Raw genomic sequence first — 142,943 nt, 5'->3', positions numbered from 1 at the left:
TGTGTAAGAACGGCTTTCATTTGGACTTTCCAAATAGAAAAACAAATCTTGCCATCAAACTTCTCAATGTCAAATTTAGTGACGGTAGACATATTGAATCTCTAATTAAACAAGTAGCTCTGATACCACTTGTTGGGTATCAGAAAGAATGAGCGGAATGCGGAAGCACCGGATCAAGTTAATTAGAGATAGAGAGAAGTAAGTAGAGAGACAAGAAAAATAAATACACACCAAGTTTACGTGGAAACTCCAAAGACGGAGAAAAAACCACGGGCGATCAAGAGCAAGATAATTCCACTATGTAGAAATAGGAGAGTACAAGAAGTTCTCTAATATCATGAGAACAAAGATAATCTCTCAAATATAGACTAAAAATACTCTCTTGAATCTTTCCTCTCTATGTATGATTTTTCTCAAGTGTGTAGATTGCTGAATCAATTGCAATTTGCTCCAAATGCTTGATGCCTTATATAGGCATTGAGAAGAAGCGTATGCACCCAGAATAAGGAAACCTGGAACAAAACAAGGAGCAAAAAAGAGGAAACCATGCATAGAATCATGGCCTAAAATCAAGGAAACGTGTTTTCCTTAAAACAGGAAATATGGAAGAAATTTGTGCCATAACTTTACATCAAGAATTATGAATTCTTTCAACCTAAACTATTTTCCTTCAATATCTATCTAGATTGTCCTTCGCAAAATCCTACATTATAATATGTAAGTGATTTTCCATTATTAGTGATCATCTTAAAAGACAAATATGTTGTCATTGAATTTTTGTTTTGACTTTAATTCATTTCCATGGGTATCCATATTGTCACAATTTCTCCATTTCGATATCAACCACTTTGCATTAGTGGGCTAAACTTGATAGAAGTGATTATTTTTACTTATTATGAATTTCAGGTTACCACTTCTTTAGAAGTTTTATTCCCCACAATATACCTTAAAAAAAACCATCCTTGTACAATTAATTACATTATTCAAACATTTAAACATTAAAAACATGGTTTAGTTTGTACCTTTTTCATTGAAATGACAGTATATTAGTTTTTTTTCTGAGAAATATCAGCAAATGCAACTTCTATCTTCTTAAAAAAATTGTGTTATTATTTTTTTTTTCTTTCTCTTATTGTGCTATAAATAAGTTTTGCAGCTCCGGTGATTAAATTTGTGATATTTTCTTGTGATTATCCTATTAGAGCATCTCCAATACTAGGTTCTTATCCGGTTCTTAAGTTTAAACTCTTATTACTTATAAGAAATCTACGTTGCAGGTTAAATTACTAAAATTTAAGCAGTGTTGCTTATATAAGAGACGGTTGCTTAAGAATAAAAAAATAATTTAATATTTCCTTCCTTCACTGATGCCAACAACTATAATAATTAATTTTTTTAAAAATTTATTAAAAATGAAGTATGAGTGATTAAAAGTGGAGATGCTTATAAGCAACATTTATTAGAGTAAAAATTATAAAAATATAATATAAGTTACTTATGAGTAACATAACAGTGTGTGATCTATTTAAAATAGATGACTAATAAATATTGTGCAGTATCATTCTCTAGATTAATTTATCTGAAAGATTTTAATTAAGGGTTATGGAGATTATCACATATGAAATTTCCAAGTTATACAATTTTGAGATAGTAAAAGATCAATTATGGATTAAAACTCACTTCTCCTAATGGATCATGCCCTATATTATAAGTGTAGCCATAAATGTTTTGACGACAACTTAAAAGAACCTTTAATAGGCTTGATTTGGAATGCACTTGACAAAGAGTAATGGGCTAGAAGCCTTTTGTTGTTGAATTCCAAGTTTTACATTGGAAAAAGATAATATAAAAAATGCGACAACATATAATAATTAAAATTGATTAAGCATATACATAGTATTAAGAAAAAATTAAATATATTAAATAAAAAATTTAAATCTCACATTAAATCTCAAGCGAATTTGATTAACCATTTAGTGTTAAAAACAATTTATAATTTGTGAGAAATTCTAATATAACAAAATATAATGAATAACATTAATTTGAAAAACTAATTCACTATAGCGACAATCAATAATATAAAAAAAATAACATAAATAAATAGTAGAATAAAATAATTATAAAAAAAGGATAATTGTATGTCAGTTTTAAATGACTAAACTAAGGCTTCTAACTGATAAAATAGATGGTTTATTTAAAAGGAATTGAATCGAGTCTTTCCTAAAAATCTTTGCCATTTGAATCTTTAAAAATGTTTTTCTAAAAACCGCAACTTTCAAATAGTCAAGCAGTTGATCACAATAATTAAGAAAAACAACAATTACAGATTCTTTTATATAAATTCTTGTGATGAAAATGGAATGACAATATTAAGTACAAGAATTTAAAATAGTTCAGAGAGAGGGGAAAAGAATACCAAAATTTATACTTGTTTACTCTCAACCTTAAGGAACTAAACTAGTTCCTCTTAATCTATTGAGATATCAAAATTAACATTGAGGTTCAAGGAGTACAATTACAACACAATCCTAGCCAGGACTTTAGCCAAACATAATAAGATATGAATCTAAAATTACAAAAGCTAAATCCATGAGTACAAGAAAAAAAAAAATTAACCAGAGAAGGTAATTCACTTCTCCAGTTGTGAACTCTTGCCTCCAACAACTTCTTCAGCAGTTCTCCGGATAAAATGAATTGTTTTCTCCAAAAAAAATTAATTAAGTAAAATTGGAAACCCTAAAACCTACCATTTATGTCTTATTTATAGAAAAACTAAATTCACGAATTTCAACATGGTTGTGTTGTGATATAGCACGGTTGTACTACTACAATAGGAAGGTTGTGCTTCTCTTTAGCATGTGAGCTTGATAGTGAACACAATTATGGTGACACTCAACATGACGTACGCTACACGAGCATGGATGTGCTTCATCCTCAACATATAGGTGTGGTGACTTTTCAAAACAAAGACCTTCAAATACGAGCATGATTATGGTAGAATCCAACACGATTGTACTACACGAGCAAGATGTGGCCTTCAAATGCAAGCACAATTGTGGCACAACTCAACACGACCGTGCAACACAACAAATAAATAAAAGTAACGTGATAATTTTATTGTAATAAAACTTTCTTTTAAACTCAAAAATGCATGTTAGAATCTCACCATGAGAACGATTCTTGAAAAATTCATGTAAAAAAATTCCTGATAAACAATATTTTTTTAAAAATATTATTTTTAATTAATAAACCAAATATAGGAAATTAACATTATCAATTTTAGATTCCTAGCAAAAATAAAAACACTTTTTATACCAAATGTTTCCTACATGTAATAGTTTACCGAAATGAAAATTTATAACTTTGATTCATAAACAATTATGTTATCAATAAATTATGTTGTAATGTTTCCGTGTAATAACTTAAATATTTAGACTATTATTAACGATATTTCAATATAGACGATTCAAAACAACCCATAATAAGAACCACAATGCGAGGTTCGTTTCATCCCAAAATACTACAGTATCAAGGAAGTAGCAAATAATTCATTCATTTAAAGCCCAGTAGGCCCAGTACACACTTTGTACAACACTACACTACACTACACGCTCTCCCTCCTTTTAGGAGAGGGCTACACGATTTGTGGTACAAACATATGCACATCACAAAATGAAAAAACTAGGTACACAAAAAGTATAAAACAATATAATAAATTAAATAAAAGGTAGGACTATTGGATAGCTTTGTGCACTCAATGGCTACTTTTCTTTTCTTCAATAAAAAAGGCATGAAGGCAAAGAAGACTCTCTGCGTTGTGGAACTTGGGCAACTTGAACTGGGTAAAAGGTGCTTTATTAATTACGCTTGGTGATGAACCTTGCGCTAAAACTTTGAGTGAGAGTTATAAGTGGCATTTGGAGTCCAATTGCTTGGAATAACATTTTTGGCAGTGAGGCTTTTCCCAGTGGATGTGCTTATTTTAACAGAGAAAGGTCCTTTTAAAGGCCCCTTTATAATCACCCAATATGCACCCCATAAATGTTTCATCTGCATCCACTCACTCGACCCTGCCTGCAATTACCAATATCCAATCATGAATATCAAATCAGAAGAGAAATTGTATTTTTTCTATAACAGATAGAAATGCATGTAATATAGAAGTTGCAACCCTATCATAAGAATAATGCAAGAGGTGAATGTTGATCTCACACATGCACCTATAACCTACCTATAGAAGATATTATGTTTTAGAGGTCCCATATGTCACATGCTTCTATTTCGGAAGATGCAAGAAAAAGGCACCACAAGAAGAACAATGGTCACCATTATGTGAGGATAACACTACGAGTAATATTTTTTATTTTTAATGGGATACAAATGGATTACAACCTTTGGCAGATAATCCAATCTAAAGTACAAAAGGTTGAACTGCGTACACGTGATTTAAAAAAGACATCAATTGTCCACCTAACCATGTTCCATGCTACATTTTTCCTCTCTACATTTTCAAATTTTCAAACATGAAATCCATTCATAATTTAATAGCTCCATCTAATGAATGCAATATCCGTTTGATGGCATATTACTAGCTAGTTTACTATGAATTAAAATAAAGCATTTGTGTAACGTTCTAGCTATGAACCCTAAACATATATTAGTTCTTGTAGATGTCAATATGCTACTATATATCAGTAGCTGCATATTAAAGTTAAAGGTTTCTCTTCCCTCACTCTTATGAGATTCTGCCATCTTTCTTCATTTTGCTATTCTACTATAGCTAGTTAGATACGAATGTTGGTTTCAAGGAATAATTGTATGGTAAAAAATTATACATAAAAGAGAGAGATGGAGAGAGAGAGATGGAGAGAGAGAGAGAGATGGGTACTTGTTGTATATGCATGGAGGCGATGTCCCCATCTCCACCTGCATAGACTACCATAAGTGATAGCCAATAGGCTGATGAACCTTCATTGACATGGAAGCCAAGGGTTTTGCCACCATACTTGCATGGTGTTCTGGCAAAAAAAAACAATACAAATACAAAGGAGACACTCAGCATTGTGAATCCAGAAAAGAAAAGGGAAGGGTTGAGGAAATAGAAAAAGAAAAAGAAAAAGGCCGTATACCTTCGGTAACTGATAGGGAGTTCACCTCGGTTCCTGAGCTGATTGTGTTGGCCAGGAAGAGCCAGTCGACCGAAGGCAGCACCACTAAGATCGAAGTGCGTTTTGTCAGTGCGACAGCCGGGGCACTCATCCGTTATCGTCACCGTCACCGCTCTCTTCGAACATATGGTATGGTCCAAACACTTCACCTTGTAGCACGCCCCACACCCTTTCCCCTTCTGAAACAGCACCGGCGCACCTGCACTCACCCTTCCCTTCATCGGCTTCGAGTTCACCAACTTACCATATCCACACGCTCCTCCTAAACTAACAAACTTCAGTTCCCTCATTTACACCAACATCACTTTAAACTTGTATCTTATTCTTAATCTTACATAATAATAATATATTAATAAGAATAAAAGTTATCTATATTATCGAATTCTACGTTACCTGTTAATACATGTTATGGATAACAAACACGAACATTACTTACGTGTTATTATTGACAATATTATTATTGTTAAGGTTTGATAATATTGTTGAGATTGTTACCGTTGCTACCGTCTCCCTCGGGCTCGCCGTACCATGTGGCGTGTCCGGGGAACCAACGTTGGTCCAGAACGCTACGACGAGCGGAGTGTTCTTGCGCGTACACCAGCGCAAATGAAAAGCATGAGCTTAGAAGAAAAAACACAGCGGAGGGACCGTGGTGCTGCATTTTGATTTTTGAGAGAGAATGAAAATTGAAAAAACACGAAAACACTTAGAGGAAACGTGGGAATGCAACGGTGACTCGGATATGTTGCCGACACTTATTGATAGATAGAGGCAGAGATTCTTTCTTTTTTTTTTTCTTTTTTTTTTCTTTTTTTTTTTCTGCGTTTCGATTGTATGAGATCGTGAAGTGGGTTTAGGGTGCTTTTATAGTGGAACGCAGCGGGGTCCGTTCAGCGGAACAACTGTGTTCGTCCATTTGTTTGGCGCATATTGACGAAAGGTGCCACGGTGTTGGGTCCCACCGGCGGTTCAAGCATTAACTACGCATCGAATAAAGACCAACCAAGTGCATTGGTATATTGCTCCATCAATTATTTTATTTTTGGTACCGTTATTCCGTTAACCTCGTTTTCTTTTTCTTTTTCAACCATCCAATGAACGAACGTGAAAGCAAGATTCAAGCATATTTTCAGAAAACGACGTTACTGTTCTCTCACCCATGTTGCAGTTGGTGCGACATTGTCACTGGATATTATATGTTCACTTAATTATATATTAAGATTAGATCATTTTTTTATATTATTATTGACTTTGTTGAATGAATTCAAATATAAAAGGCAATGATAAGCTAGCACATATAGTGGATATGCCATGTCTCCGAATGGAGAAAACCTCGAGCAATTTGAGAATGATTATTGGACAATTATATATTTAAATATTGTGATTATTATCCTCGCTTCTGTTTTATGGACTTTGGTGGAGCGGACATATTATATATGAAAACAAAATAAAATGACACATATATGCTGCTTCTGTTAAGTGTAGCCTGGGTTAATTAGGGCATGACATGTGTATGAGGCACTTAATTAAGAACCATGATGCAAACGAGTATAGTAATTTGTTACACCTAAAAAAGTGTAGTTTTGTTTTTATTGATTTCAATTTTACTGATTCGTAAAGGTAAAGCAATGGAAGTGGGAGTTAGTTTAGTTATAGCCCTAATATCATCATAATTAGTGTTTTTGTTTCTTATATCTTGTCATGCTTATATATTAATATCCTTTTAATAGTTAGTATAGAATGTTGCGATCCACTTAGGCGAACAAATAAGAATCTTTTGCCTCTTGAAGAAAGACACGTGCGACAAAGTGCCGGCAGCAGGCTCACAATTTTTCTTAGATCAACTTGTATATATATTTCAAACGATTACTTTTGCTATTATCTACTTAAAATTTAGCATTAGTATAAAAGGAATATTGATCATAAAAAAATTGCATCATTGATAGAAATTGTTAAATACTCTTTTGATTAATTCCTTAATTTAGCTCGTGTACGAATACAAATGTTTTAGAACAGGTCTAAAGCATCAAATCACGCTAAGATATGGAATCGAAAGCTTTTAAAAAGAGGATTCATATGTACTGAAATTTAATCCGTGTAAAGCTTTCTTTTTGGCTGCTGTTAAGACATAATTAACAATAAAATCTTTAATTTCAAAAATATATGATAACCAGCAATTACTCGGATACTCATAAATAAATATGAAATAAAACATATGTAAATAAACATTAATTTACTTAAGGAAAGTTACTCCCTAATAATATAAAGTAAGTTAATACACACACTAAACATACACTAATTCTCTAACACAGCAATTAAAATTTTAAAAAAACAAAAAACAAAAAACGATTTAATCAAATAAAAAATAGGATGCCCATGAATCACGATGTCTCCCGAAATGAGAGTCTTAACTTTTTCTTTTTTAATCAATGAAATGAGTATCTTAATGCAACTATTAAAAGATGGTTATGGCCACATTTAATAAATTAAGAACTCTCCCCTTCTATTTTATTTGATGTTTTTATCATTTTTCTAATTTTAATTTGATTTTCTTTTTATAATATTAATGTAATATTAAATTCTTTTATGGATTTAACTACTCTAAAATGAAATAATTATATTTTAGAGAATAAATTATAATAATAAATATTAATTAATAATTAATAATTTATATTATAATCAATTTAGATTTTATTTTATAAAAAATTAATTTTATTTTAAATTTTAATCATTAATTTTATAATCAATAATGTTATAATTATTAGTGCATTTTATTCTCTAAAATACACTTTTCACTTTAAAAGATTTAAATAATTTTTTATTATATCCTTAATTATTATTAATACACTCTTTAATTAATGTATATTTTTTATATTTATTTTATCAGTAAAAAAATCAAGATATATTAAAATGTTATATAAAAATATATTAATTTATTTCTTTAATCTTAAATGTCGAACAAAATATTAAGGGGCAGCTAAAGACTTCCATATGAATACTCGAAAATAAGCAGACTCATAACCTTTTTTTCTCGATCTCACTTTATACTATAACTGTTTAGTTCATTTTTGTTTTCTACGAGGCAATAAGTACTACCTCCGTCTTAGTCCAAAAAAAAAAATAACAATAATACTGAGTATTATATATAAATCATAAAATCACTTTATTATTTATCTTTTTTATAGGATTATTTTCTAATTGTATTGTGTATTAATTAATTTTTTATAATATTATTCTTATTTTTAATTACTTTTTAAAAAAAATATTAAATATTGAAAATTAATCTGATAAAATAATTTTATTCTTATAAGAAATGGAGATGAATAGATATAATTTTTAAACATAACTAATTACGAAAATAAGTAATTTTTTTTTTATCAATAGGACAATTAAAATATGATTAATTTAAATAATATTAAGGATAATTTTGAAAATACAATTTAAATTATTGAAAAATTAATCTAATGAATAAATTAAACAACCTTATCAAATATAATTTTTTTTTACAAGGAGTTAAATAGAACTTTAAGTTTAAAGACAACAAAGCTCATCCTCATAATATATATTTAATGTAACAATATACAATATCTTCATTCCATTTTATTCGACGTTTAAGATTTTAACACAAAATTTAAATAATACGGTTAATATGTTTGATTTTTTAAAAATAATCATGTAAATTCTTAATATATACTTTGAACCTTTTGAATTCCACCAATAAAATAAATATTAAAAAGAAAAAACAAAACATTAATTAAAATGCATTAATAATTGTTAAAGATATGATAAGAAGAAAAAATATTTAATATTATATTAATATTGTAAAATGACAATCAAAATAAAATAAATTAAAATTATCATAATATCAAATAAAATCAAACCAACATGAGTGTTTAAGATTCAAATTTAAGACTAATAATTAAGTCATAATTATCATCTTAGTTATTACTGGAGTTTATGCGTTTGGTGTTACCACTTAATTAAGTTAGATTTTGGATAATGTTTTTTAACTAGAATTTATAAGGAAAAATAAAGTACATTAAGTAATTAAAATAAATAATTTATTATGAATTAAGAGTAACCGGTGAAAAACTCAAATAAGAATGTCTTGAAAAGTTGAAAAGTGTTAGGTACACATGTGATTTAGTTTTATAAGAAGATTAGTTTATTTTACTTTATTTCCTTATAAATATCTTTAGTATATAAAAAAACTAATTAAGGTAGTAATTAATATTAACTAATAATACTTTTAAAAGCTATTATTTAATGGAGTGTCTTGATTTTTTTTAACTTCTTATTTCTTTCAATCTATCATTTTTATTTTTTAAAAAAACTATCGATAGTTTTTTTTTAGGACAAATAATATATATTTCAATTATAATATAATTTATATATTCATAGTATTGATTTATTATAAAATTTATTTATATAAAAAATAAATACTCATTTAAATATTTTGTACATTATACAAATTAAAATACCAGTTTAATATTAAAAAAAAATGCTAAAAAAATATTTATTAAAAAAATTATTGAAACCAGACTTAAGTTTAATTATTAAATAACAGTGCAACATGCATGCAAGTATGATTTTTGCACAATATAGAATACAAACTGACTATATACATTCATGAGGGGCTCCCAAGAAATGAATACCAATCGAATCGAGCTTGAATCATTCTTTGAGAAAAAGCAAAATTGGAAATGAAATGAGAAGAGCTATGATGCATGTTAGTCTTAGATCTCCTTCAAATTTGTTATAGCGTAGGGCAATTGGAAGATGAACCCAACAGACTTTACGCCTTCTACAAACTTCAAACCACATGCAGATAATTAAGTTGGTCAGCAACGTGCCACCTACAAATTCTGGAATAATCATATAATTTATTTTTCCTTCTAAGAACAAAAATTCACTACCAAATTGTATGACATAGTATATTAGGATAATGCTACTCGCATGTTTATGTCACTTTCTTTTTTCCTTTTTTCTTTTTTTCCAAAAAACGAACATTATTTGGAAAATAAAGGGAAATGAATTAGCGGGCCTGGCACTGATGAACCTTTAGTGGGCCTGGTACTGATGCCGGTTCTTATTACGTTTTCATAATATTTGTAATGCTCACAATCATCCAGTTGCTGTGGTGTAGTGGTTATCACGTTAGTCTTACACACTAAAGGTCCCCAGTTCGATCCTGGGCAGCAACAACAAATTTTCAGCATTTTATTTTTATTTCACTATTTTTTGCCCTTTGGCAAATTTTGTGGAGATCGTCACGATAAACATTTTAGCAACAAATGCAATTGATTCTACCGTCTTGTTTCCAACAATTTTGTTTCTTCAAAATTTCCATTCCTTTCCATAACTTTTCTTTATTTTGTTATTCCATTATTTCACATCCTTCATCACTCATCTTACTCCTCTCCCCTTTCCGCTTTACATTTTCAAAGAACCAACTTGTCTAATTAAAAAAAAAAACTCCAACCAGATAAATTTTCTAGAACAGACTCCTCTAACACTAGCTCACCAAGCAATAAGTACTTCCTTCAATATGTATAGACCAGTACTTCCTTCAATATGTAAAGACTTTTAATACCAAAAGCGACATAAATCAACTCTAAATGTTACTAATAATTTAACCCATTTTGAATTCAATTATGTTCTGGTCCGAAAAGTATATTAGGGTTAATTTAGTCATTTTTTTTAAGTTAGAGTGTTCAATAGTGTAATTTATTTATTCATGTTATAATATTAGAGTTTTTATATTTGACTGTCGTGTATTTATGTGTTTCAAAAATTTTATGATTTGGTAGGGTAATTACTTATTATTGGGTATCATATTTTAGTGCGTGATATTGATTATAAAAAAATAAGATTCTATACTAGATTATTTTGGGGTTAGACTAATTTTGACTTTCTTTAAGCATGATCGATTAGTTATATATTAAGTTTGAGAGATTGAATTAATCTTATAAACTCCTTATTGCTAGCCTAATTGATTATTTATTAGGCAATGATGTCAGTTTGAATCCAACCCAACTTAAGAATGAGACAATTTATTATTTATCTTTGTCTTCCCAACTCAACAAGTTCATGTCAAAAAATATCTGAGATGGTACAAATTACAACACCAAAAGTTTTTTTTTTATCAATAGAAAATATAATGTTATCAAAAAGTCTTGAATTTAAGGCCTCGTATATATTATTTCAACTTTTCTACTGCTAAATCAACCATAAAAGTTCAAAATTTGTAGGTTTGGAAGTAAATTGTGATGGTTGGATTTTATAATAAAGGAGAGTGGCCTAAATTTCTGTAAGGAGTGAGCACAAAAGAGAACAAAGATTTTGGTTGAAAAAACATTGTGATACATTTTCCATTATTATTATGAATTTATATTAATATATAGTATGCTTAAAACCGTAACAAATGTTGAAGTTTTCAAATTGATTTAAAAAAGAAAAAGAAAATATCCTATAGTTATTATTAATTTTAGTCTCATACTTTTATATAAATTTTCATCATCATAATCATAAGTTACAACTCACTTTAATGAGCCATTGGTTTATTATTTCATTTTAACATTTTCTATGTTTTCTCTCTTATTCTCTATAGTAGCACGTGATCACAAAACTATACCAAAAGGCCACAATGTCATTAGTATATTGTTAATCTATTTGTAGCTTTACTCAATTCTATTGTGAAGCTGAGATTGTTTCTCAAAAGATTTGTATTCACTGCTTTAATATATTGATTTTTTTTCTCAATTGCTATCACTAATTGAAAAAAATAATATTACAACACGACATTACATTAATTGTGTTTACAACTAATGAAATATGTGGCGTAATGATACTTTTGTAAATAACTATAACTATGTTATAGGGATTATGAAATAGACAAATGTTATGGTGCTCCATCTTTGTAAATGGTTTACTGTGGTCCATTTCTGTGAACCATGAAATTAAATTTATGTTTAAGATAATATGGTATACACATTATACTATATTTTTTTGCTTCCTTCCTCTATGATTTTGGAGTATCTGTGTAGCAATGTTTTCTTGGTGAATAATCAACATGTTTCAAACTGAGAAAAGTTAGAATCACTTATAAGTACAAACTTCTTCTCAATTAAAGAAAGTGCATCCATCGCATGAGAGTGGGTTTGTCGTGCTTGGAACATTGCTGTAATTGTGACATCATGTCATCAATCGAAGTGGTCGTTGGTGAGGCTCGTATATAGCAAAGCAATGTCTCATCCCACATTAAAGGCATCCATTTGTCTCATGGATATGTTGAGAAAGTGAAGCTATCGAAAGGTTCTAAATGGATGCGGTTCTTGTAACTAAGCTACATGTGAAGTTGTAAACCTCACACGTTCTCTTCTTTGTGGTTGTTGTAGGTGTTGTCAAGGGAATAAAGGTTGATGGTATATAGATCGAAGAGGGAGAGGAGGAAGTACTTAAAGACGAGTGCAAGAAAATAATAAAGTAAGAGGCAACAAAGTTGGAAGAGTACGCAACTTGATCTAGAAACCCTCTAATGAGGCATGTAAGGGAAGGTTGTTAGTGATTGAGGATGAGAGCATGCCGAACGATAGCGAGTGAATAGGAGAAAGAAAAAGGGAAAAAGAAAAAAAAAAGATTTAGCATATGTGATACACATTTAATCATATTAATAATTTAGATTGACTAAAGTGAACCACCTATTATAGTGGTTCACGACAAAATCCGTCTATAAAATAATTGTGATAAAAAATATTATATTAATTTAAATTTATATTGATTCAAATTAGAATTAATGTAATGTGTTTTAAATTTCAAAATCATAACCAAAATATTAGACTAAGAATTTTTTGTTGTTTCATTAAAAAATGAATCATGGGTGAAAGAAGAAAAGAGCATTGGTGATATATAACTACACAAATATGAAAGTAGTTGTAGCACAGGGAAGAGGAGAACAAATATAGGATTAAAAATAAGTATGAATCAACTCAACTTGCTAATCCAATCCAACTTGAGGTTGATTTTGATAGGTTTAAATTTTTAAATTAAACTCAGTGTATTTTTAGGACGGGTTCAAATTACGTTCTAAGTCACATAACTCTATATATTATATTTTTTAAAAAGTATAAACTTTATTGAATTATTGTGTATTAATAATAAAATATATTTAGTTGTTAATATTTTAATAATTAATATTATATTTAAAACAAACTATTTATTTTTAAAATATATAATATATAATATACCTTAATTTAAATTTTACACTTCTTTTAATTTACAATTTAATTATATATAATATTTAAACTAATATAATGTATTAAAGTTGGATTAACTCCATCTTATCCATAGTTTTAAAAACCGGACCGGTCATCGAACCGGTTAAGGTAATGGGTCAGTGAGTCAAAGGTTGAACCGGTGGGTCACTAGTTGAACCGCATGACTCGGTTTTTATTTATTTTTGTTAAAAAAATATTCATATTAAATATATTTTATACTTATAAATTTTAATAAATTCATATCTTATTTTAAATTTCAATTTTTCTCTTATTTAAAGTTATTTTTATTTTTATTTTGTAAAAAAATATATAAAAAATTACATGTTAAACTGTATATTAATACAAATTAAAAATATAAATAATATGTACATATATAATATGCTTGTAATTGATATCACAAAATAATATATGTAATATCTACATATATATTATATTATTAAATATATAATATAAAATTAATAATATACTATAAAAGTTATTTAAGTTGTATATTATATAAACAAATATATTAGAACAAGTAGTCAATTATTATATTTAATAAGAATCTTTGTTCTTCCATTAAGAGATTCAATTTTTATTATTATTTTTGTGGTTTATGGTCCCTTAAAAAAATTAAAAAAAGAAAAAGAAAAAAAGTGGTTGAACCGGTTTGACCTACCGGTTCACCGGTTGAACCGAAAAATTGACCGGTTCAATCCGGTTTGAAACGGGTCGACTGCATAACCAATCCAACTTAAGGTTCGGACCGGCTTGACCACCAGTTCCCGGTCCAACCGGTCCGACCGGCCGGTTTGGTCCGAGTTTTTAAACACTGATCTTATCCGATATATTTTTAAATTCAAATCAAATTGGAATTGAATTTTAAAAATAGTCTACTTAAAAATCAGGTCAAATCTAACTCAATTTCATCTATCCTCGTCACTAGATGAAAAATATATTGGTTTTACCTTTTCCATTTTTGAATTGTGAAATCCATCAGCATTTTGAATTCCTTTCTTAGAGACGTTCGAATCTCGAAAAGTAAATAATTTTGAAAATCAAATTAAAAGCAGCATAAATGCAAGGCATATAAACTGTACTTTTTGGATTCAGTTCTTAAAAATGAGCTTCACATGGTGTTTTATTTTTAATAGTTCTCCACTTAGCATCATCGTAATTAATAATTGATAAGAATATCGAACAACCAAGTCCTTATTAATTATTAATAAAAATAATAATAATAAAGCAAGAAATAATAGAGAAGGCTTTGCTTGAAAAAAAAGGTTTAGGAAATAGGAATCTCCGTTCAAAATTCGAATATCGCTCCAACCTTATCCGAAAAGCTTAAGCTGCATCCATCACCACCGTGAATCCGAAACAATCAACGGCCAGCAAAGAATTTAACACGAGGTTCTCATGATCCTCGTCGTTGGTGCCTAATATAACGAGTTAATTAATTAATCCCATGCGATAAGTAAAAGCAGTCTCAAATTTCTGTTAATATTAGTTTGTTTGTAATTTGTATTGTATTGTATCAGGCGTTTCATCTTCCTTCTTCCCTCATTTTCTCTCCCTCCAAACAACCCCTTCCTCATCTGCGACACATGGAGATGTCAATGGAGGATTCGCGCTCCGACGAGGCTCTCTCCATGGTTCTCCACGCTTTCCTCCGACGCGGACGATCTCCTCGATTACCCAAAAATTCCATACCGATTGCGCCACGAATATCTCCTTTTACGACGCCCTTTTAAGGTCCTTTTATTCGCTTTTCGTTTCTTTCGCTCCGAATTCCAACTCTAGGATCCTTCACTCGTCTTTCCTTTTCATGTCTATCCAATCGTTTCTTCTTAGTCATTTAGAGTAGTTATGTCTCCCTGCCAAGTTTGGATATAGGAGAATTCTCGGAAATTTTTCTGTTGTGCTATTTTAGGGTTTCGAACGCTCTCTGCAATGGCTCTCAAGCCTTGATCTGGAATTTAAGCGAGATTCGTTCGTTCCTGTTGTGTTTGTGGTTTAATTGGTTGTTGAATTTTGCGTTTGGTTGGGGAAATTTAAATGGCTGGGAAGTTGGAATTGGGGCCTCCGAAGTTTGATGTTTCCAATCCGAAGCAACAAGCAGCGAGGAAGATACTGAAAATTGTTAGATCTCAAGGGCATCCCTATGTTGAGTTGCGTGAGAATGGGAAGAAATTCATTTATTTCTGCACTTTGTGTCTTGCTCCGTGTTATAGTGATGATGTTCTGTTTAATCACTTGAAAGGTAATCTTCACAAGGAGAGACTATCTGCCGCTAAGGTTACTCTGCTAGGACCGAAACCCTGGCCTTTTAATGATGGTCTTGTTTTCTTCGATACTTCCACTGAAAGTGATAAGGAATTGGGAGTTGCGGATAGTTACCAGAACAGGTTGTTGAAGGTTGATGACAATGAAGGCAATCTTGCGATTGTGAAGTTTGATGAAGGGGTTCAGTCAAATGCTAAACCGTGTTCAACTGATGGCGTGCAGGATGATGAGTGTGCTTTAGTGATTCCTCATTTGCTGATTGGAGATGAAACGTTTGACGTGAAAGTTAGGGAAGTGGGCTTGGGGAAGATTGCTGCAAGATTCCTTGAGAAGTCTAACGCGTTGAATGGGATTAAAAGAATATGGTGTGAATGGTTAGGAAAAGAAAGTAATGGTAAACAAGATGGTTTTGAGGTTTTAGAGCATGATTTTGCTGTTGTAAATTTTTCTTATAATTATGATCTGGGTCGGTCTGGTTTGCTTGATGATGTCAAGTTATTGCTCCCGTCTGCTTCTGGTGGCCAAAAGGGAAAGACATCGTTGTCCGACTCTGATGATGTTAGCGATTCTTTAAGCAATCAATGTGATTCTTCTGCCGAAGAGTCTTCTGATTCAAACAATTCCAACTCACGATTGGCCCTAGACCAATTCAACAATCATATTCTCTGTACAAGGTTCATTTCAAGCAAGGCTTTGAGGAAAGAATTGAGACGAAAGCAGCGGCTGGCAGCAGAGAAAGTGTGTAACATCTGTCAACAAAAAATGCTTCCTGGTAAAGATGTAGCAGCACTTATGAATTTGAAGACTAGAAGAGTAGCCTGCAGCAGTCGGAATAGAACTGGGGTAAAGACATCTTATTAATGTTTTGACCTTGTTTTTCTATATTGGTTTGTTAATAATGAAGCTTATATAAAAATTTGATATTGAAACTTCACTGTATTCACAACACACGTATTCTAAACTTGAGAAAGAGTTGTATTTCATATTTCATTTATCAAATTAGACAAGTTAAAATGGCATTGATATGCAGGCATTTCACGTGTTCCATACATCCTGCCTTATACACTGGATAATCTTGTGTGAATTTGAGATAATCACAAATCATTTAGTTCGTCCAAATGTTAGACGAGTGAAGAGAAAGGTTGCATCAGATGGTGACAAAATTGGAAAAGAAAAAAAGATAGAAAAACATATAAGAACTGTATTCTGCCCAGAGTGCCAAGGTACTGGTATGATCATTGATGGAGATGGGGTGGAGCACCCAGAATTTTCACTGTCTCAGGTTTGTTTATTACATGGATAAGTCTTTCTTAATCCTCCAGCTTATCTAATATGTATTCAATCCCTTTTTTCTTTTGGTTTTCTTTAAGCACAAATATTTTTATTTTAGGTAAATACTTGCCTTGTGTTCAGAAAACAAGTTTATTTGGAATTTATAGGATATTGCCTAATCTTCTTGCAGATGTTCAAATTCAAAATAAAGGCATGTGATGCACGCAGAGAATGGATCAAGAGTCCTGAAATTTTGCAGAATTGCTCAACTGGGTTTCACTTCCCTTCACAATCTGAAGAGATATTTGAGGTCTTTATTACCATTTCTGCATTTATTTTCATAAATATATTAAAATTATATATTCAATTGTTTATCATCTTCTAATCTAATAAATTAATTGTGATTGCTTTGGTTTCAGGAAAAAGTGCAACCCATAAATTTGCTGCATTTTTATCGTGCTGATGATCATAGTGTGGTATAACAACCGGGCAAAAGTATGGTATACATCTGAGTACATTAATTGGTCTACATTTTCAATATTTGTGTAACATTTTAGGTAAATGTTGGTTGATAGACTGGATTATATAACCTCGTAGATAGTGACCAGATTAAACATTGTGTATTTGTGTATACCTGTTGCTAATGTGTGCGAGAGTGCACATAGCTGACAAAGTGACATATGTGTACATGGTAAAAAGAGTAGATATCATTCTAGAGTGCTGTCATTGTTGCCTCACTGTTTGATTAAATATCTTATAATCGGATATTATACTCCTAATTTATGCAAGTATCAGTAGTTATTATTTACGTATAACTGTCATCTTACAGATTTCAATATTTAACTAACTATTAATAATTATTTTCTGCACATAATTGTCATTATGGAATTTTTAACTAAATTGATTTCCCAAGCAGTTTTTTTCTAAGCATAACTAACATAATTGCCCCCAACTCCAGTTTCTTGATTTTTATCAGTACAGCATTCTAAGATATCAGTCATGTCCATAAAGTTGAAAATTGGAAATCAGTTTTTCTGCATTATCTATCCACCTTAATAGTAATAACTTCACTATCTTTATTTAGGACTTCATTATCTCCCAAGATTACCGATCTTAACTGTTTCTTTGCACTTTGATGTAAGGGATAAAGTTTTTCTATACACCTCTAGTGTGAATCATTTCTTCCTTTTCATCAACTTTTGGAATGATAAATGACACAAGCCTTAGTATGTGTTCGGTTCTACGTTTAGAGTTCTTGACTGGTGTAAAAAACGTGAAAAATAAGAAGCTAATATTGTTTGTTTCTTAGTCAAATTGACATGAATTTGTTAGAAAACGTGGATCAATGACGCGAGTCCAATCACGCACTTAGTTTCACATCAAAATTACACCCATGCCCATTCATGATTTGCATAAAAGATGCTGAACTCCAAAAAGATTTTTGCAATGTGAGCTCCGTAAACCAAAACTTCATTTTCTTTTTCCTCCGTAAACCAAAACTTCATTTTTTTTTTCCTCAGTCGCAATTTCTCCTCCTTTTAGAAGAGGTAAACTAGGGGTGGAAATGAGTTGGATTATATAGGATTTGACAGTATTCTTAATTGCACTCCTAGTGAAAAAACATTTGGTCATCATGTTTTATCAAATATTGAGTTCTACATTATTTTTATATCTAGTTCTTTATTCTTTAAATTTTTAGCTTTGAAGTTTAAAGTATCTAAATTTATATCATTTTGAAGAGAAAATATAGGATGTTTAACAATCTTTTATTTTTTAATCTAAAATACTTTTTTGAGATTCAATATCAATTTTTTTTAGATAACTTGAAGGTTATTTTTGAGACAGTATTTTTAAATTCAAACAATTTAGACAAGTATAGACAAAAAAAATCAAATTATAATATTTGAATTAAATAAAGAGTCTTTAATAAGTAAATGACAATGAAGTGAAACAATAGTATTTGATTACATATTTAAAGCTTCATCTTGTATGCTGAATTTATTGTAATAAAAAAATAGATCAACAATGATAATGTATCACAAACAAACTCATGAAGACTAATAAATGAAAATTTGTGGATGGATTGAGAGTTTAGCATAATAGAAATGGTAAGAATTAAGAGAACAAAAAGAAAATCAAAAGAACAAAAATAAAGAAAAAGAAAAAAAGAAAAGTTTAAAGTGACCATTATTATCTATCTATTAAACATTAAACATTAGTGCAAGAAAATACATTAATTAATTTAAGCATTTTACAATGAAACTAACATTATTAATGCCAATCTTAAAAATAAGTACCTGTAATTTTTTAGTCTAGACGTGAATCTACACTTAGCCGACGATAAACCAAACAAGAATCAAGTAAAAGAAATTACAAAGAATTCTATCATGTTACTCTCAACCTAACAAATGGCAATGCAGGCAGAATGAGAATTTTACAACTATATGTTGATGAATCATGTGACGGCAAGTACAAGAAACTATTAGCTGCACCAAATCCCAGTTCACAAAGCCGGCCGCGAGCACTGTTTGGTCAACTTTAATTTGTTCCAAGGTTCAATATATATATAAGTAGTTTACAAAGCATGCCAAAAGCCGTAGCTAAGCACAACTTACACAGGAAAATTAACATGGCATATTACTACAGGCACCAAAGCAAAAGGTTGATATGGTTCCTAATGTTTGTGTTTGTAGTTCTTTGTCTGATGGAAACTTCATTGACAGAAGGAAGGGGAGTTTATATAGGAAGATCAAGAAGGCAAGTGGAAATTGGAGGAAGCATGAAAAAACTTGGGAACCTTGCGGCGTTGCTTCCAAAAGGATCACCTGTGCCACCTTCTGGGCCAAGTCCTGACATAAACTGATCCACGCCCGTCCATTTGTCTGCATGGCAAGTGGAAATTGGTTTCTATTCATTTCTTGAACTTATTCTTTTTGTTCTTGTATAATTTCCTGAATATGGATAATTTATGAACTTGTCTTTACCCTCATTTATTATCAGCAATAGTTTCCGGAACAGTAAAAAATGGATATGATATACGTATTTTTATATGAAAACTCTTTTTCTTTTTTGTGAACAGGATATATTTACTTAATTAACAGTGCAAGGATGGCACATGTATAAAACCTCTCAGTAGAAGATATTGTTAGTAAAGCCATGTATCCCAAAAATTATAGTGCCAATAATTAGGACGATTATTTCTATGAAAAAGGCAGCGAAAGTTTATAGATCGTCATATTTTTTTGGGTGAAATTATAGATCATCATGACTCATGGTAAATGAAAATGGATAAAACTTGCCAAGAGGGTCATATTTTCTAGTGTCGTTTAAAGGTTTTATATTATAAACATGACATATAAATTAAACCTTTATATTATAAATAAGGAATACCGAAAGTTATGGGTACAAGTAATTCAATATTTATTTTTTTAATTAAAATATAAGTTTCATATCTGATTTTGACATAAAGTTATGACAAAAATACTATTTTATTAACTTGATTCGAGAGAGTTGTATCTCCATTTTATGAATATATATATATATATATATATGAAGCATTTTTTTTTTAATATTTCAAACAAAATAACTGAGTTTTGTTGTTGTACTACCTTTAATAATCAACGAGGTTGGCTTACAGAATGTGACATAATAGATGTTTTTAAAATTTGATTCATCATTGAGTAACGTATTATTTAAATTTATGATTGAATAATAATTAAATTATGGTGAATCAATATTGATAAAATAATAAATAATTTATAATATAATATTAAAAAAATCAACTATATATATTAAATAAAAAATCGTTATTTTGTACCAAAGTGTTTATAGAAACTTTCTTTTGACGAGATCATTAATTTATAGAATTTTTTTATCTAATTCAATTTTTATTTATTGTAATTATTTATAAATTAAATATTAATATTTAAAAATAAATTATTAATAAATAAAAATATATTTATATTACAATATAAATTATATATCATAAATTTAAAATATAATTTAAATATTTAAAATATCTATTTATATAAATTTTAAATATAATTTATATAATAACTTACGACTAAAAGTAATATAATAACTTTATAATACTAACGACTAAAAGTAAAACATCAATACTTAAGAGGTCTCATTGTAAATTTAAATAGTAGATAAGTACTAATTGCAATCTCAGAAAAAAAATATAAGAGGTGCAAGTATATGGAAAGCACAAAGCAGTGTACATCGCCTCTATGTCAAAGAGTTTATATGGAAAGCACAAAGCAGTGTACTAATTTTCTGGATGGGCCTGGAGCCCATTTCCTAAGAGATTATAGTTGGGCCTGTGTAGCAACCAAAAGAGAAAAGGTAGGAAGAAGAAAAACTGAGTAAAGTGAAGGTTAGTGGCGAGTGTTGAATCGAGAGCGGCATGAGAATGATGGTAATCGGATCAAGATGCAAACTTGTGAAAACGTTCGGTGTTTCTGGTTTTGGGTCTCTGGCAACGCACTCGAGGGAATGCGTGGAGACTCTTGAAAGTCGCGTGTTGAAGGATGGGAACCCTTCGAGTGCAGTGAGTCCCATTCTGAACCAATGGGTGGAGGAAGGCGGAAAACTCACCCATCCTCAGCTCATCAATCTCGTTTGCCTCCTCTCTCGATCTCGTCGCTTCTCACATGCCCTTGAGGTAACTAATTTCACGATTCAATTCATATTTTGGAGCTCTTTTTCATCATTCATGGATTGATTGACTGTTTGGGTTGTGTTTGGATTGTGGTAAAGTGGTGGAATAGAGTGAAGTGGAATAGGGGTTGGTTTTCATGTCTTGTTTTCTGGATTGGTGTGTAACCTCATAAAATGCTTTCATCCTTGTGTGCTAAGTTAGTTACTTAGGGTTTATTTGATTTCTATTTTCAAATTTCGTATTTAGTTTTTAGAAGGTAACTAAACAAGGTTGGTTGGTCACTAGAGGGTGGTGCGACCATGCAACATAGAGCAAAATGTGAGATTAAGAGACAAGTTAAACAAGATGAAAATAGAAGATGAGGAACATTCTCTCAACTTTTTGGCTTTTGGTTTTTTGAACACTTCAAAACAAATTTTAAAATTTAATGGATATTAGATGAGAAGTTGATTAGTGATTAATGTGGAATTATTTTAGAAAACAGTTTTTAAAACCAGAAGGTGATAAGGGAATCAAATAGGCACTTAGTTTTGCAGTATTGCATTTGATCTTTTTAAAAACAAGCGTCAAGGAAATATGTTTTTAGTTACTTAGTTTGTAATATTGCAGCCCTTAAAAATCTAGTGTCAAGGAAATATGGTTTTGTTAGGTCTCGGAGTGGATGAGCAAGGAAAGGAACTATGACTTGTCTCCAGGAGGCATTGCTAAACACATCAACCTGATATCAAGAGTCCGTGGCCTTGAACAAGCAAAGAGATATTTTAGAGGCATCCCTGATGCTAAAATTGGGTTCAAGATCTATGCTGCTCTTTTGGGATGCTATGTTGAACATAAGTCTCTGGAGGAAGCGGAGGCTGTCATGAAGAAAATTAAGGAGCTTCAACCTGCTTATATAACCGCATGTTATAATATGATGTTGAAACTCTATGCTCAAATGGGTAAATACGAGAAATTGGACAGGTTGATACAAGAAATGAAAGACAAGGACATCTGCGATATTTATACGTATATGATTCGGTTAAATGCATATGTGGCCGCCTTAGACATAAAGGGGATGGAGAAGCTAGTTATGCAAATGGAAGCTAATCCCTTGGTAACTGTGGACTGGCGTATATACATAACTGCAGCAAATGGTTATCGAAAAGTTTGCAATTTTGTTAAGGCCACAGAAATGTTGAAGAAATCAGAGCGTTTAGCCAGAGGCAAGACTAGGAGGCTTGCTTATGAATCTATTCAAACTACGCATGCTATTATTGGGAATAAGGATGAGGTTTATCGACTTTGGAATATGCACATAGTTCGTAATCCCAACAACTCAAGTTACATAAATATGATAAGCTCTTTAGTGAAGCTGGATGACATTGATGGGGCAGAGAAGATTTTGGAAGAATGGGAATCTGCATATAAAAATTATGATGCCAGAATTCCAAATTTCATGATCAGTGCTTATTGTAAATGTGGTCGGGTGGATAAGGCTGAGGCCTATATCAAGAGGCTTTTGGATGGTGGCAAGAAATTAGATGGAAGAGCATGGGACCGAATGGCATGCGGCTATCACGCAGATAATGATATGGAAAAAGCAGTTCAGGCAATGAAGAAAGCAGTCTCAGAAAATCTAGTAGGACGGAGGCCAAGCCCCCTTACTCTGGTTGCATGTATTAAATACCTGAAACAAAAAGGAGACGTGGATTTAGCACTTGAGTTTCTCAAGTTATGCATAGAGAAAGGCCATATCTCAGTCACTTCCTATGATGGACTAGTAAGTTATGTTCACAGTGAAATTCCGGATACAGAACCCTTTGATCTTATTAAAGGAGATTATCAAATGGATGAAGTTGATAACACTCAACTTCTTGAAAGGGAGAACTGATGGTTGAATCTAAAAGGTGAGCAGAACTGCATTATTGTAAAGGATGTGTTAAATTGTTTCCGAGATGGAATAAATTATCTAGCACTAGCCATGGCTGATAGCTCTGGTTTGTTTTCCTCCAAATGTTTTGTGGAGGCTCAGTTGCTACTTTCACCATCATGTTCCAGTGATTGAATTAGCATCCTAACTTATTCACTATCATATTTATTACCATTTAGTCAATTTAGATAGGAGGGTTAGAATTGTAAGTTTGTAGCCATTATTCCATTAATCCAAGCCAGCTAAGACCGGCTCTCTATTTCTAGATTCTAGTAATCTATGTGCATGATAGTACCTCTTCCTCTTGTGAACTCTATATTTTCATGCAAATTAGACTATTTTTTTAATAACTGTATTATTGATACAAAATATTCATTTGATGAATCTCTATTGGGAAACACTGAATACTTTTACTAAAATCTCTTCATTCAACTACATCTTTTTCATTCATAAAACTTGAATCTAAGACTTTGTTAAGAAGAATCAAGTTTTGTACCATTTGAATCGACTACTTGTTGGTATATAAATTAGGCTTTATTAAACATTAAAAAATTCACTTTATGATAATAATTCAAGTTTTGTGAAATATTGGTAACTTGAAGTTACTCAAACGCTTTATTTTAAATAGGAAGGAGTCTATAAATAGAAAGGAACATATCCCTCTCTCAAGTAAGAAATTGGATTTGGATTTGGCAAAATAGCTCACCTAGAATTAATCAATATCTAAATTATTGTTTTGAAACTGTTCTTTAAAATAATTTTATGGAGTATTTATTCAAGAATCAATTTTTTCATATAAAATCTATTGAAGCTTCAAAAACTAAAAAAATAAAAATAATTGAGAGATATTTTCAATTGCTCTTTGTTGTTTATTTAATTTTTTTTAAAGTGTTAATAACATGGACTAATAGAAAACATAAATGTGTTTTGGGGACAAATACCTTTAAATATGTTCAAGAGGCATAAATTTTTGAAAATAGGAAATTGTTTATCAAAACGATAAACAAATAAATCCTCAGTCCTATATTAAAAATGATTTTTATGTTAGACTAGAGTTGCCCTGTCTATAAATAATTAATTTAATTCACATTTTAACTGTATTCTCGTTTTTTTTCTTGGAAAATGAAACAATAAATGCATCTAGCTGTCAAGTAATTGCACTGATCGATCCTACTGTACAAAATTTTGTTATATTTTGTCTAGGGTACCAAGTTTCTGCTATTTAAACAATGGTGAATATGACAATATATGAAATGTGAAGAATCAATTAACTGCACGTGAATTGAAAAGGAAATTGTTCCTACGACACTGCATAAATTTAAAAGTCGAGATTTAGTTGTGTGGATTAAAAATGTTTCATTGACAAAAATAAAACTCACATCTATCGTTTACTTTCACCATTAATTAATTAATACAATATTATATTACTCCAATAACTTTATAAACATTAAATAATGACACTGCATTACTTTAAAGCCAAGATTTAGTTATGGGGATAAAAAATGTTTTCGTGAGAGAAATAAAGCTCACGTCTACCATACTTTTTTTTTTTTTTTATAAGTCACATCTATCATACTATTCACCATTAATTGAGTAATACAATATTATATTACTCCAATAATTTTTATAAACATTGAATAATATCTTTGTATGACACTCCAGAATTTTAGAAGTTTTTTTTATATTAAATTTTTTAAAAATAATTAAAATATGTTTTATTACTCGTAAAAGTTTGTAAAAATATTTATACATAATTCTTGAAAATAAAAAAAATTTCATTTTTGATTATAATAATATATTTCTAAATTTATAAATATATTTTACAAAAATATCCTTTATTAAAATAAACTAATTATATACATATATATACTTAAATTTTATTACAAATATAATATTAAACTATTTTAAAAAGTTGAGAACTTATTAAAATAATTTAAATATAAAATTCAACCAAAAAGAAAAGAAAAATTACATTATAATTAAGAATAATAAAAATATATTATTTTATTTTATTTAAATAAAAAAAGTAAAAAATAATGTTAACAAATACCTTTAAAATATAAAAACAAAATATATTTTAATAATATAAAAATTAACGAGGTCAAGAAATAATGAAATACAAGAAAAATGAGAAATAGAAATATAGGAAGAAGAGAAAGAAGGGAAGGGGAGAGGGAGTGAGAGAGACAAAGAGCGAGAAAGGGGGAGGAAGAAAGAAAAAGGGAGAGAGAAAGAAAGATGGAGAGAGAAAGAAAAAGAGAAATAGAAAGCGATATATATTCTGTTTTAAAAAGAAATATCATGATCTTTTTATATATATAAAACTTTTTTCTTAACTCAGGAAAGTTGGATTTCTACCCCCAATGAAAATGAGGATGTATTTGTGAGAAAGTGAAATAAAAATATCTTCCGAGAAATTATATTCCTTTAAAAAGCTATCAAACATGGAAAAAAAATTTCTTTTAATATTTTTTGAAATATAAAAATATTTTATGTACCAAACGTCCTCTAAAAATAAATATTTAATCATGTAAATGAATAATATTTTATTAAAAGAAATAAAAGTTATAATATCACCATTAATTAAGTAATATAATATTATATTATTCCAATGACTTTATAAGCATTGAATAATTAAAAAATAGATAAATAATAAAACTTACTTATTTTAACATATTATTTATTATTAGTTAGAAATGATTAAAAATAAATAAATCATGAGTGGAAGTTCAAGGAATAAATCACTAGCAATTCTACAATTCTTTGACATATTTTAACTAATAACAAAAGAACGTATTTAAAAGACGTGTTTAAAAGGTGTATCTAAAAATATATTACTAATATTTCTCAATAAATTAATTATAAACTACATAACCAATGCAAATTTGAATCACTTGTTCTCATTTCCTATCCTATTTCTTATCCTTTCAATTAAAAATAAAAAAGGACATATAATTAAAAAATAGTATTCTTCTTTAACTGTTTTTCTACCTTTAGGGTCATTTTATTTTTTCATTTGAGAGATAAAGTCATGGTGATATAGTTCCAAATGAAAATGATTAATAGATGCTGATTGCTGCCTCACATGATAAGTTGGTAACATAGTGAGAAAGTTCAATTTGAAGATGCATGGTCACAGTCACGTAATAAACTCCATACTTTAACTCATTGAATTATAACATTTGGCACCAATATTTGCCACACCCTCTCCATGATGGTGATGATAGGTAATTGCTACGAATAAGCATTGTAGAAAAATGTGATACATAACTTAGAAACAAAAGTTTGAAAAGGATATGTTGCAATAATAATACGTAACCACACTTAACAAAAGCCACATATTCTCCCACTAAGTTCTATAACTTTCTAGAAACAGATTACGTGAAAATCACGTGTTATCATCTAATTTGAAGATGGAGACTTGTTTTCGAGTCTTTTTGCTAAGTACAAGTTATTCCTCAACCACTCAAATAATTAAGCCAAGAAGTCCCTTTCATGGACCAAAACTAGTAAAAAATATCATATTTTGTGACTATGCTAATCATTTCAGTCCCTTCATAATGTGATGTTTTTCATTTTTCAAGGACCAAAATTGGAAAGACAGTGTCTTTGCGTTTGGGATTGGGAACATCATATTATTCTATTCTCTGCTCCACTCAAATTTATTTTTGGCTGACTCAACTAATTTGGCGTTTCCTATACACCTTTTGCTTTTCTTATCTCCACTCTATTTTATTATCAAACATAGGATAAAATTTAATTTCAAATATACCATCCCAGTTAAATTGATTAAAATTTGTTAACAAAATGCTTTTGTTCTTACTCACTTTAAAGGTAATCGATCTGATTGTTTTGAACTTTGATAGAAATAATTTTGATAGAAAAGGTTTATATGCATACAACAATTTATACATCGTTTTTCTTAATCCATTTGTCTTTGTTGCATCATTTACTACATTTTCAATTTTCTTTCTTAAATTTACCATTTGTTATATAACTAACTATCATATCTGTTAAAAGAATCGATGTTAAAAACATTGACTTGTGTTTAGAAATGATTTTTTTTAAGTGAATTGAGAATAATTACTTTTTCTAGGATAATAAAGTAAAATTATTTTTTTGTGTAAAAACAAGTGTGTATTGATTAAATATGTTTTTAGTACTTTAATTTTTTTAATTTCATTTTTAATCTCTAAACAACATTTTTGTTTTGTCCCATTTTACTCCTTAAACTTTTATTTGTTAACAATTTTTGTCTCTGCATCTTCGTTAAACCATGACATGACAATCATGTCTTCTATTATGTCATCAACTAGTATTAATTAAATGCAAACTCCTATATCATGTGACTTCTTTAAAATATTAAACAAATAAGGCTTAAACATGTTTAAACTACTTTGAATTAGCTCGATTTTCATATTACTATTTAAAAAAAAAAAATTGTTAAAATTATCTGACAATTTTTTTTTTAATTTAGTATCTGACGTTAGATTCCACTTTTAAATAGTGACGTGGCAAACGGACTACTATGTCATCACCTAACAATGTCTGTCACGTCATCCAAGGGACTACCACATGGTAATAACGTAGCAAACACTATTGGGTGATGACGTGACAGTCCATCTACCATGTCATCACTTGACAGAAGGGGACTAACGTCAGGTACTAAATTGAAGAAAAAATTAGTCAGGTATTTAAAACAAAAGATAATAAATTAATATGTAGTAATCTGAAAATTGACTTAATTGGAGGTAGTAATCTGAAAAATCGACCTAATTGAAGGTAGTAATCTGAAAATCGACTTAATTGAAGGTAGTAATCTGAAAACCGACTTAATTGAAGGTAGTAATCGGAAAATTGTCACTGAAGGACAACCTATTTTGAGGCCACCATATTTCGATTGCATAAATTACATTGAGTGAAAGGAGCGTATGAGAATATTCATACAATCTATCGACTTCAAAATTTGGTTTGTCATAAAAAATGGACCAAAAATTCCAACAAAGATAGTGGACAATGAAGAAGTGGAGAAAAGTGAAGATTAATAAGACTAATAAGACATAAAACACTTGTAACTAGAAACAAAAGTAACAAATGCACATAAATTAATTTCTCATTGATCATGTATGAAACTATTGCACTTGATTATAAAAAAAGAAAATTATGGAATTATATTAAAACTCAGTAGCTATATAATATATATGTGTGTAATATTTATATTTACTAATAATAAGTTTTTAAATAAAAAATTAATTTCAAATCTTATAAGTTTTACTTGTAAGATAGGAAAGTTAATGCCACAAATATTCATTTAACTTATATATATATATATATATATATATATATATATATATATATATATATATATATATATTTCCTTCCATTTTCTATCTTTCACTTATATGGAAGTACTAAAAATTTATTTGCTAAGTCAAGTCTCCTTTAGACGGAATTCTAGTTACTTTCACTTCAAATCTTTTTTTTTTATTTTTTATTTTACGTTTCCATCATATGTAATAATAATAAATAAATAAAAAGGTGTAGCAGAGTCAAGTCTCTTTCAATTAGGTCGATTTTCAGATTATTACCTTCAATTAAGTCAGTTTTCAGATTACTATCTTCAATTAGGTCAATTTTTCAGATTACTACCTCCAATTAGGTCGGTTTTTAGATTACTACCTATTAATTTATTATTTTTTGTTTTAAATACCTGACTAATTTTTTTTATTTAATTTAGTACTTGACGTTGGTCCCCCTCTGTCAAGTGATGACGTGACAGATGGACTGCCGCGTCATCACCCAACAGTGTTTGCCATGTCATCACCATGTCCACGTGGAAGTCCCTTAGATGACGTGGCAGACACTGTTGGGTGATGACGTGACAAACAGACTGCCACATCATCATTTAATAGAGGAAACTAACGTTAAATATTAAATTGAAAAAAAGAAATTTGTCAAGTAATCTGAAAATCGAACTAATTCAAGGCAGTTTAAACATATTTAACCAACAAATAATAACACTAAGAGATTGTTTGATTTGCTAAAAGTTATAATAATGAACAAAACAAATATAATTTTATATTTGATTTAAGAAAAGAGTGAAGGCTAGGGTGAGAAAAGATACGAAGTCTCCAATCATAAGAAAGTTTTTTTTTATCCATTAGGACTTCTTATTTTTAAATAGATGGTTTATATTTGTTTTTAATTTTTTTTTTCCTTTACAATTTTCCCCTTTCTCTCTCCATCGTAAAGGTACCATCCATGAGTTGAATCAAACCCTGTTTGAAACGTGTTTTTGGCTACACACTTAAACTCTTGTCAAATGTGGTCGTAAAACAGCAGGAAATGCTGAAGGATATTCCTTCATGTGTGAATGTGACGGTGATGAGGAAAATTATCAAGAAAATACGATAAAAAAATTTATTTTATTTTTGTGAATGTAAGCATTAAGGGTAAGAAACTGCAAGCACAAGCACAACACCACAACAACATAGCTATTTTGAGAAAGAGACTATAAAGGGAGAAGTAAGTGCAAGTTGCAAGAATTTTTGCAAGCTTTTTTCCCTTTTGGGATTGGGTTTTTTATTCTAATTTCTAAAAAAAAAAAAATTAAAAAATTGGGGTTTGATGAAACTTTGCATTTAAAAATTTCTTTGATTTTTTGATATGATTTATCATTATTTTTATATTATCTTTTTTCTAGATTTTTATCAATTTCATATTTTTATAGACAATGATCTCTCAATCTTTTGTGTTTGTCTCTTCCTAATTTCGATTTTGCCATTCAATTTCAATGTGTACTTTTAGGGGTGGTAACGACAAAGGAAGGTTAACAATGAGAAGAAAGGGAATAATAGTGGCAAGAGAAGGAGATCAACAATGAGAAAAAATGAAGCACTATATAGGGACAATTTGGAAACTATATTTAGAAAAAGGAAAGTTCTCACACCAATTCCACCTAAGAAAAGATCATGTAACAACACTAATACCTCTAAAACAAGATACCTAACTCAATCTTTTTGTTAATCAATAACTCGTAGAATAATTTTTTTTCTCAAGTACAAAATATCTAAAAGACAAAAATTAAACTTATTTTTCATTTAATTATTATATTTTGTTTATTTTGATTCTACTGCTTTTTTATCATCATAACTATCATTATTGATCTACCACCAACCATTGACACCACTAATATTAGTATCATTGTCATTATTACCTGCACAACTACATTACAACTATTGTTGTTATTACTAATACAATTATCCACTGGCACGCTACAACCAATAGCATCATTACCAACACTATTATTGTTGTTGCTTTTAACACTATTGTTATGATTGGCCAACACTAGCATTAGTATGAATTATATTAGGATAATTAATATTAAGAAGATTATTACAATAATTTTAATATTATTTTGTTTGTATTGTGTTTCTTCTTATGTTGTATCTTAGTGTGTATCAAACATATTCTAAAAGTGCATTCAAAAAATATATTTATAGTTTATTTAAATTTAGGTTACTAACAAATATAAATCAATTGATATGAAAGTTTTCCAAAATGATCAAAGCCCTCATGTTCGAATCTTGAAAATGATTGTGTTAAATACTCAAAGGAAGTTTTTACTATTCATATAAGTCCTTTCCAACTTGAACAAGATTGTCTCTAATAAAAAATATTTGTAATTTATACCAAAAAGAATAGTCAATTGTTTGACTAAATTTTTTCTTTGACTATAGATACAACTCTTTTTTTTTTTTGGAAAATAAAAAATTTAAATTAGGTTGAGACACAACCTCATATTAGACCAAAACCAACCACCAACTTATTTGAGGATTATCGATACAACTTATGCATAAACACTTATATTTTAAGCATTTATTTAATAAACACTTATGTACCCAAATGATCCCTAATTACAAATATCTCACCATTGAACAACTTCTCTAAAATATATTGTGCATCTAGCAGAAGCCACAAACTGCTTGTACTCTATACTAGGATGTAGTGCTCAAAAAATACGGAATAGCATTCAGAATAAGAGAAGACACAAAACTATGCAGCAAAGGAGAAAAAAACAGATTCTACTGAGTGACCTATCAACTTGCATTATATGCCTGTTGATCCTTGGATTAGTTCTCCCAGAACCATCATATGAATTTGGATATGTGTATATGTTTGTCATCTGGTTTCCAAAGACCCTTGCATATATCATCTCACCAAAGACTCCATATGATGTATCAAATGCATTTATTGGTGAACCACCTGTGTTGAACACAGGTGAAGTATAACTGCCTGGAATGGAGTTGAATTGAGGATGATTACCATAATGGCGATGATAAACATGAGAAGTAGGTCGGGAAACAGTTGCAGAATCAAGTGATCTTGGTGAGCTAGCCATCCATGAAGGACCAAGGGGTCTTCTTGGTATGACAATCCCCACTTGGTGGCCCTTGCTTTTGGTAGAAGGTACGGCAGTTTGGCCCCGGCCGTATAATGGAACAAGGGATGACTCTGATATTTCTGATTTGCAAACTGGACATTGTTGCTTCTCTTCATTTTCAGAAGACACACCATGGAAATTAAGCCATTTATAAATGCAGGCCCAGCAGTAGAGATGACCACAAAGAGTGACCACTGGATCTTGCACACACTCCAGGCAGATGTTGCAATCAAAGCCAGTAGAAGCATTTCTAGCAGCAGAATCTGCAGTATCATCACTGGCACATTTCCATGTTTCCAGAGATGATTTATCTTCGAAGGAATCTAATTGGGGAACATCCTCCTCTAAATACTGGTCTGAGGCCATTTCTCTTTTGTCTTGCAAAGTGTTCTTTGAAGAGTGCCTGAACCAGAAAAGCAAAAGTATACATGTTGTAAGTATCTGCTAATAGATATTCTTTCCTCCATAAAGAAATTTTGTCAATATCTAATAAGTTTCAAAACAAGTATACAAAATAATAAAGGGAAAATACTTGAAACTGTAAGTTTAAATAAAGGCAAAATTGCATTCAGAACAAGACTTTCATGTTATGTCATAAAATTTCATACAACACCACAAGACAACCAGTGTGAATTTTGATTTGGAACCTTCAATTCTCTATCCCCTACTAATCCTGTTTGAGGGAAACTAGAACCTCTCCACCACAAAGCGATTAAGAGAGTACAACCAGTTTTGATTGGTGAACAGAATGTAAACATCAGCTCACCTAACTAATGTTTCAGTTGTTATAACACAAACATCATGTGATTCATTTTTTTTTTGTCAAATTAACAAGTTAATCAGCTCTGACGGAGATGGCCACCTAACAAAAATGTTTAATTTCTTCAGAGCAGTTAGAAACAGAGTTCAATTTCTATACAATGTCAAAAATACATGTTCAACCAATCAGAAATCATCCATTGTCATGACATTAAAATAATTATTGTGTAAGTCAACAAATTAAATATATACATTGTCGGTGCATATACTTATTACTCTTCAAAATAACCCCCACAATTTTAATATGCTTTTTCAAGTAAAAAAGTATTCAGAGTAAATACTCAAGAGTGTCTACAGTCACTGGTTTTCATTAATCGCATGAACAAGAAAAAAACCAACAAAAGCAAAAAGAGGACTGTCATAATTTAACTGTGTTATTCAGCTAGTTGGCTTCCATCTTTATTTGTCAAGCAGGACCAACGACCCATTTTACCCACCTAATTACTAAACAAATAACCATAAAACTATTTAGGAGGAGGAAGGTAACAATATTAGTAGCCAAGTCAACGCAATATTCTCATGATAACACCGAGCCTACAATTAAAATAAACACCGCTCCTATATAGGAAAAAATTATGAGGGAAAGAGAAGAGGTTCTTCAATTGAGAACCAACTCTCTAAGCAGATGAATATGGAAAATCTCAGTGAGAGAGAGGAAACAATTTCCAACATAAAAACCATTTGACTAAATCATTCCTAGGGAAATTTTCAGAAATTCCAACGGCGATTAATCTCTCTCCAATAAACTGTGGACCCTACACAGAAAAACATGGACCAAGGAGCAATCCACAGAAATATTGAGAAAAAAATTAATATCATGAGAAACATCCATGATTTTGAACATGAAAGGGTCCAAAAGAAGTGAAAAGTGAAAACTAGGTTTCAGCTTTCAACATAAACCTCTGCAAGGAAAGTTCAAATTACGTGCCCTCCAACAAACGACGAATTGCACATATTAGGCAAGGACATCAATCACATGACCATGTATAGGAAACTATGAAGAAATCCCAAAGCAGAGGATCAAGTAAAAGACAAAGCTTTCCTCGATTATTTCGGGAAAAAAAAACATTTTTTTAATTGAAGATTTCAATACCCAGATGAACCCAATAGCCTAAGGATATAAACAAATAAGAATAGAATCCAATTGCAAGCCCCCCATGACAGTGGCAGAGAGAGAGAGAAGCATGAGAGTACTTACAAAAAGAAAATTGGGGAAGAGAAGGAATAGCTTGATGAAGAAGGGTGGAATAAGTGCAAGTCCTGAAAAGCTTGGAACGATTAATGAATGAAAGAAGGAATGAAGAAAAGAGAATGCTGTTTTAATTTATAGGAGTCAGAGTGAGAGAAACATGAAGAGTGGCTTCTATCAAGGTTCTTCCATTAAGGAATAATAATAAAATATCTTAGAAAAATTTAAATAAAATAAAATAAAATATTCCCCAATGTGGCTCCACACGCCGCGGCTTGCCCACCGGATACGAACTTCTCTACTGCTACCTAATCCTTTTTTTTTTTATTTTATTTTTTTAACCTTCTCTTTAACTTTTCAACTATTCTCTATGCTCAAATTTCATTGCAATAATATAGGATTGTCTGATGACAATGATAAAATTTGATGACACCAACAAAATATCACATTATAAAAATAAGGATTTTTAACAAAAAAATTAAGTTTGATTTTAATTTTTTAAAAAAATTTATTCTATTTTAATAATTTTGAAATGTATTACTTTTGATCTCTAAAATAGTTTAAATATTATTTCTTTCAATATTTTTAAATACTATCTAATTTATTATAAAAATGAATAAATTTATTATATAATTATTTGTGATTAGAAGATATATAAAATTAATGTATAAATTTTTTAAATGATATCTAACGTATATAGGACTAAAAGTGATATATTTTTAAAATTGAAAAATTACAATAGGATAAATAAATTTAAAGAATTTTAATAATTTTAGAGAAACTAAAAATATTTTTTTTCTAAAGATATTAAATTATATTGTCATCTGATAAGTTAATAAGATATTATATCATGCTAATCAATTAATATTGTTATGATAATTTGACGATAGAAAATAAATAAATAAATATATATATATATATATATATACCAACAACAATGTCAACATCATGTCATTATTACAGTAAAAAAATTAAAAAAAAATAGAAATGTTAAATGAATTAAATCAATTTGTTCTCAACTCATCAATGAATGAATTAATAAGTTGAGTTAAATGTGTTTTTATTAAATTGAAAGTAATAGTTCACACATCAAAAATATAAATTATTTTTTAGTATGTCTTGAATTTTTCTCATATTTTATAATTAAATATAATTAATAGATATAAAAAAATCTAATAATAATTCAAATATTTAAGAGAACGTGTACTTAATAAGTCAACCAATAATAATAAAATAAGTTTTTTAAAAACATTAAAATAAATCAATAATATAATTACAATTTCACAAATAAATTCATCAATAACAATAAAATAAACTCAATACAAGTACCAATAAGTGCATTTATCATAGTAAAATAAGTATACAATACAATTACAAATAATCTTACTAAGAAAATGAATCACAAATAAAATATCATAGCTCAACATTCATAACAAAAAGTCAAAGGATAAAATGAATCAACTCAATTGATCAACCTATGTTAACTCGTCATTTAACTTGTCACGTTGATTATATGAAGGTTAGGTTATGTGAATTAGATAATTAAAAAATATAACTTAACTTGTATTGTGCGAGTGGACCCAATTTGATACTCCTAAAAATGAAAAATAAAGAATTTGTAAAATTATATAAATAAAAAAATTAAAAAAATATATGGACAAAAGTAAAAAAAAAAAAAGTAAAATAATAAATAAACTAAAAGAAATGAGTAATACATTAGTAGGTACAATTAAAGATTACTGTTGATAAAGCAAGACCATTATAAAAGTTATGATAATAACATGTATTAATAAAGAATGATGGAGATAAAAGAGATTAAGCTTTCAAGAGAACTCAAAAACTTTAGAAAAATATTCATAGTTAATTTGATATTTTTTATCTTATAAAGACCGATCAACTTGTATGTGAGTAAATCATTAGGATTATAAGACTTATAATCACTTAAATTAATTAACTTAAGTTAAGCATAAGTAATCAAATAGATGAGTTAAATTTAACTTTAGATTTTTTATGTTAATTATTTTTTTGAAAATGTTTATTTAGCCAAGAGAATCGATTCTCTAAAAGAATCAACCCCCACAAGCAAAAAAGTTATGCTTAAAAAGAATTAATTACTCAACATAACTTTTTCCATAAGAAATGATTTATTTTTTAAATGAATCAATTTCCTATCAAAGGAATTAATTTCCTTGAGGTCGAAAATGTTACTCTTAATTGTTTTTTATTAAAGATTTGATAAAGATATTGCTTTCAATGATACTACATATGACAAAATTACTTTTTAAAAATAAAAATTATATTTTATCTTTGAAAACAAATCAAAAGATGATTATTTTATTAATAGATAAATCTATCTAAGATTAACTTCTAAAGTCTAATTAAAATTATTTTCTTAAGTTAACTTGCCTATTATAAATACAAGTTTTTTAAAAGTACTTAGGTGGATGAACATGGATTAAAAAAATAGAAATTGACAAGTAGGAAAAAAATATTAAAAGACGTGTGTTCATACAAAAAAGTTGAATCAGTGAACTAAACATAATAAATTATAAGTTTATTATGATCTTCAATTTGTGATATCTCCATTATTCAAAGTAGTTACTTTAACTTTTACTTTTTTGGGTTAATGATTTCAATAGTGGCTTTTCCTTAGTAGGTTCTAAGTTATAGTTATTCACTCAAGGTTGTAAGGGGTGTTTCTTGTAGTTCATAGTTACTAGTTAGAATTAAGAGTAATAAGGTGAGAAATCTCTCATAATGAAGTTATCAAGGAGGGTTCATTGAGAGTAAAGAACTTTTCCTATTCATTGAGAGTGGTAATTTTAGTTTAAAAGTTTCTTCTCTTAGATTAAAACATGGTTCCTTTTCCTAAAATTTTGTTCAAAAGGATAAATAAAAGGGGGTTTGATAAGGAACAAAAAAAACGTTTATTGCAGTTAGAAAGATGTCATTTAATGTGTTGTCATCATTTTTCTCTCTCTTCCTAGATAAAATTTATAGTATAGATAAAATCTTGTAAAGATGAAAAAAAAAACAAAATGAAATCCTTACAATTCAAGTCAATAATTAAAATTAAACAATTTTTTTTATTAAAGGGTCTAAAGTTATTTCTCTTTATCTTATAACATGTGTTATCTTAATTTTTTTTTATAGAGAATAAGAAAAAGTAGTTAAAAGATAATTTATATTTTTGCGAAATTACCTTAAATATTATTATTATTTTAATCTTTATAAAATTATTTGTCATATTATAATAGTTAGGAAAATGCAACACAAAATGATTGGTTATCCTTATCCATAGTGGACTACAAACGATGAACCAAATGGTGTGTATACCTAACCTTAATCATTATTTTTGTCATCGGTTGAAGCTAAAATACTTTCATTTCGAACCAATCACGTTCTCGTTGCTAGGCACAAAGAAACATTATTTACCCATCTGATTCACTTTAATTTTTAACAAACTCAAAACCAAACACGCATGCATGTTTCTTCAATCTAATTTGAGACAAAGTAAACTCAAACACAACTAAAGTAATGCAAAGATTCGGTTTAAGCATTATCCACAAATTAAATGCATGTTGATTTTAAAAAAAAATTATTACGTGCTACTTATACAAATAGATAAAATATGAAAGTGAAAAACAGTTTATTAGAATACCCAACATTTAATATTATCAAGATGTCTTTATTATTTTTAAAATAAATATTTGTTTTGTTGCACTAAGATAATAAATAATGTTGCCGTATCTTAAAAAACTAAAATATTAAACTACATTAGCATCACATGATTTCGGACACAGTGGGATAAGGCATGTCAACATCAAGCCATCTCGAATTCTTAATTATATGAAAACGACCTTAACAAGTCAACATAGGTTTTTAAAAAAACTGTCCATGGGTTAATATTAAATTGTGTTTGATGGCATCGTGGCAAGCAATTAATGTAAGATTTTCTTTTTCTTTTTCTTTTTTCTTTGGCGAGGAGCCTAAGGTTAGTGAATCACGTTGTTCCTTGTTGCAATTATTTAATTTATAGACTTCATGGAAAAAGTTATATTCTCTGATTAAACTCGAAAAAAATATTTAATTTAGGGTGATGATATTTTTACTTTCTCTATAAATTTTAAAATTTTAGTTTTTGTTTTTAACTTTTAAAATATTAATTTTGGTCTCCATATATTTAGAAGTACACATATTTTGACCTTTGTATGGAAAGAAAAAAAGTATTAGATTTAAGAACTAAACTTTGAGTGTTTCCAGACAAAAATGATTGACTTTCAAGGTTAAAAATAAAAAATAAAAAATAGAACATTTTAAAAGACCGAAAACGGCATTAGGTCTTTAACTAAGGAACATGTTAATGTTCAAAGGATCTCACGCCTCACATGGAGATAATAATAAATATTGACAATATAATTCTGCAATCTGTTTCATAACGTAAGAAACTGGTTAATTTCAGAAAATATTTATTTTAGTTTTTTTTTTCTTTCTTCTTCTTCATCACACTTTGTGTGTCTCCTTCCTAGAACACTGCAACACTCACGAATACAAAAAAAAAAATAAAAATTGTGAAGCATCGCGTATACGTGAAAGTATATATGTAAAATAGAAGAGTTTGCATGGACCTATTAACGGCAAACACAAATAAAGTGATGTAATGGCGAAACTGGCATGATTGATGAATCACAACCAAACTTACTGTTCCTCTGGCACGGGCAGATTCACGTTCAGGGCTGCGGGTAGATTCCTTTTTTACTCAAACGTTTTTAATAAAAAAATTATCCTCAAAAAACCTTTTTTTTAATGAATATAAAAAATTACAAGAGCGAAAAAAAATAGTGCTAATTATGTTTCTTTTACCCTTCCTAATTTTAGTGTTTTTTTTTTTAATTTTAAAGAAGTCACACAAAAATCACAAATACATGTTTTAAATCAATTTCAAACGGAAAGAGAAAATAGAGAAATGGTTGCTCTGTTTGTAAAATAAAACAATGGTAATTTATAGAGAATTAGGTATTTTAATTATTTTTGTTATAAAAATATGTATTTTATAAAATCATAATATATTTTTATCCTGTGAAAATATTATAAACTATTTTTATGTCCTCACTAAATAAGTTTTCTTGTTCGTCAGTACCTTTACAACCAATATAACCAATAAGTTTATGTATGTAGGCAATGACAACAAGGTTGTACTAAAGAGTTAGAAGAACTTTTGGTTTATAATTAAAAATTAATATTTTATTTGGATTTATTTGAAACATACATTGCACTATCATTTATTTTTGTTTATCGGAAGGATGTGTCTTATTAAATCAGCATTATCCCTTTTTCCTCTTTTTTATCTCTCATTCTTTAAAATGTTGTTGCCCGTAGATTAAAAAAGTGACGAGGATACAAAAGGATTTTTTGTGGGGTTGTGAGAAATGTGAAAATAAAATAAGTTGGGTGCCTTGGGATAAAATTTGTACTCGAAAAAGAAAGGGGACTTGGCATAAAAAATTTGGGATTTTTTAATGTATCATTTCTTACTAAATAAAAGTGATTATTATTTAATGAACATGAGTCTTTGTGGAAACAAATTGTGGAATCTAAATATAGTGGGTGGAGGGATTTGAGATTAGTGTGAGGTGAGGTAAGTGAAGATAATTGGTTTGAAAAAAATGAGGAAGTGAAAAATTGGAGATGACAATTTAACAAGATTTTGGGAGGATTGCTAATTGGGTGAGGTGTGTTTGGCTTCCTTATTTCCCAAATTGTTCACAAACTCATTACAACAATGGTTTTATATAAAAGTTTTGGGAGAATGGGGGAGCAATAATGGAAATGAAAGTTTAGGCGAAAAAAGAGGTGGTTTGAGTGGGAATCGCAACGTGAAGATGCTGAAAATTTTGAAGAATAGTTATAATGTGGTGAGGAGTGAAAGGGACAAATGGTTTTGGCTACCAAATAAAACAAGAGGCTTTACGGGAAATTCAACTTATAATGCATTACATGATATGTGGATGGAGGATAACTTGGATCCTTTTTTGGTAAATATATGGAGTATGAAAATACCACCAAAGGCAAAAAAATTTATTTGGAGGCTATTTTTAATAGGCTTCCCATTAAGGATAATTTGGAAAAAAAAAATATACATCTTCTCTTAATTTTGAGTTGTGTATTTTGTGGGCAACAAGAAGAAAGTGCAATTAATCTTTTCATAAGTTGTAAGGAATCAATTGGTATATGGAGGAGATGTCTTCAATGGTGGGACTATTATAATTTTTCATCGACCTCTATTTGGGACCCCTATGAATAATATCCGACATGTTTGTGAGGGAATTAGAAATAAGAAAATGACAGACATTTTAGTGTGCTTGTGTTTAGCCAATTTGAAATGCAAGATATCAATGTATTTTCAACTATGGAAATTTTTATGCAAAAATTTTATGGCAAAAGGTTATGCTCACTATTTGGTCATGGCTATCTATCTTAAATGATGCGTTTAATTACTCACTTTCAAAATAGTTGTTGAACCTAGGGGCTTGTATCAAAATCATTTGTTAACAACTAAAAGTAGCAACTCATGACCAAGGTCTTATTTGGGTTGATGGAAGCTTTAATTGGATGACAAACAAGGGAAAAATAGAAAAGGTGGGTGGAAAATGGCTTGGATATCACTCAGTAAAGTAAAAGTTTAAACTAAAATACTATATGTTTTAGGTGTTTTAATTCAATTATATGTGATATATGATTTGATTATTATTTTGTTGTTTATGACTATTATTTTAGAGCTTTAGGGGTCAAGGGACCTTGAGAATTAAGTTGTCTTTGATATAGTCTTTGATTGCATTAAGTTGATTCAACTTAAAGAAGAGTATACAAGATTTTTCTTAAGACATGAACCTCATAAGTTCATGTTTTAAGAAAAGTTAGAGATAAGTTTTATGGAGCCTAAATTTCCTTCTCCCTCTTTCTAACTAAAAATCCTTCTTCAATCCTTCTGTATAGCTAATTCAAGGTGATCAAGTTGAGGATTCAAAGCTTCAAGAGTTGAGAATCCGAGTTTGGTGGAAATCGTGTGAAGACCTTGGAGACTTCGAGTTCTTCCTTTTCCTTTGATGATTGTTGTGATTCAATGATGATTTGCTATTCAATTTCATTATTCGTGGTTGTTTTTGGATTGAAATTTTGAATGAGATGATGAATATGTGGTGTTGGGGTTTTTGATTGTGTTTTAAAAGAGATTTGATGATCCATGACTTATAGTGGTTGCATGTTGTAAATGAAGTTATTTTTCAACAGTTTATGGTTCTTAGATGTTTTATGATGTAATTCATGTTGGTTATTTGCTAAGTTTAAGGTGGAATGAGCTTTTGGAAAGTGTAAAGCTCATCATTATGCCAAGTGCACCTTCATAGCGTTAGGTGATGTGAATCCAACAGGGTAAAATTGAATACTAACAAGCCCAAAGTCATATGATAAAGAAGAATGATTAATGGGCTGAAATTTAAGTAGTTTGGGGCTGAATAATTAAATAAGTCAATTATCTTATTTTTTAATGTAATTTTTGTTTTATTTTATTTTATTAAATAAATCTGACGGGTTTCCTTGCCTTTTAGGTTGCTAAGGGGAAATAAATGCTAGTGGGAATTAGTGGGAATTTATTGCTTAGTTAGTGGGCTAGTGAGGAGTCAATTCTAGTGGATATTAAGTGTTAATGGGAATTTATGTCATCTTGCCCATCTAAGCTTATAAATAGGAACCTTTTGTAAAAATTTTAGGACGAAGAAAAAAAATGAATTATTCAGAATTTGGATATTTTTCCAATTGAGAGGATTTTCTCTCTCTAGGTTCTTAGGAACTACTTTTGATTCTTATCCTTGAATTTCCTAATTCAAAGTGGCGAATCTTCCTCAACTTATCAATCTTTAGGAATTGTGGCGTTGTTCTTCCATTTCTTACCTCAATCCATATTTTTTTCTTTTAATTTCTTAATTATGAGCTTTCCAACCTAGATAGATCCGTAAAACGAATCCATCCCTCTGGGTTCACATCATTAGGCATGACTCGAATCAAGGTGTTTTGTGTCACTCATACCGAACATAGAATTGGTAGCGTCGGATGTGAGGAGAGAGAATTATCTTTAACTTGGTCACACCGAACGTGAGTTTGAATAGTGCCAAGCACAAGGAGAGATAATTTTTTTTCACTTGAATTGACGTGGGCGCCAATGGATTAATGTCGAATGTGAGTCAAGTAGAGGTCTTCTACTTGATTGGGTTGAATATGGGTTTTAGCCATGCCAAGTGTGAGAAAGTGGGAGACTCTCTATCTCATCCACGTTAGGTGTGAGATGTTTGACGTTGAATGTGGGGCGAGATAGGAAGCCTCCTATTTTAATAGCATCGAGCATGAGTTGTATGATTTATATTAGATGTTTTAAGTTGTTTTATAAATTGGGACGATGATTTATTTACATGATGAATGTTGTATGAGGATAATTCATTATGCATTGAGTTGATATAATTGTATAGTGATGTTTATGTTGATAAGTTGTAAGTCGATAAATGCTTAAGTTGTAAAGTTGTATGATGTTATAGTTGATCAAGTTGTTAAACTGTTAGGAATTTGGTGAAGGTATATGTCTTACTTGAGATACATAAAACTAGGGGAGAATAATGTTGTTTTTGAAAATTTAAGATATCTCATTGTATGGATATAAGTTGTGGTACTTTGAGAGTTTAAGTTGATAACCCTTCAGTAAGTAAGTTAACTTTTGAATGAGTAGTTGTTTTAAGTTGTCTCCTCTAGATTTTATATGGTATCCATATGAGGAGCCATGTCGAGCTATACATGTATAAAGTGATAAATTGAGTAAGGTACAAGGTTAAGGACTTAGTTCCTAACTAAGTATTGGACGGGTATAATATTTGGAGAATAGTTGGTAGACTAATCTCATAGGAGATTTTGTGTTGCAAGCTATTGTCATGGTATGCTCATACCCAAATTGCTCTACCTTGATAAGAATACTAAACTTCTTAGTTTAAGTGATGAAATATGAGAAATCAATTTAAGTTGTATACTTGCCACTTTGATGAGGCCTAACGTTGTTTATACTTGTCTTGATTGTGATAGGTCAGGCGTTGCGATTCAGTAGGGTCCAATCACTTACACTATTTACCTCTATTGTAGGAGATCTCTATAGTTGATATGTATGACGACGAATTAGTTGCTTATTGTTGTTTATATTGAGTATGTTGTTATGCTAAAGTTGTTAAGATGTGTTATGTTATAAGTTGTATTGTGTTATAGTTGGTGATGAGATGAAGTGGTGTTGTTTTAATATCTATGGTTGTTTAAATTACTTATGTTGCTACATTATGTTGTTGTGTATATTGAATTCTTTTACAAACTTACCCTGTGTTTTTCTTGTAGTTGAAACTCCTATGATCATACTTCGTATGAAAGTAGGATAAGATTAGCAAGAGGTTTTGGTTAGCTGGTGAAGGGTCATGTTGGGGGTGACCTGGCTTTGTATTTACCACTCTAAGGGTAGCAAGTGTTTTTGTATAGACGTTTGACCGACGATTAGGGATCTTTTATATACAGTTATGTAGTTGATGTAGATTGTATATGTGTATAGGGTGTGCATATAACCCCATAAAAGAATCTTATATTTTTCAATATTATATTCTCTACTCTATACATGTATAACTTTCATGAAAGACCAGGTAACTATCGCATGAGAACCCAAAGATAGTTGAATGTTATTTAGTATTTCTGTTACATAGTAATTGAACTATATTAAGTGTGATGACGTTTCAAGTCATTATATAAACAATTTCTAATGCAAGTAATGTTGGTTACTTGGTGCTAAATGCAATTTCAATATTTAACACTTAGTAATCAATTGATGGAACATTTAACTTTGCAAGTATGGCTTGTAATCTTGGTATGATGATGGTTTGGGTATTACTTATACCCATTTGCAAATGTCTTAATGAATGAAATGTTGTTTTGTTGATAAAAAAAATGTTACACCACCATTTAGGCGAAATTCAATTTCTATTGTTAGTTTGGATAAAATTACTTATTCTTATTGATTAAAAATACTAAAGATGGTCTCTTTTATGATTTAAATGTTGATTATGGTTCTTTAATCGATGATTTATATATACTAGATGATATTTTTCAAAACATGACTTTGTAGACAAATACTCCTAGTACAATGTGTAAGTTAAATTTAAAAAAAAAGTGTTTTCTTATAGCATAAACATTTAGGTCATATGTCTAAGTATAAAATTGATAGACTTATTTTAAATTTGGAGTAAAATTATTTCTAATCCATTAAATTTAAATCGATCTTTTAAGTCATTATAATTTCAAAAAATTTATTTCAACTCTTCATGACCACCATTAATATCATTGATAGTAACATATTGGATTACCGACAACAACATCATTGACATCATTGATAATGACAAATTGAGTATCCATTTGATATAGCATTACGTCACGTCACTTTCAATGCCCACTTCAACAACAATTTCTTAATTTTGAGGTCAAAATACAATTCAACATTGATCAAAGACTTGTAATTAAATACACATTAAGTTAGTTGTACAATATTATATGAAATTAATACAATAATTTCACCAATAAAAATATCAGTAGATAAATTTTATACGATAAATTCAATAATAAGTGAATTTTATTTGATAGATTTAACATTAATTTAAGTATAGGATTGAAATAAGTATTTTTTTTCTAAATTACATAACTAAAAATAATAATAATAAATTAAATAAAAACAAATTTAAGTCATATTTAAATGACTAAAAATTATTTATACTAGAAAAAATAAGGTATATTTATAAATAATTTGAGGTGTAATTATGAAAATCGGAGACTTTTACTTACCCATTTTTCTTGTCTGCCTTCACCAACATTGCATGGGCCACACTTTCAAATTTGGGCTGTTTCGGATAATTGAGAAGCAAGACACAGTGGAAAAATCGAAGCTTGGTATCTCAATGTCCTGGACAAGGCCCTTCCAATTTCAATGCTCTGTCTCATTCCCATTCTGGCTCTGGAACAAAACCCGCGTGTTACTCACTCACCATTACCGTTACCATCGTCATTCATCACTCTCTAACAACATGGCCCAAGAAGGGGTTGTCTCGTTGCAGGAATGGCAGGGTTGGGGCACCACCTCACCGCTCCCCACCATGGTTGCGCAAATCGTCGAGGATTTGAAGGTTCTCGAAGAAGACCTGGATGCCCACATGAGCTTTGGCGGCAATGGTGGAAAGCTTCAGGTACCCCCCTCATCAAAATCACGCCTTTTTTCGTTTCGGTTTTAGTTGATTGGGTTTTTGGATGCGTAGGGGAATTTCAGAGTTCAAGAGGATAAGAAACACCGTGCAACGTATCAGGCTTTGGGTGATTCGGAGAAGAAGCTCCAATTTTATTCAGCCAGACAGATAGCTTGTCGCATACTAGGTAGCAGGGGTTACCTTTGTCAGAAGGTTTGTTTATTCTTAAAATCAATGCTTGCAGCAAGCACACTCTCTTTAAGACTCTCTTCCTGATATTCTCTATTATTAGTTGAAAATTACAAAATTTATTGAATCTTATCATTAAATAAAGAGAGACTCGTTAATTAAGATCCGTAGTTCACAAAATTTATGATTTTCAATAAATTTTGGTCGATAATAGAGTATTAAAAAGAGAATGCAGAAAACAGTGTTGCTTCTTAAAGTGGTATCAGTTTCAGGTAGTTTTTGTTGCTTCTGGTGATGAAAGTATTTTGGTTCCAATTTTTTTTTTTTTTTCTAGTGTTGGCTTCCCATGGAGGATTGTATGTGTTCAAAAGTCACATCCTGCACGCTCTACCCCGGAATGAAGTTTTGGCTGTATATGCATCCCAAGGTTTAGATGTACCTAGAAATTTTCTGGTGGTTATATCCTTTTTGGGGTTTTACCTGTTTCTCATGATGCTTTTACCTTTTGGTCATCACATGCAGGATTTCTTGAGACAGAACAACACTGGGAAAATTTTGTGGCAGGTGTTTGGGGTTGATGCGGCAACTTTGTGCATTTTTGGCATTCCTGAACACGAGGAAATCATGTGGAATTCCTTTAAAATGGCAGGTCTCAGTTTGTGTAAATTGGCAGTGAATGTTGTTTTTGTTTATTGATGTAGTGTGTGTTTGGTTTGGTGGTGAAACCATGGTGGACAATAGTGAGTTGAATCAAACTTGGTTTGGTTAAAATTTATGATGTTTGGTTAATAAATAAAATCATGGTGGGGTTGGAAAAATCATGGTGAGGTTGAACTAATCAGGAGTTGCTTTTACTTCTTCCAAAATCAATTTTGAACTTTTAGTTGTTGTATTTTTCTCATTTATCCTCACCTTTGCCTTTTAAAGGAAATATACATAGACTTTGAAATCCATATTGGTAATTACACATTCAAAATCGATTTTGATTCAAAGTATGCAAACAATATTTTCTCAAAACATCATTTTTCTAATATTTGTTATCCAAACAAAAATTACATTACTTCAAACTCAATGTTAGCCATAATCATTCAATTCTACAAAATCACGTTAATCTAACATCAATTCTATCAATGCAAGTCCAAACACACACATTGTTGGATTTTGATTCATATTCTAGCATCTATTATCTCTACAATTTCTTCTGTCTATTGTTCCTTGAAAGTTTAATATCACCAACTCTTGCTGCATTAAAAACACTCAGAAAAATATAATGTTCTATACCAAATTCAGACGGGATAAATGATTATATTTCTTCATTTCAAATAGCTTCTTATTATGGTAGTATGTTTAAAGTGGATTCCTGCTATCAATTTAGATACTGGTGCATGATTTAAATTAATAGTGTCATTGTTATGTTGAATGTACTGTTCTGTATCTTTTAGTATCTGAACCTGGTGCTCATTTTGAACTCAATTGCTTTGGCTGTGCATTGTCCTTAATTCAGGAAAAAGTAACGTGTGGTGCCTTTATCCCAACAAGAGTGTAGTTTTAAAGTCAGTTCAAAACGTGTTTGGTCAGGAATCAGTTACAAGTGATGAAGTTGCACCATCAAAGGTTGTATTTAAACATTGTAGTGATTACTATATTTTTAGTTGTGGATTAAGAAATAATGCTAGTGACTTTGCCTGTGCTGGAGAGTTTGGCATGTGAATGCACCATGATGTTATATGCACTATTTGATTCTGGTCAATTACTTTCCTTCTTCTGTGTATTCATTTTATTTTTTTTGATACTGGTTAAGAACACCGATGTTAATGGAAAGAAAGAGAGAATTTTTATTGAATGTGAAGAAGAGCAAGAATAGCTTACAATAGAAGTTCCCCGGAACTCACTTGTTTTGAATTTATCACTTGAATACTGACTAGGAAAACTTGATACAGAATCTACAGCCAATTCATAATTTAAGTACTGAATTACATTGCTAGGCTAGGATGTGAGTAAATATACAAACTTAAATGGATTTATTGGCACTGCAATGATAACTTATCAGTTGCTAGTGGTCTTTCACTCTAAAGTGAATATCTTTGTTATTTGATGTTGAGTTAATGCCACTTGTAAAATAAATATTAGTTAAAGATGTTGCTTACGTGCTTTTAACATTTTAATGTAGATTTCCCTGTTTTACATTTGGTGCAATCAGGTAATATTTTTCTTTTGATTATGAAGCAGTTGAAAGTAGATACAGTCCAGCATTTTATTTTCATTGATGGGACATGGAGCAATTCAGCAGCAATGTTTAGGCGCCTTCAGGTTAATTTTGGGTGGCTTTTTTCTTCCTTTTCTTAAGTTGTATATTTTTCAAATTTTTCATAACATGATTCTAGTTGAACAGCACAAAATTAATCTGTTTCATGATTGTAAGGGTGCTAAGGCAGGATAAAATCTCATTATATGAAATACTCAAATGTTCTAGAATTGTAGTCCTCTCACACATGTTAGAGTCACACGGTATCCTCTCTGTCCTATTGGTAGTGTGTCCATGTAATGTGTGTGCCAAGGAGGAAGTCTTGTTCTTCTGTTACAAGTTCAAGTCGTCAACCCAGAAGGTCAACTTTTAATCAAACAGTGTTGACTGAAGCTAGCATTGTTTATGATCAAATACTTGTTCTTTTTATTGAGAAAGACGCAGCAATTGTGGCATTAGGATTTCTCATGTGAGGAAAAGAATCAAAAGATAGCCTCTAGAGCAAATAAATTATAATATCCTTTTCATTTTGATATGTGATTAGAACACAGATGTGGATATGACTATTTAATACACTGTTTTATCACACTTTTTCACCTCAGGATGAGAATATCTATGAGGCAGGCCATACAAAAATTAGTCATTATATGGAATTTCTCTAAAGGTCGAGTTTCTCTTACAGATTCAATATACTGAAGCAGCCTTTTGAGAGAAATTTATCCGACGTGTAACCTTGGATAGAAAAACATACTATTGTTGAAGAGCTGATGGATCATAGACTTCCACCTATGACGAATAGGATTTCATATTTGATGATGACTTATTTGGATCATCAGAGCCATATAAGTTTCTAAAATCAATGGAATGAATTAATTTATGCTGACACACCATTTACAATTTTTTATATGTCTGGTATGTAATTTGGTATGAAATTTTATTTCCAACAGGATAAAGCAAAGTTAGTTTGGGGAGACGAGGACCTTGCTTGCATATCCCTAAATCCTGGTGCTTCTTCAATGCATAAACTTCGGTGAGTAAGAAAATGAAATTAACTGACACCTGTGCTACAAAATAAATGTGGCTGCTTTTTCCCCTTGCTCTATTTTTTATAAACTTTCCTGTGTTTAATGTAATCTAAGGTCATCTATTGTATTTCAAGGGCAGGCCACAGCCGTCTTGGGATCGTACATGCACAGCGGCAGCTGCTGCTGGCCTGCTCTCGGAGCTCCAAGTCCTTCCACAGTTTAGCTCCATTGGATTGGATAAACAGGAAGAAGCAGTAGAACATGCTCTAACAGTCCTATTAGATGCCCTCACAAATAGGCGTCTTCGCATGGGAAGGTCCATAACCCGAAAAGTGAGGCAAACCAACATCCGTTAGACATCTAACCAAGTTTGTTCTGACATTTACAACTTATACAATGAGCCTCTTGCAATTTTTGGATATGAAGAAATTCTCAACCCTGTACATATAGGCTCAGTGAAAAATGATGGCTTTCGATTATGTAGTCAGAATTTTCCAATTTCTTCACAATTTCACATTGACCTTAGTCTTAAATTTCAGTCTGAAGAATGAGTTATTGATTCTTCCTTCCATTTTCAACATTGGGATGGAAGTGTACTTTATTTATTTTTGGATGAAAAGATAGAAGTGTACTTCCAATGTAATTTAGTATTCCAGGGTATGAATCTATCATTACCTATAGTTGAATTGGTGGAAGAGAATGGAATGAAGAGGAATGTGAGCACAATGATGTTAACTGTTATGTTCCATTGTTCGTTTTGATAAAATGAAGATGAAATATAATGGGAACTAATGGAATTTATTCTTATTCTATTGTTTGCCTTCACTTTTCTTTCCTCACGATTTGGAAGGATGATGGTATAATAGGATTTTTTTTTCATTTTTTTTGGTTATATAAAGAGATATAACTCATTCCTATTGAATCAGTTCTTATAAGAATAAAGTGTTATTTTCGGTTGTAGTTTCATGTCTAAATTAGAAATTAAACTGTTTATTGATTAAGGTACACAAGTGCAAAATTACTTAAGCTAAAGACTTATTATTTTATTTTATGATAACTTATCCATTGATTCATTCTATAATGTGTTCCAATCCACTCCATTCCTTTCAATCCTTTTATTTTGTCTTCATTTGTTTTCATCAATCCAAACATAGAATAGGGTACACACTGTTAGGATTTTTTTTTTATAATATATTTGGACTTTCTATTTGAAGAACAAAAATAGCATCCTATTCATACAGGAACTTTTATCAGCCAAACATGTCTCTCTCTTTCTAATGCTTGTGGAGTTGACTGAGAGCTAGAACTCCACAACCCTCTCAAGTCTCAAGCCGGTGCAAGGGACCACATTATCCACTCATGCTTACTGTAATGCTTAACTTTCAAACAATTTGCTTGTCCATACGCCAATGAGATTAACGACAGGACAACTGATTGTGCCTCAGTTACTTTTACCTACATAAATATCTATGGAAAAAGAGGAGGAAGCCCTTAAAACCTTTTTTGCAAATTGTTCAGACTTTGTTGCAGATGACCACACATGGTTTCATGCAGCTTCTTAGTGTGAAGTGTTTTTAAAGTAACAGAAGTTACGTTAACATAACTGCAACACAAACACACCCTTATTCTATTTGTTCTGAAAGGATTCAAATGTGAAAAACTTCTTCCACCAGCTCAACCTATTTTCTAATTCTTGAGTTGTCTCCGAAGCAGTTGATATTTTCCAATTAAGATTGTGTGTTTTAGTTTTATATGTTTTCTTTTTCTGGATTTCAATTCTGTTATACTCTGAAATGATAAGTAATACCATGCTACAATTAATAATGATACACCAGTGATTCAGAGAAAATTATTGAATTAACAAATTGAATAGTATGAGATTAACATGAACTTTAAGGTGATGGTGATGTGAGGTGGGGTTCTGATTCAAAAAGTGCTGATGTAACATAGAGGACTCCAATTATGCAAATTGAAAGAGTGGGGTTGGCACTTATTCGTATATAATATTCATCTCACATTTCATCTTTATCCTCTTCCAATTAATTTGACCAAAGCATATTTTTGAACTTCTTCCAATACGATAGGGATGAACAAAGAAAGTGGGAAGTATAAATCATTCAATGATTGACTAAGCCCAGAAAACAAATAAATAAATGATTGACCAAAGAAGATAAAATAGTTGTAAAGAATAGCAAGAAAAAACAAATTGTTGGATATGTTAATCACTGTTAAGATTGGCTTGCCATGGTCAAACTTTTCGGTTCCACATGGTCAAAATATGCGTATGCAAAATGAAAAGCTTGTAAGTTTGAATATAATTTAAGGCTGATAGATGTTATCCATAAGTTGAAGCATCCAAATTCTAAACTTTGGAGTGTATCAATAATTAATTAGTCTTAAAATAATTATCTTGTTCATATTAAAATATAAATATTGATAATGGATCCCTTAATTGCCTAAACTGGTTTGGAAGGAGCACCGGATTGTTTCTATTATAGCAATTTTTTAATTGTATTTCAAGTTCGAACGCATATGGTAATGGTAAAGGTTTTGAAATATTGATATGTGACATTTTAACATTAAAATAAAAAAGGCTTTTCAACTTCACCTAAATTTTATTTTGTTTTAGTTATTATAGTCTTCTTTTATCATTTTTATATCTTAACATAATTTTAGGGTTTTTTTAGTCTTATTATTTACTTTATTTAATTTAGTATTAACATAAGTAACAACATAAATAATATTAATTAAGATAATAAATAATATTTTAAATTGGATCTATCTCTTATAGATTGAGAGTGGTGTAATAATAATTATTGGTTAAATAGTGTAAAAAAATTATTGATTAAAAAATTAATATATTATAATTAATTTTAAATTTTATTTTACAAGAATTTGATTTCATCACAAATCTTAATAGTTGATTTTATAATAAAAAATTATGAGTACATTTTATTCTCTTTCATTTCAGAAGAGTCAAATCCTTAGAAGAATCAAATCCTTTTAAATTATATAATTAAATTATTTTTAGGTGTATAATTAAATTAAGTAATATATTTATGATTTTATATAATTAAAATAATTAAATATGCTTTAATTATTATTTTTATTGATTTTAATATTTTTTTAAAAAAATTAATTCATTAATTCATTTTTAGTATTGTAATTTAAAAATATATTATTTACTTTGACACTTCTAATTTACTTTTAATATATTATTTTTGTCTTTGGAGATAAAATCACTAGTTATAACATATTAAAAAAGTAATTATATTATAATATATCAAAATTAATGAGTTGAGATGTAAAAATAATATTAAAAGTATATTATAAGTGTCTGAGTAAATTATAATGTTAATAAAATATAATTTTAAATGTAAATTAATAAATTAAGAAATATTAAAAATAAATTAAAAAATAAAATTATATGTAATTAGTTTATTTATATAAAATAATAAATATATTACTTAATTAAAGTATATATCTACAAATAATTTAATTATTTGATTTAAACATTATTTATCACTTTAATAATATTAGTTAATATATTTTTGGTTATTATGTCAACACTAAATCAATTAGAATTAATAGTAAGGATTAGAAAAACATTAAGAAAATATAAGCAACTAAAAATGACAATATATTTTTTTTGTTGTAAAAATTAAAACATGACAGTCATAATTGAAACAATTTTAAACATATTTAAGTTGATAAAAAAATATTTCTCTCTTTTTATTTAAAAAAAATGTTTTCAAAATTTTAGTTTGTTTTAAGTCATTTGACTTTTCATAATTCAAAGAGAGCATTAGTCTTCAACTTCAGTGATATTTTTAGTGTATATAATTAGTAATATAAGAAAATATTAATGCAATGAGAAAATAATATAATAATTAATAATTATTTTTTAAATTTGAGAATATGATTAAAATTAGAGTAAAAAAATAAATGCACGTTTGTTTTAGAGATTAATTAAAATTAATTAGGATAAAATTCATTTTAAATCATTTAATGATCGAGATTTGTGGCTAAATTAATTTCAACCACATATTTATATTGGATAGTACTATGGACTTTTAATTATAATTAATAAATTAGACTTTTCTTTGATTTTAATTATAAGTAATAATAATTATTTATAATGTCATTTTTAAAAATTATTTAGTAACTTTTTTTATTTGTTTAAATATGTTTTTAATCCATATAAAAATAGGAATTTTGATTTTTATCATGTAATTTTTTTTTTATTTTTCATCCTTTTAAAACCTATAAACATTGTTTTGATTTTCATAAAATAAATAAATTTTGTTTTATTCCTATAAAATATTTTTTTATTTTTATTTTTCTAAAATTCAAAGTTACTATTTTTTAATCATAATAGTGATTTTAAGATAGATGAATAAAAAATATTTTAAAGATTTAAACAAATTTCTAGAAGTTTCAAGTAATAGCATGATATGATTAATAGTTGTTTGTAATAGAGAGAGTTCACTTAATCTTTTAATAAATAAAAAAAAAATGATCACAGAAAAAATAACAACCAAAAATACTTTTAAGCCTTTTTATTTTATTTTTTAGTCAATTTTTTTTTTTAATTTTTAAAGTGAAATAACATTACTTAAATAACGATACTTTAAAATATTTTAGAATTATAAAAGTGTTTGTTAAGATGTATATCTAAATGTAACAATTTATTGAATTTTAGGTACTTATAATATAAGTTTTTATTATATAAGAACTTATTGAATAGATATTAAATAAGTTGTTTGTTCAAACATATCCTATTTTTTTTATATAATTTATTTATTAATAACTATTTTCTATTCATTAAATTATAATTAACATTAAATATAACAGTCACTTAAAATAAATGATAAATTTGAGATAAAACTTAAATTTATGATAAAATTAATTAAAAATAATCATATTAGTTATTTTTCTTAATCTTGATGATTTGTCTTCTATTTTCTTATGATTAGGATTGGATGTAGTATATTGGTATTGAAATGTGTGAAAATTAAATACTTTTAAACTTAAAAAGCTATATTTTTAGTAAAAAAAAATAAATTTTTACAATTTTATTTATTTATTAAAGAGAGATAACTCATTCTCACCGAATTCATTATTATAAAAGTAAAATGATACCTCAAACCGTAACTCCATATCTAAATTTAAAATCAAATTCCCATTATTAGTTAAAAAACAAGAAAAGCAACTATTTGAAGCAAGTGTTTTTGGTTATTGAGAAAGCTATTACATGATTATAAGGTGAAAAAAATGGCATAAAGGTGGCATTGTGTGGAAGGAATATAATGAATTTTTGTGGTGCTGATTAATTGGCACAACCACCTTTCGGTTAACAAATTATTGCGCCACTCTTGCCATAGTTGTGTACCTGCCTCAATGGATGTATTCGATGACGTTTCTTTACCACTTATTACTTATTATTTTCTCCAAACTTTAACTCACTTCCTTCTTTTATTTTATTTTTTTCATCCATGGAGTATCTACCGCCGATAATAGTGACTAATCTTCTCATTACGTTAGAGGTACCTTAAAAGATGGGATAGCTGACCCCAAGATTTAACGCGGCTACATACACAAGACAGGATTCAAACCTTCTGACCTTACTTAAGCATAGATCAACTCCTACCGCTTCCTTCTTTCATCGTGTAAACAACTTCCACAATTCATACTAATTCTGTCGGCTAACTTCCTTTTATAGAAATTAGTACTATCATATAACAATGTTCATTCCCTTATATGTTTGTTTAGTTACATGTTTTATTGCCTTTAAATAATATTTACGATTTATGAACCATAAAAAATAATATGATTAAAAATAGACTAATTAACCAAATGTTTTTTGAAAAAAATTAATTATTATTAGAGTTATTAAATATTTTTCAATTTATAAATATAACATAATACAGCCGTGTGTAAAGCATCAAACACTACAGACAAAAGAATAATAGTGATTATTGTGAGTGAGAAATAATATATATTTTTAACATTAATTATTATTAGATAAATTATAGTGCAAGTATATATTTTTTTCCTTCAATTAATAATGTGTTGATGCAATGAATGATTTAAAGGGTGTAAATAGCAAAAAGTATTGAAGGCTACCGCGGAAATTCCCACACCGAAAGAAACTGAAAAGTATAGAGAGAGATGGGTTGAAAAGTTGAAGGAATAAAAAATTGGAAACATGAATTTTGGGTGGCTTCAAGCATCATGTACTTGTGGCTGTGATCTGTGAAGAGATGAATCATGAAGCAACACACCGCATTTGATAAGGTCTAATGCCAAATGTTGTTTACTCCTTATGTTATTCAATAATTCAATCATCCATTTTGGTAGTGGAGAATTCGCATTTTCAAAGTTGTGTTGGAATTAAGAAGGTGCTTCACCTCAAAAAGGGAATTGGTCTTGGCTTCTTAATTCTTATCGCCCCCAAAATGACTTAGTCTAGTTACATCAATGAGTCAATGTGTTTGGGAGAGAAAAAAAGGGTAATAGTGTTATTTTTATTTGGTTAAGGAAAAAATAAAAAATAAAATAAACCCTTTTCCTTTTTTATTTTTTTATTTTCTTATTTAAATTTTAAAATTCCCTTGTCTTGTTTCTCTTCCACTGTTTCTCTACTATTTGAGTAGTAAAGATTATCAAATTGAGTTTTATTTCTTTGAATAAAGTTTTTTATAATTAAAAATTTAAACTTTTGTCAACATATTTAAGTAAATCAACTATCTATTTGTTGTTCATGTATGTTGAATATACAAATTAATCTAAATTAGCATGGAATACACTATTTTAAAGAACTTATTCACAGATTCTCAATATCTTTTCCATCTGGATCCAAAACTAATAAGTTTTTAACCTAGAGAAAAGAAAATAGGGAAGAGAATAGTGCTCAATTAATTTTAAAATATTTGATAACTAAAATTAAAACAGTTAGATTATTATATCTCATTAAAATCAATATTAACTAAATTTTAATACCTATAATTAATAAAATAATTATTTTGAAGTTAAATTTAAAATTCAGAATGAATTCATGAATAAATTAACCTTTTGAAATATCTGAAAATATACAACAACTCCTACATACTTCAATATTCATATAGGATATAATGCATCGAACCTAATGTAGCAAGCTATTGAACCAAACCTGATAAAACTTAACACACAATGTAGTGAATACAACAAACTATTGAATCCAAAATATTTGACATGTACCAGAGGTTAACCAATCATAATGCACTTCCATAATCTTTATCATTATTGTTGTGTTGTACTTTCAGGTCATGCGTGCTCGATATTCATTAGTGTTCTAGAGATCTCGTCAAGATCCCATGCAAACAATCTTGCTTAACACTCATATCGATCGTCTCACACATTGTCAACCATCCATGTACAATCATTTTCACCTTTGGAAGTTTCGTATATTCCGTCAATTTTCATGAGCAACATAAGTTCTTTAGACTGTTGTTGAAAAAGAACATAACTTTGTTGGTTAAGATTAAGTTTTGTGTATGTGAAAACTAAAAAAATTGAGATAAGTTTTTTATAAATATATTTAAAAAATGAAAGAGAATATTAATGAATATCAGCTAAAAAAAATTAGGAAGTATTTAATAAAAAATATTATATTAAAATATACATTATTTTATATTTACTTTTAAAGAAACAAAATTTTAATAAAATATATCAGATATTCAATTCGGGTTCATGGACTATAGCACCTCGTAATTTTATTTAAATATGATATACACATAGCATTTGAGGCTAGGCATGGCAGCGGGGCGGGTAGGTTTTATGTTTTCTGCCCCTGCCCCCGATAACCACAAGGGATAAAATCTGGGTACCTATTCCTACTCCCGACGGGGTTTGGGTTTTCCTACATTGCCCTTGCCCCCGCTCTTGGACCTTTTTTTATTTTCTAATAAATATAAAAAAAAATTTAAAAAATAAAAGAGAAGCAAGATAATACAAGTTTTTACATTCTTTTTGATATATATAAGGGTAGTTTTGTAGTTATATTATTAAGCGAGAAAAATCTTAACCCAATCAACATGATTTTTTCTCGCCTAAATTGGAACGGGTTCAAACGAGGATATCCACGAGATCGGGTTAGAATACCATGCCTATTTGATAGCTTATATCCCATGTTTCAGTATTTTTTTTATAAAATATTTGCAAGACAAGTTATATAACTGAGACAACAACTTAAATTTACAAAAAGTTTTTTTTCTTAAAAGTAAGTTATTTTTATGAAACTGAAAATTTGAAATTTATATTATTTTTGTAACGTTGTTGGTAGACTGGAACGGGACGTTTCAAAGTTGGAACGAGTCGTTCCAAACTACTAGAAGAAGGGTGATTTAGTAGCTCAGAACGGGCCTTCTGGAGGGAGTACGGGTCGTTCCGAATGGAGAACGGGCCATTCTGGATGAGTTCAGAACGGACCGTTCTGCATGTGCTTTTTACACATGTTGAAGGGGTGCAGAACGGGTCGTTCCGGTTTCGAAACGGGCCGTTCTGGCCACTCCCAAACCTCTATAAATAGGCGTTGAGGGGGGGGGGGAGAAAATGGAAACTTAGAGAGAAGTTTTAGAGAGAAAGACTCTGGGCTTGGAAGCTTGCTTTTGGAAGATGGAGGTTCTCGGGTTGAGCTTCGGAAGGAAATTTCACTTCTTCTCAGCTCTTGGCAATGCTGAGCCAATCTTCAGGTTAGGGAAGCTTCATGTATTATTTCATTGAAGATGGTTAAGTTGTTGAGTGCAGATTGAGCTAAAAAGTTGGGTTTTGTTGTTTGAAAGAAAAGAGATGATTTATTTAAATTAATGGTTGATTTGTAATTTGTGCCGAATATGTTGTATATTGTTGAAGTTATTTATAAGGTGGTAAAGTTGCTAAGTTGCCTGATGAAAATGAGTTGAGTAGTTGTTGGCTTAAGTTGTTCATATGTTATGTGTTGATAATATGTGATATTGTGAAAGCTGTTATACGTTGTGTATTTGGTGAAACTAAGTTATTTTTATGTTGTTTATTGTTGAATTATTAATAAGTTGAGATGTATAAGTTGAAGTAGTTATTGTTGTAAAAGTTGTTTAAAGTTGTATGAGCTGTCTATTGTTGTAAGATGCTTATTGTTGTATTGTTGTAAGGTACCTATTATTGTTATAAGATGTCTATAGTTGTATTGTTGTAAGTTGCTTATAGTTGTTAAGATGTCTATTATTGTAAAGTTGTTAAGATGTCTATTGTTATAAAATTGCTATGATGCCTATAGTTGTAAAGTTGTCAAGTTGTTTATTGTCGTAAAGTTGTAAAGCTACCTATTGTTGTAAAGTTGGAAAGTTTGGGACATATGGTGAAGATATATGTCCTATGTTGAGAGACATAGTACTAAGGTGATAAGTTGAAAGTTGTTTTAAAGTTGAATCCCTTAGTACTGTGTGGGCGACATGGAAGTAGTCGATCCATGTCATGGTTGAATGACCAATTTTGAGTAAAGTATCTAGTCAGGCCGAGCTTTACCGATTACAAGCGGCCAATTTGAATAAAGTGTGATATGTTGAAAATTGTTGTTGTTATTAGATGATATTGTGTATCTATTGTTGTAGGTGTTATGTTGCTTTATGTTGCAAGTTGAAAGTAGAATTCTATTGTTGTTTATTATTATGTTGAGGTTATTTTTTTTTTATGTTTATTGTTGTGAGCTTACCCTAGCGTGTTTTCCTTATGTGGTTGAGAATGCAATGACCATACCTTGGTATGCGAGCAGATCGGGATAGGTGTTCTGCTGGACTGGGTAGCTTCGAGACTCAAGATGAGAGCTAACGTTGTAGTTAGTTGATTGGTAGTTTTTGACTACCTAGTTGTTATATAGGGTATTATTTTCCTTACTTTCAATTGTATATATATATATTGAGATTTTTAGTTGTGCATTCTCATTATATATATAATGGTTTAGTGGTGAGATTATTTTTTTATACTTGTATTTGGACGCTATAGACAATGTGAGACCTGGCGGGTCGTTACAATTTTGAATAAATTTTTAAAGTTGAATTATTACATAAAAATGATTATTTATTATATTAAAATGAAATTAAATATTTCAAAATCATTTTTCATCGAATTTATTTAAATAAAAATTCGTTCTAATTATAATTGATTATGAAATAATTTGATTTTCCCAACCTTCCAAAAAAAAACACACCACGGAGAACGAGAACCCCTAAAATTTGACTATCATTGGACACCGAAAGTTGGATACGCGATCCTTCATTCTCTACCAAGCAAGTAACAACAACGAAAAGAATCAGAACATTCCAGTTTTACTTTGCTTACAACTTCCTCCTTAAACACTTTCTTCTTTCTTTTCTCATTTTTCTTATGCTTTTAAGCAACCGTAACCTAACCATTTTCTATAAGCTCATATCGTACCTTTAACCTCAGTTAGGACACCGGTGACTACTTCACCAAATAAAGCCACTCTGGTCCCTCAAACAAACACACTCATCAAAGATTCTTTTGATGACATGATACAAAATAACATAGATTCACATGGAATTCGGCTATAATTTCATTATAAATTCTTTCGGACAATATTAAAAGCTTGTACCAAGCATTGCCATTTGCCAAAATCTTATATACACATAAACTACTAATATCATTCAACAAAAACCATCTTGTTCTAATAAGATAATACAGTTTAAGATAACAAAACCCTTGAATATTTAAGGTAGATACATATTCAAAATTTAAATAAACTAAAATCTCATACCAATTAATACACAATATTTGATAAGATATGTTTTTTTTTTTCATTTTAATTATTAATATTAAAAATTAATTAACAGAGATTTTTTTTCTATTAATTTTTTTAAAAGATTATTTTAACTTTTTATCAAATTTAATTTTTAATTATCATAATTATTTATAAATTATATTTTAATATTTAAAAATAAATTATTAATAAATAAACATAATCTTATGTTATAATATATGATATTTATATCTTTCAAAGTATTTATTTATATAAATTTTAAATATAATTTAAATATTCAAATAAAATATTTAATTTAAATGACCTTTATTATATATAACAAATATAAACCATGGTAAAATATTATCAATTATAATTTTCGCATCCCAAGAATAATTATTTCATTTTGAATGATTTTCCAAAAATGCTATAAATTATAGCATGACTTCCACCACAAGTTGCAAGATATTACTTACTATTTGAGAAAGAATATTCCATACGCCCCAGCCCCAGCCCCACCCCCACAAAGATAACACCATGCGGCCATCACATCAGAGAGGAGAGTGCTAATCAAAGATCGATTTTAACACAACTTTCAGTAACTTCACATTTATCTTCACCAATTACCTTAATAAAACGCTCAATCTGTTACCAAACAAACACCACTATCTCTCCGATTCCTTCGTTTGCAAATCAAAACAACCCCTAAATGATATCAACTAAACGAAAGGGAAGAAAGAAAAAAAAAAAAAAACACCTAATTCGATTTCTTGTATTCTTCTTCTTTCATTCCCTTTCAACCATTTTTTTCTTAATTGACATTAACGCTTCCTCAGGCACACAAATCTTATTCACAAAAGAAGGAAAAGGTCAACCATTTATATACGAAAAAACGAAATATGCATTCCTTTTTAGCCTACACACAACTAGGCATTAAAAAATTGAGAATTGGTAAAAGAAAAAGACATTGAAAATAAGCAGAAACCTAAAAACTCAAACTTTTTTTTTTTTAATTTCCGAGAAAGGGCAAATAAGAAAAGTACAGTATAATCCCGTAAAATTACAATATTTTTTTTCTCATTAATTCTCCTAAGAATAAAAAATATGAAAAATTTGACATAGATGAATTGGTCTCTAAAGGGCGAAATTGAAAAAAAAAAAGAAAAAAAAAAGATGAAGGTGGAGGGTGAGAATTGGGGGAAGTGAAGCTCATCTATGGGCAGTTACGAGGGTTTCAATGAAGCGCAAGCCATCGAATCTGGGAGCGAATTTCTCCGTAGAAGACGAATTCTGCGACGAAGTGTTGTTCTCGTGGCCTCGCCTCTCATCCTGCGAAAAAAGTTTCACTTTCTCACACGAGTTTCACGCAACAAAACGGAAGCCACGGAAAATCGAAGGAGTTAGAAAGAAAACCTGATGCGAAGAGGAGGAGATAGAGGCAGCGGTGGCGGAGGCGGCGGCGACGGAGGCGGCGAGGAGGCCGGACTTCTTCATGATGGGAAGATGTGGCGTGCAGAAGGAGAGAGAAAGTTTGCGTTAGAAAAGTTTGGTTTGTTTTGTTTGAAGCGACTTTCACTCTTTATATATAGACACTACTCTTCCGAGATTTTGTGGTGCTGAGGTAATCACACTTCAATTATTTATGCGGCAAATATACCTTGTTTTTTTTCTTCCTATTGCACTTACCTATTTACCCTTCCCTCTACATCTTTCATTTCTTTTTTATTTTTTATTTTCATTTAAATCATCTTCTCTCAAATAAACCTGCACTATTTTCTCATCTAATTTCTTCCTTTATTTCTTTATCTCTTTTCCAATTTAAACTAGTTCTCTCACTTTTATCTCAACTTAGATTTTGCTAGGATTTTTATTATTTTTTATAGATGATTATTTTATCTCTTCTAATTATCTGATATATCTTTTAACTTGTGTATTGATTAAAATTTATTTATCCCTTATTTAGTTTAGATTCTTTTATGTAATTTAGTTTTGATACATTTCAAAATCTTAACTACATTACTCAATATTGAAATCTTTTTTTGGTCGCGATCATATATTCAAATATATTTCAACAGAGAATTATTATTCAATTTTGATTATTTTAATTTATTATGCGTGACAATTATTTTTTTAGATATATTCAATATTTTTTAAAACTAAATTATTAAACTTTATCGAGGTCATTTAATATATTTACTTTAATTATATTTTTATTTTAGGTTGTTATATTGAGTCTTTGTTTAAATTTTTCTTTTAAAAATTACTTCTTTAATAAAATAAACCGTTTCAACTCATTTTTTTTGATGTGTTTGTTTACAATATTTTTAAAAATAAAAAACAATAACAGTTATTTTTAAGAAATCCTATCTACTTTTAAAATATTATTTTTTAAAATCATTTTATATATATTTCTAAATTTTAAAAAAACTAACCTGTCGTAGTGTGAATTATACACCGGAAATTAATATATATTCTGGTTTACCATTTTAACTAAGTCTCCTTTTCTAACAATAAAATATTATTAAAAGATTTGACTATACTTTCACACTAATCAACATATTTGTTATGAATTATAACAAATATTTACTATAATCATATTATATAAATATTTTTATTTTTATACCAAATATTTATAACCATAAAATTTACGTATTAAGTTTGACGTGCATGATATACATATTAAAAGTACTACCTTTTATTTAAATTTAATGTGTTGTTATAATATATATATATATATATATATATATATATATATATATATATATATATATATCTTAGATAAGCATAAGAATTAGTTATATTTATTGGTCCAATTTTTAAAATTATTTTACAATGAATTTAATTTAATTTAAATTTAAACACTCCTAATAATTGTCAACAGAGAAAATGACTTGTCAGTTATCACATGAGGAAGAGATAGCGGCCACCGTAAGTACATCCTGCAAACGAGGCAGAGCACAGATGCAGAAAGGCTGTGTGAGAAAGTACTAGAAGCTTAAGGAGAAAGCTACAAAATTTAGGTAATTCATAATGAGAAATGTCATATTTAAACCATAAAAAATATATAATATACTTTATATTTAAGAATTTTTTTATATTAAATTTTAACGATTTAAGTATTAAATTAAAAAATTTTATTATATAAATGAAATTTGCATATTTTTTTAAATTTTTAAAATTATTTAATATTTTATTTTATTAATTTAAATTAATGTATAAAATATTTTAATAATTATTTATCAATTATAGTTAATAAAATAAAGTATCCAATAATTTTTAAATTTTTTAAAAATTTACAAACTTGATTTATGCATTCAGATATTTTAATTTAATAATTGAATCGTTAAAATTTGATGTAAAACATTAGTCATGCGCTTGGATAGAGACTTACCATTAGAGTAAGTACATCTCTCTATCAACATTTGTTTACTTATCTAGTGCTACAATTGGTTTTCAAGCTTCAATGTCTTGGGTTTGAGTTTTGTGTTTGATAAAAAATGACGCTGAAAGAGATAACCTTAATGTAGTCAAGGTCTCAAAGAAGACTAGTTACCATGAAGCCAATAGAGACTCATGCCACGTTGAATTATATGACACTAAGTGTAAGTTTGAAACCTTACACAAAATATTATATACCTTCAATAATTTTTTGTATAATATAAATTTAATATATCAAATCATTGAATTATATGATATTACATCCATAATCATGTATATGAAAACTTAATTATAAACACTCCCTTATAAGACTATTACTATTATCTTTTCCACAACTATTAATATCATCACCATCATCGTTCTTGTTATTTTTGCTAGTAGTGATGGTAGTGACAATAATGTCAATGGTGGTGATGGTAATTAGAGTTGTTAAAAGGGATAACCTGGCCAACCCATCATGAGTTGAATAATAGATAAACCAATCCAACCTGACTCACCTTTAGGTAAACTTAAAAAAAAACTATATTGACTCAATTCATCACAGGTTGATAGGTTAAACGAGTTAACTTACTTAAATTAAAAAATATAAAAATGAACAAAATAATATTGAATTTTATAATATATATATATATATATATATATATATATATATATTACAATTATATTTTTGAATTACAACTATGTTAACAAATAAGACAAATAAAATATAAAAAATAAACATTACCCACAACTAATTTAATCAACTTATAAAATTAAAGTTGTTACGTAAAATATTGACAAATAATATTAAATCGACACTAATTATCATAATTCATAATTAGTATATACAAAATTTTAGTTAATAATAAAAATGTATAATCACATGAATTAACATTTGAAAATATAAAATTAAAATAAAAATAAAATATACTAGGTGAGTTAACTCGACTCACCATGAATTAGTTCATGGTGAGTCGAGTTGTAAGTGAATTAGGTCAAATTTTTCTTATAATTAGAGTGAGCTAAAATGTTTTGGCCTAACCCAACTTAAACCGTAGCGAATCGATTTGACTTATGGGTTTCGACTTATTTTGAAAACTCTAATGGTGATAATGGTAACAATATCACTAATATTGTCGTTATTATCATCACTATTACTGTTCTCACTACTTAGTCCTAACAACAATGATAACATTGCTATCACCACTGTCACCCCTTGATAGTGGTAGTGACTACACTTATGACGATGGGTGATGATGATATTAATAGTGAAAAATAATAATAATAATAATAATAATAATATGATTATTAATAAGATGTGATAATTAAAATTTTAATTATGATTATTAATTATTTTTTATTTTTATTTTTAATGATATATCACTTAAATATAAATAAATATTAAACTTTAATGATTAACGTATTTTATTTTAATTATGAGTTAAAAATTTTTATTTTTAAATTTAAGAGACTTAGTGTTCTTATTTTAAAATAAAAAGACTAAAATAAAAAATAAAAATATAAAAATAAAAATATAATTTAGTCTTAACAAATAAATTACATTAAATTATGTGACAAGGAAACACATGTGTTTATATTTATACATTAGAATTAAAACAACAACCATATAGGTTAACCTTAGGGCTTAAAAGGATTACTTATAGGGAAATAACAATTGTTCTAGAATGTGAAGTTGGGCCAGACTTTGTGAAGGGTAATATAGTAAAAGAAACGTGTTATAATTTTAGAGGTTTTGAGCCACTCATATGGACGTTGATATTTTGGAGCTGATGTTACGTAAAATCAGTTCTCGTTGGCCGATTTTTTTAGGGCCAATCAATGAAGAACAAACACGTGGGTGGTACTGTTGAAACCAACGAGGCATCACGGTTGTCACACGTTAATTTTCATGTTCTCTTCTTGTAAATGTTTCCTTATTTTCATTGTGATTTTGTGGTAGAGTGAGTGGGTGGCTGGTGGCTTGCCATTGTTAAGTTGAGTGGTACTTAATAGATAGAAAAAGAAAGGACAAAGTGAAACAATGAATAATAATGTCCTTTCTTTCTTTTAACAGACACCAATTCTCCTTTTTCAATTTTCACCATCAAAGAACAAATTAAATATAAAATCATTCTTAATAAAATTTTTCATCCCTTCATTTTCACTTTCATTTTAAGATAATTTATTATTATATAGAAAATTTAATTATTTACTTTACAAGAGAGAATTTTTTTATAAGTTTTTGAGTCTTTATTAATAATTTTTTAATTATAAATTATTTTAAATATGAACTAAATTTATTTAAATTACTATAATTAATTTTCAAGTTAAATAGAAAAAAAATAAAACTCGGTTTACACTCATCTCTAACATACTTGTCAAGCACGGGAAGAGAATACTAATTATAATAATAATATCTCCCCAAATTAATTAGTAAAATATATGGTAAAACAAATTTTCCTAATATTTAACACGAGTTAACACTAAACATTTAAATTTAACTAAAACGTGTAAGGTTATCTAAAATATATAATCTTCTTTAATATGATGGATGAATGATTTTATAATGAATTTTTTTTTTAAAAATAGTCAAGGAGATTTCTAATATTAATTAATGAAGAGTATGAAAATTTATACATGAAAATTAAATTCTAAGACAATTTCCTATTTATTAGGTAAGAAAGCTCTTATTAAAGCGTCCCGAAATTGTTATCCACATGTTTAGCCTTCTTTTTTATAAGCCAATAATTTAAAGTGATATATAGTCTAAGGCGATAAGCACAAAAGATTTGAGATAAAACTCTACTGTTTACCAAAACATAAATAACTATTTTTAATTTTTTGAGGGAGGGGGAATGAATCCTGCTTTCTTTTTATCGGTTATGAATTATTCTTAGCTACATATTGCAAAGCATGTCTTATCTTTCTTCTACTATTTGGCTGACACCACAAATATGTAGCAACATTATCGTTCAACTTGACATCCTATTCCAAGGCCTATAATAAGTAGAGTATATATAGTAAATTACAATGACATTTTTATGAGGATTCATGAAACTATAGATAAATATCTTCATTTTTTTTTTTTTACTTTTACACAAACGTCTCTCAATTATTATTTAATAAAATACATGACAGTAATACATTATAAACATTATAATGCAGATGTTTATATGCATTCTCACCAAATATCAAATAGTAACAGCATAATTTACTCTAATGTTTTATTAACTTGTGCATGTTCATGTTGCCAATTCATTTGTCCACTTTCGAACCTCCCTTGCAGTGTTGCACACCATCATGATATACCTAACCAACCCTGCCAAAAGGGAAGCTCCACCAACCAGTCAATCAAACATAATTGAACACTTTCCTTTTCACACGAGACAACATAATATGCATGATAATTGAAAAAAAAAAAGACAAAGAAAGTTTGAACATTGTTTCAATTTTACTTACTTTGAGCAATCCATGCTATCAGAGATGGGAAAGCTGAGGGTAGTGTTGCACATAAGGGGAAGATCCTGTATCTTGGAGGGCTCCATTGCAGGTGTCATTCCCCTAACCATGACCTCAATGCACCAACAAATGGTTCTGGGGCCTGTCCTGTTACTATGAGCCAGTGTGTTCAGCTTTGCAACGTGTTTGCAGCATCTTGTTGATGGCACAGGGAAATTTGGATCCCCCATTAGGAATTCCAAGCAATAGGGGAAGTATTCAAATACAGGCTCACAAGCAGAGAAAATAGTATCTTTAGCCTCACCCACATGTGATACACAAACCAGACACACTGCTAGTACTACTAGAATGCGACTCATACCCATTATTCAGTACGAGGTTAATCTTAGATGTTTATTTTTATTAATTTCTAATAACTAGACTTGCTTTTAAATGAAAAATTGTTAGATGGTTTAGATCATTATAGTACTAACTAATTTTCACATAACACGTAAACTAGTCTATTATTAACTCTTTATATAATCCAATGACATATACTTAGTTCTTCCAAAAATGGCTGCAATTTAACTTTTAAAAAGATCTTTTTTTCTATTTTTTATTTTTTTATTTTAATTTTCAGTGTATTATTAATTATTAATTTTTTAATTTATTCTCTCGTAGATTTTTCAACCATCTCAATTAAAAGCAATACATTTATCATTGTTTTTAACCTATATATATATATATATATATATATATATATATATATATATATAATATAAATTTGTAATATTTTGGTATGGAACGAACGATAATTTCTCCTATTTAAGACATGCCACATTTATGTTCCTTAAAATCCTGAAAACCGTTGAATTATACACATTCCCCAAACGAAAGAAAAATGTCATGTAGGATGTAGTTTGTGCATGCGAAGAAATTAAAATTACAATTGCTTGCACCAAATGCTACTACTGCCATATTATCAGATTTTGTAGATTAGGCTAGCCACTCCACTTTCATGATTTCCTGAATTGGGTGGGGGCATAAAGAAGGGGACCATGAAATCATGAACTTGTATCACACGGCAGAGGTATGTGCAGCGCATGGAGTTATATTTCTCGGCACAATCTTCCCGTGATTTTGGATTCCAAGTAGGATCAATAATTTAACATTCATACCCAAGTTGGCCCTATCGTTTGACATTCTTTAATCTTTATTCTTTACTAATAATTCAATGTGAAGAGTGAATGATTGAATGCAGGGTAGGTTGATAGGGTTTAATTTAAAACAGATTATCTCGATCTTCACATGACCAATATTTATATTTTTCTTCTCGATCTTCCTTCTATCGCCATCAGCTATTGGTTGTGTAGTGGCTATTGTGAGAAGAAGAACGTGACAATAACCCCTTAACAGCTGCACTGCATTATTATGGGTTATGTTATATAGTGATATGGATATGTCGGTGATGGTCGGTACATGCAATAATTTGAGATTTCTCACTACAAAAACAAGTAATATTTATGTGTATTTAAAAAGAAGAATAGTATTATTTATAGTTCAGCTATATAAAATAAATGGTCGAGTTGGAAGGGAATCTCGCATTATGTACGATGAGATTAGTTTTGGTGTGAAATTATTCATACTTGAAACGTTACTTCCTTATGGCGCGTTTATGACTGTAAATAGCAATTGTAAAATTGAACTCTAATGTCCTTTTTCTTTAGCGCATGCTAAAGAATGTCAGGTAGTAAAACTACTTGATGTTTAACTTAATGCAGAGAACAAAACTCTACAAAGAGGATCACATCGACCACGTGAGACAGCACGTGATACACTTTCTCGGCCACCGAGACAGTCGAAACAGAGGATGTTTATCAAAATACAGTAGTCTTAGACTTGTCGGCTACCGAGACAGCTGAGATGGAAAAGCCTCTACATCACTGGATTTATCACGGTTCTCGGATTTGTCGGCAACCGAAACGGCCGAACCTACAGGGCCCTTTACGCCCAAAACGTCGAAGACTCGACCATAGTAGTAACCTAACTAGTCGACCAAATAACGTCTCGACTCGGCCCGAGGCCGAGACCCGAAGAACAGCTTCAGCCTTATACCTTTCGACTTGGCCAATGGCCGAGACGACTAAATATAACAATTAGAACGACGATCATGATTAACTAGGATAAACACATGATTAAGGCATAATCAGCCGTTTAGTACCGTATTACCTAATTTAGTAATTGTCGGAGAAGGCCTGTCACATTCAGGGTCCATTATAAGTAATATAAATAAGTCACGTAAAACGAGGTATGTTACTGTTCATTTATTACTATCGAGATTCGTCCTTGTCCTGACTTGAGCGTCGGAGTGCCTTTTGCAGGTATCCTTCCCCTTTTAGAACGTTCTTTTGGAGCTCTTATTCGACCTTCAAACTTAGAAGATTACGAGTGTATCCTTAGGCAGATACAAAAACTCATTCATCAATTAATCGGTAGGTAACATGTCTTTGGTCAAATTGTCCATTATGTTTAGCGGGTAAGCATGGAATTAGCATAAGATTTCATTATTGATGAGACATAGAGATAAGGACCAAGATGACTAGTTCAGATAGAGCTAGACACTGTAAAATACATCATTCATTGTGACTAGGCCGAAAGAATGATAAATTGTTGAAATTAATATATAGCATACATTTGTGCCCAAAAAAAGTTCGATTAAATGGTGCACACTTGTGTTATTTCTCTAGCAATGACTGACTATATCACATTGGGATGATTTGACAAAAGTAGCTAACAAATGTTCTTATGCTTGGCTTTGACCATCTCCCTTTTTACTTGCCATGCAAAATCCTAGTTTTTAGTTTCTACTTTCATGTCTCGAATTAGACATTGTTCAAGCTCCATTCATTAGTTCATAATAGTTTTTGTTCTAATAAGTAAAAAAATTTAACATTATTTAAGATTCATTTTAGAATATCATCTATAAAAACTCTTTTCTCTTAACTTATTCAACAACTTTTTAGTACAAAATTGGTGATATCTACTACACACTAAAGTGGATAATACTTTAAATGTGTCATTCTACCGATGTTGATAAGATCACAAGATAAGGCAATCCAAAGGTTTTGCGAAATGGGTATGAGCTGACATAAGCGGATCGAGTAATAAATAATATGCAAGTGAGGATGCATCCCAAAGAAGAAAAAAGGCAGGAAAAGTACTCAAGAGAACACAAATCTCACTACAATATGGAAATATCTTGTGGACAAAAATATAACATGATCTGCCTATGTTCCCATGAATGATGTATTTGAATGACTGCATGGTCCAGAAATGAGAAGAAAAAAAATGTGTCCTCGTCAACATGGAAAATATCTCGATGATTATCAGCACATGTAAAATATCTAAATGCAATTCGAAGGGAATATAATTGCCTGTTGAGATATTGAGAGAAATGTTATTTAGATATTTGGTATAATGAGGGAATTATTCTCTATTTTTTCAATTAAAAAAATTATGTTCTCTTTCCATCATTTGATTATAGATAGGTAAAGCAAAATGCTAAATCGCTAACCAGTGCCTTGGGAGAACTTGTTAAGAAATTAAAAGAAGATTTTTTTTTATATTAAGAAATGTATTTGTACATTCTCACATGTAACTTGTAATTTTATTGATAAAAACTTTCTACTAATTAATTTCTTAACTAGTATTTTTATTTATTCAATAAACTTTGGGTTTCACTTCTTTTAAATAAGTATCTAAAAAGAGAGTCCATTTTTAGGACGTCTTTATAGATTCATATTTCTTTTTTCTTGGACTTCTATTAAGAAGGCAATACAACAACGATTTTATGTTTGAGATTTTGATTTAGGATTGAGGAAGGTAAAATTTTCCTTTGGTATGATAGATGGCCTCAACAAGGATCTCTATGTAATTTAGTTGACTATGTGCATATTAGTGATGTGAATATGGAACTTCACCATCTCTTTCATAATGAGAATTGGAATTAGAATCTTTTGTCAACCCCTCTCTCTCATTTGACTAAAGATCTCATTATTAGTTCCTTTATTAATAATGTAATTAGTTACTCCACCAAATTTGCTTATAAGTGGATCACTCGAACCTGTTTTACCTGTAGCAGTTTGCTTGATTCCCAAATTTGGTCGTGGTCTTTTCCAATCCCAATTAAACACATTTTGTGGCTTTCTAGCCACCTATCTTTACCAACCAACGCTCTTGGAGTTAAAAACTCTTCTTTTATAGGTGTGGTGCTTTTTTGGAGAACTTTTTTCATGTATTGAGAGACTATAGTAAAGTTAAGTAGATTTGAAGCTCTTTTGATTTCATTTGGCAAGATGATGATGATGATGACTTTCACATTTGGCTGAGAGATAATTCAACTAGTAGGAAAGGTATGCTTTGCAATCACTAGGACAATCTGGAGTTTATCAAGATTTTGTTTGGCATGAGTGCTATGTGTTCAACTAAATCAACACCATAGTATTTCTATCCATTTCGACTTTTAATATAAAAAAATTTGTTTCTGTCGACCATTTTCTAGTCAAGTGTTGATAGACCATGGGCCAAGGGCCCAGTGACCAGAGCTATGGCTAGGAGGATACAGGAAGAGCTGGATCTTGAGAAGACTAATGGGCTTGTTAGGCCCAAGGTAATCTTCACTTGGAATGCTCTATCATGAAGAGAAGGCTTTAGTTCTACTTGTTTATATTGTACAGTTCATGCATAGTCTTTTGTATAGGTTATTTTTGCCTTTGTATTGTGAGGCACTTTATTTGCTTTTTCCTAGTGATTGTATATTGTTTTTAAGGTAGGTTACTTGGAGAGTTTAACTCCATTTAACCTCCCTAGTTGATACTTTCATTTTGTATTTTTTCAGTAGGGAAAAGGGGGTGACATTTAGCAATGCTTGAGGGTGTGCTTAGAAATTGGGCCTGAGTTTGGCCTAGGCAAAATTTTACATATTGGACTCATTTTGCTCCTAATTTTTCATAGATTTGATTTAGCTAGGTTTCATCATCAAATGATGAACCTAACTAAACCAAATCAAAGATTTTCAAATTAATTCAAGGAGCATTTTGAACCATGGGCCGCCTAGCTTGTTCCTTCTCCTTGGCCGAATTTCTCAAGCATTCCTTCTTGAGTTTGAAGCTTGTCTTGCAAGCTTCTAAACTCAAGCAAGGTTAGCTTACCTTACCATGGTTCCTAAATGAACCATGGTCAAGGCTTAGCTTCTCCTACAAGCTAGCTAAACCGTAGGAGTTTAAGTTAACCCTACCATGGTTCCTAGTGAACCATGGTTAAGGATAACTTCTCCTACAAGCTACTCTCCCCTATATATTTGATTTTCCTACACTTGTACTCACTTTTGATGAATTTGAGAAATAAACTTCAGAATTTCTCTCTCAAGAGTCCTCACAAAAACCGTAGAGAAACCTTTCTCTCTAAGGTTTCACCAAAGTTCTTCTACCTTTGCATTGGTTCCTCAAGCTTCTACATTAAGCTTAAGGAAAACCGAACCTACTTCCAAGACTTCTTCTCCATTGAAGAATACTTCAAGGAGCTTCAAAGAGTCATTGAAGTCAAGACCTCAAGAACATTCACGGTCCTAAGGATGGAGAACTTGAAGATCATCAATCTTCTCCAAGTGAACTCCATCATTTTTCCTTCTCAAAGAAAGTCAAAACTCAACCCAAGAGGAGATGGTCCCTTCCAAGTCCTCCAAAGAATTAATGATAATGCTTACAGGTTAGATCTTCCCAGTGATTATGGAGTAAGTAACACTTTTAATGTATGTGATCTTATTCCCTTTGCAGGTTATGATGAGGAAGATGAGCCTACAGATTTGAGGACAAATCCTTCTCAAGAAGGAGGGGATGATAGACCATGGGCCAAGGGCCCAGTGACCAGAGCTATGGCTAGGAGGATACAGGAAGAGCTGGATCTTGAGAAGACTAATGGGCTTGTTAGGCCCAAGGTAATCTTCACTTGGAATGCTCTATCATGAAGAGAAGGCTTTAGTTTTACTTGTTTATATTGTACAGTTCATGCATAGTCTTTTGTATAGGTTATTTTTGCCTTTGTATTGTGAGGCACTTTATTTGCTTTTTCCTAGTGATTGTATATTGTTTTTAAGGTAGGTTACTTGGAGAGTTTAACTCCATTTAACCTCCCTAGTTGATACTTTCATTTTGTATTTTTTCAGTAGGGAAAAGGGGGTGACATTTAGCAATGCTTGAGGGTGTGCTTAGAAATTGGGCCTGAGTTGGGCCTAGGCAAAATTTTACATATTGGACTCATTTTGCTCCTAATTTTTCATAGATTTGATTTAGCTAGGTTTCATCATCAAATGATGAACCTAACTAAACCAAATCAAAGATTTTCAAATTAATTCAAGGAGCATTTTGAACCATGGGCCGCCTAGCTTGTTCCTTCTCCTTGGCCGAATTTCTCAAGCATTCCTTCTTGAGTTTGAAGCTTGTCTTGCAAGCTTCTAAACTCAAGCAAGGTTAGCTTACCTTACCATGGTTCCTAAATGAACCATGGTCAAGGCTTAGCTTCTCCTACAAGCTAGCTAAACCGTAGGAGTTTAAGTTAACCCTACCATGGTTCCTAGTGAACCATGGTTAAGGATAACTTCTCCTACAAGCTACTCTCCCCTATATATTTGATTTTCCTACACTTGTACTCACTTTTGATGAATTTGAGAAATAAACTTCAGAATTTCTCTCTCAAGAGTCCTCACAAAAACCGTAGAGAAACCTTTCTCTCTAAGGTTTCACCAAAGTTCTTCTACCTTTGCATTGGTTCCTCAAGCTTCTACATCAAGCTTAAGGAAAACCGAACCTACTTCCAACACTTCTTCTCCATTGAAGAATACTTCAAGGAGCTTCAAAGAGTCATTGAAGTCAAGACCTCAAGAACATTCACGGTCCTAAGGATGGAGAACTTGAAGATCATCAATCTTCTCCAAGTGAACTCCATCAAGTGTGCTATTCTAAATGAGTCTACTTGCAAAATCAACACAAATGAGAGCTTTTTGGAACATGCAGGTAAGTCAAGTTTGACTGTCTACTTCAAAATCGTCTCGAATAATAGACTCAAGAATTTGCAAGATATTGTGATGTCTTAACTAAGATGTATGCAAAATTGTTGGGCATTTATCATGATTTTCATATTCTGCATGAAGTAAGATACCACTATTATTTGTGAGTCAAACTCAATGAATGAGTTATTGCTCATCAAACAAAGAGTGTCACTATTTCACTAGCATGCTCCTCTAATTTTCAAAATTAGAGTTTTTCTCACTTTCTCTTAGGATATCTCCTTTAAATATGCTTATAGGGAAGGAAACAAATGTACTAATTGATTAACAAAACTAGAAATTAATTCTTTCAATGAATTTTTTCTTTTTATGAGACAATTATCTATTTTTGTCATTGCGAATGCTATAGGAATCTTATATCTTATGGTAGTAGTTTTTTCTTTTTTCCTTTTGTTTTTGTCTTTCCCATTAATAAAAAAAAACCAATATTCTAAGGGAACTGTTAGCTAGACTCAGATTTATTCTAATCCTTAAATTTAGGCAATCTGGCGTGACATTGTAATAATGCTGGTTAAAGTTTTAGCAAGACAGTCACAAAGAAGAAAACCTGAACGGCATCATAACTCAGTCATAAGGCATAACCATATATTAATTCAAGCAATTAATATCTTTGAGTTCCAAAATTACCCACTTTAATTGACCATTTACAGACATTAAATTACATTATTCTCCTTCCAGCGCAAATAGTGACTACTACAGACATCTTAACACACTGTATAGGAACCAAGAAGAACAACATATAAAATTGACCAGTATATTCAAAACGGGCCAAGTTTAAGCCCAATATTGGGAGGCCATAGCAAGTGGGTTAGACGAAAATAGCTTGCATTTTAATGGGCTGCAAAATAAGTTCATGAGTTTTTCATCAATTTGCAAGTATTTTATCAATTTTTTTTTCCTGTTAGGGGCATGTCAAGAGGACTCTTGATTAAGGTAAAAAATAAAAACTATAATTTTATAAATAAAAAAAACTGTAAACTTGAGTTTATATAATTATATGAATAGTAAAAAATAAAAGTTAGTTAGTAATTCCTCAAAAGATCATGGTTATTTTTTAATCTTAAGTAATTATATACAATTTATTGATATATATTTATAAATTCCATTTCTCATGTACATATACCTTATTTTTAAATAATAAAACCATCGGTTCACAACTTCGCATAGACCAAGTCAATTGTATAAACTGATGGTGCATTTTAAAAATACAGGACACAACACGTCTAAGACGCCATTGCATAAAATTATATATTATAATTATAAAACTGAGTATTCTAAACATAAAACTCTAATTCTTAACATAAAGTAAAAATGCATAAATACTAAAATTACTAATGAATCCTTAAAAAAATTATTAAACAATATCATATATTTTGAAATATAAGTATATATAACAAGTATCATTATTCATTAGTCAACCATAATAGAATGATATTAGGATTTTTAATATATGATAAGCGTTCTATAATTTAAGATATGAAATGTTTATGCTAAATATTAGTTTCATTTGATAGTATTAGTAGATAACGTTAAATTGTAAAAAGTGAATAAAATTGTATCATTTTGCAGGTGTTTCAATTTCAAACACACAATTTTTATAATTGTGACCCCATTTTGTTCGTGGAATCGATGGTGAAGAATGAAGACACGACTTCGACCAAGATGATCTGTCAACTAACGGGAAGGTTCTGGCCTTTGCGCCAACGCTTTCCATCGGTCGTTGAAAAATGTTTGTGGTTTATATGTTTTCAGTCTCCTAATATTAGTGTCAAATATTTGTTTATAGAAATTTAATTCATCATTTTTAATTCGTTTTTTTTTTCTCAATCACATCCTCAAAACTTTTTTTTTTAAAAGAAATTTAAGTGTAAAATCACTTAGACGAACGAATTGTTGATATATATGATATGCAACATTGTCAGTTGTAAGGTTTGCTTGGATGTTTTAATTAATGAAGACATTTATAAATTAACTTATATGATAAATTAAGTAGTGGGTGGATTTTATATTATAAGTTTATTAATAATGTTTTGGTAAAATCGTAAAAGGCATAATATTTTTTTTAAAAAAAATTATAAGAACTAAAATATATTAATTTTCAATTCAAGAAATAAAAATTATTTATCTCATAATTAATAAAACTAAAAATATATTTAAATAATAAAAAATAGAATGCATTTGAAATATTTTGTCCTAAATTTGATGAATATATATTTCTATTATTTAATTTGTAATATTTCATATACAATCATAACTTCAAAGATGTAATAAATTTTTAACAAATAATAAAATAAAATTCACTGACACATTTTTTAAACATATTTTTATTGATTAGAATTGATTAAAAATGAAAACATTTAAGGTCTAAAACTTATCTAATGATATTTTTTTTCATAATGTTGTAAATTTTAATTGATAATAAAAATGTATTTAACGAAACATATTAGTAAATGTGCAACTATCATTTTTCTTTTAAAAGAGAATAGGGAAGTTGACCCCAAAGTTTCATTGATTTGATAATCTGTTGCATGGATTTTAGTTGTTCGTTTAAGGGAGTTCCTAAATTGAATTTCTGGAATATTTCTGCTAATGGCACGTGATCACATTTCACATTTCAACAAAGAATTGCTAGTTGCCAAAAATGAAGGATCAAAGTCATAGCTTAAGATATAGGCGTGTGAATTGACACCGCGTGGCATGCTCAATTATTATACTTGGCTTGCTCCAGAACCAACACACATGCAGCACATGTACACGACTTTTTATTTTTAATTTAAACAATTCACATAAAATAATGTTAACAACATTAAAAACGAACCATGTAATCTCCTTCTGGAAAAGGAATAGTAGTTTCACAATGATTTATTTATGCTCCTCTCACATTCCATTTTATATGTAATTTAATTTAATTTTTATGAGACTAATATGCTTAGCAGTTTTATAATTCATACTTAGTAATAGAAAGCAATAGTTATTTCTCTTCCTTGGTTGTGATAAATAGAATATTAAGCATATTCAGCATTAGAAGATTAATGTGTCTTTAAAACATATTATTCAATTTAAAATTCCATGATACTATTGATTTGTGAAACCTTTTTGCCACGTTTTTCTTGATTCTCTTCTCACCTAATTTTGCAAATAAAATCGAAACTTGGTTTTTTTAGCAGACAAGTAACGTTAACGCACACTCTTTCTCTGTCTATCTCCACTTCCACAAATTCCTATATCTTCCACGTGACGCGTATCTCTCTGCATCAACCTTAAGCTCCGGTCATGGCGTCTGTTCCGTCGGGTCGTGGTAACGGTGGTTCCAATGCCTTTGATTTTGGCTCCGACGACGTCCTTTGTTCGTACGAGGAGGGCAATAGCAATCACGATTCTTCTAGTGTCACGCACACCGATCCCACCAAGGTAACATACCCATGAAGCCTTTCCTAGTTGACTTCGCGTTTTTCATCCTTTAAAGGCAATTTCCGAATCTGGGTTTGAACAAATGGCTAGGGTTTTTGGAAAGTTTTCGTTTTTGGTAATATGTTTTGATCATGGGTGGAAGAACTTTTTTCGTTGCTATATTTGTTTATTTATTTATTTTTGTTGGGTTTTTAGAAGCATCTTTCATTCACTGCTGCAAAGGAATTTTTTTTTCTCTCTCTCGTATTTGTTAGTGATATGAAGGTCTTATTTTTGTTGGGTAGATTTTAAAGTGAACTGGCTTGGTTCTGCATGGTTGTATGAGCTGGTTAATTATTAGCACGAAGAACGGAAATATGTGAAAAATAAAATGAAGAATGTGTGTTTGTAATATAGTTTGAGTTTGGGAACGGTGGATTTTCCATGTTCATGAGTCTACTGGAATTTTCTTCAGTAAAGGTGTTTCAGGCATTGATGCAAGAATGATGAGGCTAACTGGTTGACAACGAGAGAAATGAAAGAGGAATTGTGTTCAAGTTGAGAAAGGGTAGCTTTGTGCTATGAAGCTCCTACCCAAGGGTTGGGCACACTGACAAATGAGGTTGAATGGCTGTATATTTGATATACACATGGGACCTTTTTTTTAAAATTTTTTTTTAAAAGAACTCATTGATTGATCAATAAGGTTCAATGTAGCCAACTTTACCTGGTGGATCAGGCTTTCGTTGTTATTGTATTTATTGGTATATGTATAGATAATGTAGTCTGCTTCTGGCTCATTTGAATGTTAATAGTAGGTCAATACAGCTTAATTATATCAAGCAAATTTATTGACCAGGATCAAATTAGAAAAAAGGAAAACATAGTAAATTTAGGAGGGAGACTTGTGTCTACATGCTTGTTTTAGAGTGTTTAAAGTAGATGAACTTCTCCAGCAAGGATTGACAAGCATTACTTGTTCCCCTTGAGAAAAACAAAGTGACATAGGCTCATTGTGTTTAAGTTGTTATTGTGGGTAATTTGATTTTCTTTTAATATATTTTGACCATTCTCAAGCTTAAACATTTCTTATATGGGTTTTCGTACGTGCAATCATAATTGCCTATCAAGTGACTCTGGACCTCAAATATGCAAATTCTACCTTTTTGCAGGATTTTTATGAATCCAGGATGGCAAGAAAATCAATAGTTCCTGCTGCTTCCTATAGATCGCTTGAAGATTCTTGGAGCCAGGAGGTGATTGCAACTGTTGAGAAGAGTATGAAAACACATGCTGACAACCTTATGCGGTCTCTTGAGGGAATTAGTTCAAGGCTGTCACAGTTGGAATTATATTGTTACAATCTTGACAAATCAATTGGAGCAATGCGATCTGATTTAGATAGCGATCATGAGGAGGCAGATTCAAAACTCAAATCTCTTGATAAACACCTTCAGGAAGTAAGTTTTAACTTTAAGCGATAGAATCTGCAATGTCCTTCAAGTTAGCTTTGATTTCTCCTTTTCTTGGTGTGCTTGAGCTTTTTCTTAGAGTAAGAAAATATCTCTATGGTGGATGTAGCTGGAACATCGAGTTATCATCTTGTATGGTAAAATTTAAAATGAAGTCCAAGGCTGCTTGTCAGTACTAGAAGCTATTGGAAAATGTCGTCTCTTATTCTCTTAACCAAAATATTCATCTTGCATGTTTTGGTAAATCTTTCCAATATTAATATACTTTGGACTTGAAGGTTGTCAATTATAAAACTAATATTCACATTGTTGTTGCTAAACTAAGAATCGTTTATTGCTAGAATAATCTGTTTTTCCTTGCTGCTATTCCTATCAACATGTTCACTTTTTGGTTGACCACATATACTTTGAGAGTAGACATCTTTTTGCTTGTGTTTAATTTTCTTGTGCTTTGCTGATGTAGGTACACAGGTCTGTGCAAATTTTGAGAGACAAGCAAGAGCTAGCTGAGACTCAGAAAGAATTAGCCAAGCTTCAACTTATTCGCAAAGAATCATCTTCCTCGAGCCATCTGTGGCCCAATGAGGAGAGATCTTCGCCTTCTTCCATGTATCAAAAAAAAATCGATAATGCATCTGACACACATAACCAGGAGTTAGCCCTTGCCTTACCTCATCAAGTTGCCCCCCGACAACAGCCTGTGGCAGCGGCATCCTCCTATCAAGCACCAGCCCCAAATGCGAGTCAAGCCACTCAACAACCTCATTATTACATTATGCCCACCTCTGTGTCCAATCCACAAGCTGTAGCCCAGCTTCCTCAGAATCAGTATTTGCCTTCTGATCCACAATATCGAATTCCACAATCAACATCATCATCTCAGGTAACGCAATCTGCACCCGTGCAACAATTTTCTCAGTATCAGCAGCTACACCACCAACACCAGCAATTGCCTACACAATTACCACAACAGGTGCAACCACTGTCAACGCAGTCTCAAATGAGACCCCCCTTGACAAATGCTTACACTCCATATCCTGCAAGCCAAGCTACAAATCCTCTTCCCACAGAAACACTTGCAAACAGCATGCCCATGCAAATACCCTATTCAGGGATTCCACCCCAAGGATCTAGCCGTGGCGATGCCATGCCATATGGATACAGCATGGGAGGTAGAACATTTCCACAGCAACCTCCGCCCCAGCAAATGAAGGGCTCTTTTTCAGCACAGCCAGGTGATGTGTATGGAACTGGCGTGACCCGCACCATGGCTCCTCCTGCTAGTTCCTACATGGTGTATGATGGTGAGAGTGCCAGAGCACATCATCCACCCCAACCTTCTTATTATGCTCAAGCTGGATATCCTCCAACTAGTGCTTCCCTTCAGAACCCTGCACCACATAATCTTATGATCCAGAGCTCTAGCCAGTCTCAATTTACTCGTAGCCATCCCTACAATGAATTGGTCGAGAAATTTGTGAGCATGGGATATAGAGGCGACCATGTAGTGAGCATTATCCAGAGGATGGAGGAAACCAAGCAGCCTATAGATTTTAACACTCTACATGACCGTTTGAACGTGCATAATTCAGTGGGTCACCAGAGGGGATGGTCAGGGTAAACAACTTGTACTGCATATACCATTTTGAACAATGGTGTGCACCAAATTCGGTTTGAACAATGTTATCCATCATGTCCAGAACCGGGATGCTACGTTCAAACCCTCAAATCATTGCGTGTTTTAGTATGCATGTAACAATGTAATAATAAACTTTTATGTAATGTGCGCGGTATTATCGTGTATAGCTACTATAGTATATTATACAAGATTTAGTGTTGATTTAGTGAATTAAATTATATGACGCCATTTATTCAATAGAAGTAAAATCGTTTGAAATAAAATTGTTCCGTGTAACAAGTGCTTGTCATTGTATTGGTTACTACAATTTGTCTCACAGGAAATCAATTCATATTTTAATTTTAACATAATGGTAAATAAGGAATTTTTATACTGTTAATTAATTATAAAGTACTTTAAATATGATTTTCAAACAATTCTTATTAAACTTATTAATATAATTAAATGTATTGTAAAAGAAAGTGGTTATATTTAATGTACAAGTATACTTGTATTCTATTTATAAAATAAATTCCCATTAATTGATGATGATTCCCTATGAATACGACACTAACATAGTTGCATGTTTGAACGTCCTAACTAACTAACTAACTGACTATCCTACCTTTCGTAACCGTTACACACTCCAACCAACCACAAGACAGAATGAGTTGTAGTAAGTAATCTCCATTTCCCATGAAATGCCTATCTCACGTGGCAACGATGCCGTGGAGCACTACAACATCATCCCGGAGGACCCCACCTCCGACCACCCTTCCCTGCGGTTCCCGGAAGTCCGCGCCGCCACCGCCGCCCTCCGGTCCGTGGGGGACCTCCCCCTCCCCCCGCAATGGCAGGCAGACATGGACCTCGTGGACTGGCTGGGCCTCACCTTCGGGTTCCAAAACGACAACGTCCGGAACCAGCGCGAGCACCTCCTCCTCCACCTCGCCAACGCCCAGATGCGCCTCTCCCCTCCCCCGGACTCCCTCGACCCCGCCGTCCTCCGCTCCTTCCGCATCAAACTCCTCCGCAACTACTCCGCCTGGTGCTCCTACCTCTCCTCCAGACCCAGCGTCCGCCTCTCCCACCGCCCCGACGCCGCCCCCGACCACCGCCGCCGCGAACTCCTCTACGTCTCCCTCTACCTCCTCATCTGGGGCGAGGCCGCCAACCTCCGCTTCCTCCCCGAGTGCATCTCCTACATCTTCCACCACATGGCCATAGACCTCAACGCAATCCTACAAGACCTCCGCGATTTCTCATTTCCCGAGGACAAGGCCTTCCTCCACCGCGTTGTGAAACCAGTTTACCGAACCCTTCTCTTGGAGGTCGAGAGTAGCAGGAACGGGACCGCGCCGCACTGTCACTGGAGAAACTACGATGACATAAACGAGTTTTTCTGGAGTAAGCGCTGCTTCAAGCATCTCGGCTGGCCTATTAACGCTGCCAGCGACTTCTTCACCAAGCGCCTCGGAAAGACCGCCTTTGTGGAGCGACGCTCGTTTTGGAACCTCTTCAGGAATTTCGACAGGCTTTGGGTCATGCTGGCTTTGTTCCTTCAAGCTTCTTTGATTGTTGCGTGGGAGGAAAAGCTTTATCCTTGGCACGCTTTGGAGGATCGTGACGTCCAGGTTCGGCTTTTGTCCGTTTTCTTCACATGGAGTGCTATGAGGTTTCTGCAGTCTTTGCTTGATGCAGGGATGCAATGCAGGTCCGCTATCAATCACCCCATATACTTTTATTTGTTTCATTACACTTAGAGCATGTTGGGATACAAGTTTACTAGAGTTTTTGAAAGCTTTCTTATTGGGAAAAGATTTTATTTTTAATAGAGAGTCTCTTAAAAGTTCTTTTAAACTTGCATCCAAACACATTCTTAATGACCGAAAAGTCATTAGTCCGAATGAAACTAGACTTGATCTCTTTAAGCAAATTATTTGAGTCTTGTAAATACAAAAAATATGATTGTGAAATGACTCACTAAATATGACCAATCAGGTTTCCTTGGTCATTGCAAAGATAGTATATACTTTGCAGTTTGCACCACTAACATGGTTTTCAAAACTTAGACTTAATGTATATGTGGATCATTGCAGGTTGGTTTCCGCGGAGAGAATTAGGCTTGGAGTGAGGATGGTGCTGAAAATCATCGTTGCAGCGGGGTGGTTCTCTGTGTTTTTTGTTTTTTATCGGAGGATATGGGAGCGGAGGAAACATGATAGAAAGTGGTCTATTGAAGCGAATAAACGGTTGCTGACTTTTCTTGAGGTTGCTTTTGTTTTCGTGGTTCCGGAGCTTCTGGATTTTGTCCTTTTTGTACTTCCTTGGGTTAGGAATTGCATTGAGAATGGGGATTGGAGGCTTTTTCGGATGTTGTCGTGGTGGTTTCGGAGCAGGACTTTCGTTGGTCGTGGGTTGAGAGAGGGTCTTTTGGACAACATTAAGTACACCTTGTTTTGGGTTGTGGTGCTGGCGTCGAAGTTTTGTTTCAGCTACTTTTTACAGATTAGGCCAATGGTTGCTCCATCTAAGGCAGTTTTGAACCTTAAGGACGTTGATTATCATTGGCATGAGTTTTTTCGACATGGTAACGGGATTGCTCTTGCGTTACTGTGGCTTCCAGTTGTTTTGATTTATCTGATGGATATTCAGATATGGTATTCCATATATTCATCTTTGGTTGGGGCGAGTGTGGGGTTGTTTGCACACTTGGGTGAGATTAGGAGTATGCAGCAGCTGAAGTTGAGGTTTCAGTGGTTCGCTAGTGCGGTTCTGTTTAATCTAATGCCAGAGGATCAGTTGTTGAATACAAGGGGAACATTGAGTAGGAAAATAATGGATGTTTTTAATAGGATGAAGCTAAGGTACGGGTTTGGACAGCCCTATAAGAAGCTTGAGTCTAATCAGAGTGATGCCAACAAGTTTGCGTTATTATGGAATGAGATAATTTTGTGTTTTAGAGAAGAGGATATAATAACTGATCGAGAGGTTGAGCTGTTGGAGCTTCCAAAGAACTCGTGGAATGTAAGGGTTATTCGTTGGCCTTGTTTTCTTCTGTGCAATGAGTTTTTGTTGGCTCTAAGTCAGGCCAAAGAACTAGTCGATATTCCTGATAAGAGGCTTTGGAGTAAGATCTGCAAGCATGAGTTTAGGCGATGTGCTGTCATTGAAACATACGATTGCATCAAGCACTTGCTTCTTGAGATTATCAAACCTGACAGTGAAGAGCATTCTATTGTGACGGTTCTGTTTCAAGAAATTGATCACTCTCTCGAGATTGGAAAATTCACTAAAGTATTCAAAACCGCTACACTTCCCCAGCTCCACAACAAGTTGGTAAAACTGGTGGAGTTATTAAACAGGAAAAACACAGATCCTAATCAATTGGTGAACACCCTTCAGGCCCTTTATGAGATTGTTGTCCGGGATTTTTTCAAGGAGAAAAGGAAAATTGAACAGCTGAGGGAGGACGGTTTGGCTCCAAAAAATTCAGCTTCTTCTGAGGTTCTACTTTTCGAGAATAGCATTCAGTTGCCTGAGGCTAACAGTGAGAACTTTTATAAACAAATTTGGCGCTTGCATACTATTCTTACCTCTAGAGATTCAATGCAAAACATCCCAGTTAATCTAGAAGCCAGACGAAGGATTGCTTTCTTCACTAACTCACTTTTTATGAACATGCCCCATGCCCCCCAAGTAGAGAAAATGATGGCTTTAAGTGTTCTAACCCCTTACTATAGTGAAGAAGTAGTATACAGCAAAGAACAGCTCAAAGTCGGGAATGAAGATGGGATATCGACCCTGTACTATTTGCAGACTATATATGATGATGAGTGGAAGAATTTCATGGAGAGGATGAGGAGGGAGGGGATGAAGAAAGATAGTGATATATGGACTGATAAACTTAGAGATTTGAGGTCCTGGGCATCCTATAGAGGCCAGACACTATCGCGGACTGTTAGAGGAATGATGTACTACCATAAGGCCCTCAAACTTTTGGCTTTTCTGGATTCTGCATCAGAAGTAGAGATCCGAGAAGGTGAAAGTGAACTTGTTTCACTAAAGCAAGACAATAACTCAGAAAGGTCACCTTCCCCCATGTGTTTAAGTAAAACAAGCAGTTCAGCAAGTTTGTCATTCACAGGTCATGACCATGTGACTGCTTCAATGAAATTCACATATGTGATTGCGTGCCAAATATATGGAGCTCAGAAGGCAAGAAAGGATCCCCATGCAGATGAAATTTTGTATCTAATGAAATACAACGAAGCCCTTCGAGTTGCCTATGTCGACGAGGTTTCCATTGGAAGGGATGAGAAGGAGTATTATTCTGTTCTTGTGAAGTATGACCAACAGTTGGAGAGGGAGGTGGAAATTTACCGTGTGAAGCTTCCAGGTCCCATAAAACTAGGAGAAGGAAAACCAGAGAATCAAAACCATGCCATCATCTTCACTCGCGGGGATGCAGTTCAGACCATTGATATGAACCAGGACAACTACTTCGAGGAGGCACTTAAAATGCGGAATCTCTTGGAGGAATACAAACATTACTATGGTATAAGGAAACCCACTATTTTGGGAGTGAGGGAACACATTTTTACCGGTTCTGTTTCCTCTCTTGCGCGGTTCATGTCAGCTCAGGAATCGAGTTTTGTCACCTTGGGACAGAGGGTTTTGGCAAACCCTCTGAAAATTCGAATGCATTATGGCCACCCTGATGTGTTTGACAGGTTTTGGTTCATAACTAGAGGTGGCATCAGCAAAGCCTCCAGAGTGATCAACATCAGCGAGGACATCTTTGCTGGCTTTAACTGTACACTTCGAGGAGGTAATATCACTCATCATGAATACATTCAGGTTGGAAAGGGAAGGGATGTTGGGTTGAACCAAATATCAATGTTTGAAGCAAAGGTTGCCAGTGGAAACGGGGAACAAGTACTAAGCAGAGATGTGTATAGATTGGGTCACAGACTAGATTTTTTACGTATGCTATCATTCTTCTACACTACAGTGGGATTCTTTTTCAACACAATGATGGTGATTCTCACCGTATATGCATTTTTATGGGGTAGATTATTGCTTGCTCTTAGTGGTTTTGAAGCTGCTATGGAAAATAACAGCAATAATAATGAAGCACTTGGTATGATCTTGAATCAGCAGTTCATTGTCCAAATTGGACTTTTCACTGCCCTTCCAATGATTGTGGAGGATTCCCTTGAGCATGGGTTCCTTCAAGCCGTTTGGGATTGTTTGACAATGCAGCTCCAACTTTCATCAGTTTTCTACACATTCTCTATGGGTACACGTAGCCACTTCTTTGGAAGAACTATTCTGCATGGTGGGGCAAAATATCGAGCCACGGGTCGTGGTTTTGTTGTGGAGCACAAGAGTTTTGCTGAAAACTATAGACTCTATGCTCGCAGCCATTTTGTGAAAGCAATTGAACTGGGGCTAATACTAGTAGTTTATGCATCACACAGTACTATAGCAACTCACACGTTTGTTTACATAGCCATGACCATCTCTAGTTGGTTTTTAGTTGCATCATGGATTATGGCACCGTTTGTGTTCAACCCTTCTGGTTTTGACTGGTTGAAAACTGTGTATGATTTTGACGATTTCATGAACTGGATTTGGTACCGTCAAAGGGTGTTTGCCAAAGCTGAACAGAGCTGGGAAAAGTGGTGGTACGAAGAGCAGGATCATCTAATGGTTACTGGCTTTTGGGGAAAGCTTGTGGAGATAATTTTAGACCTTAGGTTTTTCATATTCCAGTATGGTATTGTCTATCAGCTAGGCATAGCTGCTGGAAGTACCAGTATTTCTGTTTACTTGCTATCTTGGATTTATATGTGTGTTGTATTTGCTATTTATGTGGTGGTAGCTTATGCTCAGAGTGCATATGAAGCAAAACACCATATCTATTATCGGTTGGTCCAATCCATGATCCTAGTTCTTGTCATATTTGTGATAGTTGCATTGATGAAATTCACCAATTTCAAATTCATGGACATTTTTACTAGCTTGTTGGCGTTCATTCCCACAGGCTGGGGCATGATACTGATTGCTCAAGTGTTCAGGCCATTTTTGCAGTGCACCATAATTTGGAATTGTGTTGTTTCCTTAGCTCGTTTATATGATGTATTATTTGGGGTCATTGTTATGGCCCCGGTGGCTCTACTATCATGGTTGCCTGGGTTTCAGCCTATGCAAACTAGGATTCTCTTCAACGAAGCATTCAGTAGGGGGCTTCGGATATTCCAGATTGTTACAGGAAAAAAGTCCTCGAGTAATTATGATTAGAAGTTTTTTTTGTTCATGTGTAGTATGGGAGTAATTATTTTTGTATGCCAATCTTTCACTGATAGACAGGTTTAACGAGACAGACAAAATCTATTTTTTTTTCTGCTGTTGAATGATAATTTGTTTAATATGAATTTGTCTGTCTTGTTTTTTCTGAGTATTCATTCAGCTGAGTTTTGGTAACTTTTTTTTTTTTTGCACAATATTATTATTTTTATTATATCTTAAAACTGACAATTAATTAAAGATTAATCTATATTTATATGATATAATTTTTATTAATTATATATTATTTTAACATATAGGGAGATCAAATATGTCTATTATGGTATTTGAGGATAAATTCAATATTTGGCAAGTTTTCATGGGCTTTCTGGATCCTGCAGTTCCTTCCTTCATATTTTTTTATTTTGTTTTTGTTTTTGTAATGGTATGCTAGAAAAATCTAAAAACTATATAAAAGAAGATTCCTAAAAATTCTATCGACAACTAATCACTTCAAAAAAATCTTGATTACTATCTTAATGAAATCTCTTTTATCAACTACATTTTTTTTTCATTTAAAATACTCAAAATGAAGAACTATTTTAAAGAACAAATCTAAATTCACTGATTTGTTGATATTTTGTTATTGTGTTATTTAATCATCTCATTTATTGACTTTCATTGTTTTATTAGTCCTAAATAAATTACATAATTATTTATTGTTTAATATAATAAATATTATATTGTAGAATGTATCAAAACTATAAGGGGGGTGTATTGGATTAAGATTTTAAAGGACTTTTTTAGTTAAAAAAAATCTTGAGGATTTTAAAAGACTTTGCAGGATTTTCATGACTTTTAAGATTTTGCAGGATTCTACAAGACTTAAAATCAGGATTTTAATGAATTTTGCAAGACTTTTAAATCAGGATTTTAAAGGATTCTGTGGGATTTTGTGAAGATTATGATATCAATTTCATCTTTCACCTTTTTCTTTTCTTGACGTGTGTTATAAAAAAAATTACCACTTAAAAGTTGAAATTTCAAGCATTTTTTTTGTGTTATATAAAGGAACAAATTCAACTACATAGAATAAAATAGAGCAAATATGTCTATCATGAGATGAGAACAGTACTATAATTAAAGAGAACGAATAGAAAAATAGAGCAAGTCAATGACAGTATTATTTACATATCAAAGTTTCACAAAATAGGGGAATGAGATGAGAACAGTACTACAATATTATATATGAGCAATGAACAATAGTGTAGTATTATTAATAGAGAAAAAATGGAGAAGACAGGAGCATCGTAAAAAAAAGATGAAAAACTCACTTGAAAATTCTTGAAACACTTGAAAAATCACTTCAAACAATCCTTCAAAATCCGATGGGTTTGGATGAGATTGTTTTATGAATCTGGTATTTATAGATAATACTAGAATGTCCTTCAAAATCCCTCTTACACAACAATCCTTTAAAATCCTTATATTTTTGAATACCAATGAATTATTTTTAAGTTGTAAAAAATCTCAAATGAATACCAGTGGATTTTAATGGACTCTTTAAAAAATCTTGAAAATCCAGATTGAATACCACTGGATTGTTTTTAAGTGACATAAAATCCTGATTGAATACCAATGAACTTTTTTACTCAAAAAAAGTCTTTTAAAATCCTACAAAATCCTAAACCAATACACCTCCCTAAATAAATATATTGATTTCCTAAAGTTAATTTCTTATTACGCGTATAAAGTTTATAGACTATTTTTACAATTTCACTAATTCAATATGGCTAAATCAGTATAATTTACTGATAACTTATTTGTTGTTGAATTTATTATCAATTGAAAAAGAAATAGTATTGTTTAACAATTTAGTAAATGATTTTGTCTTCAAAAATCTAAAAATTAAACTTGGAATTCTTAAATGAGAAAAAGAAAGAAAGAAAATCTCCCTTTCTAAAATGAATATTCCAATTTATTATATAAGAGTATATTTTAAATGTTTTTATATGCCAATCTTTTATTGATACAATTTAGCTAGGCAATCAACAAGTTTTTTTTTTTCGCTGGACATTGAATGAAAGGCACAGGCCTTGAGCTCTAGTAATAGTATACATTCACTCAAACATTATTAGGACAATGAAGCATCTGCTGGTTACTATTTTTTACACTGAATTTTCTTTTTCATTCGTTTTGTCTTTTTTTTTTTTTAATTTTTTTTTTTTAAATGGAAATGGCAATTTTCGTAGCTGTCTCTGTCCATGCACGCTGGCTTTGATTTTTATATTTGTTATTTTAACTGAACATTTTATTCTTTAACCCTTAGTGCTTGGTGATTTGAATATTTAAGCATACTGCATATATTGGAAGTAAAATTACAGTTTTTATGCATGTGTATACGGGTCTGGATCTCATTAATTGCTATGAAATTAGCTAGTTTTTATTTTTTATTTTTCCTTCTCATTCTGTTTCGTACCTTCTAGAGATATCACAACTGTTCATAGAGAGTAACAATATTTGGAAGCAGAAATTAAAGTTCACATGAAGAATAATGGAGGGATTTTCCTTTCAAGACTTGTCCATGCGGTAACATTTTACGTTTTTGTTAATTATTATATTTTTATTAATAATTATGTGTTGTGGTCAGTGTTTTAAAACCCGGACCGACCCGTCCGGTCGGACCGGTTGGACCGGGAACCGGTGGTCCAGCCGGTCCGAATCTGAAGTTGGATCGGTTATGCAGTCGACCCGTTTCAAACCGGATTGAACCGGTCAATTTTCCGGTTCAACCGGTGAACCGGTGGGTCAAACCGGTTCAACCACTTTTTTTTCTTTTCTTTTTTTAAATTTTTTTTAAGGGACCATAAATCACAAAAATAATAATGAAAATTGAATCTCTTAATGAAAAAGCAAGGAGTCTTATTAAATATAACAATGACTACTTGTTCTAATATATTTGTTTGCAATATATACAACTTAAATAACTTTTATAGTATATTATTAATTTTAAATTATAATTTAATAATGCAATATCTATGTAAATATTACATATATTATTTTGTGATATTAATTGCAAGTATATTATATATGTACATATTATTTATATTTTTAATTTGTATTAATATACCGTTTAACATGTAATTTTTTTATGTATTTTTTTACAAAATAAAAATAAAAATAATTTTAAATAAGATAGAAAAATTGAAATTTAAAATAAGATATGAATTTATTAAAATTTATAAGTATAAAATATATTTAATATGAATATTTTTTTAATAAAAATAAATAAAAATCGAGTCATGCGGTTCAACTAGTGACCCACCGGTTCAACCTTTGACCCACTGACCCAGTACCTTAACCGGTTCGATGACCGGTCCGGTTTTTAAAACTATGGTTGTGGTGTTCTGAAATATATGGATAAAAGACTTTGAAAATTAAGAAATTATTTATGAGTCTCTATGTGTATCGGAGAGTTTCTTTGGATAGAGATCCGAAAAAATGAGTTATAAGATTTTTTTTAAGATTTGAGTTTTATAAACTCATTTAGATTTCAAGGTAAAGAAAGTTAGAATTTGTATCTTTGATAGATTAATGAGTTGTATGTGTCTTGAATTCATTGAATGCATGATTGTATGGATGATTCTGAGGTAGGAATTTTTGTTTATTGAACTTTGGTGTTTTGAATTCATGAAGGTGAATTTTGGTGATTGATCCTAGTTGTTGTTGCATGTTACTATTTTGCTGTAGAATGGGGTTTGGGTGATGCATATGTATGATATATTGCATTGCATGCTTGGGATTTCCTAATTTTCAGGTGGATTGAGCCAAATGCTAAGTGCAAAACTCATTATCGCGACGAGCATGACTCAAATTAGGAGGTCTTTATCCTACTCATGTTGGATGCATGATTTATGGTGTTGAGTGTGAAAAGAGGGAAAAGTCTATGACTTGATCACATCAGACATGGTTTGAATGGTGTCGGACATGAGATAAAAAAATTGACTCTATTTGAATTGGTATTGGATGTTAAAGGAGTGACATTGGATATAAGGAGAGAGACTTGTCTCTACTTGAAATAGGGTCGAACATGAGGGCTTAGGGGTTCCTTAATTCTTCCACGTCAAGTGCAAATTTAGTGATGTTATACGTGGGCAAGACAAATAACTTTCTACCTTAATGGCACCAAGTGCAAGGTGTGTGGCATCGGGTACAATTTTCTTTGAAATTTCATGTTGTTTGATCGATGATATGATAAACATGAATAGATAATTAGGTGAATTTATTGCATGTTATATGATGATAGGTGATTATTGGTTATAATATATATATTAATGTGGGATAATATATGTATAGATGAGTATACTGTTGAATTTATGAGGTGTGCTTCTAAGAATGTTTTAGACATTTAGGCATGATATGTTGAATGATTGTTGAATCGTTGAGGTGTGATACTAAAAATGCTTTAGGCATTTAGACATGATATGTTGAATGATTGTTGAATTGTTGAGGTGTGATGCTGAAAATGTTTTAGACATTTAGGCATGATATGTTGAGTGATTGTTGACCTGTTGAGGTGTTTATGATAAGAATGTTATAAACATTTATGCATGTTAATTGACTTGGGATTAAAGAAGATGGTGTTTTCGAAAGTTGGATATTTCATAGTGTGGATATTGGTGTGGTGCTCTATGAGCACAATTGTTGAAAACCCTCATTGAATAAGCATTATCCCATAGAATGGATTGTTGAGTCTTCTTGAAGTCCTTAATTAATATTGGAGTAAGGTATAGAGTTAAGGACTAAAACCCTTAATTGGTTATTGTAGAGGCGTGTAGTATAACAAGGATAATTAGTGAGCTAATTTCATTGGTGACTTGGTTTATGTATGTCAAAGTCGTGGTATGTCCATACCTAAGCTATGCTATACCTGACAATGTATTGAACTTTCTTAATTTAAGTGGTGACATCTGAAATATTATGTTATAGAAATTGATAGCTCAATTGATTGTTATTTAAAAGGTGTAAAAAGATAGGTTGATTTGATAGGTTAAACCACTTGGACTACTCACCTTGATTTGATAGAATGTGTGACGACGTATTAGTTAAGGTGTATGCATAAGATGTGTTGTTCTTGGTGATTGTTCATATGCTATGTCGATTTGCATGTTGAATGACATTAAGGTGATGAAATATGTTATCATATGTTGTTGAATTGCTTAATTTTGTAAGGTATTGAATGTCATGTTGAAGTGATTTGTTGTGGTGCTAGGTTGTAGGCTATGGTGCAATTTTGTTGTATTGTTTACATGTTGATATTATTGATAATATAGATGCTTTTACTTTTATATTTGCAATGTGTTCACTTTTATGAAATCTAACTTATCCTTATATTTTTTTTTATGGTTAGACTACAATAATCATGTTTACATGAGAACAAGATAGAGTTAAGTTGGAGACTTGTGAAGTGTTGGTAACCATGTTGTTGACCGTTAGGGATGACAAATAAACATGTACTTGTGGGTAATACTCGAACCTGTCTCAACTTTGACAAGAAATACCTAGTTTGACCAGGTACGAGTATGGGTGAAACTCGATATATTAAATCGGGTATGGGCACAAGTATATACTTACCCGCCTCGTCCCCATCTCCATTCTCGTCCTCATCCTCGATTTAATACTTGTCTCGATTTGATTATTTTAAAGAATTTTAATATTTAATTATGTATGATTATTTATTATGATGTGAAATATTTATAATTATTTAATTATTAAGAAGTCTCTTGATTACAATATGAGATAGACAAACAATCTAATTATAATAGTAATATAATGAAAAAATAAGCTAAAAATATTGTATATTTTTTGTAAAAAAAATTAATTAATTTTTGACGAGTACGGATACGAGTACGAGTATATATGATACTCGACAAAGACGGGAATGAGATGAAAATTTCATACTCGACGGATACAGGTATAAGGATAAGTTTGAGCCACGTAGACAGGAACAAGGATGAGTATCATAAAACCTATACCCGACCTGTCCCGTTGCGATCCTTATTGATTGTATAACTTATTGCTACTTTTATATAGATATTATAGAATTGCTTAACCAATTTAAAATTACATATTATAGTTATTTTTGGAGTACTATATATATTTGTATAATTTTTTTATAATTTATTTTTAATTAGTGATGCAAGCTCAATGAGATAGAGGTGATATTCCTCATGAGATAGGAGGTGGGGAACCCAATGTGCATGATAAGCCTAAAACCTTGGGATTTACGTTGTCTGCGGGAGTTGAGATGGGCCCATGCTGCATGCAAATTATGTGACACTTAGGGAAAAGCAACATACGAACCCAACACCTGTGCTTGGGATGCCACGTTCTCCTACAGGTTCTCACAAACCTTACCCTCCAGTTTGGGATGCGAGAGGGTCAACTGGTTTACACTCTTTACCACGAGACTGGGGGGATGGATCACTGCAGCTTTCAGAGGACGATGATGAGATGGTAGAGGAGACCCTTGATAGGTCGAGGTCGGGGATAGTTACTTGATGGTGAACTGGCTCCCTTGCTCTTTGCTTCTATCTTTTATCAATTTAATAATGATAGCTATGGATTGTAAAATTTTGGCTTGGAATGTTCGTGGTGCCTCAAGCAAGAGAAATCACTCTCACATCAGGGATAATTTACGGAAGTATAGTCCTGATCTTGTTTTCCTCTTTGAAGTGCACGTCCAATTTGCACGGGTTCGTCGTTTTTGGGATAGCTTGGGCTATCAGGTGGTTGAAATTCAGGAGGCTAGAGGGCATGCAGGGGGTATATGGGTTCTTCAATTGTCATCTTCAGTTTTCACTTTTAAGAATGTTAACTCTACGAACCAAGTTGTTTCTATTGAAGTGTTTAAAGGGTCTCACATTTGGATATGTTCAGGGGTGTATGCGAGTCCGACTCCTACGGAGAGGGTGCGTCTTTGGGATTACCTTTGCTCACTCCGCGCTTCTTTTCACCTTCCTTGGGTTCTAGTTGGTGACTTTAATGAAACTCTTCTTCCCTCTGATCAACGTGGAGGCCTGTTTTCTCATAGTCGAGCTGCGTTGTTTGGCCGCATGATTGATGAGTGTGATCTCTTAACACTTGATCAAGTGGGAGGTCGGTTTACGTGACATAGAATGGCTACTGGGCAGGGGCCAATTCACAAGCAGTTGGATCGAGTTTTGGGGGACATTCAATGGCGTATGAAGTTTTCGGAGGCGATAGTGGAGGTACTTTCGCGACGACATTCTGATCATAATCCCCTCCTATTGAGGTGTGGTGGCTACCCTTTTCGAAGGGGTGATCGTCCCTTTCAATTTGAAGCTGCGTGGTGTACTCATGAAGGGTATGTTGAGGTGGTACGCAAGGCTTGGGAACGAGGGAATGGGGATGTGGCGAAATCCCTCGATTATGTTCGTCAGGATTCTATGGTTTTCAACAAAGAGGTTTTTGGCAACATTCATACTCGAAAGAAGGCATTGGAGAGCAGGCTACGTGGTATTGAAAGGACTCTTGAGCGAGTGGATTCTTTACGTCTACTCCATAATTACCATGCAACTCTTCGTGAGTATGAACTCACTTTGTTTCAGGAGGAAACCTTATGGTTTCAAAAGTCCAGGGAAGATTGGATCCGTTTTGGCAATAAAATACCAGGTTTTTTCATACACAAAAAGTGATACGGCGAAAGAAAGGGAAGATACATGGGCTTTTCTTGGATTCGGGGGTGTGGAGTATTGATGAAGAACAATTAGAAGGAGCGACAGTTAAGTATTTCAAGGATCTTTTTGGCACATCGTAGAATGTAGTCTCCACACCACTTATACCGCACCTGCTTCGTCTTCCTGCTAGTCTTATCTCTCAACTAGGGGAAGCTCCGACGATGGAAGAGGTCCATTCGGCTCTGCTGAGTATGCCCTCTTATAAGGCACCGGGCCCTGATGGATTTCAAGCCATTTTCTATAAAATGTATTGGGATCAGATTGGTAGTGAAATTTGGAAGTTGGTTCGTGATGCTTTTGTTACAGGTTCTTTCGACCCACAAATTTCAAATATTTTGGTCACACTTATTCCTAAGTGTGAGGATCCTAAAAGGCTCAAAGATTTTCGACCCATTAGCTTATGTAATGTAATTCATAAACTCATCTCTAAAGTTCTTGTTATTCGTTTGCGCCCTTGGTTGAATGAGCTAGTGAGCCCTTTGCAAACTAGTTTTATTTCAGGACGGAGCCCCGTGGATAATGCTATAGTTCTACAGGAGATAATTCATTCAATGAAGAAGTCGAGGAAAAAGAAGGGCAATGTGGTGTATAAGCTTGATATTGAGAAGGCATATGACAAAGTGGAATGGAGTTTCATGGAACAAGTACTTAATGAATTTGGCTTTCCTCCGAATATTGTCCGGTTAGTGATGCATAGCCTTTCTTCCCCTTCTATATCTGTGTTGTGGAATGGGAAGAAGACGTCACCTTTCTTTCCTAAAAGAGGGCTTCGCCAAGGTGACTCCCTATCACCGTATCTCTTTATGTTATGTTTGGAAAAATTAGGGGCAATGATTACGGGTGCAGTCCAGGAAGGAAGGTGGGAGCCATTTAGATTGCCACATGGAGGGCCTTCTATTTCCCACTTATTTTTTGCTGATGATATTTTACTATTTGTTAAGGCTAAGCCCTCCCAGGTGCGGTTTATGGTTGATTTGTTAGAGCGTTTCTCCGCAGTTTCAGGTTTGCATTTTAATCCTGAAAAATCTAAAGGTCACGTATCAGTTGGTGTACCACCTCAAGTAAAGCATAGTAGATATTACTCATATTCGGTTAACGGGTAATCTAGGAAGGTATTTGGGCTTTCGCATGGTGCATGGTAGGGTGACGTCGGCTCATTTTGATTACATTATCAACAAGGTATCACAACGACTAACTTCTTGGAGGGGAAAACTGTTAAATCGAGCTGGTAGGGTAACATTGGTTAACTCCGTTGTGGCTGCTATTCCTTCTTATACAATGCAGTTTTAGTGGTTGCCGCAAACAATTTGTGATGCGCTTGATAGGGAGGCACGTCAGTTTATCTGGAGTGGGGATGGTACACGTAAGCTCCACCTTGCACGCTGGGATATAGTTACGAGAGCACGACGGCATGGTGGTCTAGGTGTCCGGATTGCTCGTTTACAAAACATAGCTCTTCTGGGAAAGTTATTATGGGATGTGGGTCATCGTGAGGACAAGATATGGGTGCAGTTCGTTCTAAATAAATACCCTGGTGCTACGTTACAACATCGCTTAGATGTGAAAGGTTCAAATTTTTGGAGTGCTTTAGCCAAGACCTATACTCAATTGCATGATGGTTTTCAACTACAACTGGGTGCCAGACACGTACGGTTCTGGTATGATGTTTGGTTGGGCAACTCGGCGCTTTGTTTACATGTCCCTTATGTGCATTTTCGAGATGTGAATCTTCAGGTATGTGAGGTATTGCAACAGGGGAAGTGGAACTTGAACATTCTTCATACCCCTGTCCTTGATACTTTACGTCAACGTATTGAAGGGCTTAGCATGACCCTTCATCATTCCTTACCGGATGTTTGGGTTTGGAACGGAGCACTGTCAGGGAGATATACGGCTTATGAGGGGTATAAGTGGCTATTGGCACGAGAGGATGGCATCCATGACTCGGTGTGGGGTTGGATTTGGCGGCTCAAGATACCAGAGAATCTAAAATTCTTTTTGTGGCAGCTAGCCCATGAGTGCATCCCTTCTGCTCAGTTTCTCGTCTCACGTCACATGGGTTTAGACACCTTGTGTCAATGTTGTCATCAAACAGTTGAGGATGCATTTCATATTTTCTTTGGTTGTGATGTAACTGTGTCGCTATGACAGTCTGTGTTCCCTCGTTTGGTTCTACCACAATGGGGTACAATCAATTGGTTCTTATGGTTGAAGGCTAACATTGACGAGTATGGGGTCATGCTTGTTAGCTTATTATGGGAACTTTGGCTAGAACGCAACCGTCGAGTTTTTTCGGGTATAATATCTCCCCCTCATGTTTTGGTTGGTCGTATTCAGCTATGTCATCTCTATTTAGAACGTTATGGGGACCACAGGAGAGGGTGGCTCGACAGGAGCGTCACGTTACATGCTTACAAGCTAGCCAAGGGCAAGTCACGGTGCATGTGGATGGCAGTGCGCTTGGTAGCCCGGGTCCAGCGGGTTATGGAGGTTTATGTCGGGACAACTTTGGTCGTTGGCTTATGGGTTTTTATGGGGATGCTGGAGTTGGGGACAATCTCAAAGCGGAGTTATTAGCTATCCTACATGGTATGAAGTTAGCGTGGAGAGCTAACTTTCGCAATATACTTTATGTTTCTGATTCGTTACTGGCAGTCAATTTGGTATTGGGACCATTGGATGTGTTGCATAAGTATGCTCCTATCATTGCTCACATTAAGGAGTTACTGCAACAATCTTGGAGTGTTTATGTTTGCCATTCTCTTCGAGAAGGAAACCAAAGTGCAGATTTTTTGTTGAAATTAGAGCCAAATTGTGGTATTGACCTAGTAGTTTTGGATACCATGCCTGAGGGTTTACACTCGTTTGTGACGGCGGATGCAGCTGGAACAGTGTTCCGTAAGATGTAATCTTCATTTTTTCTGTTTGTTGTCTTAGCTTTGCCTTACAAAAAAAAAAAAAGAATTATTTATATGTTAATTATAGGCAATTGTAAATATTTTTGGTTGCCGGTAGAAAATCACTTTAAATGCAGTGACTATCACCCGTCGTTACAGGTGGTAGAGACAAAATTCAGAGCGCATTTAAGTCGTGACATGTATTCTTTTATTAGTTTTATTCAGTTTCACGTTGTCGATTATAGTAAACTAATATCAAAATTCAAGTATCGTTAAATCGTGGCCACAATTAGAATTAGAATACATCTGATATATCTTATACCTTTAATAAAATATTTAAAAGAACACTAAATGTTCTCATCAACTTTTAATTTTAAAAAATTCTTATTTTTGAAATTAATTTAATTGCAAATTTAAAAAAAATAATTTATATTCAAAGGCTTATTTTGAAAATTTTAGCATAAAACTAATTTTTATTTCCAAATCAAGATGCATTCAAAAGTTTATAATTAAAACGCTCCAATTATAAAACTAATTTTTGTTAAACGTTTTGAAGAAGCGTTCTATATATAATTAAAAAATAATCACGTTTATAATTTGTAATATTCAATCATAAAACGCGTATTCAACACACTTAACAAAAGTCATATTTCACGACTCGTATTTATTAAGATATTAATTTCTGACCTACACTGCCGACATGACTTGAAAAAGTTTTTTTTTATTTTTTTTAAAGTGACTTGAAAAAGTTTGATAACGGTGAATTAATATTTGAAACTCTATCAAAAATATGTTTATATTACATTTATAAAAAAAAATAGTGTTTATATTTACAGTTACACTATTAGCCTTATTTCGAACAGAATTAGTATCTCTCAAAAGATATCAGCAGAAATAAAAAAATAATAATCTAACATAGACTTTTTTTAACAACTTGATGAAGTCGGTGAAAACTCGGTAAATTTGCTTTCCAAATGTCATGCATTGGACATCCAAATGATATGTATCATATCATACACCTGTCTCCATTCAACAAATAACACCCAAACAGCATTACAACCACGCTGGCCATTCTAATGATAATCAAAGACATAGACAAAGACAGAGAAAATTCTAGCATAAAAGATGAACTTATAATTAGTAGCACTAGCAGTACTAGAGTCTAGAACAAGAAGTATAACCACTTAATATCAGAAATTTTAATTTTCTTTTTTTGTAAAAATAATAATTAAATATAGCAATGAAAATTCAAAGACGCTAATAAATGGGCAAAACAAAAGGACAGGGAAGGTGTGTGAATTGAAGTAGTAAATGTAAAAGAAGGTGTCAGGCACGGTCTTTGACTTTGGCATGTACACTAAATAGTAATACCACTCTATCCGGTGTTGATACGTGGACACCTTGGATCGGATCAAGGGTGTGTGGTCACATCACCACTTTCTCGATATGCTCAAACTAATACAAGAAGTGTTAGTGTATTCCCTTCGCTTCCCACACGGTCGTTATTTCGTTGCCCCATTCTCTGCGTGTGCCAAGAGCGTGATCGTGGATCACTATATAAACAAAATGATACACTTGGAATAGCGTTTTCCTCTCTCTTCCTTGTTTGTTTCTCTCTCCACGATGGAGCAGTCTCTGCTGAGAGGCGAAAGCAGTGACCAGAGCTACCGGCACCGGGGAATATTCCGCCGCTCCGATGCTATCACCCACGGCTCCAACTACGAGAAAGCCGCTGCGCTCGTCGATCTGGTTCGTTCAACTCTTTCTCCTTTCTCCCAACCTGTTTCGCTGAACTCCTAGTGCCTCTTCGGTTCTGTTTTCTGCCTCTCGCAAACCGTTGATTATTATGCTTTAATTTAGCTGTTAACTGTTGTGCTTTGCAATTGAAAGCGAGTTTCGTATCAGGCATTTTGTTGGAACTTGGAATCAGTTATGAAATGTAGATAGGTAGATCTTCTCATTAATGGCTGGTCAATGTACTTTGCGCATCAAGTCTGTGTCCGAGTTTCTATCAAAGACTCGTTATCTAAGGAATCTTAAGAATCACCGGTTGAATCTGTTCTGGCGACAATGTCGTGTTATTTTTGAAGTTGAATCGCATCTTCTCTTTAGCTTGTATGGTTCCGCATTTAAAATCTCACTGACGCTCGTCAACTTGAAACTACAGTTTGTTTGTAGCTTCTGCATCTTTTAACTGTATTTGACTCAATCTTTGTGAAACTAAGTGTATCCGTCCGTGAAGCAAAACCAAACACACGGTTTGTCAGCGTCATTCAAATTTGGAAAGTGTTTAGTTATAGGGGAAGTGGAGGTAACGTCGTTATTAAGATTGATGTTTCGTAAAGTCACAGTTATGAAATTGCGAAGGATCTTTGTTTCGGCGGAGATAAATTGGAGTAGGAGATGACAAAATGGAGTGATGATGAAAAATTGCAAAACTAGATAAAGTTAGAAAAGGATAAAGTTTCTCCGGGTAATGATGTTTTTCTGGGGATGTAATTAAGTGAAGTATTTAACTGAGATATATTCTACTAGCTTCCCCCCTAAATTGATATATATATATATATATATATATATATATATATATATTATATATATATATATATTTAATATTTATTTATTTATGTACTTTTTTCGGTTCCGTTAACTACTTGTTATACTGTTTGGAAATGCTTTATGCAGGCTGAAGACGGTGTTGGTATCCCTGAGCAAATTCTTGATTCATCAAACTTCCAAAGTTATGCAAGATTTTATTTTATATTCACCAAATGCAATCTCATCTGGTCTCTCAGTTATTTTGCTTTGATAGTCCTGAATTTCCTGGAGGTTAGTAGTGGCAAGCTCCTTTAGTTCCTGTTAATTGAGTTTCAGGCTAAAGAAAATGAAAAATAAAATAGAAAGATGATATTTTATAATGTACTTTACTTGGTACAGAAACCTGTATGGTGTAAAAAGCTTACCACAAATTCTTGCAATGATAGAGAGTATTTCTTTTTGGGACAATTGCCGTATCTGACTGATGCAGAATGTCTTATTTATGAGGTAAGAGTTCAGTAGTTCAGAGGCTATTATTTTTTTATTGGGTAAATTATTAGTTATTTATCTTTGAAAATGGTGATTACCTTTGGTGATATTTGTCATTCTCATGTTGAAATTAAGTTATTTATTTGGCTCCATTTTGTAAATGAAATGAAACAGCCAATACTACCTATGTATGTCATTAACTTATTTAATGAATGTCTCATTTAAGATATTCCGGTATCTGTAATTGTTAAGCAAGCATTTTAGAGAGATAAAGCAAGTGTAGGCTTGAAATCATCCTTCCACTTTGTTGCTTTGATGTTTTTCTTTCGTTATTTATGAATATCTGCTAGGAGTTTCTTTTTTCCTTAGTGCTTTGGTAGTAGTTATTTCAATGGGATTTGTTAGTGACTTGCAAAAACCTTTTCACATTTTTAGCCAATTTGGCTCGAGGTGTCATTTTTTCCCTTCTGAGGGTTTTTCTTCTTTTTATCTTTCCTTTCTAATAGGTTTTTCATCGTTTATTAAAAAATGCGAGTCTTATACCCTATGGAATGGCATGGGGATACCAGTTGATCTGTGGGGTTGTTAAAGTATCCTTGTATTAATTTCTTTTTCAACTATGTGCACAGTATTTTGTCTTACGTGAGCTTTTTCTGTGTAATACAGGGAATAACTGTTGTTTTGCTAATCGCACATACGTTCTTCCCATTGGCATATGAAGGATCCCGTATATATTGGAAAAATATCATTAATCAATTGAAGGTATGTTGCTTTAAGATCCTACTAAAGAATAAAATTTGGTACGAGACAACAAAGCTATATCAGCTCTAAATGTCAATAATGTTACTTTTGAGGGCCAACTTGTGAATAATGGACTTGACCTTTGGAAGGTAGGGTTGCTCAACACCTAACCTGTTCCAATCAAAAGCTAACAGAAGCGACTGATATGCTGAAATGCATGCTTCATTCCTCTGTTTGTGTTATGATACACTTTTTTTTTTCCCCATTGAATCTTGATTTTATATGTGAGCATTCATCATATAATTAAGCTGGAGTAAATGGGTGCTATCTTGCACTATGAAGGGAAAAACCACATCATTTTCATATATCCTGAATTTGAAATCCATTTTTACATATATACTATTACTAAAAATTAACCTTTTGGTACTTCCAGGTTTTCTTTCTACTAGTTCTTGTCGCTGATATGCTGGTCTATGCCCTTTATTTGTCTCCACTGGCTTTTGATTTTCTACCTTTCAGAATTGCACCTTATATCAGGGTTGTTCTTTTCATTATGAATATTAGGTATTGTCTGGCCTCTCTCAACTTTTTGTATTCCTTTGGAATGAATATTCTGTTGCATATTATATCTTTTGGACCTGTGCTTGAAAATTTTAATAATTGTTGCTGTACTGCTTCAAATTTACAAATCCTAGTTATTATTATTTGTATAGAACAGGACTGGAAGATAATTGAAAGGGATAGAGATAGCATTGAGTGCTATACATTATATCTTTCATGTACTCTATCTGTTATGTTAATAATTAAATGTGCACTTCCACCTCGTGGGTGTTGACCGGAAACAATGTACTGTTGTTTATGGAATTGAACATCCTTTTGGCTTATCAAACATATAAAACTGTTGTTTATGTACTCTATCTGTTATGGAATTGAACAAATTTTATAATTTTTTCATGTGGGTGAGTCAGTTCAGTGTTTTTATCAACACTGGAGATAAAGACTTATTGTATGAAATGATATGAAAACGAAACTTCTAAGAAATTCAAATTTTTTCTGATATCAAAGTTTAAATGATTTTTGTTACTTAATTTATTTTCTAAAATGGAGGGACATTTTTTACATGAACAACTCCAAAACTAAGCTGTTTTGTAGAGACCAAGTGGTCAAGAGTTTGATCCTTGTCTCTTTTATTATTTAAACTATAATTTTAGGACAAATTGTGTTTGTCTTGTGCTTTGTACATGCTCCAGTCCTTTAGGGCTTTCATCATCTCATGTGAGGTGGTAGGTTAAGCTTTAGGTTAATTTGGTTCTCTTCTCAACACTAATGTTTAATAATTTATGGCTTCATGAGTTACTTGCCATGGTTAACATGTCTTGCAATGTGAAATTCTTGTATGTTCATTATTCAGCCAAAGGCAAATGCAGTATAACATTTTTTATTGTTAAATTCTGCATTTGAATTTGATGTCAGGGAGCTACGAGAAACTATCGTTATCTTGGCCGGGATGCTTGATACATACTTAAATATCTTGGTTAGTTTACTTTATGTTATTTCTCCTTGGCCTTACTCTTTGCTGTTTCTGTTTGTAACTCTTAAAACAACGTGTATGTCATTTTACATTCAAAATCTATTTAGTTTCAGTTGAATGCTACATTTGATTATTTTAATTTGTTATAATCAACACTCTTACTGGACAGTGTGCCGTCCAATTCTTATGCACTGCAGGCTTTGTGGCTTCTATTTCTTCTTTTTTCTAGTTGGGTGGCGTATGTGTTTTTTGAGGATACAATACAGGGGAAAACAGTATTCACTTCCTATGGTACTACATTTTATCAGCTGTTTCTTTTATTTACCACATCCAATAATCCAGATGTTTGGGTTCCTGCATACAAGTAAGAGTTTGAATCTGCCTGGCTAAATGACTTTTGTCCTTTCAATTTGAGATATAATCAACCATCAATGCCCATGACTTTATTTTGGCTTTTAAGGTCTTCCCGATGGTATTGCCTGTTTTTCGTACTCTTTGTGCTAGTGGGGGTGTACTTTGTTACAAACTTGATCCTTGCTGTTGTTTATGACAGTTTCAAGAATGAGGTAAATCTTTTCATACAATTACTTCTCTTTATATATATCTGATGTTAAAGTTGAAACTTCGAAGCACTGGATCAGTGTTGATCTTTTTCCTATTTAGCTACCCAACCTAGAATATATTAGGAGAATTGATGTATATCTACTCTAGGATGAATATTCAAACAGATGATAACAATGCTCAAATATTTCTTGCTGTAGCTTGTAAAACAAGTTTTTGAGATGGATCGTATGAGAAGAACCATGTTGGAGAAAGCTTTTTATCTCTTAGATACACATGTAAGTGTGATTTTCCATGTTTTAGTTTACTGTTCCATTGTCAGACATAGCTACCTGATGATTTCAAACAACTGTTTTATTTTTTCAATGATTTTGAAATGTGATTAGTGATAGCTTATGAACAGGAAAACTCTTTATTTCCCTTTCTTTCTTCTAGTGGGTTTTGCTTTGGTATTCGTTGATATCTGGTAAAAGAATTGTTTTTACTCCATTTATGTTAGAAAAGAAGACACCAAAGAAGTTAAAAAAAGAAAAAAGAAAAAGAGAAGATACCAACAAGCATTATCCCAATAGATGAGGTAAGCTACATGGAGCGCATGATATCATTCAGAGCGATTAAAAACCAAAACTTTAGGAATATTATTTACCATGAGAAAGCCTTTGACAACTTCCTCTGAAGTCCTTCTTGGTCTCCCTCTCTTCCTTTTCACATGACTAAGAACCTTGTAATCTACTCTTTTAACTAGTGCCTATCATGGCCTTCTTTGTATATGGGAGCATATAATATATACTTAAGGAGAAGACAATATATATATATATAAAGAAATTCATGGGAGCATAAATTATATTTATGAAATTAAGATCAATGTTGTCAAATATCGGTTATATAACGGAAAAACGTCGCGGTTGAACCTGAACCGCCATTGGCCATCCGTTTTATGAAGGTTTATGGCGGTTTCCGCCATTTCCGATATGGCGCCCGCCATGGTCATGGTGCCGTGAAGCTTTATGACGGGCATGGCGGTCATGACGGATTTTTTTTAAAAAAAACCTATTTTTGGGCTTCGAAACAGACCCAAATGGAGTGAGCCCTATGTTTTTGGCTCGTCTCGTCTCTCTTCTCCCTCACAGTCGCGACGTTCTGCACTTGAAGAGGAGCTCACGCAGAATCTGCCCTAAACCTCTCCGGTCACCTTTGTTCAACTCCAATCACTGCTCACCCGTCACTTTTTCCACCGACCACCTGAACCGCGGTGGCCCAATACTCTGGCCAGCAACCACGAAGTGCGAACAGCACTTACGGAAGTCGAAATCGCCCCTAATCACCTCCGTTCACCGTCCCTTCGTCCCCTTTCTGGCCGGCTACCTGAACCGTGGTGGCCCAGTACTCCGGCGAACTACTCCGGCGACATAGCCAAACTAGGTTTTTTTTCTTCTGTTTTAATCTTCCTTCTCCTTTTATTTTTTCAGTTTTAATCCTCCTCCTCCTTTTATTTTTTCAGTTTTAATCCTCCTTTTTTTTTTCCCTAGTTTTAATCCTCCTTTTAATTTTTCCTAATGCTTTGAGTCCTTTCTTAATGAATTCATCGTTGCATCTGCAACAATTTTTTTAATTCCAATTCTTTTACCAATTGGGTCAATTTAAATTCTTATTTTCTTCTAAATTCTAAACTAACATTGAGTGCCTATTTTATTATTGTTCTTTTTCTTATTTTTAGGACAATGTCTAGCAATCCAATTCCAAGCCAAAGTCAAACATCCTCAAACTCTGTTAAGAGAACAGACATAGGATGGAAACATTGTCATCCTACCAAAAAGAATGATACCAATGAAAATGTTTGCAATTATTGTAAAAAAATCATGAAAGGAGGAATTACAAGAGCAAAGCAACATTTAATGGGAAAGAAGGGAAATGTTGCACCTTGTCAAAGTGTTCCACAAGAGGTTAAAGATGAGTTGTGGACACTTGAGAAAAATAAGAAGATGAAAGAAAGTGAGTCATGCCAAAGAGTAATGGAAGATGTGACTCTTGGTAGTGAAGATTATACATTGGAGGGAGATTTAGGAGAATTAGAAGTTGAGACACTTGGGGCCAATGAGAGGAAGAAGGTTGCTATGAAAAAGGGGCCTATTGACCTTTTCTGTAAACGTCCGGAAACAGCAATTGCAAAAAACAAGAAGGAGAAATTGAAGCAAATAAGTATAAGGGAGAGTTGTGACAAGGAAGCTACAGCAAGGGTCCACCAATATATAGCCCGGTTTTGGTATCAAGCTGGACTATCTTTTAATATGATCAAATTGGAGAGCTTTCATGACATGGTTGCAGCTATTGGGTCTTTTGGACCGCATTTGCGACCTCCATCTTATCATGAGATAAGAGTTCCACTTCTCCAAAAAGAGATGGAGTATACTGAAAAATTGATGAAGATTCAAAAGGGACATTGGGCTAGTTTTGGTGGAAATGATCCACTTACTTGCAATCAAGTTTATGATGTTTCAGGGGTTGGAGAGCCTCTAATGTATACTACGCGTAACAAAAGGAAGCAACCTCCAAGTGCAGAAGGAGCATCATCTCAAAAAGTTTCTAAAAAAGGCAAAGGAGTGTCTTCTTTAACTAGGAAAGGAAAAGGAAAAGTGGCTGAAGTCGTTGAAGAAGATTTAGAAGATATTAGTGAGGAATTAGAAGAAGAATTGCCAAATATTAACTTTGACAATTCAGAAGGTGAAGAAGTTGAAGGCTATGCCCCTTTGGCATTCAATGAAGAGAATGATTACATTGAGGAAGAGGAGGAGAATGATGATGATGATGAGGAGGATGATTAGATTAGCAACATGCTTCTTGTACTCATTTTTCTATGTTTTTTGTTGTGTTTTAATCAATTATGTTATGAAACTTAATGAATTATGGTATTGTTGTTATGATATTTAAGTATTTAAGTTGATATTATGTTGCTTATTATTTATTTTGTTGTTTTATATATATATATATATATATAGTCCGCCATAGGTTGCTATGGCATCCGCCGTAGAGTTATAAAGGATTTTCAGCCTCGCTGCCATAGACCGTTATCTGCTATTGATAACCTTGATTAAGATTGACCTTTATCTTTAATTAGAACAACATGATGTTCTAATCTTTCTATTGAGGAGGAACATATTGTGTATAAGTACTAGTATAGGGAATATCCAAGAAATGTCTCTAGGAGGTTAAAAAAATTAGCTGAGAAAAGATTGAAAATTATGACCTCTGATGAGAATAATAATGGAAATTGATGGCATAATGAGAAATTCACTTGAACTTTAGAAAGTTTGGAAGTGAGCTCATAATAGTGCAAAAGTGTTATTTCTTATCTGTAATAGCTAATAAAAGAGAAGACTTAGAAACTTTGTCTTTCTATGAAGGTATATACAACTTCTCAATGTATATTAGGATATAAATCTTTTAAACATTGCTTGAAAGTTAGAAGGCTGCTTCCATGTTAGCCTTCTTAGTATTGATAATTTTTGGCATGTTAATTATGTTGGAAGTTATAATTTATTAGCCATTGTGTTAACCAAGTGGCCTTAATTACTCAAGATAGGGTGAATTGAATTATAAATAATAATAATAAACTGTACTCTTTAATTTTTTTAATTGTGAAGAATATAATGTTGAAGGAGATGAGGAGAGGGTTTTTAATTAATTTGAATAAAATAATCAGAGAAAGGATCAATTCAAATTAATATATAAAAACAATTTAAACAATAATAAAGAGTGATTTATACATGTTTGGTTCAAAGTTCAAACTAAGACATGTCTGGTCTTTAAGCAACGCTTGAGATTTTTTCACTAACAGATTCAAGTATACAGTGCCGCAAATCTTTTATACTCCAGAAACCCTCTTTGACAATCTAAGCCGAGACACTCCTCACCTTTTCACTCTAATCTCCCACTAGCGACACTTCCCCTAGGGTACCACAAATAAAACTTCCTTGCAAATCTGAGTGACTATTAACACTTAGAACCATCAAGGGAACCCACCCTTGGATTTCCTAAACAAAAAGTCAAAGAAAAATCACTGTCACTACTCTAGAAAGTAGAGATTACACAAATTGAAGCTTAGTGTTTGACTTTCAATCCTCACAAACTTTAGCTTATTGGACTTACCCTTTTTCCTAATTCTATTTATTAATTTTCTCAGTCTGTGTCCACTTGTTAATTCCCTGGAAAAGCTATTTTCTTATATATAGATTTTAAAACAAAAAAAAATATAATGTATCTTAGAGATAAAATTATTCCCTTATTAAATTAAATTATATCTCTTATTTTTATTAACAATATCAATTATATCTTTTATTTTGTCAATCATATTATTGAGAAAAACTCAAGTCTTACATCGAGTAGAGATAAGGCAAACAAAAACTTTAATAGTACAGGAGAATTCTCACCTTACAAGTCAATTTTGTAGGATTGAGTTAGGCCCATAACCCACTTCCTAGATGACACCAAACCCAATAATGTTGGATTTAAGGGGATGTATTGAGAAAAATCCAAGTCTCACATTGATCAGAGATAAGACAAACAAAGACTTTATAAGTAAGGAGCAACCCTCTTCATACAAGCCAATTTTGTAGGGTTGAGTTAGGCCTATAACTCACTTCCTAGACATATCAAATATATCTTTTAATTTTGAAAATATTTAAGTTAAAGATTTTGTAAAAGAAGATTTTTAGCTCATGAAAATAGATTCCTTTCTAAGGGAATCGACTCTCTCATAAAAACCTTTGTTCAAAAATAAATTTTTTCACTTGTAATTTAATTACACTTTGTGGGAATAGTTCCTTGTAATGCCATTTTTCATTTTAAGCCACTTAGTTTTACTATTAGGTTGATTTTAAGCTTTTCCTAGTTACCCTAATGAGCTAAATAAAGTTAGGATTGTTCCATCTTACATAATTCAAGACTCTTAAACAATTTACATAAAAATAATATTTTGTATTCATTGTTTGTCTTCATTGAGTCTTTCAGAAAAGAGTTACCTATCATTTATTCACACACCAAGTCAATAGTGTTGGGCATAAGGGAGTCTATTGAAAAAAAATTCAAGTCCCGCATCAACTAGAGATAATGCCAACAAAAGGTATATAACTAGTGGGAAATTGTCATTGTTGGTTCTAAAACAAGAAAGAAAACAAACAAGAACAGACCATATGCAAGAACAAACAAAAAAAGTAGAAACAAGAAAACCCAACAAGAAAGTAAAACATAAACACAAATAAAACGCAATAGAGCAAATTCCACTGTCTAAAAGCAAGATCAAGTATTTAGAATAGAGCAACTTCTTGCTCTTCTCAAAAACCCCTTGATCTCTCTAATTGGTTCTCATTTCCTCTCTACGTATCTTCTTCCTAGCTCTTCGTGCTCACACATAGCACTTTACTTTCACACTTTCTCTCTATGTTGCTTTTTGAAAGGAACTAAAACTAAAACTAAGTCTTATAAAACAGGATAAACTGAATCCATTAGATTAATGAAGACATACTATGCATTATTTGAATCCATCAAACCAATGGAGACAAACTAAATCTATAAGACTGTACATACAAAAGACTTTATAGAGCATACAGATGATACATTAGATTTTGAGTCATAATCAACACTCATTTTACAAGTTGGTTTTGTAAGTTTAGGCACACAATTTCAGCTTCTCTTGGATCTATTTTTCTCTTTCAAAATAATGTAATTGTTTTTATTTTGGTCTTATTTTGTTATGAAATTATGACTATATTTCTTGATTCTTATTCTTTGACATGGGTTTCTTTTGAGACTAGCAACTTGTTTCTATTGATTCTAAAGTTGTTTGAGATTGTTTCCTGATTGCAGAAAGTTGGATATCTCAACAAAGATCAATGCATTAGGCTCTTTGAGGAGTTGAACAAATATAGGTATTACTTTATTCCCCAATGTTCATTATGCTTTCAGATTCATCACATTGTTAGTTCATCGCTTAAATTTGGATAAAGATGGACATGTTGAACAACATATAAGTGGCAAGGATCCATTTTGGTTGAATGTGCTGTCAAGCTGACTTGTGAGATTTGCTCATGACCCATTGTTGAAGATCTCCCATATGCTTTACTCTCTTCACATTGTATATCAAGAGGTATCAAAGCCTAGTGTGACTCGGTGACAAACTCAGACGAGTATTGAAGCATAACGAAATTGGTGGATCTATGTATGGGAATTCCACCATAGAATACTCATGGATGGAAATACTTCTACTTGAGGGGGAGCATATCATACGAAAGAAGATTAACTCATGAGAAGAGAGATAGAGCAAGTGTGAGTAGCAAGTCTCATATTTGATAGAGATGAATATGTTGAGCGACATATAAGTGGCAAGGGGACATATACTTAATGCCTTAAGGTTTTGAGTTGAAAGTGATGGAAGTTAACTTGTATGGATTGCTCATGCCCGTTGTTATAGATTTTCCTGATTTTACCCTTTCATAATTGCTAATAGTAATATTTCTTTCCCTTTTCCCATTTTTCCCTCTCTTTGAAATAGAGAAAAGCAGATACAAGGGATGCTGAAACTGTGTCTTGACTACACAAAGAAATCCATTTTATATACGACTTAATGCAATAATTATAAATAAATATTGGAGATAATATCCCTATTATATAACACAATAGACCATAATTACAATGATTCTAACTAAATAAGGAAACAATCATAAAATTGAAAATAAAAAATAAATCCTAACAGATCATCTAGGGTACTCTAAAATAGTCTAAGTCTAAGATATTAAAAAGATATTATCAAATATTTCACAAATTTTCTAACACCCTCTCCCCAACCCTCCCCCCCCCCCCCCCCCCTCTTCTTTTTCAAACTAAAGCTTTCAGCTTGTTACAAGAAAACAGTGCATCTCCCCGCGCAAATAAATAATAATTAGAAAACAAAATTGAGATCTACTAAAACCTATAGTTGGAAAGACAACTCAGATGTTAGAGAAACCAAAGCGAATTGCTAGAAAAATAGGTTAGTCAAATAGCTGGAATGATTATCAGCTTGAGAGAAAATTCTTGGCAAGCAATCAAGTCAAACACGTGCACACAACACTTTGTATCAGTCACAGAAAAATGTTGGAAGACAGCAATTTCTTTTAATGATTAAGAGAAGAGATTGCTTTGCTTAAATGATGTATTACTTTATTTGCTTTCATTTGCAGCTTCACAATATGGGTCACTAACTTTAAAGAGTGACTAATTAAGCTACTTATTTTGGCTTTCTGTATAGTTATTAATAGTGTTGCTTATAGCTTGTCATTGTGGCTTCTGTTTTGGTTAAAGGCAATGAGTTTTGTTTCCTCAATGAGCTGGTAGTATATTTTTGTGACACTAGAAGCATCAGTTAATCTTTCACTTATGGTCTATGATGCACCGATACGATACGGCGATACGATTATTTTAAAATATATAGGATATGTACATGTAAGATACGTGTCATCATATATATCAATGTTCATACAATATAATAATTGTGTACTTGTAATTTTGATCAAAATTCATAAACATTAAATATATATTTACTATTTTGCAAATCCAAATTAAAAACATACTTATTGTACATTATTAAAAATAAATAAATTATAAATTATTTCATCATAAATTACTTTTTATTATTTACAAATAGAAATAATATTACCAATTTCATTCCCTTCTTAAAATTATCCATATAGAAGACAATTTTCATTTACAGTTCATCAAAGACCAATATTTCTATGTTTCTATATTAAATATGTTTATATATCTTATTTAGATGTAATGGATATTTCATAATTTTTCAAAAATTTAAATACTTTATCGATACGTATCACCAATAAGTATCGCTGAAGTATCTGAGAGTATCGGAATTGAATAAAATTTTCATAATATTTTTAAAGGCTAGGATACTTCATTGACACGTATCGATGAAGTATCCAAGAGTATCATGTCGAATACGTATCGGATACGGATACGTGAAACAAATTGAAGTATCGGTACTTCATAGCTTGTGGTTCTAAACTTTGTAGCTTTTTATAATCTTCCTCTCGCTTTATGAAGGTTGAAGCATAAATTTTGTGTTTTCTGTAGGACTTTGCCGAAAATCTCCAGGGAGGAATTTGAGTTAATATTTGATGAGCTTGATGATAGTCATGATATAAAGGTAATATTTGTTCTTTTTATGTTTTGGTTATTTCTATGATTATACTGATGTTTGTGTGTAGGTGCATGTTTTAATGTTACTGTAATTTTACTTTCAGATCAACATGGATGAATTTGCTGATATTTGCAATGCTATTGCTTTAAAATTTCAGAAGGAAGATGTTGTAAGTTCAAAGTCTCCAATTTAAAACATTTAGAAGTTCATCAAAGTGAACTGTAACTAGGAAGGTGGAGATTTGTAGCATCTGTAATACTTTCGTATTATGTTGCAGATGTCTTACTTTGACTATTTAGCATTCTACCATTCACCCAGCTCAAAGAGATTAAAAGCATTTGTGAAGAGCCCTATGTTTGGATACCTGGTGTCCTTTGTTCTCATACTTAATCTGGTTGCTGTTATTATTGAGACAACGGTATGGCATGTTTTTCATTGAAATAGCCAAAACCTACAGTTTCATTTGATGTGACTATATGCTAGATATACTTGCACACTTCAATAATGTTATATGTAGGTATTGTTTGTCTTAAAAATCATTTAAGAATGGTGTTTAATAAATTCATTATGTACTGCTGCTTCAAATATAACCACAGTTCAAATGGCTGATTGTTCTACTGGCATCCTGATATATTTCTACCTTTTCCAGCTTTAGTGGTTGTGGGAATATTGTGAACTTTGCTATTCTCTACTTATGCAACATATTTTTCTTTGGAAAGATCATTATAGTGTACTGTTGAGCACTTGTATCAACATGTTCAGATAAAATATTTATTTATATATGGTCTGGTCATAACTCCAAAAAAAAGAAGTAATACATTCACGAGGATTATGTGTATCTATACTTTGATAATTTTGTATTAATTCACAATTGCAGCTTGATATAGAAAACAATTCTGCTCAAATGGTGTGGCAAGTGGTTGAGTTTGTTTTTGGTAAGTATATCCAAACAGTGTACTTTCTTGTTATGTGTTGATGTTGCTGTGTGAATTCCTCTTTGCACTGAAGTTGTTTTTCATTTCTTTTGCTTTTTCATATACTTTTTATAAGAATGCATCTCATAGGGATTAGCTTCTGCTGATATTCTTTTTATTTCTTATTTTTACATGATGTGTTTTTGTGCTAGCTTGAACAAATAATTGTAGCTCAGAGTTTTTGTCTGCAGCTTTATTTTTGCAATTTATCAGCATTATTTACTCCATGTTAAATAAAATCAATTATTAGAATCTATTATCCCTTCTATTCTTGTTGGTTTGTCAATAAGACTCCACAATGTTTCTGAGCACAATGGTGATTCTTCATTTTGATTTGGTGCATTTATTTTATTGTAATGCACATAATGATATACTTTAACTCTCTCTGTTGATCATTTCTTGCTGTTTTTCAGGGTGGATATATGTAGTAGAAATGGTTTTAAAGATTTATTCATATGGATTTGAGAACTATTGGCGGGATGGGCAAAATCGCTTTGATTTTATTATCACGGTGATTATTGGTAATTAATTTATGCTGCTTGTTATTTTCTGTTCTTTAAACAACATATGGTTGAATGCATGCAATTTCATTTTTTGCTTTTACCATGAAAAAGGGATATTTGCAGTTTGGTTTGGATTAGTTTTGATTACATCATCAAATCAAATTGAATTGAATCTGATTAAAAGAAGTTTGGATTAGATTGGATGATTTGTTTTATTTATTTTATTTATTTATTTTCATTTTGTTCATGTTATTTTAAATAATACATTAATATCTCAACACTTTCTAAATAGCAGAATTTTACATGTATTTTTCTTTCCTCTTATTCTAATTATTTTGCATATTTTTTTCTCAAAGAACTAGCTACTTTATTGACTAGTTTGTTTTCTATACCACTTAAATGTATTAAAGTAACCGAGTGTAAGCACTTGAGTTTGCTTCTTGTGGGTAATGGTGAGATATTGATATTTTAGCACCCAAGCATCTTAAAGGTCTCAAACAGCCTTAGCATTATTGCAATGATATTGATTCTTATGGTCACTTGAGGGATGGTGACTTGTTTTTTCGGGGAAGTAAGAAAGAAAAGTATATTAATATTACAAGTGATGCAGTTTGGTTTGCTTTTAAAAATAGGATTCAAAAACTGATCTGCACAGTAAAAATAAACAAGTAGGTTTTTCAGCTTTGGATTTTTTTCATGCAACAGTTTAATTGGTTTAGTTTTCTTAGATCGGTTTAGCATTTTGAAATGATTTGGATTGGACTTGTAAAAACCGTACCATGAAATATTAGTGATAATCTTGGGTGTCTACATGTAAATAGAGGAAACTGTATATCATAGGACTCGGTCAGGGTGAATTAAATAGAGTACTTTGAGCATAAGGGAAAATTATATTTCTCAATTATAATATCTTTGATATTAATATTGAATGTTGGACGGTAAAAATTCAACAAGAGAATAAACATAATGTAGCAAAAAAAGAGAATGTTACGTTGAATGAATAGACATACTAGACCCATAAAAGATATTGGGAATGAATTCATCAGAGAGTAAGTTGGGGTAGCACCTAATGTAGAAAAAAGTTGTAGAACTTGCCTTAAATGGTTTGAGCATGTGTGGAGTAAACCAGGAGATTCCCTAGCTAAGAGAAATGAAAATAGTGAGACAAAACCACTAAGAAGGAATTTGAGGTCAGTAGCTTCTTTTTTTTTTTTTATAATTTTTTTATACATTAATTATGGAATATTATGATGTCACTTGATCCATGTAGTTGACCCCTCCTAATTGGAAAAGGTTTGGTTGTTGCTATTGTATAATCTTAAATGTGTAGACTATGCTATTCTAGTACATAATATGTTGCATTCATTTGAGGTCCTGGATTTGTATTTTATATGGACACTGCATTTTTTAGGCCATGCTATGGGCTGCACTGACTGATAATTCTAAATTTTGCAGCCATTGGAGAAACTGTAACTTTTGCTTTACCTAATGATAATCTTCCTTTTATCTCAAATGGAGAATGGTATGAACATTTACTATGAATGTTCGAATGTTTAATATTTCTGTTTTTGGTTCACAAATCCAAATTACTACATGAAACATAATGTTTAATGTTATAAATTTTGGGATTTATTTTACCGAACACTCCTTTGGTCACATTAGTGGTCCATTTTCATTTCAGGTGTGATTTTCAATTACTATTAATGAGTTATTAGTTATTAACTAACGTTGCAGAGATACTATTGATGGATCTTTGCATTTCCTAAAATTGAAGTTTTAAAAAACTTCTCTATTAATAGTTTAATTATAAAACATATGAAGCTGAATTTTGGACATCATCTTTTGTCCACTAGTCAGATAGTGTGATTTTTGAACGGTATGACATTATATGTTAGATCATTTAATCTTGGAGGAAATTGTTTATGAAAAGTTTTCATTTATATTGTTTTTTTATCATGATTGTGTCGTGATGAACTGTTATGATTTTAGGGTTTTGAACTTAATTCAGTTTATTGTACAGATTATTTGTAACTTTATTTCTTTTATTTGGATAGTTAATTAGAATAGATTTGTTCCCATAGTTTGGCTCTATTCTGGTAAACTAATTATGAGACTTAGTTTATAAAATGTATATACTTATTATACAAAAAAAAAAAAAAAAAAAATTGAGATCATTCCTTTCGACTTGGTATTAGATCTTCCAATTTGGAAGTCTCTCTCTTTTTTTTTTTCCATCTGTTGGGACAGCCTTAATTTCTTAGTAATCTTTGGTGTGCCCAAACTCTATTGTCAGCCATTCCAACCTGGATCGAGGTCCCGTTGCTTCCTTTGACTCACCATCACTGTGTGCCTCCATTCCATAGAAGCCATCTCGCCTGAATCAAGCCACCAAACCACCACAGAAACCACTAACTATCTATCAGAGACACATAACACCTGAAGACAACCTGCCAGAGAGGACAACCAAATTATTAAATAGGTGGCAGTTAGAACTGCTTCATCCTAATATGAATTAAAAACCTACATTTGGAATAATAATGCCATGGCTGTATAAGGAGTACTTTACCCATATATCCCATTCCTAAAGCTGGGCCATGCACAAATTATTTTCCAAACTTCACGTTCCAAGTGTCCAGTTCTCAGGTGTGGGGTGTTGTTAGGATTCCACATTATTTGGCTATTTTAATTAAGTATCCCTTTTATAAGTTGAGGTATCCTTTTGGGTCTGAATTAAGCCTAATCCGTTCTCAATTGTAATTATGCCGGTGTTTATGTTGCCTTCATTATCATAGTCACAAATTAAATATAATTTTCCATGTCATCATTATTAATTATATCATGGGAAAGAGGCATTGTTTCAGGTTCTCATTATTGATCCAACTTTACTACTAATTTGTCATTGTGGATTATTATTATTATGATTATGATTATTATGCTTGTTATTATTATTATTATTATTATTATTATTATTAGTATTATTATTATTATTATTTGTGCTTTCCTAGAAGGACAAAAGGCTACGAATGGTTTGCGTAAATGTAATAGATGCTAACATATGCATTTTATTTTGGTGTGTCAGACCAAGTTTCATTTTCTTCACCAAAAAAAAAAAAAAAAGATGTAGCAGTACCTGTAAAATTAGAATTAAAAGAAAAGGAAGTTTGATACAAGACCCATTTTCTTTCCTAACATGTCTGAAAGATAGTATATACATTTGAAGATGGGAAGTTGTGCCAATAATGTTTGTCCATTGGCTTTGTAACATTTATTTAAAGATACTATTACACATTGCTTTTCCTGATTCCTGTCCCCTTACAGGATTCGATACCTTCTTCTTGCAAGAATGTTGAGACTAATAAGGCTTCTAATGCATGTCAAGCGATACCGAGCCTTCGTGGCAACTTTCTTGACTCTCATACCAAGTTTGATGCCATACCTAGGGATCATATTTTGTGTCTTATGTATTTATTGCTCCCTTGGTGTACAGGTGAGTGAAATGCTAGTAGTGTTTGATCATTTTCTACATTGAATTACAAGTTAAACTGAGGATTCATTTTATTATGTGCCAATTATCCAATTTTTTGTTCTAATAAAATTACTTATCTTCTATCTTTCTATATGTAGATTTTTGGTGGAATCGTTAATGCTGGAAACCCTGAATTGGAATTTACAGATCTTGCTGAGAATGAGTATCCTTTGATCATCTATAAAACTATCTCTTTTAAGCCTGTAGTAGTTGGTTTGATCCAATAATAAATATGCATCTTCCTTCACACCCATGCGAATTTCAAGCTCATGTAATATTGTAATTTCATTATGTTTACTAAAAATGACATTTTTCTTGGGGGGTGAAGGGTGGGGTTTGGTCAATATCAAGGTCTGAATGCCTGAATTTAATACTAGCATATATGTTTCTTCTGAAATGGAACTATTGCTATGTAAATGTTGTTCTTGGAGTATCATTCTTGACAGAAATCAGCTATTTGGTTTTCAATTTCAATGATTTCCCAAATGGAATGGTGACACTTTTCAATTTTCTTGTCACGGCAACCTGGGATGAAGTAATGACGGTATGTGTATTGTCACCTATCCTTTTTGACTTACACCTTGATCTTTTGGTTCATGATAATGTAATGTGTCTAATAGTTGTTGCAGACTAGCCACCATTGTATGTGATATATATTTCTATGTCTTGGTTATATTTCTTTTGCATAATAATTTGTCTTGGTTATATTTCTGGTCCCAATAATATTTTATTGAAATACGACAAGATAATTATCTTTAGATCTATGCCAAATATTTCTTGTGTTTGTGATAGATAAAAGTCACTCAAGAAAACCTATGGTCAGCATTGCATGTATAATGATAGAAACTGGAAATCGATATAATATAATTGAATGTAACCAATGGAACACAGACTTTGACATAGACATTGGACAAGACACACTTTGACATAGATATTGTCTAAAATATAAGATACCGGGATGTCACATACAGAGAGAGAGAGAGAGAGACTAATGAAATAGGAATAGCATAACAGAGAATCTAAATTGATAATCAATATTTGCATACTTTTGTGTATTCACCTTCTTATAATTATGAGTCTCGCAAAAGACATTAAGAATTTTATAATGAAAGAACTTGACTTGTATACAAAAAATCCTAAAATAAGAAAATCAATTTATATCAAGGTATATTCACCTTGTTAAACCAACTTTCTATGTTTTTTCTTGATAACAAGTTTCACAAAAAAAGAATCAGAAAGATTAAAGATTTAATATTTTATATTATATTATAAGATGACTTTTTTAAAAATTAAAAATGAATATTATTTAATAATAGTAGTATGTATTCATTCATATGGAATTTCAACTCAAGTGTCCGTCTTGTATAAAGGTGTTGGTAAAATAAAGTGTCCAAGCTCACAAAATCTGCGTCGGAAATGTGTCTAATACTGCGACACTTCAAACAGGATATGTGTTTGTGCTTCATAGTAACTGAGTCCACTCTTCTCCCCTTCATTGGTTCTGAAGGAGTTATCGGCTCGGAGGAGATATATACAAGGAGTCAAGGACTACACTTAGAATTAAGCTTAAAAAGAACAAATAAAAATGAGAAAATGTTGAGGGGCTGCAACTTCCTAATCTTCTACTCCACCTACTTCTCTGTCTGCCTCTTCATTAGTCACTCTTTTACCAAATTCACTCCTTTCTTCTACTTAGGAATTTTCTTATTCCATGGTGGATATTCTCATTATCTTTATACTGCCCATGTGGTGGTCTGATGCTGTGTAGCCCTTGTTTTCTCTTTTAATATGCCTTTTTAATAGGAGGTTTAATTTATTAAAATCGTTATGTGTGGGAAAGATCTAGATGGGCTCGTCATCAGCTGTTATGTGGAAAACTTGATGTGCTAACCAAAGTGCTTGTGAAGCATGATGCCTGCTGGCATGTTTTGATTGTGTTCTGTGACATGATCACTTACAACCTGCCTATGTTATCGACCTGTTACTTTTGGTTGCATGCTGGGTCAGGTTTAGAATAGTTTATATGAATTCCTCATACAAGTTGTCTTCAAGCTATCATTTAACTTGGGCTGTTATGCATGACAAACAAGTAATTTCTGTAAAATATATCTGACTTGTAGTGAAAGTTAATAATGAATTGTTAGAAATACTTGGAATATCACTTGTATCAATACAGTTTTATTTCGTTTTAACTTTTAAGTAGAGCAGGTGCAGGCTCTTATTATAGAGACGTGCTGCATTGTATCTTTTCTTAGTTTTCTGTTTTTGATTCTTTTAGAGTTCAGTTACAACTGAACTGTGTAATCATTCCTATGAATTCCTGACTTCTTTGTATTTTGAATTATAATGGAAATATATCAGTTTTCTTCAAAACTTTCTCCCTCTCTTTCTCTCTCTTAGTTGGCATTCTAATATGAATGGACATTATAATTTGATGTTAAGTGGATTTTGTTTTTGTGCATTACGACAAAAGTAAAAAGAGTATTCATAGTGTCCCAGTGTATTTCGGAGGAAGTTTAAAGTGACCAACCTTTCCATGTTGGAAGTTGGGCAGATTGAGTTTTGTACTACAAATAACCATGGTTTTGAGGTTTCGTACTTTGGTATGTTAAGATAATTCTATAAGATATAATTTAGATATACTAGTTTATCTTCTCCTATTTTCTAGTTTAGTTTCCTTAGTCAGTTTTTTCTAAATCCCTAAACTCTAGGGATTGATTATGTTTTATGCCTATTTATTTTATTGTACCTATTCAGATTCAATAATAAGAAATTATTCATATTCAAGTTGGTACCAGAGCACTCTGGTCCAGGAACCCTAATCCAGTCGCCAACATCTAGGGTTTCTAGGGTTTTCAAGTTTTGTCCGCGGTTGCTGGAGTTGACACCGCCTGCACACTCAGAGGTCGCCGATTGGCCTCTCCGTCACAAGCCACCGTCAGCCGCCGTCTCACGCGCTCTCTCGCGCGGTTCTTTTTGAGGAAGCTCGCCGGCACATGGGTTTCACGCGCCGCCCTCCCAACCTCCGTTTGTGACGCAGTTCACTCCGTTGGACTCGCCGGCCCACCCTCTTCTCATTTTGACCCTTTTCAGGTTGTGGGTCACACTCTAGGTGGTCTGTTGGTGGTCGTTTGGTTGCGGCCTTGGTTGTTTGGTTGCTGTCTCAGAATTTCGTGGCTGTTTGGTTGCTGTCTCGGGGTTCCGTGGTGGTTTGGTTGCTACCTCACAATTCCGTGGTTGATTTGTTTCTACCTCGGAATTTCGTGGCTGATTGTTTGTTGTTTTTCTCCTTTTTTTTTTCTCTCTTCATGGCTCAATCTCCAACTTCGGCTCTAGAGCTCAAGATTGAATCTGAGGGCAATCATCTAATCTCATTATTTACCGATGATTACAAAGAGTATCTTCAATTGAAGGCAGCTCAACAAGCCTCTTCCTTTGTCACTGTTGCTCACACTGGTAATTCTACCGTCTGTCTCTCTCACTCTACGTCTATTGGACCTTGGGTTTTGGACTCTGGTGCTTCTGATCACCTAACTGGTAATGTCTTCCTTTTCCATAGCCTATCATCACCTAAAACTCCACATCATATCACTCTTGCAGATGGGTCAAAAGTCCAAGCCACTGGTATTGGCCAAATATCACCTACCCCTTCACTACCATTAAAATTTGTTTTACTAGTTCCTAGATGTCCTTTTAATTTGATTTCTATAAGTAAGTTGACTCGGTCACTAAATTGTGCCATAACCTTCACTTCCAATTCTTTCTTGATACAGGACCGGAGTACGGGACAGACGGTTGGAGTCGGATATGAATCACATGGTCTCTACTACCTTCAGTCTTCTACCTCTACCATATGTGCATCTGTTGAGTCTCCTAGTTTAATTCATCGTCGCCTGGGTCATCCAAGCTTGAATAAATTAAAGAAAATGGTACCTCATCTCTCACACTTGGAATCCTTAGAGTGTGAGTCATGTCAATTAGGGAAGCATGTTAGAACTTCTTTTCCTAAGAGTATTGATAGTCGAGCTGTGTCTCCCTTTGATGTCATTTATTCTGATGTTTGGGGCCCTAGTCGAGTTCCTTCTCTTTTAGGGCATAGGTATTACGTTACCTTTATTGATGATTTTTCTAGATGTACTTGGATATTTTTGATGAAAAATCGTTCTTATTCAATATTTTTCAAAGTTTCTATTCAGAGATCAAAACTCAATTTGGCAAAGTAATTCGGATTTTATGAAGTGACAATGCTAAAGAATATTTTTCAGATTGCTTCAAATCATTTATGACTTCCCATGGCATTCTACATCAATCTAGTTGCCCTCATACACCTCAACAAAATGGTGTAGCTGAGCGAAAACATAGACATATTGTGGACACTGCTCGTACTCTTTTATTGAATGCCAATGCACTCCCAAAGTTGTGGGGAGATGTTGTACTTACTGCAGGGTATTTAATAAATCGAATGCCATCCTCTGTCTTGAATGATCAAGTACCTCATTTCCTATTATACCCATTGGATCCCATTTACTCTGTTTATCCTCGTGTCTTTGGTTGTACTTGTTTTGTCCATGATATTTTCCCAGGACGTGCTAAGTTGTCTGCTAGGGCTATCAAATGTGTGTTCTTAGGATACTCCCGTGTTCAAAAGGGGTACCGCTGTTACTCTCCAGCTACACATCAGTTTTACACTGGTGCAGATGTCACTTTCTTTGAAAATACACCATATTTCGTTGCTACAGATGTCTCTTCGGTTGACTCAGATCTCCTTTCTCAGGTATTGCCTATTCTTCATTTTGATCCCGGTGTGCCTTCTACACCTACTACTTTAGAGGCACCAGAGATTCCTAGCACACCACCAGGGTTTGATCGTCCTCTACACCGATTTGGGATAACCTATGAGCGTCGTCACATACTATTGTTCCTCCCAGTACTTCTACAATTGAGTCATGTGATTCTGCCCCTGCTCCAGTCTCCTTACCTACTCCGGCCCCACCTACCTCGGTTGATTTGCCCATTGCTCTTTGTAAAGGTAGTCGTTCTACTTGTAATCCTCATCCTATTTATAACTTTCTTTCATATCATCGTTTGTCTCCTACCTATTATGCTTTTGTCTTTGCTATTTCCTCTATTATCATTTCCAAGACAGTACAGGAGGCCTTAACCCATCTAGGATGGCGACAAGCAATGATTGATGAGATGACAGCTTTAGACTCCAACCACACTTGAGTACTTGTCCCACCTCCGCCTGGAAAATCTGTTGTTGGTTGTCGGTGGGTATTTAATGTGAAAGTGGGCCCTGATGGACAGGTGGATAGATTGAAAGCTCGTCTTGTGGCTAAGGGATACACGCAAGTATATGGTTTGGATTATACTTCTCTCCAGTTGCGAAGATGGCCTCAGTTCGTCTCTTCTTAGTTATGGCTGCTATGAGGCATTGGCCTTTGTTTCAATTAGACATCAAAAATGCCTTCTTACATGGTGATTTGGAGGAGGAGATTTATATGGATCAACCTCCTGGGTTTATTGCTCAAGGGGGGTCTGGTCTTGTATGTAAATTACAAAAGTCCTTGTATGGTCTCAAACAATCACCTCGTGCTTGGTTTGGTCGGTTTAGCAAAGTTATACAGGAATTTGGAATGATCCGCTGCGAGACAGACCACTCTGTCTTCTTTAGACGCTCATCGACACATAGATTTATCTATCTTGTTGTTTATGTAGATGATATTGTGATTACAGGTGATGATCAGGAGGGCATCAAGGCTCTGAAGCAACTTATTTAAACACTTTCAAACTAAGGATTTAGGTCCCCTATGTTATTTCCTTGGGATTGAGGTCGCTCAGTCAAAGTCCGGAATTGCTATTTCTCAGAGAAAATATGCCCTTGATATTCTAGAAGAGACCGGACTTACAGATTGTAAGTCAGTTGACACTCCCATGGATCCTAATGTAAAGCTTATGCCTAATCAGGGGGAGCCTTATCCTGACCCAGGGAGATATCGGAGATTAGTGGGAAAATTGAATTATCTCACCATGACCAGACCTGATATATCCTTTCCTGTCAGTGTTGTAAGTCAGTTTCTTAACTCTCCCTGTGAGAGTCATTGGCTTGCAGTTGTTCGAATCCTTAGATATATCAAAAGATCACCAGGAAAAGGACTTGTTTACAATGATAGAGGACATACAGACATTGTTGGATATTCAGATGCAGATTGGGCAGGTGATGCAAGTGATAGGCGGTCAACATCAGGCTATTGTGTCTTCATGGATGGTAATCTTGTCTAATGGAAGAGTAAAAAGCAAAGTGTTGTTGCACGATCAAGTACAGAAGCAGAATATTGTGCTATGGCTCACACCACATGTGAGCTCTTGTGGCTAAAATTCTTAATTCAAGAGTTGCAGTTTTGCAAGGTTGGTCATATGGAACTAGTTTGTGATAACCAGTCAGCTTTATACCTCTCCTCTAATCCAGTTTTTCATGAGAGAACAAAGCATATAGAGGTTGACTGCCATTTCATCAGAGAAAAGATTCTCTCCGGTATCATCAAGACCACCTCAGTTTGCTCCAAGGATCAACTTGCAGATATCTTTACTAAATCTTTACGAGGTCCTAGGATAACATATATATGTAACAAGCTAGATGCATATGATATCTATGTTCCAGCTTGAGGGGGAGTGTTAAGATAATTCTATATGATATAGTTTAGATATATTAGTTTATCTTCTATTTTCTAGTTTAGTTTCCTTAGTCAGTTTTATCTAAATCCCTAAACTTTAGGGATTGATTATGTTTTATGCCTATTTATTTTATTGTACCTATTCAGATTCAATAATAAGAAATTATTCATATTCAAGTGGTATGACAACTTAAACTGATATAAGCTGAATTAAAAAAAAAAATTACTATATAAGTTTCTTGTATACAACATATCTTGGGCCATTTATATACCTTGAGAGTATTATCTGGTCTCAGTGTATCTGCTTTCAGTTCCCTCTTATTGGCTGTGTTTGACAAAATGATGGATTCAACTATATTTCATGCAACATAGGATTAAGAAGTGTTTTTCATAGTTGTCTTTTTGCTAAAGGACAAGTCTCTCTTTAGAGAGTTCAGTCAATAATGAACCGAATTATCAAGTCAAGATAAATTGGATTATGTATAGTTAGCAAGCATTTTGTGCATTGACCATTCAATGCTGGGTTGTTTGTAAAGCACTATTATTGAAATTAACAATAATACATCTAATATATGCATAAATTACTTGCTGCATTATTATAGGATGCTTATTCACATCCGTTAGTTGCTGCAACCACTTGTTATATCTTATATGAAATCTTCATCTTTAAATTTGTGAAATTATGATTTCAATATGCACTTACAACATAGGTTCTGTGATTTTCTATTTCAGAGCTACAAGGAATTAACTGGAACTTCTTGGACCTATTTGTACTTCATTAGCTTCTACGTAATTACTGTTTTGCTGCTTTTGAATTTGGTATGGTTTACTCTGTCCTTATTTAATACCTTTTCCGCTGTCAATTTTATGGAATACAAACTATATATCAGGAATGAGAACATTGAGAAGTGACAAGTGTTTCTCGTATGGACATGCACAATTCTAATTCTTTATAATTAAATACAACTTCTAAAATATATTTAATTGAAAACAGTAATAAAAAATCATTTTGTTTGAGATCTTACATGAACTAATATGATCAAAGTAAAGCTTGTAAAATAAAGGCTTAGAAAATTCTTACCTCATGAGCTAGCTGTTAAGATTAAGTTAGACCCAAGCCAAACTCAAGATGGCATATCATAGATCTGATATTCTGTCCAAAAGTTTACCCGACCTCATGACTATTCCATTATCAACTTAGGCGATCCTTACCTCATGAATTAACTTTTTGGGGTTGAGTTAGGTCCAACTCAAAAAATATTTTTATGACTAATCAAAGGGAATGAAATTGCCTGGATTTTTATACCATAGCCTAATTTGTACCATCATAACACATTCTTTATGTTTAATAAGTTATAAATGATTATGTCTTTCCTGCATTTCAGATTATTGCTTTTGTCTTGGAGGCATTCTTTGCCGAAATGGATCTTGAGTCATCAGAAACCTGTGAAGGAAATGACAAGGTTTGTATTTAATGTGAACTCTTCCCAATAAGGAATTATAAGTTGTTGAGTCTTTCAAGCATCCGTGTTTAAGCATTAACTGATAAATGATATGTAGTTCAGTTACAAAATAAACTTTTAACAATTGCACCAATTTTGTATAGTAATTCATATCAAATTCAATGATTGGGAACAAAAATGTAACTTTTGTAATTTTGGCTGTTTTAAAGCAGTGGTTACTGCTGGAAAATAACAAACATATTCGTAATTGTTAATAGTGTCCACAAAGAATTCCAATACTTATGAGTAATTGTATATTCACTAATCTCCACCTGTATAGGGTAAACATTATAATACCTAAAAAGGAAATAAGGAAATAACTAGGACTGTTCATGTATCAAATTTTTGAAAAATCCAAATCAAACAAATCTATTTTATAAAATTGGATCAATTAATCAAACCATTTTTATAAAGTGGATTGGTTTGATTTTTTATAAACGGACTTGATTTTTCTAAAATTGAGTTTGTTTTGTGCAATTTGATTATCTATTTTATATTCATATATGGTTCAATTATTTCAAAAAATCAAACCAAACCAATCCACTAGATAAAAAGGAAGCATGAAGGTGCTTAAAATCATGACAAATTATCACACTTAAGGACTCAATAGCTCTTCAAGAAACAAATGTGGAAATAAAGATTTAAGTAAACTAGACAGAGGCTGTCCAAGGCAGGTTTGTGTTGAAAGCCAAATTTGGCAAGCTTCCCAAGATTTTAAGGTTGCTTGTTGACCAAAAGACATCTCATATTTTGGTGTATCATGAATTGTCTTGTTTGCAAGAAGTATAACTCACTCTACCCTTTAGCAATTAAAATCATCCTTCCTGAGGCAAGGTTCTAAAAGACACAGTGAGAGAATGAAAAAAAAAATGTTATTGAACAATTCAAGTCTTGAGTAAGCCTATGTATAGAAATTAGATTACTAAACCAATTTAGGGACATGGAGGACATTGTGTAGCGGTAGAAAAGATTGCAGTTGGATGACGTTGGATATGATATTTACAATTGATACTCACATGATCACAGCTATCATCTATCAGCCACATGAAAACAAACTGCGCTTTCACTGCAACTTTTTCTGAATAGTTGTCCACATGCCTCACTGTATGCAACAATGATTATCCTAATATTATCATTGGATCTGTGTGCAAAATATTTTATTATTTTTTGTGAGTAATGGGTATCATTGAAACTTGAATTTGAACCCAGAATATTTTTCCTTCTACTTGGAAGCTGCTTATTACTTGATTCTATAATAAACGTCCACATTACAAACTAACTTCCGGTGCTCCAGAGATCATTTTGTAGTCTCTTATAGAGTAACTTTCTGATGTCTACATTATTTGTTTCTGATTGAACGAGGATCCAAGTAGTTTAGGAAGGATCTATTGATCAATTATTATATGGAGTATGTGACATAAAATAACTTATTTTGTATTGGTAATTTTGTAGTAGTTCTGTATTAGAAACTGCATGATGGTAATTATTCATAGAAGATAACTGATGGCAGTTAGATATTAAGATTATATCTTATAGTAAGGTGTGTAATTAGGCAAGTGTGTTGTGATTTTCTGTTTGTGGGCAGAGAATTCTATTTGTTGGAGACTTTTGTCTCTAGGACAGCAAGTGTACTACTGTATTTTATGTAATTTCCGTGTTTAGGCAAGAGTTTTGTCTCTAGTTTCTTATTGTTTTTATGTTACAGATTGTTTGTTAACTTTACATATATAGTTTTAAAAGATGTTCTAAATATCTGTCTATATTTGTCATCTCTATACAGCAAGTTGAAGGAGATAAATACCGAAGGCGATCTATTGGGTACGTATAGCTGTCAATACTTTTCTGGATGCCATTTTTGTGTTTATTCATGCACACATAAGCTGCTTCTACTATATTGATCAAAGACCAACTCATCCTTAAAGCTGTTAGTTGTTAGGTGAAAGCACATGAATTGTTTTATATCCCTAACATGCTGCCTGAAACAAAAGCCCTTTGGCTTGAACTCGAAGTGTATACAGTGCGCAAGCTTATTATACCTTATGCTAAAATTTAGTTTAATTTTTAGGAATAATAGGGTAATGGTTTATTCCTAAGCACTTAATCATGATCTATTACCTTGTCTTGTGTAAGATCAATTCAACCTAGAAGCTAATGTTAGTTAAAGGCATATTGATGGTGGCCTTACACTCTTAACATTTAACAATATTGGTTTGCTGCAGCACAAAATCACGAAGCCAGAGGGTTGATGCTCTTCTTCACCATATGTTGAGTGCTGAGTTGTGTCAAACTCAGCCTTCCAATACATCAACTTGATAAAATCCTTTCGCAGGTAAAACAGTTAAACTTCACAAAGTACTTATCGATAGTAGTTCCTTTGCTAGGGATAATGGAATATAATTCATTCATAGCCTCTAGTAGATTATCCTCCAATTGAATGTGATAAACAAGTATTTTGGTTTTTTTGAGTAGTTTTATATTTGATTTCTTTTGTCTCTGTATTGAAGTGTAGATTTACTCTTTACTTTTCTTATATGTACAGCAGTAGTGTAGCACCTTATATTTTCTGTTCGAAGCTGTTGCTACTGAAACTATATAAACTTCATGTACTCTCATTCAGTGGGTTGAATACACATTTTAGGTTTATTGGAAAAAAACCCAAATCCCATATCGACTAGAAATTAGACAATTATATAGTATATAAGTAGAGAACAACCCTCGTCTTATAAGCCGTTTTTGTAGGTTGAGTTAGGCTCAAATCTACTATTCTAAGATAGTATCAGAAAAGGATCATTTATCCTAGATCATTAAAAAAGGGTCACCCACCATTTATCCACGTGTCAAGCCCATAATGTTGGACATGAGGGGATGTATTGGAAAAAACTCAAGTCCCACATTGACTAGAGAATAGACAAGGATTTTGAAAAAAAAATCAATCCATATAAAGTAGATTACCAAATTGCACCAAATTGATCTATTTCAAAAAAACTCGATCTATTTATCGGAAAAATTGAACTGATCCATTTTATTAAAATCCGAACCAATTCACTTTATATGGTTTTTCCTAGAAATGGATTGGTTCACTTCAATTTTGTAAAAAATCCAAACCGATAACAACCCTAATTGTGGGATGCCAAGTGTGCTGCTTTGTGAGTGAGTGTGATTATGTATACGGATTTGAATAGACAAGGTTTTTGAAAAAAAAATCAATCCATATAAAGTAGATTACCAAATTGCACCAAATTGATCCATTTCAAAAAAACTCGATCTATTTATCGGAAAAATTGAACTGATCCAATTTATTAAAATTTGAACCAATTCACTTTATATGGTTTTCCCTGTAAATGGATTGGTTCGGTTCAATTTTGTAAAAAATCCAAACTGATAACAACCCTAATTGTGGGATGCCAGGTGCCAAGTGTGCTGCTTTGTGAGTGAGTGTGATTATGTATACGGATTTGAATGTTGATCATATCCTTCATGGTTGGGTAAAAAAAATAGAGATAAAAGATTGCAACCGACCCTGGTCCCTGGTTATTGATGAATATTTAGTAATTAATCCTGCATGTGCAACGTCCACGATGCTCATGGAAAATATTGTGATAACATTGATGGTCAACAGACTTTACTGTCAAGTTATATGTCCATATCATTGTTCATTTTATGCCAAGAGTCCTGTGATTTTGTTGAGCTTCCTTGTGAATCTGTAATATAATTCAGGGTGTTGACCAGTGCCTATGTAGTAGCTAATATAAATGTGGATCTGTAATATTTTTTGTCATATCTCAGAAACAGAAAGAGCGGAACGAGATGGGAAGAAATGCAAACATACAGACTCAGGTGAAACATGATTTTCCCTTATTTGTGGAAAACGCGCGTGGTCAATCTGTTGATTAGCAAGCTTGTGCTCCCCGGGGCTACTAGATATTTGTTATTATGTGTGTTGTAATGGCAATCTTTTATTTATTATTATTTAAATCATGCCTGGGTTTGATTTTTGTATTTATACTATTAATACAGTTTGGTAGGAGTGCAAACTGTTTGTAGTTTATCTTTCGTTCCATTAATGTAGTTCTTTGGTTTTTGTTTTTTTTTTTTTTTTTTGAAAAGATGTAGTTCTTTGGTTGAAGAAAATATTTGCTCAAGATTTGACTAGTGAAAAACTAAAGGTGCATCATGTTGATTTAAAGTCAAAATTACATAGCACTTTAATTGAAAGAGATTACTATTCACAACCCTTTTGACAAATCTTATTCGATAAGAATAACCTTGACGTTTAACACCCTCACAACACAAACACTCAAGTGTATTTCGGTTTCAAATGCATTTTGCAATTAATTGTTAGTTGTTTGAAATAAGTTAACAATAAAATAACAAATAATTTGATAAATATAGATGAGATGAGAATACAGAAGAAATAAAATTAGGATATAAATAGTGGTCTTATATATATGCAATGTTCAACAACAAAAACAGAAAATATAAAAGAAAATACAAATTATAAAATCATTTCTATTCCAATATTTGCATGTTTTGAAGTGTCTGTAATATTCCTTGTATATCATCAATTAATCATAAGTGACAATGACGGGAGTCACTGTTTGCAAATCTAATATGGCCTGAACATGGTGAATTATCTTCTCAAATATTGCCTAAACAATATAAATAAGTGTAAAAACAGAGAGTGGAGATGACATGAATTATAAATACTAAAATGAGTGGAGATGACATATATTACTCAAACTCATTCTCAAAATAAATTAAATTTAAATTCAAAAGCCAAGATAGTCAAAATTAACTTTGAATTGAATCCGATGAATGAGATAAGACAGGTTAGTAGGGGCAATATAATAAAAAAAATATAAATTAAACCATTTTATTTTAAGATAAATGGACCTGCAAATACAATAGCCCATCAAACAAAAAAACTCTCTTCCGATAAAGCCCAAGCCCATACCGAAAAGACACCAAATTTTGACAGGTATTGGCGCGGCAATTTGTCCCGCGAAGGGGCGTGTTCCCGCCACCGCCATGACGACCTCCTCTTTCACATTCCTATTTAATTAACAAACACACCCATTGTTCCCGCCATCACCACCTTCTCTCTCTGGCATTTCTACTTCACAAACAATGGCACTTTCTCTTGGCCCCGGCAAGTTCTACGGCACCAGCCTCCCACGTCCTCGCATCTACACCGACGTCAAGTTCAACGACCACCGCGTCGACCCACCTACTCCCGTCAACGAACCCCTAATGTCCTGGGCCGAAGAGGCCCACTGGTCCATGGGTGGCCTCAGCTCCAAGCGCCTCCGCCTCCAGGGCAAAATCGAAGGCAACGTCCAAAAGCTCCGCTCCCAGCGCGAGAAGTCCCAGGCCCAGGCCCAGGCCCAAAGCCCAACCCCATCGCCTCCTCCCGATCTCCGCGGATCCAAAAGAGTTGCCTCGCCTTCTCCACCACCGGCTCCGGTTGTGGCGAAACACCGAAGGTTCATGGATCTGATAGAGGAAGATGAGGTTGTAGTTGGGAAGGGTCGCTTAGTGAAGAAACTTGGCGATGAATTTGATAGGGTGGCTTCGGAGAAGGAGCGGTCTGATGCGACGCCGTTCAAGACTCGGACTCGGAGATTGGTAAAAGGCGGCGAACCTGTGAAGAAGACGCTGCTTCAAGAAACAGAGAAATCCAAGGGAAAGAGGAGTAGATCTGAAGCAGAGAACGGGGTTAGAACTTCACCTAGATTGGCTAAGCGCGTCTCCAACTAATCATCTTCTAATTACGTATTAGATGAGATTAAGATGCATGAAATTCATCTTCTTTATATTCAGAGGACAAATCAAATAGAGAATTTGATATATTACTGTTTATATACCGTTTCGATTCATAAAATGTCTTTTCTTTTACTTTTTTATTTTTATTTTAACTATTATCGGTAATTGTTAGTTTCTTTCTTGGTTTAATACATATGTTGGCTTTTGAAGTTTTTAAAAAATAATTAAGTATTTAAACTTTAAAATTTTGTAATTGAATTCATAATTTTTTTTCTTCTAATTTTTGCAATGAGTTTGTAAAATTTGATTTCTTCGCACATTATTAATTTATGTTTAAGTTGATTATAAAAATTAAAAAAAGATAAGGGACTTGATTTAAAAAGTTTAAATTATGTAATTTTAACTGTTTTGTGTTCACATATTCTTATTTTATCCTAAAGGAGATGGTCAATATTTGGTCAAAAATATTTTTTTTTTTTATAAAAAGATTGTGATAATTTAAAGCTATCATGAATTAGGAATTCAGTCTTTACTCATTTATGTAAAAGTAAAAAAGGGTGAGATTACCTTTTTAGTTGTCATCCTTTATTTCTTATTAACTAAATCACTAAAATCATTTTCACTCTTCCATTTTTTACCAATCAAACACACAAGTCTTGTGGGCGAGGGGTGGAAAAGAGATAATTGAAGTATAACCGTCCAAGAGAGAAAGAAAGATAAAGAGTGACTTTTTACCTTTCTTTTAATCCCATAGACTATCAAAATGTGTGACATGTGTCAAATTGATGAGTTAGGTAGGCATGATCACATAATCACTAACATTAATAGAGATAACTTAATGGTTGAACTAACGTGTGTAACAAATTACAATTTCATGTGTTACAATTACGAGATGCAAGGGGTGATTTACTCAATATAATCATTTTAAAGAATAAATGGTAAGATGATAATATTTGACTATGTATGATTGTTTTTTCACTAGAGAAAACCTATTCCCATCATGACCTCAGTTTATCAAATAGAAAGGTCATGAGCTCACACCATTAGAGGTTGTAAAAGAACTGAATTTTCATAAATGATTTAGGCTTGATTTGTTAAATGTTTGTCTAAGCTTATTTGTTTAATTAAACAAATAATCTTAAGCTATTTAAATGAGTAAAGTTTTAAATTTGATAAGTTCAACATTAACAACTCGTCAATAACTTAATTATTTAATTGATGACCAAGAACTTTAGTGTCCTATTGTAATGAAGATGCCAGTGGGACAGTATTACATAGAAAATAATAATGCAGAAAGTTTACAAGGAGAGGGGCAAAATGGGGAAAATGATTGGGTAGTTACTAACAACCCGGAAATTCAGGGAGTGAGACATGGGACTAGGACACGGACCCGCAATAGCATGCTGAGGGAATTTGTATGAGGGACCATTCATATAGGGAGAGAGAGTGTGAAGGAGGGTGTGGAATGTATGACTTGCATCTTCTCTCTGACGTTTCTTTAATTTTTCTATGATGTTTTCTGCTTCTCTTGCGATTGTACTATTCCTTTCAGCCATGATGGTGAAAAGTTGATTTTCAAACTGCAATTCAATAAAATAGTGCAATCTTTTATTCCATATTCTATTTCTTCATAACCCCCCTCACATTGGTGCTTTCATTACCCCATGGCGGACCACACCCGGTTGAAGGATCTCCAGGCCGATGTTAAACGAACCTCGGATAAATTGGAGCAATATTACTCAGACCTACAAGCTCAGATTGCAAAGCTTGAATCGGTGAATTCTTCTCGTTTTGAACGCCTAGAGAATGTGATTCAAGCGAATGATGACAAATTCAATCAAATTTCTGTTGCGTTGGAGACTCTGTTGCAACGCAATTCTTCCTCTCAAGGGTCCTTTCATGGTTCTTCGAACTCGTTTAAGCCGCCCTTCCAGGTACGAAACGTGAAGCTTGATTTTCCTCGCTTTGATGGTAACCATGTCCTGGACTGGATCTTTAAGGCTGAACAATTTTTTGACTATTATGCAACCTCCGAGGTAGATAGATTGTCTATTGCCTCGGTACATTTAGATAATGATGTTGTGTCGTGGTTCCAAATGATGCAACCTTCTTCTCCTTTCAACTCTTGGCATGCTTTTACTGAAGCATTGAAACTTGCTTTTGGGCCAACAGCATATGAGTGCCCTCGGGCTTCTTTATTCAAGCTTACCCAAACTGATTCCGTTGCTAAGTATTACAAAGCATTTATTGCTTTGGCTAATCGTGTGTCTGGAATCGACAATGAGGCTTTATTGGACTGTTTTTTGAGTGGCCTTCAGGATGAGATTCGCAGGGATGTTCTGGCACTATCTCCGCCTAGTTTGGTCAAGGTAGTAGCATTAGCCAAATTATTTGAGGAAAAATATATCCTCTCCAGTGCACCCAAGAACCCTTCGTACCAGCCCAGAGCGACCACCTTTTACCCTAACCGCCACTCCTCTAATCCCAAACCAGATATCCCTCATAGCCTACCCAAATCCAACTTATCGCCTTTACTTCCCAATCCCAGCACTAAACCTTTTCCCCAAACCCACAAAAACCAAGTCAAAAAAATTTCCCCTGCTGAAATGCAAATTAGAAGAGAAAAGGGCCTCTGTTACTTTTGTGATGAGAAATTTCCATTCACTCACAAGTGCCCAAATCGCCAAATGATGATGCTACAATTAATTGATGACGAATTGCTGGATTCACGAGAGCCAGATCCCCCTGATTTACCACAACCTGATACTGAAGTGAGTAACCCAGAACATCATCTTTCACTTAATGCCATGAAGGGTGTAGGTGGTGTGGGCACCATTGAGTTCACAGGTCATATTGAGCCTATTTCCATTAAGGTTTTGGTTGATGGTGGCAGCTCAGACAGCTTTCTCCAGCCTCGCATTGCTCATTTTTTAAAGTTACCAATCGAACTTGTTCCAGGCTTTCCAGTTTTTGTTGGGAATGGTCAATCCATGACTACTGAGGGGGTGATACAACAGCTAGCTATGACAATTCAGGGTCATCAGTTGGTTGTTCCAGTGTATTTACTTTCGGTTTTCGGCGCTGACCTTGTTTTGGGGTCTTCTTGGCTAGCCACTCTTGGGCCACACATTGCGGACTATGCCACTTCCACTCTTAAATTTTTTCAGCATGGTAAATTTGTTGTTTTGCAAGGAGAACATCCGATCCAGCCTCAACAAGCACAGTTACATCATATGCATAGGATGCAGCAGACACAAGCTATTGCTGAATGTTTTTCAATTCAACTGGTGCAGCCTGAGCTTCCTGGTGATTCTTCATTACAATTCTCGGCTTGTTTTGCAAGGAGAACATCCGATCCAGCCTCAGCAAGCACAGTTACATCATATGCATAGGATGCAGCAGACACAAGCTATTGCTGAATGGTTTTCAATTCAACTGGTGCAGCCTGAGTTTCCCGGTGATTCTTCATTACAATTCTCGGCGGACTTGCACCCTGACTTGGGGGCTTTATTGCACAAATATCAGAACATTTTCCAGCCACCTTCGGGATTGCCACCTACAAGATCTCACGACCATGCTATTCCCGTACCAGCAAGCGCTAAACCAGTCAAAGTTCGCCCTTACCGCTATCTGCATAGCCAGAAGGAACAAATTGAAAAATTGGTTCGAGAAATGCTTGAGCAAGGCCTTATACAACCCAGCACGAGTCCATTCTCCTCCCCTGTTTTGTTAGTCAAAAAAAAGGATGGCTAATGGAGGTTTTGTACTGATTATAGAGCTTTGAATGCAATAATTATCAAGGATAGTTTTCCCATGCCTATTGTGGATGAATTATTGGATGAGCTATACGGAGCCAAATATTTTTCAAAGTTGGATCTACGATCCGGGTATCATCAGATTTTGGTTCAGCCTGCCGATCGTCATAAGACGGTGTTTCGTACGCATCATGGTCATTATGAATAGCTGGTCATGCCTTTCGGGCTCACCAATGCCCCAATAACTTTTCAAAGCTTGATGAATCAAATTTTTTAAAATGTTTTGCGCAAATATGTGCTGGTGTATTTTGATGATATTCTCATTTATAGCCCCTCTTGGGTGGCACATTTGACTCATTTAGAATCGGTTTTGCAGACTTTATAGCACCATTTGTTGTATGCTCGACTTTCAAAGTGTTCTTTTGGCTTGTTGGAAGTAGATTATTTGGGCCATGTGGTGTCGGGATCTGAGGTCGCGATGGATAAGAGTAAAGTCCAAGCTGTCTTGGAGTGGCCTCGTCCAGAAAATGTTAAGCAACTTCGAAGTTTCCTTGGCCTCACTGGCTATTATAGACGCTTTATCAAGTCTTATGCTAATATTACGACTCCCCTTACTGATTTGCTAAAAAAAGAAGCTTTTTCTTGGACTTTTACTGCAGAGGACGCATTTCTGTCATTAAAACAGGCCATTACTACTGCCCTTGTCTTGTCTTTCCCTAACTTTCATCAGCCCTTTACACTTGAAACTGATGCTTCAGGGTCTGGAATTGGTGCAGTGCTGAGTCAAAATGGTCATCCAATTGCTTTTTTCTCCAAAAAGCTAGCGCCCAAGATGCAGAAACAATTCGCCTATATTAGAGAATTATTCGCTATCACCCAAGCTTTGGCAAAATTTCGTCATTATTTATTGGGGCATACATTTGTTATCAGAATAGATCACAAAAGTTTGAAAAGTTTGTTAGAACAGTTTTTGCAAACACCTGAGCAACAAGCTTGGCTTCACAAATTCTTGGGCTATGACTTCACAATTGAATACAAACCGGGGAAAGAGAACATTGTTGCGGTTGCGTTGTCACGTGTTTTTTTTATGGCTTGGTCCGAGCCTAAGTCACTGTTCTTACACGAGTTAAAGCAAGCACTTGAAGATGATGCTGAATTATACGAACTCATGCAATTATGTTTCGCCAATGCCAATCCAGATGCGCGTTACAAAATGCACGATGGGTTGCTTTATTGGAAGGATCGCCTCGTGTTACCATCCCCGAGTCCTTTGGTTCAGAAGGTGCTTCTTGAATATCACAGTTCGCCTATTGGCGGCCATGCCGGTATTGCCCGAACGTTGGCTCGAATTTCCTCTCAATTTTATTGGCCTAAAATGCGAGAGGATGTTACTCGGTTTGTGCAGCAATGCATTATATGTCAACAGGCCAAAGTGAGTCAATCCCTCCCTGCAGGGTTGTTACAACCGCTTCCCATACCGCAACAAGTGTGGGACGATGTTGCCATGGATTTCATCACAGGGTTGCCAAACTCCTGTGGCTTCACAGTTATTATGGTGGTGATCGATCGACTGTCTAAATATAGCCATTTTGTGCCTTTAAAATCGGATTTTAGTAGCAAAGTGGTGGCTGAAGCATTCATGTTGCATATCGTCAAGTTACACGGTCTGCCGAAGTCAATCGTGTCTGATCGCGACAAAGTTTTCACTAGTACCTTTTGGCAACATTTATTTAAGTTGCATGGAACCACGCTAGCTATGAGCTCTACCTACCATCTGCAAACTGATGGTCAATCTAAGGCCTTGAATAAATGTTTAGAGATGTTTTTGAGCTGTTTTACTTTCGAAAATCCCAAGTCTTGGTCAAAAGGTTTGACGTGGGCAGAGTATTGGTATAACACCTCTTTTCATACAAGCTTGGGTATGTCCCCTTTCAAAGCCTTGTATGGTCGAGACCCACCTACTTTGACTCGTTATCAGCGTAGCCCAGCATACCCGAGTGATGTTCAGGATCAGCTCACTGAGAGGGACCAACTCTTAGATCAACTAAAATGTAATTTGACTAAAGCTCAGCAGCATATGAAGCATCAAGCAGATAAAAAGAGGTTTGATATGCAATTTCAGGTTGGCGATCAAGTCTTGGTCAAATTACAGCCTTATCGACAGCATTCGGTGGTATTACGCAAGCACCAAAAATTATCTATGCGTTATTTTGGCCCATTTAAGGTGATTGGTAAAGTTGGTGTTGTTGCTTATAAGTTGGAACTTCCCGAGACTGCCCGCATTCATCCGGTTTTTCACATTTCTCAGTTGAAGCCATTCAAAGGAGTTAGTAATGAGCCTTACATGCCACTACCACTAACAACTTCTGAATTGGGTCCCATTTTGCAGCCGGTGGCCATCCTTCATGCTCGCACAATTTTACAAGGTTCTAAGTTGCATTCTCAAGTATTGGTCCAATGGGATCCTAGCATCAATGTTCCCAATTCATGGGAGGATGTCACATTTATTAAAACTCATTTTCCTCATATCGACCTTGAGGACAAGGTTGTTCTTAAAGGGGAAGGCAATGTAATGAAGATGTCAGTGGGACAGTATTACATGGAAAATAATAATGCAGAAAGTTTACAAGGAGAGGGGCAAAATGGGGAAAATGATTGGGTAGTTACTAACAACCTGGAAATTCAGGGAGTGAGACGTGGGACTAGGACACGAACCCGCAATAGCATGCTGAGGGAATTTGTATGAGGGACCATTCATATAGGGAGAGAGAGTGTGAAGGAGGGTGTGAAATGTATGACTTGCATCTTCTCTCTGACGTTTCTTTAATTCTTCTCTGATGTTTTCTGCTTCTCTTGCGATTGTACTATTCCTTTCAGCCATGATGGTGGAAAGTTGATTTTCAAACTGCAATTCAATAAAACAGTGCAATCTTTTATTCCATATTCTATTACTTCATAACCCCCCTCACACCTACTTACATATTCATTAAGGAAATGTGTTGAATTAGAATAACTTGATTTTACCTTTACCCAACTAAGAATCTAACATTATCTTTTATTTAAATATGAATTAAACCCTAAAATATATGGAAAAAAACCAAGCTAATCCGATTTGTTACCATAATACATCAATTTTGACTTTTTGAATAATTTAACCAGTCAAAGAAATATAAGGCTACAATAAAGCATAACTATCAATTTCAACAATTAAAAAAATCCATAACGTCATCTCTATGATTTGAAGGAAAATAATCTTCTACCATTGATCAAAAAATAATAATATCAATGTGAAAAACAAGTCCAGATCAATTGCACAACAATCTAGGAGAGTAGGGACAAGGGCAGCAAAAAATAAAAAGTTAAACCTTTTGTTTGAAGACAAATGGACCGAACAAAGGCTTTCTTCGATAAAGCCCAAGCCCATTACGAAAAGGCGTTAAAAATTAACCTTTATTGGATTGGAGCGGCAAGTTGTCCCGCCAAGGGGGGTTTTCCCGCCATGAGTAGCTCCTATTTAAGAACACACACTCAATCTTCCCCTCATCAGTCATTACCTTCCAAGCCCAATCTCAAACAATGGTAGTCTCTCTTGGCCCAGGCAAATTCTACGGCACCAGCCTCCCCCGCCCCCGCATCTACACCGACGTCAAGTTTAACGACCACCGCGTCGACCCACCCCTTCCCGTCAACGACCCACTAATGTCTTGGGCCGAGGAGGCCCACTGGTCCATGGGCGGCCTCAGCTTCAAGCGCCTCCGCCTCCAGGGCAAAATCGAAGGCAACGTCCAAAGGCTCCGCACCCAGCGCCAGAAGGCCCAGGCCCACTCCCAAAGCCCAACCCCACCCCGCGGATCCAAAAGGCCCTCCTCTCCTTCGCCGTCTCCGCCACCGGCTCCGGTCATTACGAAGCGCCGAAAGCTCATGGATCTGATTCAGGAAGAAGAAGAGGAAGAAGAAATTGAGCCTCCCAGAAGCGCCGTTCGGAAGAGTCGCTTAGTGAAGAAGCTTGGCGACGATTTCGATAAGGTCGCTTCGGAGAACGACGCTTCTGATACGACGCCGTTCAAGGCTCGCTCTCGGAGGTTGGTTAAGGGCGGTGAGCCTGTCAAGAAGACGCTGCTTCAAGAAACAGAGAAGTCGAAAAACCCTAAGGTAAAGAAGAGTACGAGTGAATCTGAGACAAGCCCTAGGGTTAGAGTTTCACCTAGATTGGTTAAGCGTGTGTCCAATTAAACCTATTGTAATTAGATGTTTATTCCTTTGCTTTTATTATTGTGCAATTAGGGTCTGTACTTTTCATGAATGAAGACACATGAGAATATATTATATTAGCAAGATTTTGTGATTTTCCGCTTACAACCCATGGAACAAATTTGATCTTTTGATAATTGAAATTTACATTAATTACATACAAAGCTTTTCCTTCACATATCTACACACGTCTTCCTTGTAGGGTTTGTTGCAGTATGACATAATTTGAATTTCATAAGAATCTGTGATAATGTAATCCAAGCTAACACTTATATTCAACTAATTCACTTTACTTCAATAATTGGTGATGAAAGGGGTTGAAGCCAGGATATTGTACAAAAATCTGTCTGTGATCCAAGGAGTAACAATATATTGTAGTGATTTTTGTTTCATGATTTAAACTTTGTTTTCCACTGTTTTTGTTAACAACGTTGTTTGAAGCTTACATCCAGTTGAGTCCATCCCTTTGCTTTGGCCAATCTGCATGACTGTTCAATAAATACAGAAGGGGTTGATGAACTTTCCCACGGCACCATCCCATATTCATCAGAAAATTCATTCATTCCACCAACTAGGAATTGCCAAACCAAAGCACCTGCCCCTGACCTGTTTTTCTTAGCAGATTTATATATTATGTCTAAAACTGTTCTGTGCATTTTTTCCCGGTCAGACAAGGAAAAGTTTTCATTCTTTTCTGATAATCCATATTCAGAGAACAACACAGGCTTCTTCAATACTTTGTCACCGTCTTCAATGTGGGATAGCATCCATTTGGAGACAAATTTTAGTTGATCTTCAAATACTTGCTCATGAAACCTATGCCAAAATTAATAAATAAATAAAGCCAAAAGCCAAAATAATAGGTACATGAAATCATCACAAGAAAAATTTGGAACTGTAGTTCAACATACAAGTTGTAAGACAGATTTTAAAGGGCATGAGATAACTTTGAAACACTCCATGACAGTGCTCTGTGGCATTTTTCTTTAGTCCCTTTTTCGTATAATACAAAGCAAACACAACTAAGAACATAGCATTCATGGAATGCTTACCAATGGTCGGGATAGATATGAACAGAGGCGAAATCAATATTTGATATTTTGGAGTTCCGAATAAAATCCGAGCCAAGTCTGGATGCCCAAAGCTCAGGGTTGACAGTTGAACTTTTTGGATCATTTGGACCATAAAAACCTTCAAGACCCACAGTCAACAGATGGTTCTTGTCAATCAATTTGACAAAAGTTGACATTTCGTCTATCCATCCCTGCAATTTTATCAGAATTAAGTAAAATGTATACTTAGATATTTAAATAAAACGGAATAAGCACTGCCCTTATTCTTATCACCCTTCATTTTCTATGAATTTGAATGAAGCCTTGACGCAGTGGTTTTGCTAGCATACTTATTCCATAGATATTTCAAGGGGTTAGTTATAGAACATATAAAGGACTTACTTGTAGAGTGTCAGCAGAAGGATCAGACATGCAACGAGGTTCATTAATCAATTCCCAACCAAAAATGGTGGGGTCATTTCTATATTCAATCCCGGTGATAGTATTTTTCCTTGTCAAGATAGTCTGCAGAAAAATTTAAATTAAACTATTAATTGATCTAAGAACAGCTTCAAGGGTAACTAATATTGAAATGACCAGTACAAAAATTTAAATGTTAGTCATACATTTTAGCAGGTAAAGGAAGAGGTAATTTTGATCCAGGGAAGCAACAAGCTTCATACAAAGTGATGGATCACGGGCTACAGAAGTGTAAATCATTCTATATGTTTTAAATTTTGGTATATCAATTTTAAAAAAAGAGTGGTATATCTAAGGAATCAGAAAGCAGAAGATATTCAAGGAAGCCTGAGAAATAAGGTTATTATTTACTTCCCAAGAAGCCTAGGATAACCTTTAGGGTAGAAAATTTTGAAAGTAAATTATTACTATGGTAGAACAAAATTGTCATGAACCAATTACTCTAAAAAGCTTAAGCTATTATGTGAAGGCCCGAATGGTTTTATTACTCTTTTATTATATTCTAACACAACCCTCAAACAAGCACTCTCTCTCTACCCCCCCGCCCCCCCCCCCCCCCCCCCCTCTCTATGGTACCATGTCATGACTCATGAACCAGCTATTCCAAAAGCTTAAGCTATTAGGTGAAGACTCAAAAATTATTTTATTACTTTATATTATATTTCTAACAAGAACTATTTGTCTAGGGGAGTGTCTATTGCCTCTGCTATTCTAATAATTTTCATCTAAAACACTAATTTTCTTCCTTGTTAATCAACTATTGATTTAGAGAAATGTTATAAATTTCAATTTAATAAGAGTGGTAATATACACTCCCCTTGTCTATCTGTATATAATTTTTAAGATTCAAATCATTGAAAAGCTACGCCTACTAAGTTAAGGAATCATAGGAGAGATATCAGTAGAAAGCTATTATCCCAAGGTTGCGATGACAATTAAAGGCCTTTGCTTATGCTACAAAGGGATGATGAAGGGGGAAATGAAAAGAGTTGAAAAATAAAGAGGGATAGACATGTCATGCATACCTTGATATAATTCTTGAAATAACTACGGATAGATGGATCAAAGAAGAAAGAATCATTGGACGAGCTTAACCCTACCCCTTCTTGCCATGCCCATTTCACATATTGACTCTTCCCACCATATGCTTGCAAATTATTTACTAAGCTAAGTAGGAGCCTAATTCCATGTTGCTTTGCTTCTGCTATCACATAATCCAGGGCCTGTCCATCAACCCTCAGCATGATTTTCAATCATAAATAAAATAATAGTTCTAAATAATAAACAACTTACCCACACGAGCATAAAGAATAACAGTAGTATGCAACATAAAGAAAAGGGAAATTCAATAAGACATACGTCTCCAAGGCAATCATCATAAACTTTTAGAAGATAATATTGATATGCGTAGCTAGCAAATTTACAATATAAGCACTCATTGCTTCTTTCAGAAACCTTTCAATTTTTCCATCTCCCTCATAAAATGATTACACCGACACCATTTTTGGGACAATTTCACAGTTCATATTGAATCATCTAGCCAATGAACACAATTTTACCACCATAAATAAAAATAGACCATATTTCATTTGATTCTGCTTATAGATACTAACCACAAACAGACACTGCACACCACTTTTTCCTTTTATTCAATCACTTCCAAGGGAAAATGGTATCTCCATTAATTTAACCATAATATTCAGTCCTAAAGACACGGCTATGTCATGATTCGTGTCATATTTTATAACTATCACAACCCAAGACAATTCCTTCCCCAAATTCTGCATATTTTAGTCATCACAACCACACCCCAATCCCAATCTTGCAAACCCCGAAATATTAGGTATACAATAACAAACATTCACCCCCGATTTCAGGAAAGGGGAACAAAAAAAAAAAAGGCAACAAAAAAATATCAATGAAACCAAAACCCCAAAAACCAAAAGCAATTTGGCACAACACCACTCCAAAAACTAAACTAATTCATGTCGGTAACCGTCATGAAACTCAAAATAAGACACACCATAACACAATAACCAAAACCCATGGAGCAAAATGTTACAAAACTAGAAAACCAAGAGGAACAAACAAAATTACCTTGAAAGCTTGTTCATCAAAGTGACCAGGGGAAGTTTGAAGGGCATTGTAGTCCCCATCATTGAACGCCCAAGTTCGACAAACAGTGAGACCCATCTTAGCACCGGTTTTGAGCATTTCACGAACCTTGGATCTCGAATAACCATCCACCGATTGCACCATTAGCCAGTAAGAGTTCCACCCATTCACATAAAACGCTTTTCCATCCAACACAAACTGCGTCCCATTTCTCTCCACAAAACCCAATTCAGGCCCCTCCTCCGAAAAACTGAACTTTATGCCCCCAAAAGACATGTAAATGAAAACCACAAACGACGCAAAACCCAAAATGGGATAAAAGAGGCCATTTCCTGGCACCATAATTTGGGGGCGAAATTCTTATTCCACCGACTGTGGAGGTTCCCGGGTACCCTTTTGGCCCTTTGATCAAAGGGTCACTAATTCAGTGACACTTGACGAAGATTGCTGAACCTCACACCCAGAATTTAGTTTGATTGTTCTTCACACCCCAAATGGTTAAACTGTCTAGATCTCTCTCTCAGACTTGAAAGGCATGAACTTTAATGAGTTTCCCAAAACCCACGACTGAACCCAAAGGGAATGCGTGAAGAAACTTTGGTGGGTTTCTTAAGTTGTTGTAATGAGAAAATTTATAGGGTGAGTTGAGCAGAGGATAATAGTAATAATAATAACTACAAGTACTGTGCATGAAATGATGAATGGTTATGGTTGGGCTTGTGCTCGCAGTTCAACCCCATAGAAGGCAAGGAACTGAAAGAGAATCACATGTTTATCTTCTTTGAAATATAGTCCAACTTAACAGCGATGATTGGGGTTGAAAAAGAGATTAAAGTGAGAATGACGATGACCGTGCGGTGAAATGTTAGCACCGAGTGAAGGAGAAGCATCATGCTTATGCTATGTCCCACTAACCTTAATTCGGTATCAGTAACATCCTAATTAAGAACAAACGATGTTGAATGTCACGTAGTATTAGCATGGATGAATAAACTCAGCTGATTAAAATATTAAGAAAATCTTACTTCTCGCTGCTCCCTATTCAGACTATTCCCATCTGTTTATTGCAAGTTTTTTAATCTTTTTTGGTTAGGGGATTTCCTCAATGCATTTATTGAGTCTTAATTCTGCATTAATGTGATACCTCTAAGCTTTTTTAACGTATTCCACTAATTAAATATGATTTTTTTTACAAAACCTATGTATTAATTCAGTTTTTTTTTCTTTTCATACACATACTTTCCACAATGTCTTAAAGTTTAGTATCTATGACTAATTTGCATTTTTAGAGTATAATTTTTATTAACTAAATACTATTTTAATATTATCAGAGACCGACATCGAAAAACATCGAATTAACACT

The 142,943-nt window shown here is 32.7% G+C and overlaps 17 protein-coding genes and 2 non-coding genes across 24 annotated transcripts; 14 read left to right on the top strand and 5 right to left on the bottom strand.

Annotated features, from left to right (window-relative positions):
- Positions 1-3,528: 3,528 nt before the first annotated feature.
- Positions 3,529-6,013, bottom strand: LOC109810432 (expansin-B3). The gene is made up of 4 exons (XM_020373901.3): positions 5,664-6,013; positions 5,130-5,430; positions 4,889-5,018; positions 3,529-4,074 (listed from the first exon to the last, which is right to left on the bottom strand). Exons 1-4 carry the CDS (start codon positions 5,827-5,829, stop codon positions 3,886-3,888), a joined length of 786 nt encoding a protein of 261 aa, XP_020229490.1. The 5' UTR covers positions 5,830-6,013; the 3' UTR covers positions 3,529-3,885.
- A 4,286-nt stretch (positions 6,014-10,299) lies between these two features.
- Positions 10,300-10,372, top strand: TRNAV-UAC (transfer RNA valine (anticodon UAC)). Its single transcript has one exon. It is a non-coding gene; the product is annotated as a tRNA-Val (tRNA).
- Positions 10,373-14,898: 4,526 nt separating this feature from the next.
- LOC109810405 (acyl-UDP-N-acetylglucosamine O-acyltransferase) lies at positions 14,899-17,704 on the top strand. Its single transcript, XM_020373866.3, has 4 exons — positions 14,899-16,549; positions 16,737-16,988; positions 17,169-17,288; positions 17,398-17,704. Exons 1-4 carry the CDS (start codon positions 15,479-15,481, stop codon positions 17,458-17,460), a joined length of 1,506 nt encoding a protein of 501 aa, XP_020229455.1. The 5' UTR covers positions 14,899-15,478; the 3' UTR covers positions 17,461-17,704.
- A 3,557-nt stretch (positions 17,705-21,261) lies between these two features.
- Positions 21,262-23,861, top strand: LOC109810433 (Tetratricopeptide repeat (TPR)-like superfamily protein). Of its 2 annotated transcripts, none has more exons than XM_020373902.3 (2): positions 21,262-21,644; positions 22,291-23,861. In XM_020373902.3, the coding sequence occupies exons 1-2, from the start codon at positions 21,387-21,389 to the stop codon at positions 23,509-23,511; spliced, it is 1,479 nt and encodes a 492-aa protein (XP_020229491.1). In that variant the 5' UTR covers positions 21,262-21,386; the 3' UTR covers positions 23,512-23,861. The 2 variants fall into 2 exon arrangements, with proteins under 2 accessions (XP_020229491.1, XP_020229492.1); XM_020373903.3 differs by having other exon boundaries at positions 21,506-21,644; positions 22,251-23,861.
- A 7,491-nt stretch (positions 23,862-31,352) lies between these two features.
- LOC109810417 (E3 ubiquitin-protein ligase RMA1H1) lies at positions 31,353-34,170 on the bottom strand. The gene is made up of 2 exons (XM_020373879.3): positions 34,011-34,170; positions 31,353-32,396 (listed from the first exon to the last, which is right to left on the bottom strand). Exon 2 carries the CDS (start codon positions 32,357-32,359, stop codon positions 31,583-31,585), a length of 777 nt encoding a protein of 258 aa, XP_020229468.1. The 5' UTR covers positions 32,360-32,396; positions 34,011-34,170; the 3' UTR covers positions 31,353-31,582.
- Positions 34,171-44,926: 10,756 nt separating this feature from the next.
- On the top strand, positions 44,927-49,570 carry LOC109810401 (DTW domain-containing protein). Of its 3 annotated transcripts, none has more exons than XM_020373857.3 (8): positions 44,927-45,307; positions 45,377-45,517; positions 45,828-45,920; positions 46,016-46,142; positions 46,998-47,107; positions 47,723-47,803; positions 48,686-48,768; positions 48,903-49,570. In XM_020373857.3, exons 1-8 carry the CDS (start codon positions 44,942-44,944, stop codon positions 49,117-49,119), a joined length of 1,218 nt encoding a protein of 405 aa, XP_020229446.3. In that variant the 5' UTR covers positions 44,927-44,941; the 3' UTR covers positions 49,120-49,570. The 3 variants fall into 3 exon arrangements, with proteins under 3 accessions (XP_020229446.3, XP_029129620.2, XP_020229447.2); XM_029273787.2 differs by having other exon boundaries at positions 48,878-49,570; XM_020373858.3 differs by having other exon boundaries at positions 45,143-45,307; positions 45,388-45,517.
- A 10,941-nt stretch (positions 49,571-60,511) lies between these two features.
- On the bottom strand, positions 60,512-61,134 carry LOC109810425 (uncharacterized). The gene is given in 1 exon segment (XM_020373892.3): positions 60,512-61,134. A coding segment is annotated over 1 exon segment (285 nt). The 5' UTR covers positions 61,032-61,134; the 3' UTR covers positions 60,512-60,746.
- Positions 61,135-66,409: 5,275 nt separating this feature from the next.
- Positions 66,410-66,778, bottom strand: LOC109810440 (non-specific lipid-transfer protein 13). Its single transcript, XM_020373909.3, has one exon. It carries the CDS (start codon positions 66,776-66,778, stop codon positions 66,410-66,412), a length of 369 nt encoding a protein of 122 aa, XP_020229498.2.
- A 9,717-nt stretch (positions 66,779-76,495) lies between these two features.
- On the top strand, positions 76,496-80,231 carry LOC109810355 (uncharacterized). Its single transcript, XM_020373796.3, has 3 exons — positions 76,496-76,926; positions 78,078-78,365; positions 78,841-80,231. The coding sequence occupies exons 1-3, from the start codon at positions 76,789-76,791 to the stop codon at positions 79,996-79,998; spliced, it is 1,584 nt and encodes a 527-aa protein (XP_020229385.1). The 5' UTR covers positions 76,496-76,788; the 3' UTR covers positions 79,999-80,231.
- Positions 80,232-80,372: 141 nt separating this feature from the next.
- On the top strand, positions 80,373-86,652 carry LOC109810391 (callose synthase 12). Its single transcript, XM_020373845.3, has 2 exons — positions 80,373-81,709; positions 82,095-86,652. Exons 1-2 carry the CDS (start codon positions 80,697-80,699, stop codon positions 86,299-86,301), a joined length of 5,220 nt encoding a protein of 1,739 aa, XP_020229434.2. The 5' UTR covers positions 80,373-80,696; the 3' UTR covers positions 86,302-86,652.
- LOC114916632 (small nucleolar RNA J33) lies at positions 83,954-84,034 on the top strand. The gene has a single exon (XR_003805193.1). It is a non-coding gene; the product is annotated as a small nucleolar RNA J33 (small nucleolar RNA).
- A 6,254-nt stretch (positions 86,653-92,906) lies between the features above and the next one.
- On the top strand, positions 92,907-93,458 carry LOC109810390 (uncharacterized). Its single transcript, XM_020373844.1, has one exon. The coding sequence runs from the start codon at positions 92,907-92,909 to the stop codon at positions 93,456-93,458; it is 552 nt and encodes a 183-aa protein (XP_020229433.1).
- A 6-nt stretch (positions 93,459-93,464) lies between these two features.
- Positions 93,465-94,004, top strand: LOC145952507 (uncharacterized). Its single transcript, XM_083064878.1, has one exon. The coding sequence runs from the start codon at positions 93,465-93,467 to the stop codon at positions 94,002-94,004; it is 540 nt and encodes a 179-aa protein (XP_082921004.1).
- Positions 94,005-94,207: 203 nt separating this feature from the next.
- On the top strand, positions 94,208-96,955 carry LOC109810389 (putative ribonuclease H protein At1g65750). The gene is made up of 4 exons (XM_083064877.1): positions 94,208-95,107; positions 95,337-96,089; positions 96,198-96,290; positions 96,422-96,955. The coding sequence occupies exons 1-4, from the start codon at positions 94,208-94,210 to the stop codon at positions 96,953-96,955; spliced, it is 2,280 nt and encodes a 759-aa protein (XP_082921003.1).
- Positions 96,956-98,366: 1,411 nt separating this feature from the next.
- TPC1 (two-pore channel 1) lies at positions 98,367-128,252 on the top strand. 3 transcript variants are annotated; one of them, XM_083065460.1, is made up of 25 exons: positions 98,394-98,692; positions 99,626-99,769; positions 99,878-99,985; positions 100,634-100,729; positions 101,142-101,272; positions 102,182-102,242; positions 102,437-102,603; positions 102,700-102,805; positions 103,001-103,078; positions 108,663-108,724; positions 110,919-110,991; positions 111,089-111,154; positions 111,263-111,403; positions 111,863-111,920; positions 112,373-112,480; positions 113,918-113,984; positions 115,781-115,949; positions 116,087-116,151; positions 116,442-116,532; positions 119,762-119,917; positions 123,395-123,481; positions 124,048-124,125; positions 125,945-125,982; positions 126,384-126,493; positions 127,951-128,252. In XM_083065460.1, exons 1-24 carry the CDS (start codon positions 98,567-98,569, stop codon positions 126,475-126,477), a joined length of 2,370 nt encoding a protein of 789 aa, XP_082921586.1. In that variant the 5' UTR covers positions 98,394-98,566; the 3' UTR covers positions 126,478-126,493; positions 127,951-128,252. The 3 variants fall into 3 exon arrangements, with proteins under 3 accessions (XP_082921585.1, XP_082921586.1, XP_082921587.1); XM_083065461.1 differs by lacking the exon at positions 119,762-119,917 and having other exon boundaries at positions 98,406-98,692; XM_083065459.1 differs by lacking the exons at positions 123,395-123,481; positions 124,048-124,125; positions 125,945-125,982; positions 126,384-126,493; positions 127,951-128,252 and adding an exon at positions 120,763-122,825 and having other exon boundaries at positions 98,367-98,692.
- LOC109810351 (uncharacterized) lies at positions 103,085-105,741 on the top strand. Its single transcript, XM_020373791.3, has 2 exons — positions 103,085-104,222; positions 104,518-105,741. Exon 2 carries the CDS (start codon positions 104,522-104,524, stop codon positions 105,620-105,622), a length of 1,101 nt encoding a protein of 366 aa, XP_020229380.2. The 5' UTR covers positions 103,085-104,222; positions 104,518-104,521; the 3' UTR covers positions 105,623-105,741.
- Positions 128,253-128,932: 680 nt separating the features above from the next.
- On the top strand, positions 128,933-130,059 carry LOC109810413 (uncharacterized). The gene has a single exon (XM_083065462.1). It carries the CDS (start codon positions 129,292-129,294, stop codon positions 129,919-129,921), a length of 630 nt encoding a protein of 209 aa, XP_082921588.1. The 5' UTR covers positions 128,933-129,291; the 3' UTR covers positions 129,922-130,059.
- A 7,142-nt stretch (positions 130,060-137,201) lies between these two features.
- LOC109810359 (uncharacterized) lies at positions 137,202-138,041 on the top strand. Its single transcript, XM_020373800.3, has one exon. It carries the CDS (start codon positions 137,259-137,261, stop codon positions 137,913-137,915), a length of 657 nt encoding a protein of 218 aa, XP_020229389.1. The 5' UTR covers positions 137,202-137,258; the 3' UTR covers positions 137,916-138,041.
- Positions 138,042-138,045: 4 nt separating this feature from the next.
- Positions 138,046-142,469, bottom strand: LOC109810358 (mannan endo-1,4-beta-mannosidase 2). The gene is made up of 5 exons (XM_020373799.3): positions 141,563-142,469; positions 140,491-140,688; positions 139,388-139,510; positions 138,986-139,197; positions 138,046-138,749 (listed from the first exon to the last, which is right to left on the bottom strand). The coding sequence occupies exons 1-5, from the start codon at positions 141,920-141,922 to the stop codon at positions 138,356-138,358; spliced, it is 1,287 nt and encodes a 428-aa protein (XP_020229388.1). The 5' UTR covers positions 141,923-142,469; the 3' UTR covers positions 138,046-138,355.
- Between the last annotated feature and the right edge of the window lie 474 nt (positions 142,470-142,943).

The sequence above is a fragment of the Cajanus cajan genome, chromosome 10, assembly GCF_000230855.2.
Source record: "Cajanus cajan strain Asha chromosome 10, NIPB_CcT2T_4, whole genome shotgun sequence".
NCBI classification, from domain to species: domain Eukaryota; kingdom Viridiplantae; phylum Streptophyta; class Magnoliopsida; order Fabales; family Fabaceae; genus Cajanus; species Cajanus cajan.
This window is presented reverse-complemented; position numbering and strand designations above follow the sequence as displayed.

Excerpts from the sequence above, each read along its gene's own strand:
- LOC109810413 (XM_083065462.1), top strand. The coding sequence starts at position 129,292 with ATGGCACTTTCTCTTGGCCCCGGCAAGTTCTACGGCACCAGCCTCCCA.
- LOC109810417 (XM_020373879.3), bottom strand. The coding sequence starts at position 32,359 with ATGGCCTCAGACCAGTATTTAGAGGAGGATGTTCCCCAATTAGATTCC.
- LOC109810401 (XM_020373857.3), top strand. The coding sequence starts at position 44,942 with ATGGGCCACACTTTCAAATTTGGGCTGTTTCGGATAATTGAGAAGCAA. Across the intron at positions 46,143-46,997 it reads GAATTCCTTTAAAATGGCAG|GAAAAAGTAACGTGTGGTGC; the intron begins GTCTCAGTTTGT and ends TCCTTAATTCAG. Across the intron at positions 47,804-48,685 it reads CAATGTTTAGGCGCCTTCAG|GATAAAGCAAAGTTAGTTTG; the intron begins GTTAATTTTGGG and ends TATTTCCAACAG.
- LOC109810440 (XM_020373909.3), bottom strand. The coding sequence starts at position 66,778 with ATGGGTATGAGTCGCATTCTAGTAGTACTAGCAGTGTGTCTGGTTTGT.
- LOC109810355 (XM_020373796.3), top strand. The coding sequence starts at position 76,789 with ATGGCGTCTGTTCCGTCGGGTCGTGGTAACGGTGGTTCCAATGCCTTT. Across the intron at positions 76,927-78,077 it reads CGCACACCGATCCCACCAAG|GATTTTTATGAATCCAGGAT; the intron begins GTAACATACCCA and ends ACCTTTTTGCAG. Across the intron at positions 78,366-78,840 it reads TTGATAAACACCTTCAGGAA|GTACACAGGTCTGTGCAAAT; the intron begins GTAAGTTTTAAC and ends TTGCTGATGTAG.
- LOC109810433 (XM_020373902.3), top strand. The coding sequence starts at position 21,387 with ATGAGAATGATGGTAATCGGATCAAGATGCAAACTTGTGAAAACGTTC. Across the intron at positions 21,645-22,290 it reads GCTTCTCACATGCCCTTGAG|GTCTCGGAGTGGATGAGCAA; the intron begins GTAACTAATTTC and ends TGGTTTTGTTAG.
- TPC1 (XM_083065459.1), top strand. The coding sequence starts at position 98,567 with ATGGAGCAGTCTCTGCTGAGAGGCGAAAGCAGTGACCAGAGCTACCGG. Across the intron at positions 101,273-102,181 it reads CTTTTCATTATGAATATTAG|GGAGCTACGAGAAACTATCG; the intron begins GTATTGTCTGGC and ends ATTTGATGTCAG. Across the intron at positions 108,725-110,918 it reads GAGGAGTTGAACAAATATAG|GACTTTGCCGAAAATCTCCA; the intron begins GTATTACTTTAT and ends TGTTTTCTGTAG.
- LOC109810405 (XM_020373866.3), top strand. The coding sequence starts at position 15,479 with ATGGCTGGGAAGTTGGAATTGGGGCCTCCGAAGTTTGATGTTTCCAAT. Across the intron at positions 16,550-16,736 it reads GCAGTCGGAATAGAACTGGG|GCATTTCACGTGTTCCATAC; the intron begins GTAAAGACATCT and ends ATTGATATGCAG. Across the intron at positions 17,289-17,397 it reads AATCTGAAGAGATATTTGAG|GAAAAAGTGCAACCCATAAA; the intron begins GTCTTTATTACC and ends CTTTGGTTTCAG.
- LOC145952507 (XM_083064878.1), top strand. The coding sequence starts at position 93,465 with ATGGCTACTGGGCAGGGGCCAATTCACAAGCAGTTGGATCGAGTTTTG.
- LOC109810351 (XM_020373791.3), top strand. The coding sequence starts at position 104,522 with ATGTCTAGCAATCCAATTCCAAGCCAAAGTCAAACATCCTCAAACTCT.
- LOC109810358 (XM_020373799.3), bottom strand. The coding sequence starts at position 141,922 with ATGGTGCCAGGAAATGGCCTCTTTTATCCCATTTTGGGTTTTGCGTCG. Across the intron at positions 140,689-141,562 it reads TTGATGAACAAGCTTTCAAG|GCCCTGGATTATGTGATAGC; the intron begins GTAATTTTGTTT and ends GTTGATGGACAG. Across the intron at positions 139,198-139,387 it reads CTTCTGCTGACACTCTACAA|GGATGGATAGACGAAATGTC; the intron begins GTAAGTCCTTTA and ends ATAAAATTGCAG.
- LOC109810359 (XM_020373800.3), top strand. The coding sequence starts at position 137,259 with ATGGTAGTCTCTCTTGGCCCAGGCAAATTCTACGGCACCAGCCTCCCC.
- LOC109810389 (XM_083064877.1), top strand. The coding sequence starts at position 94,208 with ATGGAAGAGGTCCATTCGGCTCTGCTGAGTATGCCCTCTTATAAGGCA. Across the intron at positions 95,108-95,336 it reads CAGTTGGTGTACCACCTCAA|TGGTTGCCGCAAACAATTTG; the intron begins GTAAAGCATAGT and ends ATGCAGTTTTAG. Across the intron at positions 96,090-96,197 it reads TCCCTTCTGCTCAGTTTCTC|TCTGTGTTCCCTCGTTTGGT; the intron begins GTCTCACGTCAC and ends TCGCTATGACAG.
- LOC109810432 (XM_020373901.3), bottom strand. The coding sequence starts at position 5,829 with ATGCAGCACCACGGTCCCTCCGCTGTGTTTTTTCTTCTAAGCTCATGC. Across the intron at positions 5,431-5,663 it reads CGAGGGAGACGGTAGCAACG|GAGGAGCGTGTGGATATGGT; the intron begins GTAACAATCTCA and ends TTGTTAGTTTAG. Across the intron at positions 5,019-5,129 it reads CTCCCTATCAGTTACCGAAG|AACACCATGCAAGTATGGTG; the intron begins GTATACGGCCTT and ends TTTTTTTGCCAG.
- LOC109810390 (XM_020373844.1), top strand. The coding sequence starts at position 92,907 with ATGGATTGTAAAATTTTGGCTTGGAATGTTCGTGGTGCCTCAAGCAAG.
- LOC109810391 (XM_020373845.3), top strand. The coding sequence starts at position 80,697 with ATGCCTATCTCACGTGGCAACGATGCCGTGGAGCACTACAACATCATC. Across the intron at positions 81,710-82,094 it reads GATGCAGGGATGCAATGCAG|GTTGGTTTCCGCGGAGAGAA; the intron begins GTCCGCTATCAA and ends GGATCATTGCAG.